Below are 105147 nucleotides of genomic sequence, written 5' to 3'. Positions count from 1 at the left end.
GTATGGATTGCTTGCAACTTTTTAAATAAAACAAATGAAAAACAAACAAACAACAACTTTTGACTGTTTGCCCACGTCTTACAGCCACCATTTTGCTGTCACAAGTCTTAGTCTAAGCTCTAATTCTTCTTCATACAAATATACAAATTATTATTCACTACCGTCCCACACTATCTTGTATTCCAGTTTGCGGTTTGAAGGTTGTGTATCAGGAGAAATAGCGCCCCCACATGGACCGTAACAGGATTGCAGCACTGTTGGCACGACATTCTGAGGTGTTGTGACAAAATAAACATTGCCTTACTTACTGGAGAAAACGGAACTGATAACAGTTTTGGGAGAAGATGGTTTTTTCTTTTTCTTTTGCTGAACTCATCTGAACCGGTTTGGTTCAGAAAAAAGAACTGTCGAATATAAAAATCGACTTATGTTGTTTTTCATGACTCCTTGAATCCATTAAAGAGCTCACTTTTTTCTTTTGCATACAAAAGTTGCTCTGAATGTTACAAAAATATAAAAGAAGCATTAATTCGTCTCATTTTCTCCAGACTAGCTTTCTGGTATCCATCCCAGCACTACAATACTACTAATAATATCTCGATATAGTAAAATGTTTATATTCATATTTACTGACAAATATATTATAATTATAATACATTGATTCTGTGTGTTTCATCCTACATTTTCATTTTTTCCAACAATCCTGACTAAAGTGCGGAACGAAAAAACACGGAGTTAAAAGTCAGACGGACTGAGGGCAAGAAATGACTCTGACCACTAGGAGGAGCCTGTGCACTACAGCAAAATATCTATTTTTCATTCAAACATTTTTACATACATTACATATTTTTATTTCGCTGGTTGTTTCAAACAGACAATAAAAAGTCAAAGTAGAAAAAAAATGATTAAGACAAACAATCATGACATGCAGTTTTTACACAATTAGTTCTTAGGAGGTAGAAGTTAGTTGCACGCTGTTCTGTTTACAGTGTAAACTCCGCCCATTTCGAGCGTCTTTATAGACGTAACGTTACGTCACATTAAAACACTTTCAACATTTTTTGTTTTGTTTTATCCTTTTATTGCGGCAGAGTCTGGACAAACGTACATAACAAACTCTGACGTCCCGCCCGAATCACGTGTGCTGCGTTTGAAACGAGGGATTTGCCAAAAAGTGCGCCGCCGCTTTGCGTGAGGGAGACACCACTTCCTGCCACATTGTGAGGCGGCGATTCCGCGGCAGCTGGTGCCGCAGATCTGCACTGCATGTCAGCCGGCCGCCGAGGCCCGCTGGCGACCACAGCTTTGAGTGAAAATCAGTGACAGGAAGGAGACGCGAAAGCACCAGGTTCAAACTATAAACAAACCGAGACAGAGAGAGAGAGAGAAAAAAAGAGAGTGTGAGAGAGAGAGAGCTTCTGTCTTCATCTCTGCTGCTGGTCTGCGCCTCCAGGTAATCATTAGTTTTATGATATGACGTCACATGACCTGGCATTTTGGATGTGCATCACCTTGTTTGAATGTAGTCTGTACCGAAATGTTTCTTTAAAGACCATCTTACTAACCTGAACACAAGTACTGAGTGTGTTTACAGTCACTTTTATTAGCAGGGAGTCAGTTTATTTGTAGAAAGCCATTTGTAAAAAATGTAAACAATTCACAGTATGCATTTTGTTTCATGAAGTCCAACTTGTTCAGGGCTCTAATCGATCAGGTTTAGATTCAAATCCAATGACATCCCAGGTCAACACAGTTATAATCACAAAATAAGAGATTGAGATCATCTGGTTGGGAATGTGAGTTGTGTTTTGTGACTTGAGAGCTACTTTAAAATGAGTATTAATGAAGAGAGAAACTGAATAAGGCTCTCCAATATGAGAGGAATCAGAAAGTGGTGATGCTGTTGTAATCACAATATCAATCTTTTCCATTGATGATGATCTCACTAACCCTCCCTTAATGCAAGCGTTTCTGTAATGAAGGTTTTGCATGAGTTCAAAAGTATTCTGTGGGAAAACTTTTATCTTATGTAGGTGGGGCAAAAATGAGGGGTTTATTTGTCCATTCTTAAATTTACTGATTGATATTTGAGAAACTGCACTTTTTAAATAATTTAAAACACTTTCCTAACGGCTTTTGGACTACTGGCTTGAGGTTTAAACATTAGAAGATAGTTATTAAATGTTCATTTGTTAAATTAAACTTCAAGAGTGTTTAGTCCGTATTAGTCAATTTAGGAATATTAGAACAATCACATCTTCAGCGCATGAAACGTGTGATTACTTGCAATTATGATATCATTATGTATATTTTAATATGTGGCTTTTCTTGTTTTTTTTTCTACATGAACACAGTTCTATGATGTCTAGATCTGTGACCTCAGCCTAATATCCAATACTAGAGTGTAATCGGGTTATTAACAACTTCAGTTTCAATCAATAAAAGTAAAAAGAATTACAAGTTAACAAATATATATCTAAGTAATCTAAATGTAAGGTTTATTTAGGGCTGTATTTACAGCAATCAGATCATTTTGAAATATATAAAACTACTGCGGTAAAATAATCCTGCTGTACTTTACCTTATATCTCGCCATGCAGCTTTAAGCGAAGGGTAGGTGTGGAGATTTCACTGACAAATTAAAGTAAACCTTTGAGACGCCCCGTCTCAGTAGGAGCTCACAGGCCGTGCTTGTTGTCCGCTGGGGATCTGCAAAACAAATCAAGATGTGGGGAGCGAAGGCCGTGTCAGTGCAATCAGAGGGAATTGCTGCACAAACCTGCAGGAACTAAAAAGATTTATTTTTAGCTGGCGGATGAAGACTGAAACAAAAGCTAGGTGCCACGGCCAAACGAGTGACAAAGACAGCGAGAAGTTTTTTTTTCCGTGCTGCGTTTTTGAATATCTCAACTTTTTAACATTTCTGCGAACTCTGGCCTTGTCTGATACTCTGGAGGCGTTAGAGGCTTCATACAATTAATCATGTTCTGGCACATTTACAGAGTCACTTTCCATGCGGAAAAGAGAAAAGCAGCTTTGTGTTGGGTTTTCGTCATGATTGCATCAGTTTTTTTGTCCTTTAAATTGATCTTTGTTATACTTGTAGCTCACTGTGAATTCTGAATTTTGTTATTCAGTTGTAATTGTCTTTGCCTCAACGTGTCCTTTGTCTTCAGACCACCTGTTTCCACTTTTCACTCCTCTCAGTATATTTATGTTTTTGTTCTTTAGTCTGATCTTAAATCATCACATTCTCTGCTCACCCTACTCGCCTTTTCTCCGTTTTCTAATTTGTTTTAGTTTGATTATTAAAAATAATAACACTCCTGAGTGTCTACATTTGGCTCCCTTCATCTTTGGTATTGCACATCCTCCTTTACCAATAAAACAACTCGATATTATACTAAAACTGAACATGAAAGAGCAGCTTTTCTTTCAAAAAAGAACGAACAGCATTTAATTCTTTTTTCTGCCCCAAACAAGTATCAGGATCTCGACTTGTTTTGGAGTTTGCGTAGTTTCTTATTTTGGTTAGATGAGCCTTGTTTCTGTTCTTACTTTATTTCAGTCCTCTCCTGGTGATTCAAGTTAGTTTCTTTCTTATGTCCAGTTATTTTTTTGTTACTCTGGTTTAATTATGTTTCTTAAGTCTTTAATGTTAGCTTAATTTTCCTAGTTCTAATGTTGTCTCGTCTCCCTCGCCCCCCGGTGCCATTTTCTCTCTCTCCCCTCACACCTGTAACCTGGTGGTCAATTACTCCATTACTCTATTGTTCCAGCAGTCAGACTCCCAGTATTTAATCTCCTCTCTCTCTTTCCTCCTCGTTGTTCCTCCTATTAAACCCGTTACTGCGTCTCCATTTTTAATCATGCAGGCTTTTTGTTCTGGATTCCTGTTTTTGTTTGACTCTGGCTCCCCATGTTCCCTGTGAATACATGTGAGTTTCTTTTTTTTTGTTCTTCAACATTGTTTTCATTAAAGCTTCATCATCCAACAAGGTCATATCCCAAACAAATTTTAGTTAAATAGTCTTCATTATGAAGACAATATTTGTATTTAATCACAACAGTAAATGTAAATGAGCGTTTCACGATCAGCAGGCTGAAAAACCACCAGTTGACAGACTCAGAAACTGAACCGAGGAGTCAAAACGGTTGGTTAGCAAGGTTAACATAATTTCAGATTCTCATACAAACCCATGCTTAAATGATATAAATCAATATCCAATGATCTGGGCTCAAAACTCTTGGTGAAAACAAACTTTGGGAGTTACCTCTCTGTCTTCACTAAAACAGATGTGATTAACGCTGTGAATGGTTGTCAAAAAGCAAAGTGAGGCTTATAGAAAAAGAAATGCAATTTGGAAAATCCTACATGTAACTCATGTAAAACCCTTTTGACAATGCAAGAATGTTTCAGTTTTTTAAAACTATCGCTACGCCCATATTGTCTGTCAGCATCAGTCAACTGACCTGATTGGTTGAAGCTAACTTATGCACAACAACGCAACGCAACAGATGATTTATCCAATCAGCTGGAATGTAAAAGAGCTCATGTTGATCACCCGTCCACTTTTTTTATTTTAGACCAGTTTCCATTATGCAAAATTCCACAGAAAAGCCTGAAAGTATTTAACTTACGCCCAGTGTCGACGATTTGAACCTGTCCAGAGGACAGAGATGACTTCATCATTACCTCACCCTGCTCTGTTAGAGGACTTATCAAAAACATGTGGCTCCTTTCTCCCTGCACAACTGCAATTTGATGAGGCCTCGGACTCTGCTTTCTTTGTTTGAGGACACGACTTCACAAAACTAGTGGAGTTGTGTAATCTTGCCTTTCTCAATATTCTCAACTCATGATGCATATTTTGTCATAAGCTGGATAGCTTGTGTTGAATTCCCCTTACAACCAGACAGACCAGACGACAAACATCGGGGCGGGAGGAGATGCTCCGTATCTGAATACGACTCAGACTTTACATTCTAGATTTGACACTTTGGTTCCTTTGGAAGTCTTACAAATATCCTACTTTTTATGGTGACAAAATCTGCATATTTAAGACTCCCAAAAAACATGTTGTTCTCCAGACGCTTACAGGTTCAAAGATTACTTGTAAAGTTTTTCTGGCAGTGACAATTTCATAACAGCAATCTCAGCCCTGCAGGGAAAGGATCAAAGTACATTTTGTGTTACTTTCTATGTTGTTTAGAACAAAGAGTGGACAGGTGTGAGATTATCACGGTATGACGAGCTTCAGTAAGAATAACACGATTTCATTTAAGACAGAAAAGTAATTATTAATCCTTCTGCTGCTAACATAATCCAATATGTTCACAAATAAAGCTTAGGGCTATACAATATGTCACACATTTATTGTCATTGCAACATCAATGTACACAACATCAATACTGCAGAATTGCTTGGACTACAAGTAATTGCATTATGTAGATACCATGGATTATATTCTCTACTATAGCATAGAATCATTTTTTAAAATAATTTTTCATCAACTGATTTTAGCAAACAATAACCCATTCAAATATAATAACTTTCAGTTGCTTTTATGCTGTATTTTATACCTTCTTGCGCTTTATATAGAGTAATATAGCCACATTATTAGTTTTGCTGTCTGCAGAGGTCGGGCAAATATAAGCAAAATTGTTTCTAGAGTTGCCGGTATTCATTATACTAGCATTAAAACAGTGCTACCTCAATCTGTGATGGATGGGCCTCCTCAGATCTCCATTACCTTCTGCGTTTTTGAGACGGAAAATATTTCTCAACAGCCAAATTAGCCTTTCTTGTAAATAAGGAAAAACCATCGGATGATCCTCCATGGGAAGAAGAGACGAGGTCTTGCTCATTGGGTGGATGAAGGAGACAGCAGGGCGACTCAGACATGCTGAGCTACAACCCATTAAAATCCAGCAAAACGCAGATAAAAGCAGAACAGTCCCTCAAGAAGAAAACCATATGTTAAGAGTGGTGGACATTTTGTGATGAAGGGGAAAAAAATGTCTTTGTCATTGCAGTATTCAACAATAATATTTCAATAATTCAATAATGTCAGCAACGTAGTTGTGAGTTGCTGCTGAGTAACTGAACTGAATTGAACCTTTAGATCATTTGATAAAGGAATCACTCGAGCCATCTCCCGTCTCGTCCGGAGAACATCGGATCTCTAGTATGTGCATAAGTTAAAATGTAAACATTTGGTTGTCTTCACATTCAGCGTGAATTCACACAAGCCTTTGTCTGTGTAGCCACAGGCTACACAGCAGTAGATCTTCCCATGCAGCTTAGACAGCTTCGCATAGATATTACAGTGCAGTAGCCACAGTAACGGGGTCAACCTCCGACTACGCTAAGTTGAGAGGCGACGGATTTTTGGCCAAAGAAGCTTTTCGGACAAACAGCGGTTCTTTTCATCTCCCAAACCTTCTCTTGTTGTCCTCTTATTAAAACGTCTCTGTGACTCAGTTTCTCATCATGAAAGCTGACTTGGGAACGTTGACTAGACCTGGCTGCAGTTTTCTTAATCTGGAGTGATTGATTGCATCTTACTCATAATTATAGTTATTATCAAGACGGCATGCTCTATCAACTAGAGCTTTTATGAGTTGAAAGTCAGAAGTTTTTTCTTATCCTAACTCCAATAGTCTTTTTTTTTCCAAAAGCTCTGGGATTATATAACCATCTAATAATTCTTTAGAAAGTTAGAGCCGTAACAAGCTTGAGTCTTTAATCAGCTGAATTAGTATGAAAAATACCCTGGATGTGCAGAGAATGACACTGACTGTGTGTGTGGTTTGGTCTGGGCTGCTTGCCAGCCGTGTTGGTTAACGTCCATCCTTGTTACTGTTCCCTGAGGGCCTGGATTAATATGCATATAAGATGAAAACTTCCAGGTCAATAAATCTATTCATTTCACATATTTACTGGCAGAGCTTAATTACTTGCATGTCAAGTCTTCGAAACGGGAGACTCATTAGTTGAGAGTGTGTTTTTGAAGGCGTGTCCATGCGAGCCAAAATGTGTTTGTATGTATTTCTGAACCTGTGAGGAGATTTTGTTGGACGTCTGTGTAGTGGGTGTTGATCCCCTCGCTGTGTGGGAATGAATGGAGGCCATGTAGTAAATGACCTGGGTTTGGGAATCAAACCCAGGCCGTTTACCGCATGTCATTCTCTGCTCTCTGCGTCAAGGCCTTGACTGCTTACGGTGCACTTGCTCTACCAATGAGCCACCTGGTGCCCCAGACAGAACGTTTGTACCATCGGTTCTGGAAACATTGTCACAACATGCTTATAAAAGAGGAAATGAGAATCTCTGTGTGCTTGTTTATGAACTCTTTTTCACCTCTCGTGTGTCCAGGAAACACTCTCCGCTGCCTCTGTGACCAAACACCTACATTTACCACATCATCTGGCGGGCACACCCATGTATCTGTTCCGGCTTGTGCGCGCACACGCAGACACCCCAAGCTATTGTTAAATCACTCACCCTGTAACAAATCCCAGCTGGCATCGCTGAGCTCAGCGAGCTGCGAAATCCTGATGTCAGGAGGGCTACCTACTTTTTAATGTCTTCTGTAGCTACGTTAGCTTGTTCCTCAAAAAGACCATCATACTCGCCACCAAGATAAGGTGCTGGGTCAGCACTGCTGAGCCTTCATGTTTTGGCATTTATCTGTTGTGCTGAGTGACTCAGTCAAAGGTCTCATCAATCCAGTGAGCTGGATTTGCATTTGGACAGGATGTGAATTTGAATGTCATCTTTCAAATCTGTGCTGGCATTTAGGCTGTGATGAACGTCGTGATTTCATCCTGAATCATCATTGCGCCGTCGACGCTCTACTGGTTTGCAGATGCCACTTTCCACTCATTTGTATTGGTGTTTGTTATGTGGCGAAATATGTCTGTAAGCGGACATACCATGCAAAGTCCTTTTGTTTTAGCCCTTGATGTGCAGCCTTTTGGAGTGCTGAAACGTTGAATTTTGTTTCTCCCTTTGCTATGTAGATATGTACCGTATGTTTTACGGTTGGGTCATATTTTTCAGTCCTTTCAGTTTCTTTATTCCCTATTATGTTTTTTGAACTCTTTTAGTATTAGCATTTAATGCTAATTCAGGTTATGGACTTTCCGGCCAACCATTGTTGCGAGTTTACCGTTTCATTGTCTAATAATAAATAAAATGGGTATATTATGGCAAAAAGTTCACTATTTTGCCATAATAGTGAAGGGTTTGAAGTGACCTAAAACACTTCAAACCCTAATCTTAGTATCTGTTTCTTCTCTTAAGCCAATCTTGTGAGAAATGAATAATCAGGCAATGCATTATTTGCCTTGACAAGATTTTGTTTGTATGTCTTTCACATTAATCTTTCCATTTTAGACTGTTTTCTCCCCAGAAACGGCTCTAAAATTCAGCCAAGGGAGATGAAGTATTAAAGCAGTACAGAAGAAGAAGAGTAGTTATGGGAGCTGGAATGCAGTGGGATTTATGCTGATGTCCTGCTCCTGAATAAAGTAGGTTAAAAAAGGATTACTTGGGTTCCGTGCCTTGGTTGTTTCACAGAAAATAACACGGCTCTGGTGTGCTCTTAAGTGTGTTTTCTCAGCAGAGTTAACATATCCTTATGAGAGGCTTTCAAAAAGCTACGTGCATTTTGCAAAATCCATCTTGTTCCAGCACAGATGAAGCTGTACTTGTTTGAAGGACAGAACTGAACATCTCTAGTGTTTTATGTTGAGATTCCTTTAATCTGCTGTCATCTCCCTCCCTTTTGTAAACTATCTGAATGAACAGTTTGCTCACTTCTGCAAAAAGCATCTTCCTTTTTCGAATCTTCTTCTACCTGATGCCCTCATTAGTAAGCACCTCATTTGTAAACGTGTATGCAGAAAGTTGCTGAGTTCACACTGCCCATCCCTAATCTCCACTCTCTCTGAGCAGAAATTTCCCCCAAGTGGCCACAGCATGATTTGCTGAATTTATCTGAAAATAAAGCCAGCCCTCTCTTCATGTCACCACTTCTAACATTTGACCTGTTGGACTAAGTCTTTGAGAATGCCAGTGGAGCTCCTGCACAGCATAGCATGAAATTAGATCATGTCATTACAGATGATGCGGTGTAAGATTGGTAGAAAGACAATCATTAACCTGAAAGCATCTTTTGTTTTTCCTTTTTTTTTTTTGGACAGCATTAAAATGCAAGGCATAGACATAATAGTGTTGAAATCTCAACAGATTATCTTCCACATAATAAGAGGCCTGTACAGAATAGTACGACCCTTTTCCACCTCTAAAGCATGGCTCAACTCGGGTCACAGTTTGAATGTTTTTCTTTTCTTTTATTACAATTAAGTTAGCCACTGTATTGGGTGGGAGTGTTGCTTTAGGACAGCACCTAAAGTAGCGCAACGTAATCTGTGCACAAGACTAACACAACACAACGCAGTGATGGAGGACATGGCTGATACCAAATAACCACTGGCTGTGGAACGCCTTTAATACTGAGAAGAGAGCCTTTATTTACAACAGCTTAACCATACTTGTTCACAGTCTGCAATGCCATCCACTTTTCTCTCGTTTCTTGCTCCAATGTCTTGTTATATTGAAAACTGTGACCAAACGCCACAGTTTGGTCACATGTAAATCTTGTGGTGATGTACCAGTTTTGTGCTGAGATCAATGTTCATGCTGCACTAACAGCATATATGTGCCATCTTCTTGTACTTCTTTTCTCTGCTGGAGGCTTTGTTTTTCATTTCGCATGTTGTATTTGGTTCAGAATCCCCCTTCCTCCTAACCCTCGCACTGCAAAACAATCTCTACATGCGTCTGCGGTGTGTGTTTTCCTCAACGTGTGCATGTGAAGTACGTTTACGTCTTCGTTTAATTGGACCGCAAACATTTGATTGGGCCCGAGTGGTTTTGCCTTGTGGTTGTTTCAAATTTTACACACTGTTTCCAATGAGCTGGTTCTGGTTCTGCAATAGGTTGTTATTTTGTCATTAGAAACCGAAGCAGCAATATTGCATATATTGTTGTCTACATTTTACACGATATGTAGTTACAGTACACCGAGCGCACATACAGCAGCACCGTCTGCCACAGTATAGAGGTGCTCTGCTCTATACGCCACCATTGTTACGTTTTCATTGCAAGTGGGAACCTGGTGAGCCTGAGCAGAAATAAACAAGCTGAAGCACCTTTCAAGCTGTCACACCCAGTGTTCCCGATGTGTTACAAGTTTCAGTTACTCAAGGAGCAACATTGCATTACATCCTGTGCATTCAGATCGCAACTCTGTAGATTTGTGAAAGACAAATCCACCCTATAACTGTTTTGGCTGAAAACAAAAGTGCAGTTTGTTGGTCAGTGTTTTGATTTCAGTTGGTTGTACTCTCACTAGCCTTAGTTTGGGGTTACAGCAACATTGAATCGCTTTTCTAAAATCGTAGACTATCGGCAAAAATTACTTGAATTTCTTTTTGGCCATTATTTTAGTAAGGCAACAATTTCAAACGTCGATCAGGAGATAAAAGTTGTTCAAGAACGTCTTAGACTTTTGCAAGGCATACATAATTGCACCAATCTTCGAGGTAGATATCAGACTTAAAGTTTGCGATTTGTTTGTGTCAGGCTTAATAGATTGTTAATAGATTGTTTGACAGAGTTTTGTGCCCATCAACTTTAAGTTGAAATCTTGTTTTTCTTATTTCATTTGAGGCAAGAAGTCACCCAACAAATACACTGCTTATATGAAAAGGTCACTGTCCTGAGGGTTCTGCACACACACACCCACGCATACACACACGCACACACACACATGCACGCACGCACGCACACACCCACACGCACTCTGTTTCCACTGAGGATGTGTCTGGTTGGAGCCATGGAGAGATACCCTATCAGATGTGCTTGATGATCTGTCACATGTCTTGGACTGTTGTCCCTGGATGGGAAGTATGTGAAGGCAGAATTTCCTTTACCTCAGCAGAGGAAATCACGAGATGCGACCCAACTTTTGTTTTCTGTCTTCTCAGGATGGTGAAAGATACATTTTGGGTTGGAAGGGGGGAAAAATAAGAAAGCACAAACATGAGTCTGTTAAACATCCTGCTTACTGTGTTTCTGCATGCTATAGTATTTCTCTAATGGTTGTTTTCAGCTTTCAGTGATGTCATCCATCTTGGGATCAGGAAGGCTTTGCTACAGTGGCCTAGAGTTGATGTTTTGAGTCCTGGCCAAATTCTGATGCTATACCCTGGAAAATCTGCTTCATGGCCTCGGGACTGAACAGAGAGTGGAAAGTAGAAGAAATAGGCTTGTTGTTGAAGCATGGGGTTAAAGCTTTTAACATATGAAAGATTTCTATAATGGACCTGTCCGTAGTTTTGCAGACCTATTGAGCCCTTTCTTCGGCAAGGCTTTCTTGTTAAAACGGCTGTTTGGGGCATCGAGGGGTTTAGCAACACATCTGACTACAGTTTAATAAGCAATACCTGGCTTATGAAAAGTGTATTTTAGTTTTAGTTACACAAATAAAGTAAGGATTAAATAATTACTAAACAATCCGTAAAAGCAGGATAACATTGAAGAATGAACACCACTTTTCTATACCTTGTTCAGCTTTTCTGTTACTTTCTGAAAGTATGCACATTGTTTTTGAGCTGCAAACAAAACGCACAAATACGTTGCGTTTTTGTCTTCTACGTTTGTAACTGTATTTCCAGGGCCTCACAGAGACGCGGTTAGCATCACTGTTGCCTTGGGTTTGAGTTTGCATGTTCTCCCTGTTCTTGTTTGGGTTTTCTCCAGGTACTCTGGCTTCCTCCCACAGTCCAGAAACAACAAACTGGACTACATGCATTGTTGTTAAATTAGTTGGTCTCTCTGAATTGTCCTCATGTGTGAGTACATGCACAGTTTATGTCCTGCGATGGACAAACGACGGTGGACGGTTTCAGGGTGCATCCGGCATCACGGCCAATGGCTTCTCGGCGCCAGCCCCCCTCATGACTCTTTGGTTGAAACTAAAATCTAAAGCTTTTGAACTCACACACTGACACCAACTGAATGTGCTTCATGAGAAAGATTTCACTTAGATGAGAAACAACATGTTTTAATATCATCCACAAGATTAAATTCATGCTATTGTCTGATGATAAAATGACTCTTGGCTCCATTAAGTCTGAAACTTGGAAACGTTGAAGGTCTCTGAGTTTTTGAACCCATTTGTTCATAATTTGGATAATTATATTGTTGGTCTAGGATGGGGAGGGTTTAGTTGCTCACAGGTCTGCTTTCGAGTATTTGTGCTTATTCTTCTTCGGATTACATTTCAATCCAAACAGATTTGTTTAATAGCAGAGACTAGGGAGTGTTTGCTTCCTGATCGTTGACTCTCAGACAGAGGATTCATTAATTATATTTGAACTATTTCAGAGTTTTCTGCGTGTGCCTCGATCACAGTGTGTGTTACGTGACTGAATTCAAGTCTCAACGGCTGATTCTAGCAATGAACTGAAGGTGAATTTGCAATTCATTTCTGAGAGTGTGCTACTAAATGTCTCCATCTATAAAAAATAATGTATTCTAACCACCTTTAAAAATAGTAAGAGAACAATGTTGTGGTATTGTTTTTGAGATTTTTTAAAATATATATATATTATGTTACTTTCATCACATAAAGAACACTGGCTTATTGTTGCCTTTATCACTTTTGTGTTGCCAATGTACATGTTGTGCCTCTTTAATAGATTCGGCTAATAGATAATGAGAGTCCTTTTTAATAAGAACAGTTTTGAGTTGAATTAGATTCTGAAACAAATGCTGCAATGAGCTGTGATGTTCTGCTGGCAGCTGTTCATCCAACGCAGGTCCTCTGGGTTGTAGATGAGTGGTAGCACAAACACTCACAGACCTGAGCTGCCGTCTTTGTCAACCTTTAATGTAACTGATTCACCTGTGATTGTTTCTCTGGGGGAATCTGTGATCGTTCAGAGTTATTTTTTTATTTTTTGATAAAATGCTGTGTGAATAAGCACAGCCTGACGTTGAGTCTTCTCTGCCAGCTGTTTGGTAGCTGGGTCAGGCAGAGGAACAGTGGTCAGCTCTGTTTTGTTGCAGCAGTTCGCAGCCTGGGTTCCCTCTATGTTGGCGTTTGCATGCATGGTTTCTTTTCTAGATTCCTGCCACTTTCCAAAACATTAGACTGTTGAGTTAATTGGTTACTAAGAGTGTGTGTGTGTGTGTGTGTGTGTGTGTGTGTGTGTGTGTGTGTGTGTGTGTGTGTGTGTGTGTGTGTGTGTGTGTGTGTGTGTGTGGGGTTGTTTGTCCTGTGTGTCTTTATTACCCTGTGATGGACAGGCGACCTTTCCAGGGTGTCCTCTCTTTCGCCCAGTGGCTGCTGCAGAGAGGCACCAGTCTCCCCGACAATAAGCAGATGACTGGATGTTCTGTATAATATAAAAGTATAACACTTATTACGTATATTTTATTTATAGCTTTTTAACGGTCACATTCTGGTTTTACAGCCTGTTATGTTTTTTTAAATCACTCAGCTCTCTTCTGTAAAATATTGGGTTTCGTTTGTGTTTCTGTTTTGTTCATTTGCTTATTTACCTTTCTTCCATATTCCGCTCAGTTTCTACATTCATTATTGCTCAACAGGTTTTTTCATGTTTAGTTTTACTAGTTTAGTCCATCACAATAAGTTCATCCTTTTGTGCTTGGTTTATTACTTGTAATTTTGTATTTCTTCCATTTGGATCCATTTGTTTTTACCCTTTTTGCTTCTGGACCAAAGTTCTTCTGTTGCCAGCCCATTGTTTCCCTGTGACTCTGCCTGTGTGTCATGGCCAGCATTTTTCTGAGCCTCCCCTTCATTTTTTTAAAATTTAGACGCTCTATTTCTCCCACAAGTGATCACTGCATCTTTTACAAAACCTCAAACCAGACTCTTATTTAAAAAAACAAAAACACACAAAAAAAAGAGCATTATCAGAGAACGACAGCATCTTAAGGAGATCAATGAGAAGTTGCGTGATAAAACATCACAAAATGTCTCATCTGTGTGATTTAATGGTACCAATTTATATTCATTTCTTGTAAGTCTGACCTGTTATTGAGCCATATAGAGTGATGACACTGAACCAATAATGAGTTAATAAAGTAGAAGTTCTCAGAACGTGTCTGGGCTTTATGTAACGGGGCTAAAGAGGGTCGTGCTGCGCTGCTGGACAGTCACGTCTGCCAGATCACCAAGGCCACGGCAGCGGTCAGCAGAAACACTCGTTATGTAACTGTGCTGGTTTCTGTCGTCTCCCTGCATCTCCCCTCCAGCACGACATGATCTGTCTGACAACTCCAGGGCTTTGCTAAAGCAGTCGTATTCAACAAATTAGAATTTTATTGAAATGCTCATATCAATAACTCAGTTCATTAACTGAAACGCTTACAGGTTAATTACACACAGAAGGTTTTCAAGCCTTCATTTCTGTTAACACCTCATGGAAACGTGACATTTATCACGTTTCCATGAGGGTTTTATATCAGAACAATAAAAATACATATTTTAAGATAGAAATGTTGCCTTGATATTAAGATTATCTTCAGTCAGATGCTCTTCAACCCCTCCAGCTCTTAAGTGGACATGTAGTGCAAAAATACCTATTTTTATTATTATTTAAATTGTTTTAAGTCAGGGAATTATTCAGTGACATGTCAAATTCACATTATTCCACGCAGAACGTGTACTATACTTTTCTAATCCAGGAGAAGAGTTATGTGACAAAAACATCTCATCATTTTAGTAGAAAAAAAGACCAATAAGACTTTGTTCACCAGTCGTCAATATAAAAGCATTGCTCTTGGAGAAAACTCCTAGGGTATTTAGTTGAAAAAACTAACAACAATAATAATTTTGTGTGTTCCAACGTAGCCTTGAAAAATATTTACACTGCAAGAGAGGATGTGTTTTACCAGTAAAAATACATTTTATTAGTCATACCTCTGTTGTGTTCCTTTTAATTTTTGCTGTCCAACTTTCAATGATCCAAATAAGCATAAATCTGAACTATAAATAACTTAAGTCTGAATGCATATAATAATAATGTGACCAACATCTACATGATCTAATGATCTCAAAAATCTTCTGCCTACCTGCATTTCTGTGACCACCAACTTGAAATGTGCTGCAAAGATAGGCCTGAAATTGTTCCAAATATTTTTGAAGTGTTATTTGGGACCGGTCCCAAAACTCCCCGTTGAGGAGTTATCATCATCATCATCATCTTCATCTTCATGGAAGTCAGGCTCAGTGACCTCAACAAAAACACAGCTCACATGTCATCAGTCAACTCTTGCTCTCCCATGGCGAGCTGTGCTGCTTGGTGTTGACACAGTTGGTGTTTTTGTGGATGACACAGATGATCACTGAGGGAAAACCGATTCCTCTGGGCTTCCTGCACTGTGACAGGATACTGTCGGTGCAGAGCGTAAACTACAGTGGAATGGAACAGAAAAATAATCGACCTTTGTTGCACCTCAGTGGAGAAATTCAGGTGCACCAGCAGCAAAGTGACAGACGAGTCCAAGCATGTAGATATTACACAAAAACATTTCCAAAATGAAAAAATAACACTGTACTTTACAGCATCAGAAAATACTTTTTATTTATCAAATATAATGCAATCTGATAAAAAAAGTATAAAATATGCATCAATATTTGTGTTAAAAAAATGGAGAAAAAAAACAAGAATGTGAAAAGAAAAACAGCAGCAGTGTTGGCGGATTGAGGAAAAACGTCAAATAAGAGCTTTGATCTAAACACTTATTGAGTTTGTGCGAAGCAGTGACGTCTATAAAGTTGAACAGCTGCGAGGAGGAAGGATCTACGTAAACGCTTTTTTGTGCACCTTAAATGCAACAGTTGATCACCGAAGGAGCTTTGCTGTTCAGTCAATCCACTTTGGTCAAAATTCTTTAAAAAATAAAACCGGTTAAGGCATCAAAGGAAACTGGAGAATTTAATGGTGCAAAATAGAATCGCTGATCTTTTTTCCAGATTTGTCACGAATACAATCATTGAACCCCGTAACTGAGGTGAAGCTCTTCTGAATCTAAACGTCTGCTGAAGCATTTACATCCATTGAACTTCAAGTCTTCTCACATTATATCACCAGAATTTAATGTATTTCATTGGTAGTTTATGTGATAAACCAAACACCAAAGTTAACTGTGTGGTGAAAATCGCTTATGAATATATTTCTAAAAGTGTGACATGCATTTGACTTCAGCTTCTGATAACTGAAATCAAGTGCGGCCAATTGCCTACAGAGGCCCCCTTTATTTGAAAGCTGAGTCCACCTGGACGTAATTGAATCTCAATATAATCCAGCTGCTTTGGGCCTCAGATGTAGTAGAGAACATTACTTAACAAACAGCATCAGGAAAGCAAAAGAACAAAAAAACACAGCAGACACACCAAGGAGAAGGTTGTGGAGAAAGTAAAACCAGGGTTTGAGATATTTGACAATATTCTTCAGTCGAGAATCTGTGGCCAGAGAATCTGTGGCCAGACTTGTGGCGATCCAGTGACACAGAGACTGATCTAAAGCTGTTTTGCAACCAATAGGTGAACATTTAGTTTATAGATTTGCAAAAAGGCCAGAGATGTTGCCCAACACACTCACATCTGTGATCCCAGTGGAAGGTATTTCTAAAAAAGCCTGGGCTCATTGGGGATGAATACAATGTTTATTTTCTAATCAGAATATTAAAAGCCTTACACTTCCCAATCCTGTACCGCTTTGTGCTTTTTTTGTTTGTTTTGTTTTTCTGTAGCACAAAATGCCGAAATGTTCATGAGGTATGAATACTTTTACACAGATATAAGTGAAGTCCAGATCCTCTCATAGAGCTCGTTAGTTGTGCCTCTGGTCTTTACTTACACTTTGTTAAATTACACTCTATGCTGAGGTTTCAAGACCACTGAAGTTGTTTTTCCTTCCATGAAAGCAAGAGATTTCCTCGTTCGTATTTTTGTTCCTCTCCATTTCAGGTCTCAGAAAACTTGCGGTGGATGAACGGCTGTTTCAGATTTCTTAACCTTTAGATACCTACTGTGGTTTTACTGGTTGAAAAAGTCCTTGAAGACTGAAACACATGTAGTAAAAAAACTTTTTTTCTTCTTTTTTGTAGCTTACAAGACGTGATTAAGTTGAGAGAGCAATCCTTGCTAAGAGGTAAGAATTTCATGGCCCTCATTTAGCTACTGAACTTCCACACCTGTGGATTAAAGCGACAGCGATGCTCTGTTTGGAGTATTTATTCACACATAGCAAGTACAGGAGGTTGGAAATAAAGTAAAAAAAGGGGACTGTTTATGCAAAGTGCTCCATGAGGCCTTTCTTTCCTCAGTTTCCCGTCTTTCCTCCTCTGTGGTTTCTGCCAAGGACACAGCAGCCACCAGGAGGGAAATTTTGGGCTCGCTTTGGAAAACCTTGAACAAACAACAATGCTTTGATTTGGGCTTAAAGGGATCCACGATAGACTTTATTTGGCAAATATTTCATTTAGATTTGAAAACGGTACAGTAACTATACTGTAGGCTGCTTAATTCTTTATACATTTTAATAAAACATTGTCTCTTTTCTCCTGAAAATAGGCTCAAACTCATCTACTGCAATCGCTCCTTCATTGTCCCGCTCTGTTCCCTGCTCCAATCCAATGATCTCTCCTGATTCGTTCCCCTTGTGATCTGCATTGTTCTACAATATTATCATGATTGCATCCCTATGTCTCCTGTGGATCAATCTCTAAGGCTGTCAAAGCCTGAAAAAACAAGATGGGGATGGAGCTTGGAAACCGAGCAGCTTCACATGAGACTAAGAAAGTAAATCTATGATGACACGTCAATGTAACACTCACTTGTGTGCGCGCACGCGTCTGCATGTGAGGGAAACAATCATTTCTTCCTTGAACTACTTTGCTTGCAAGCTTTGAAAGAAAAATAATACATAAAATCACAACAACAGAGCTGCTTTGGTGTTCTGAGTTTCACCTTCTCGTTATTTTCAGCCCAGATATTAAAACACCACTTGCATATCTGTCAGCTGATAAAATCAACTTTGTTGCTCCTTTTGATGGTTGAATTGAATCTCCTCCTTCGTCTGTAATCATCTTCTGAGTTTTCTTCAGGCTTCATCATTTAGTTTGCTTGCACTTACACATGACTGCATCCTTCATTTCCTTTCCTGTCCGAATGTCCAACATGTGCCTTTTTTTGGTTCATAGTGGTATTAATGAATATTATTTTGTGAAAATAAAACATACTACAGACATTATCTATCTAATCAAACAGCAAGGATGTACAACTTCACCAGATTTAGCAGAATGTAAATCCCATGTTTAACTTCCAAGATATGAGCCGGTCATTTCTAAACGTATATTTTAGTGTAAGTGTGACGCAGGTAAGTTGAATCTTTTATTATTAATATTTTATTTGCCATGAGGTTCCCATCAGACAGCCATCTCTCCTCAACTGGGTTTGGTTTCCTTAGCAAACTTCCATCTTGCTGCTGCCAACGAAGTGGAGGGGTTAGCTGAAGCGCTAGGCTAGTACCAGCGTCATTTCGCTCTGTTTCGACATGGCTTGCGGATTATTCGGCTGGCAGCACTTTTAAACACTGTTCCAGCTAATTACGTGTGGAAGAAAGGCGTCTCTGCTTCATAAAGTTAGCGCTTAGCTGTCATAACTTTTTAATGACTGCTCTCGCAGCTGTGCTCGGTGCTTCAAACGCAGCAAGTTTCCGTCTGAAGGAGACCTGCCACAGTTATCTGTGTTGCTAAAATAAACCCGGTGGGTTTTATTCATGTGGTATATTATTCAAGCTGGCTAATGCTACACTGAGCAAGCATAAAACTTGTCTCATCCGTTCAACCCGAGCGGTTGGGTGTTAAAACATCTTATATTAACATTTGCTACTGTTGTAGTGAATTAGCTCTTCAGTCTTTTCACCCTGACCTTGCCCCATGCTTCCCACTGAAGCTGCCATCTTTGTGATTTCGAACCATATTAAATGACAACCACAGCTAAGCTCCTAATACTCCAATTTATAAATTACTCCACAATAGAAAGGAGATTAGCAGCTGTCGATGTAATCCCTTAATGAGTTTCAATGTGATTTCTATGTTCAGTATCTCCTGGGCTGATGGCAAAAATTTAGATGCAACGAATAACTGAATCGGTTTTGTACGGAAGCGGATTAGGGCCACCGAAAAAGAAAAAAAAAGAGAAAAATTCTGACTTTAATCTCAGAATTAAAGTCTGTTTTACATTTTTTTTTCCCTAATCCTCTTCCATAGTTTTGACTTGTGACATGTTCCTGGTTGGGCTTTTTTAACGCCGTAAAGTCTTTGTTTATGCTTTCTTGTTGTTCCTGAAATAGCATAATTAAACTCTGAACTTCGCTCTTCAGCTCCAATAAACTCACCAATTAATTGCGCTTAATTCCTGTCTGTTCTTATTTAACTGGCTCTGCAGTGATTCATGAGACGAACTCCCAATTCCTTCAGAATGCCATTTTTTTCTTCTCCGCTGGGTCATTCTCGTAAACTGGTCTGGTGTGACTCGAGTTTGTGAGAACATGAAAGTGAAAGAGAGGGAAGGACGTCGCATCCTTTAAAGAAGCCAACGGATGCCACACTGTTAATATAAAGGTTGAGGAAAAAGCCGCGTACACAAAGGAAGAAAACTGAGACGGGTAGTAACTTTACTCGTAAACCGTTTATCCAAATGAGCCTCAGACTTTCCGTCTGTCTTTTTCTGTCTGCTGGTTGTTTTTTCCCCCCTTTTTTTATTTTCACTTTTCTTCTCTTCAGTCTCGTATAGGCATTCCTCCATTTTTAATTTCTTTTAATTTTTGCTGAGTTCTCCAGTCAGTGGTGTTGCAGATCACCACTGATGCTCATATCTTGTGTGTAAATACTTGTCTAGAGTCCAGATAGTGAGTAATAGCATGGAATCTAAATAATATTAATATTATTATTATTATTTGTTACAAATGAAGCAGTTTTTCTTATTAATATTGAGAACACTCATTCTGAGGTCACAATGAATTTGTGATTTGTTCCAACCTATAAATGTTGGAAGCCATCTTCCTCTAAACTAAGTGTTTACATTCTTTCTTATTTTGTCAGATGTCTCCTGTTGTCCACAGTTATGATGTACAGTAACTATCACTACAGGACAAATTAGCTATTCTTTTTCATTTTTGGTTTTTCTGGCTGTTGTTTAGTGAAGCTACAGCGTTTATCTCGTGTATCTTTCACAGAGGTTTTTATGCTTTAGACAAAATGTCTTTGTAAATATTGATATTTTTGCGTTACTATAATTGATATGTTGAACAATTAAAACCAGATTTACTTAATAAAGTTTAAATGTGTTTGAAAATGTATGGCAGTTGCATTTGTAGGCATTTAATGTGAAAATGAAGTCAAGTAATCTGCTAGAATGTACTTATGTTTTGATGCCATGACGCATACCCCAGAGTAATTCAATTGATACTCTTATTTACTCATCTGCCGTAAAGAAATATTTCAAATCTATGTAAATATTTGCTGTGAGATTTTTAAATATCATGTTTCACAAGGAATTACTTTTGTACAGTTTACTTCCAGTAACCACCAGGTCACTGGAAGAGAGACTGTATTGACTGCTGCAGCCTCCTCTGACAGAGAAAGGATGCAGACAAACTAAAATAACAAAACAAACTCTCCAAAAACAAACTATTAAGAATGAAAGAAGAAGGATCTGACAACCACTGAGAGACTGGTCACATGATGAAGACAAGTGTACTGATTGCAGATGAAGTAACAAAAGCTTCTAACATTTGAAATGTACGAAAAAAACAAGCAACAGAAAACCTCTGCAAAATAACATAAAACAGGAAAATAACTTTTTTAAAATGCTAAATCAAACAGAAGAACTTCGACACCGTCATAATCAGATCTGTCTACAATTCACCAGACAGGTGGATTTAAATCATATTTCCTGAGAAAAGCTTAATTACAGCAACATTTATTTGGCAAGGATAAACGGACTAAATTGAACTTGCTTATTCCTGGCTCTCTCCTCGACTGACTTCCACTGATCCCCATCAGCTGATTATTTATTGTCTGAGTGTCTTTTCCAAGAACTGACACACTCCTGATCCTCAGATGCAAACGGTTTTAATTACACTCCAAGTGGGAGTTTTTCTTTGTGCCTGGCTGACGAGAAACAGATTTTGTTGGTTTGTGCGCGCTTGTGTCTGTGCTAATTGTTAATGTGCTGGTTTTGGTTGGAGCTTTAAAGCCACATCTGATATGATTTGTCATATTCTGATTGCTGTTGTGTTAGGATGGGGAAAAAAAGCCCAGCGACGGCTCTGATCTTACCGATGTGACTCTGGATTTTCTGGTTTGTGAGTGTTTGCTCACTGATTCTTGTGGCTGAGGAATGTTAAGAAGCGAATATTGAATGTCAGTGCTTTCATAAAGTCATTCAAAGCAGGAACTCTAAAAAGGCTGCAGTCACCGATTGGAGCACAAACCAGAAAAAACGCAGCGCATTTCACCGTTCTTGTAGGAGTGCGGGCGCAAAGACGCCCATTTCAACTCACTCATTTGAACTCACTTTCAGCTCTCTTGGCCTTTGGAGCTCTTGCCGAGCAGAGAGGCAACAAATGACAGCTTTGTATTTTAGGAGGCTGGGAAAGTGGGGCAACACTGACACACACACGCACACGCACACACACACATGCATACACACACACACACACACACACGCATACACACAATCTGACAGTGTCAAAGCCAGTGCCCAGTTCTGTTTTGCTCAATAGGCTGATTCATTGAGGCCTCCTCACGGCTCTGGAAGAGAAAATGGAGTTGCGGTGAAGGGGAGGATGAGCAGTCAGGAGTGCTGCAGCTCAGCACTGTGAGGCTGACATGACCTGGCAGCGGTCAGTGTGTGTGAAATGGGGAGCAGTAATAACCCGACATACTGTCTATACGAAAACAAGCTCACCTTATCAGAGTCTTTGTTTGCCTGGACTAGTAATAGTAGTTTTAATTGTGTCAATGTTACTAGGAAGTAGAAACTACCCATTTGAATGTAGGGATCATTTTCATGCACAGTGGTCACTGCAGTGGACAATCATGTACAAGACATTTTCTTGTTTCTTGTGGATTTTTATCTTCTAAGTGAACACCCCAGCGCATCGTACAATACACTGCCAACTACTGGCGGTCCACTGCAAGTGCAAGAACGTTTTTTGTTAAGTCCAATATGGCAGACAGACTGACCCAGTCCCTCCTTCTACTGTAAAGGACTCTGACAAAAAAAAAGTGTGTATATATATATATATATGATTTCCCACATTTTTTATACCTCAAGAAAATCAAAAACACTTTGGAAAACAAAATCCTGACCTAAAGAATCAATTCATGCATGAAAGGGTCGGAAATTGAAATATTTCCATCAGCATTAGAGGAATTGTGTGAATCAGTGATTAGTAATTGGAGACTATTTGAGCAAACCTTGCCACACACATGGATATAAGCCATTTGTTTTGAAAGATATTCAACATTTGTGCTGAAGGTATTGATTTTTAAAATTAGTTTTTTTCCCTTCAATCCCCAAGGAAATTTTCTCTCCATCATTTAAACTTTTTCTCAATAACCTCAGATAACCAGAATAAGGAAATTTCAACAGTCCATAACAAATATTTAATATATTACGTTTTTTTAATGTTTTTTTGCGAATGTTTGTGTGTGTTTCTTTGTGGGGACAGTGGGCTCTTTCCTCTTATGAGAATTTTTATTTTGTGGTTTCTGAGTGACTTTTGCAATGGTCTTCAACAGGCTCAGTCTGCATGCTTCTCTGACTACCATTTCCAGTTTGTGTTATAGTTTCCTACTCTCCGGAAGAAAACCGGAGTGGTATGCACGCCCACAACATGCTGGCTGGTAATTTGAAACCTCAAATATGTTTTGATCTGATGCTGCGGCTTAGCTGGAGTGTCTTCATAAATAATGTAAAGTTCTTTCTTTTTTATTCCCTTTGTTGATGGCAAAAATAGTCGTCCTGGTCTCATTTACCAATTGCCTCAACATATAGGGGATGATTGGAGTATTTCATAACCGAGCCGTGCAAGCACTTGAAAACATTCCCATGCTGTTGGTCCTTGGATGCTCAGCCTCAACAGAATCCAAGCATTTATGCATTTATTTCACCACCTTTATATTATATTTAATTAACTTAAAGTCTGTAAGATTGGCACCAGAAAGTTGTTCTCGTGAGGATTGTTCTTAACAGAAACGCTCGACGCTGAAGCACTTTGGTCTGGATTTCTCTTCGACTGAATCTTTCAGTCTTGCTTTATGACTTAATGTTTCCCTCTGGATCGCACTGAGATGAAACTGAATGTCGGTCACTTTTACACCCCGTATTTAATTACCGTGAGCCTTTTTGTTTAACACGATATCGGTAACATTACGTTTATTTGGTCTTTTCCCTTTGGCTCCCATTCAAATGAAAAGAAATTGATTAAATTACAGCTAAAGTGAAAGACCTAGATAGAAGGATTTTGCTTGGAGCCTAATTTTATGTTATAGTCATAAACACCTCCCAGTCTTGTTCCAGATATGAACTCATTAGGGGACGTTGTTATTTCTTTTGCTGTCACAATGCGTCGGCGTCAACGCGAACAGATGAGGCAGACCTCCCCACATCCCACCATGCTTGGTCCGAAAAGTCCCGCCTCACCACCTGAGACTTGGATCAGGTTAAAAAAGAAATGTTCTGTATAATTATCAAAGCCAGGCGCTTGGGGCCTTTTGTCATGTTAAATTATTGCAACAGTCCACATTTGCTCATGAATATCGCATTAGGGACAGAATTGTTGACATCTTAGAGGGGAAAAACATCATGAGTTCATGAGGTGGCTCAATGAATAATGTACAATAATAAAAGAAAATATTTAAAACATTTATCTAAAACTATCACCAAGTTGTTGTTTTTAACCAGACTTATATATTTTGTAACTTGTAAAAAGAGGCACAACTAAAACATGACAGAATAACTCACCTTTTATTGTGGCTGCTCAGCCAATCCTTTGAGTCTTTAACAGTTTTCAGAGCCTGTTGTTGAATATTTTTCTGTTTCTTGGCTATTCCCTTTAAGTTCTGACAAGCCTTGTCCTCCATTGTGCTCATCCTCAGTGTTAACTTCACCAAGTGCTTCAAGTGTTATTGTTGCTGTACTGTATAAGAACTAGTTGATTTCTGTGATGGTCACAATAGGAGTTGTACTTAGTGCTGCATTCACATGGTCTGACCAGATATGACTGGAGTGTTGGATATAATGCAGTCAAACTTCAATCACAACACTACCAAAGTCATTGGTATGAATCAGTTAGTGCTTGTTTTGCAGTGATAAGCTCTGGGTATCTTATGGTCATTGAATTTATTATAACTCCCTCTGTACTGTCGAGTTAATGTGAAGCTTTTGCTGAAACATGTTGGCATCCTGAGTTAAAGAATAAGTATGAGATGCAGCTTGAAGGGTTTATATTTTAGTATTGCGCAACTTCTTAATTTGAGTTTTTTCACATTCTTTGTAGAGTATTTGTTCTCAATCTTCGATGTGTAATGTCAAATGTGGGTGTAATTTACTTTTATTTCTCAGCCAGCAGTGAGAGGTAGATTTCATTACGTCCACTGCTCTGGCTGCTTTATCTTTGTAGTCTGACCACATGTGGGATTTTTTTTAAAATTTATTAAAGCTGTTAAACAAACACAGTGATTTAACATAATAAACCAACTGCTTCAACAGACATTGCTGTTCTCTTTTTTTGCCAAGTCATGTTTTGTTTCCAGAACTGGACACCATCCAGCAGGCCAATGCAGGCGGCTGCAGGTGAATCCCAGCAAAAGCTCTGGGGTCTTTTAGGGGATTTTAGCTTATGTCAGCATTTGCAAGCTTTGCTGTCCCTTTGCGCCTGCTAGTAGTGAGTAGGATTGATTCAGTCTGTATGCAGATCGTTTCTATGTGGAGAATGTGTGTGTGTGTGTGTGTGTATCTACTAGTATGTGTACCAATGCATGTATTCATGCATGTTTTGTTCTTGTTAAATGGAAACAGATCCTGAGAAAAAATGTTCTGTACTTTGATGCTGCAGCGTGGTGTGTGTGTGTGTATTTCTCTTGGCACTACTCTTTATGTTTTTGATTAGGCAATGCTGAAGATTACTCACATGCACCAGTGGAAAGACCCGCCGAGTATGTCCAAGAAATGTTCTGGGCTTCTTTTGGTCCTATGTGGAGAACCACACCGAATTGAAACAAAATATTGTGAGCAAGTTTTTCTTAAATTGATTTATCAAATCAAATAAAGCTATCTTACATTCAAAGATTTATCAAAAGTGGAAATCAAATTGAACATCCTATTTTTTGTCCCTCACAAACATACAAACACTCTCCAACGACATTACGTCGTAGTGACTCGCCTTCTTTTACAAAAACTAAAAGTCGAGTGAAACAAAAATATTCAGGACTGCAGTGCTACAGTCAGAGGCAAATTTTAACTAAAAACTAAGCCTGAATCTAAAATTGGAGCTAAGTTAAGGTTAGAACGCAAATGTAATACTGATGCTTCATAACAGTAAAACAGCATAATATGCAGCTGACAGTCGTTGCCCAAGAGCGAAGAGGAAACTGCGATTTGCAAAAGTGACAGAGTGCTGTGCAAAAGTATGCAGAGTCTGATTGATAAATAAATACAAATATTCTCTGCCGATGAATCAGTTATTGTTTGATAGCTCTGTATGTTCTGAGATCTTGTTCAGCTTACCAACTGGTGAAAGGTTCCCCTCTTTAGTTTTGTCACTATTTAAAGATGTTGGGTTTGTGCCAGTCGGTTAAGTGTTGCACCTCCTCTGTGACTGCCATTTCATCTTTACTGCTGACAAGAACCAGCAGTTGTTTCATCAGCAAATATGATGATGCGGTTGTAGGTGTGGATCACTGCACAGTCTTTGGTCATCAGCGAGACCAGCAGTGGGCGGTCTCGCTGATGACCGCCCACTTCTGTGCCCAGTTTTAACCCAAACTGAGCACAGAAGATGTTCAGCACATCTGGGCGGGAGGCTGCGGTATCACAGACAGACAGACATAGTCTATAATTGGCAACTGGCTTCCTGACATACTTCTTGCGATGAGTCCAACCTCAGCCAGCTGATGTGGATTATGCCGACGTTTGGTGGCCTGGGGTTCGCAGCAAGCCAAGGTCACAACTTGTGGCAAGCAGCTTCTCTGGAAGAGTTGTGTTTTCCGGGTTTCTTGTATCTACTACATATCGGCAGTTGAGCACATGAGCGTCACGTCACTTTGACACGCAGACATACAACATCGATCCAGTCAAGCTAATACTGTTAACCACATTGCCATGAAAGTACATATGTGCAGATTTTGACCTTTTCGCATTGGAAAAGGTCGACGGAAACGGGGAAATTCAAAATAACTTCCTCAATTTTGCAACGAAAGTTTTCTTGTTTGTTTTTTTCGCTTGCTGGAGTTTGTTTTTAGCATTTCCAAAAAAAAGGTAATCCACTAAACGATTCAGATGTGCTGAATAAATTTGGATGTGGCAAATGATCCCATCCACTGGTGGGGCTGTGCCTAAATAGAAGTCCATAACTTGTTGAATAAAAAAATCCAAACCTCCAGCACATTGGCCAGGACTCGATTCTTGTTTATGTGACAAAATTGCAGGGTGTTGATGCAAATACCCCTACCTTACCTTTTTTTTATTTAATTTTTTCCTATTTTGTGACATTTAAAAAAATGTGCTCAAAATATTGAATTAACTCTAGTTTGCCTTTTTTTTGTGCTGTTTTTTCCATTGTAAAAATTCTCTCCAACTTCACACGACAGTTGGACGGAAACATAGCTACTAACACCAATGTGTTACTGTCATATTTCAGACAAATTAATAGAAACGTCATAAATTACAGACCTAAACACAACCGAAAAGAAAAACGGAAAGAAAATATGGAGTGTATCGTTTAAGTTTAGATTTTGAAATTTGAAAAGATCTCATTTGCCTTTTCTAATGGGACTTACGTTATGTCTTTCTCTTCTTAAAGGAGTCGCTGCGAAAAATTTACAACAGGCAATCCTAGTAATAAATAATAGAGATGTACATCCCTTTATAACCCACAGAGGCTGCCGAGCCTCTGCATAATTTCACAAAAATATGTGCTAAAGTTAGAGCAGGCATCCAGCTCCAGCTATGCTGCAGAAGGCCAGATGGTGAGGTTTATTCTGGGACAGGTATGCTCCGTCTTACGGGGCTGGTTAGACACTTTGAGAAAATACAAAGTGTGTCCATATGCCATTTAATACATTTACATGTCTTGCATTAAAAAACGGTTTTCTGGGGATATTTTTGTTTCTCTTTTTGCCAACCTAAACTATTACTTGCACACTACAAATTACTTATGATGAGGCATTCGCTCGACACACTCGCAAATAGTTTCCAGCGTGGGAGATTCACTTGCTTTCAGGGTTGATGAAAGATTGATCCTCTTCTCCCAGACGCAGCCTGACAAGCAGAAAACCACATTTACCTCATGGACAAACCGAGCCAGCAGGGAATCCCTGCCGCTAAGACGCTAACAGCCGGTTATGCAGCACATCAGTGATCCCGTGTCTTCAGTAATCCCCACTTCTTTTTCTTCCCTGATTGAGTGATTGTGAACTGATACAGGCTCAGATTGCTGACTTTCTTGGAGCTGCTCTTTGTCATGGTCAGTGGGGATATTGTTTGAGTTCTAATTGTTGCCTGTATTGGTCACCTATAAATTCATGGTTTGACTCCCTAGATGGAAACGTTTGCACAGGAATCGGCAATTGAGGATTCACCGAAAGGATTTACTTCAATTACAGCTTTTAGGTCAGACTTCAGTTGATTTCTTCACTGACCTTTTAGTAATTGCATGTCTCATCATGCGTAAACAATAAAGTCCTTGGCTTCGGTCCTTTGCATTGAGTTGAAGTCTCAGCGATGAAAGACCGCATAATTCAGAGGGAGTGCACAAGCTCAGGGGAATTTGGTGATACTTCTCCAGAAGAGCATCAAATGTAAAATCAGCTTTCAATAACAGACTTTGGGTTTCTTTTTTATCCTTTTTCACAGACAACGAAGTAGGAGTTACAGATAAGTCATCAAAAAACCAGTGGAAACGAGCAGAAAAAAAAACAAAAAAATGAAGCTTGAAAAATCCACAACATTGACCGCAACATTTTGAAAAAGTGCTGCAAAATCAGTAACATCACAGCTGCAACAATCACAAAAAAATAAAACCACATCAACACCCTGACTGAGTTGGGAATGTGAAGTTAACTCAGCAAGAGGAGGGCGATAAACTGCAGAAAAAAACATTATTTAAGATTATTCTCATCTTTTCTGCCACCATGTTGTTGGTTTTTGAACCTCTTTGCTCAAAGAGGAGCAAAGAGGTTTTACAACAACCAAAAAAGCCCCGTTTGACATCTTCATTTGGCCAGTCTAAGCAAAAAAAAGAAAAGGGAGGGTAAAAAAGCCCTGTCACCTCACACTGTGTGATGCATGTGTGAATTTAAATCACCCCTCCCCCTCATTCCCTCTCAATTGTCTCCCTCTTCTCTCCCCCAGCCTGCTGACCAGTCCATTGCAGTGCCTGCTGCAGATACTGTCGTGTTTTCCACCAAAACACACATACCAACGGAGGCTGCCGGTTTAGAGGGAGGAGAAAGAGAGAGCGCTAAAAGGAGGGTAAGAGAAGAAGAAAAAAACCCAGAGTGGGAGGGGCGCAAAAAGGGAAAGAGGGCAGCAACAGTTTTGCACTGAGTTCTGGCTGGATGGGAGAGGCGTGTTAGAGCGAGGACTCGCTGCAGTGCAGGTGGATCACAGCTGAGGAGGAACGCTCTGTTCGGCTGTCCTGCAGGTTTGTTCGGCAAAAAAATCCCCCGACTTTGAACAGCCGCCCGGATCATGGACGGCGCCCTTTTCTCTGCCCGAGTCTGAATGAATGAGTGAACGAATGAATGAATGAATGCTGCTGTTGTTCTTCATCTGTCAGGGCTGCCGCAGCTCAACTTTCCACGCTCGTCGTTTCTATCCGCTGGACCTGCAGCGCTATCGACGAGCTCATTGGTTGTGATCTCGGAAATTAAGCCTCCTCAGTCACTAGGGTAACTTTACAGAAGTTTCTGCTGTGTGTGTTTTTTTTTTCTTCTTGTTTTTGTTTTTACATTTTTGTTAGTTCAGTTTTCTTCAGTGCAGCAGAGGCCATTTCTCCCTCCTTTCAGATTGAGTTCTTTTACTGTGGAGAAGAATAGAGCTGGGAGTTTTGAATGGTTTCACTATGCATACAAGAGGTGCCGTCTTCTCAAGTGTCAGCATGCTTCTGGAAAGGTGGCGGGGGGTTGCAGAGGAGGGTGTGTGTGTGTGTGTGTGTGGGTGGCTGGTGCTTTATCCCTCTATCCCTCACCCACAAGAGATGAGTTGTTACCTGTGTTCTGTCTTGTACATGTCATAAAATCTGCGTTTTATCGTCAGAGATAACTGGAGCTGCTTGGCTGCTGTCCCAACTTTTAACTGCTGGCACAGAAAGGGAAGTGCTGCATCGAAGAAGTGCCTCATTTCCAAAGCTGTTTGTCTGCCGCTGACAGAGTAGGGATAAGGAGACTTTTATGAGGTGCCAGTTTATTTTTGACTGTTGTTTTCTGCCCTTCTCCCTCCCTCATAAAAGATCCCCTTTAATGGCTGTATAATCATCTGACTGATGAGGAGGTTTGTGGTTTTGTTATTTAATTCCACGACCCCCAAAAAATGCCTTCTCATAATGACCCTTATTTTTTTGTTGCAATGTATTGCTTGGAGTGTTTTCCATAGCAATTTAGTGCTGCTTGAAGGCCACTTTTATTTTCCTCTGCAGAACGCAAAGAAATCACTGGAACCGTTTCAGATCAAGCATTTCTGACTTCGACACTCAGCCTTAACCTTTCCCTGCGCTCTCTGATGCTGTGATCTCACTCAAAGCTGAGTGAGATCAGCTTTGGGCCCAGTCGAATCTTGTTTGAGCCGGAGTTGTTTTTTAAGGCGGGGAGTAAGTTTTCTGCTTGCGCCGACATCCCGTGGCGCACATCACAGTATCTGCAGGCGAGTCGGTTCTGATTGATACCTGGATTCAAACTTAGCAACGTTTATCTGTTACCTCAATGTCAGAATTAGAAAAGTGAATTGTTTCATACATTTTTATTGAAGTGAACATCACATGATGTCATTTTATTGCGCGTTGTTGTTGTTTCTTTAGGGTTTTGTCGTGCTGGTGTCCTTTTAGGAAGAAATTTGGTGTTGAGAAAAGACGGTGACCTGGAATGGCTGCATTTTTGTGCTTTTACCAGCTCGAAACTTTCGTGACCAAAATTAGCACAAACGAATGCTTGAAATATATCACAAACTTATTCCAAGGGCTCCCAAAAATCCTACATATTCTAACTTTTTGGTGATATACCAATTTATTGTGAGGTTCCTGGGTTTGGTCAGCTACAATCCTGTGAGTTGGATTAACTTTCAATGTTGTTTTGACTCACATCTGATGTGAATCTTCTATAAAGCTCTGATACGAAGGCAAAGTTCGTCGCGTTAATTGCTAATAAGGGAGGGAAATGCGGGTTAATCACAAAGCAGGTTTTAATGTTTGACAATATTATTGCAATATTGTGTTTTCCTCACAGATTCGGTTTATAAACTTGTCTGTTACCTTTTATCTTTCTTTTTTTTTTCCCTCCTGGTTAGCACAGCTGGAGTTCTTCAAAAGCTGCTTTCACATAAAGTCTGACATCTGCTCCGATAAGTCAGTAACTCATGTCAGTGACACAACCTCATACATCTTTTAGTCAAAATTAACTTCAAGATTCACCCCGAAGCGCACACCTCGCACTCGTCGGCATGGCGACGGCCTCGCGCTTTTACAAATTTCAGCTCGTTTAATCAAATATTTGTGCAGCTCTTTTTTTTTTTTTTTTCCAGAGAAGCAATAAAAGCAGGACCCTTGCTGCAGGCTTTGTTTGCTCTCCTCTGAGGGTTCCACATTGTTTCATGAATGACTTTGCGTGCTGAGCTCTTGAAAAAAAAGAAAAAAAAAAAGAGAAGACGTTGCTGCTTTGGGCTAAATGATTTGCAGTCGCGCTGGTCTCGATTTCACCTCCCGAGGTTCTGCGCTATCCCCACAAATCTAACTCCACATGCCTGTTCTCGGGTTTGAGATGACGATCCAGACACGTTTTCTCTACGACTTGTTTCACTCCAGCTCTTATAATTTTGAGAATGTCCTAAAAGTCAGGATGTGTTCCCTCCCGGCGGAGGGACCGAGCAAATATTTCTTGTTTTTGTGAAATACAGTCCTGTCTAAATCAACATGAGTGCCTCTCCGGTTTCTTTTTCTTGTTTCCAATTACTAGTGCTTATGGTTTAGTTTGTATACAGTTCTGTGCAAAAATTTCAAATCATCTCATTTAATGGTTTTCATTCCAAGAAGTGAGAATTACTTGGTGTCTTTTGCAAATTACTGTATGTCTGATATAAAAGGGAGAGTGATTGAGATGACTCTCAGAAGGAGTTATACTTATTAGGTCTGGTTATATGTGACAAGGCTGTGGTTATGTGTGTGTTGTGCCATCATTATGTCATCGGCATGTTTTCCAGCTGTCTACACCAGCTGGACTCGATTTTGTTTTCTATAGCGTCATCCCCAACCACCGACTCTGTGTGCTTGTGTCCCATCACAAAAATCACACCTTCATAAACCTGGGATTTATCATCCAAAATTAAAAACACAGCAGAGAGTCACCTGGTGGGTCATTTCACTTTATGGGATGGATGACTTCATTTGACGACTCGGACCTGATTAAAACGCTGATCTTGGTGAATAGAGACTGGAACAAGTTAATCCAAAGTTCAGATTTTTTTCCACTGTTAGATCATTAAAAGTAAAATCATGCCAAATGGTAAACATTGGATCTGAACGATTGTTACTTTCTTCAATCAGACTTTCTTTTTTAGTGCTTTGCATACTGAAAAAACAAATGTGATGGCTTCAACAAACCTTATCCTCCAGTAGATGTCTGCTCAGAGTGAATTTATTTAGATATAGTCATCATTGGCGCAAACGGTGATCAAGACAATATTGATAAGTAATGTAAAAAAAAAAAAAATGGGGGAGAATAATGTAAATACTAAATTATTCTAAATTAGTTTAATTAGAGAAAGAAAACAAAAACATATAAGTTGAGGTAATTTATGCAGTGTTGCTATGCAAATAACTTTTCAGGGCTTTTATTGAAATGAATAAATGAATTAATTGTCACTTTTCTGCATCACAAAAATAAAGCTTCAGAGAAAAAAAGTTATATTTGAACAAATTCCTCCCATAGCAATTGTTTAGCTAACATTATAATTCATTGACGTCAGTTTAGTTTGGTATTTATGTAATTTGTTGAGTTTCGTCATACAGCAAATACTGCATAAACTTCTACATGATAAGATGAGGTAATTGTCTGGCTTCCTGCTTCTAAAGCAATGAATTTAAGCTTCTTGATGAAAACCCAGCGATACGTGCAGCTTTTCCAGGCTCCTCGGATCAAACTTTTGGTTTCTTAAAGCAGATTCCAGCAAGTGAACCCCTCAGCTGATGGGTTCACATTTCATTTTGTAGAGGTTCGATCAACCGCAGATTTATTTTTTTTTTTTAATTAATGACTTTAAAGATGCAGACAAAATAGTCTGTGCTTTGGGAGCTTGGGAGTGAATTGAGACCGAGCTGCTAATTTTGGACATCGGACATATATTTAGATTTTGAAAAGAGCTGCAGAGAGAGGATATAATCGAAGAGCACATAGCGAAAATATTTTTACATTTTTTCTCTAACCCTGGGATATTTGCACAACCGGGTACATTTCCCCACATTCCTGTTAAGTTCTACCTTTATTCAGTGGTTTCAGCTTTACCGGTTGAGTTGAGTCACTGGGACTGTCATTAGACCAGACAGGCTCTTTAAAGGGTGCAAATTTCGAACCTTTTCAAAAAGCGAGCCAAGATTTGGTTCTGCTGTATCACTCAGCATCGAAATGATGCCATTCCTGTTCCACTCTGTCTGCGGTTGGCGCCAAAACGGGAAGGAACAGTTTGAAAGGTGTTTTATGAGCATTTTTATGTTTAGCAGCTCATTGACTTTTACTATAATTTATTTCAAATGCCTTGAATGAGTGCTAATTTCTCAATTCCCCCCAGACACTCGATAAAAAGAGGGTTTGGAGACAAACGCATCTAAACAGTAATGGTTCACCTACTGTAAGGTATTTAAGCTTGTATCCTAGGAGGAAAATATTTAAAAATGATCTTTCCATGAATACGGTGTATTCATGCAAAAACTTGCTGAACAGTCGGCAAACAAACTTTATAGTGCAATCACATAAAAAAAAGGGAAAAATGTTAGCAGCAAGATCCGGTTACAGTACCCTGCAAAAATATTGAATTTTTATCACACAGCCTTATTTAAACAATTTTATTCTTATCCAGATTTTTTATTTTGGTGATATCAGAAACATCTCCCACTTTCTATTTGGTTCCAGGCCCTCTGTTAGAAGCAAAGTGTAGAACAAGAAGCTGGTTTTTACCAGGCCATTTGTGCATTTAACACATTCTTCAGATTTTTGTTATTAAAAATCGTTCTCTCCCCAGTTCTAAAGGAAGGCTTTGTGTTGGTCTTTCATAAAATCTTCCTTGGTTCAGACATTGTGTTTGTAATGTAGACAAACATAAAAACCTTGAAGCACTATGAATACTTTTGCAAGGCGCTACCACGACAAATTACACATTACGGTTGTATTCCTGGGATCAGCCACGTCATTTTCCCCCCAAACCAGGATCTTCATCAATCAGCATAAGGGCTTTTGTCTCTTGTCAGATGTTAACTCTGATTTATAGAGTTTTCTTTATAATATCTCCTTTTCTACTTAACTAAAGCCTGGAAGTCATTTACGAAGTCGGTGCTGGGGTTTATCCTGTCCAGAAGAGATAAATAAGTAGACCTCAGTGCGTGGATACTTTGGTTTGACGTCCCTGTTCCATCAGGGGAATTACATCAGTGGTGAAGAAGAGCTCATTGCTGAACCATCTGTGGTTGACGTTTGGCTTTAGCCAAACTAGTTACTAAAGTGGAGAAAATTTCCACCACTGCGGTTTTATTTATTTATTTTTTATTTTAAGAGACATCCCAAGACATGAGAGCAAAACGACTGGTAGAAAAATAGAAGAAATATGAGCTCATGGTTCACATTTTATTTGTTTTGTCTCTTATTTAGTGCAGCTCACGTCATTCAGGAAACGTCGGTCCAGGTCGGGGGTGGGGGGTCATGTGATATTTGTTTGTACGCTACAGTGATAGAGATGTAGCATAAGATTATCGTGGAAGGACTATTAAGCTTCTATGTTCTGGTTTATGTAGTTGTCTGTCAGACACAAGTTTAAATCACGCACAGACATCTTCACTGCGGTTAACGCTATTGGGAACTAACTGCTGCCCTCGCTAGCATGCTAGCTTTTCGGCAAGTGCAACTTTATTGCCAGTTGGCTGGACGTAGTTAGTTTTCGCTCCTGGCTCACGTCTGTTACCAACCCCTGCTCGGTGGATTCTGTGTGAAAAGAGTAGAAACACAAAGCCACTACCAAGAACCACAAAACAAACCCCAGGAGTTTCGCAATTCATTCAATGATTGTAAATTCCTATGTGTTCATTTATATATATATAAATATAAATATATATTTATTTTTAACAAACATTTAAAGAGGTCATCACACCCCAAATCTCAAAGTCCACGAATCACTCCGAGCCCCTTTCTAAGAGGCCACATCCGAGATTCTTCCAGCAGAAGAGAAAATTGGGTCCAGAGAGGGAAAAGACGGAAGAAACCAAACCCGCACGAGTGTGTCAGAAAACAGAACAACGTATAAATTTCACGGGTCAAGGGTTACGACGTTCAGATGAACCAAAGAGAAGTGCAGATTTAGACGTTTTGGGGGTTTGGGAGGTGAGTGAATGTGTTGAGACGTTGCACATGGGAAAAGAAAAAAAAAAAAAAGAATATCAATTTTGCATAGACCAGGGGAAGAAACGAGCGAGAGGGAGTCAGATTTTTAGTGGGAGGAGATGTTATGAATGTCTTTTCTTTTTTCCCCCCCTTCCCTTCCATTGTCATTTCCTCTGCAGCTGGTGCCGGGTTGAGGGGGGAAAATAAAACATTACAGAGGAGATCTTAAATCTAAACACGGATCCTGCCAGTGGGCTGGGTGCTCCCAACCACCGACACGCCTGCAATAAAACACAGCGTCTGATTTTTGTTATGTGCTGATAATGATTGCAATAAGCTGCCAGGCAAAGAGTAAAATGCATAGAAGCAGCACAAGCTTCTTATAATCAGGCAGGTGTATATAGACAGGTGTATACATACATTACGGAGTGATTTATATGTTGTTGGGTAAGTTGTTTGGCTCTCTCTTTCATATATGTGTCTGTATTTAGTCTGGCAGGAGTAATTCCCCCTGATTTATGACCTCGCATGAGGTCCTGACAGAAACCTCAATCAACCTCCTGCGTCTTCCCCAGGTCAGGTCTCCCTGGTGGGGCCCGACAGCCTGCAGGTCACGACCTTATTAAAATACTCTCTCGGTTGGGATTTTATTACTAGCATCTGCTGGAGACCAGTGTTGATGGAGTGCGAGTCTTTCATATAGATTACTTGTAAACAAGTCAATCCTTTATGTCAAATTACTGGATCCTTACTGGCAGTCTTATATGTTGAAAACATGGGTGTAGTTCTTAATTCACTTTAAAAGCTTTAAATTAGTGGTGATAATATTTCGAAAGACCCAATCTGAGTTTTAGGGCTGGACTCTGATTTCATGTTTTTGCTCAACTTTGACCTGCCGATATAGAGCTGCGTCAAGTTTGACTTTTCTTTATGAATGGTAATGAAGGAAAATGTAATTAAAACAATTTTATATTTAGAGGACAATACTTTTATTTTTCTCTGTGTGAGAGAGAAGTTAAACAAAACGACCCTTTAGCGTCTTGTATTGGTGATTAACCTGGTTAGAGCAGCATTGCTAAGAATTAGTATTCCAGAAAGAATTTAAATGGCTGCCAGGATTTCCTGCATTTTCCATTACAGATGGAGATGGAACTCTGAGGGATAAAAAACAGCAACCTGGCTGTTCTAAGGTTTGACTTACTGCAGTCTACTAATAGTCCCTAAAGTAAATCACAGTCATAGATTTTTAAATATCTTCTGATCTTGCCTCTTCGTGCTTCTTCATTTTCGGCATTTTCGTGACTATGTGCAAAACTATGTGCATTAACAACTTATACTGGAGCTTGGGATGAGTTGTCAGCTCAGTCTGCCGTCACTTCATCACTTCCGGATGACGGATTCACAGATCAGAAAGAAAAAATAGATTTGTTTTTATATTCCGCTGAGCTGGAAGTGAACTCTGGACCGCCTAAAACCCCCAAGGTCTCGGTTTGGTTGAAGTGAACTCTTGTGAGGTTCAAATTTATATGTGAATGCGAGCAGACCAGTAACCGCTCCAAAAGCGGCCTATAGCGGAGAGCATTCTGGGTAAATACAACCAAATAAACTCACAAGTCTAGCGCTAGAGGGAGAAATGGCTTGTGGTCTTTTACCAACGACGAGAGAAATCCTAAAATCTGGTTCTACTTCATCTTCGTTGACGTTTTGTGCTGAAGGAAGTTGTGGCCATGTCTTTCTAAGTTTTCTTCTGTACTTCTTGGAGTAGTTCCTCCACAGGCGATTAGGGGAAACAGGCTTTTCAAATGGTTTGGATCATTTGCCACAGTGCGGTGTGAAAGTGAACCTCGGCGGCTGAAAATGTAACAAATGTTGCAACTTTGCTCCCTAATCGAACCGAGTCTACCGGACTGTCAGGTGTGAAAACAGTCTTCGAAAGCGGCTCGGCGCCTCAAGGGAGACGTCTTGGCCCGGGTTCACAAAGGTTGTCACGAGTGCCGCTGCGCCGCCTCATTGGGAGTCCGCCGTCTGGGGTTTTGGCAGGTAATGAAGCCAGAGATATGGAAGTCATTAAAATTCCTCAGGAACATGTGGACACTTGTTTGTTTTTCCTCCCACGCGTGAGCGTGGACAGCTGCCAGGAGACCGCTCTGTCCTCCACTCAGCAAGAACGTGCGAGTCCTGAGGAGGAGCAAGGAGGTGAAAGATGGATTAGTGGACGAGAGGGAGAAGAACGAAGCTGAAACGGCGACGGAAGGTGGGATTCTGGATGGGCTGTGCGCAGCCGAGGGGGGGAGGAGAGGGAGACACCCTCTACTGGACCACAAACAAAGAATCGGACAAATGAACGCTGAGGTTTTCATTCACCCGTACAGGATGGGGATTAAAAACGGATGGGTTCACACAGACTGCAGGGAGAATAACAGAGCGTGGGGACAAAGACGTATAGTAGGCCAAGGGAGACCAGATCAGTACAGGCGGAAAGAAAACAAACAACAAAAAACACAGCTGGAGAACGTCAGACTTAAACAATCAAACAGTAGATTTAAGTCCAAATGTGATCTTTTTTTTTTTTAATTCCAGTTATGCTTTTAAAAAGCAGGTTGGATCATTCAATACTTTTTTTTTCCCCCCTGGAAATCCTGGATGGGCCATTTCTGCTATAGCGTTCTGGTAAAGCCATAAGCGGTGTGGGTTGTTAATACGATTCACATGTTGTCTCATTTTCTGTGACGAGTTATTTCCTCCGAGTGCTTAATGTTGTTCGACTCTATCCACTTACTGGCCATAAATCTACAGCTCTCTCCTTATAAATGTGGAAATATCCCTCTGCGCTCATTTTTAAACAGCGGATCTGAGATGGGCCTGCTGTGAAGGAGGGAAGGGTTTGTGATTGGTTAAACAGAGAGGGAGACTTGAAAGGCTTACCGGGGCAGAGCGCGAACCTCGAGGACCCACTAGTGGATTCTTCTGTGATCTAAGTCGGGGTGGGCGATATGGACTTAAAGGTTCATCATGATATTTTGTGATACTTCTGTGAAATTGATAAAACTTATTACTGTTGTTTTTAAGGTAAATGTATGGCTGTGACTGTGTCTCACAGCAATCAGAGCCCCACAAACACAAATGGTGAGTGCACACCAAACGTCCAGCGTCTGCACTTTGAATGCAGACGCTTGATGGCGCGTTCACACCAAAAGCTTTTGGAGAGTCAAGCACAATCTGGTTCAAAGTCCATGTGGAGTCGCATCAGACACACCAAAATCGCTTTTGACGTTGTTTTCCGTTGCGAGCTTATTTGTCGGGCGCGCTTGACGTGTCAAATGCTTCTAATCGCGCCAGGCCCTTGACGCGCCGACAAATACATAAACTCTACTGTTTTCACATTGATTGATACTTTCATTGAACAAACAGTGGAGAAAATGGTGAAGCAGATTGTCCTGACAATATGGACATGTTTGGGGGGTTTTTTCACATCAGAATTCATTGTGACGAAATTCTTATCACAATAAATGATAATTGATACGATAAATGTCCATCCCTGAGCTGAAGTGGCAGGCCTGCTCGCTCCAGGAGACAGCCAGTAAATCGGCTCACCTCCCAGCCCATTCTGCTTCCCGGAGATGAAACTCTGACAGCCCAGTGGCTGATACCAACCTCCTTTGTATCTGTGCATTTCTTGGCGTCATAAACAAAGATAACCCATGAGGAGAATTGAAGGATGTGGCAGGAGGAGGTAAAGGAGTTAATGTCCTGCTGTCAGACGAAGGAACATTCCCTCAGAGAGTGGGAATGAAAGGATTTGGGGGAATGTCATGTTGCATAGCTGTGGTATCGCCGTGCTAAGCTAATGAAGTACATCTACACGATCTCTTTCACTCCCGCATACCAGCCTGCTTTCCTGTGCTTGATTTTTTTCTATGTTTGTTTGTTTCAGACTTGCTCTGCAGCATGTAGCCTGGAGGTGATTCTTGCCACTTTCAGCCTGTATGACAAATTGGTGGATAATTACCATGAAACCTGAGTCCAATTCTCTGATCGAAAGTCGTTTCCAAGACAGCAGAGGGCTGCGAAGTAAATCAGACGGTGAAATTCCAATTTAATAACACCGATTTACATCAGCACCTGGTTGTTTAAGGTCACGTCTTCGCCGTATCAACCATCTCGCCGTCCCGGTTAACATGATGGTGGGAGACACGGGTTTGGTGGCCAAAATGTCGCTCTCTCTCATGATGGCTGCTTACGTTGCACAAATGTGGCCGCCCTGTTGCTGACAGTGGTAGATCTGTTGCTGCATCAAACAAATGTTTTTTGTGTCCTGAAATGAACTAAATTGGAAGAAATATTTCAACTATTTAAAAAAAATGAACACAAACTATCTCCTCCATAGCACATTAGTGGAAAAAACGCAAGAAACTTTTATCTCGCTATTGTAAAAGGAGGACTTTTCCAGATTTGATTTAAATCTGCTGCATTCATAAGCTTACAAGATGACGTGTCGTAGTGTTGAGGCTTCATTTCAGGACAAGAAATCTAAGTTTGTTCATGCTGATTCACAGTCACACACTTTAATTCCAGGTAGCCATTAGCTGACGAGTTTTTCTTTTTAGTTTTTTTCTTCTAAATTAACATCTAAGTAATCCTCATCCTTGCAGGAAAACGATCAGACGTCTAAGTCTGAAGGCTTTAGAGATAATCCTACATTCTTTATGATCTGCCATCCATTGTGTAATCCTGTCTTTCCTGCCGCTTTGTTGCTCTTGTTCTGCCTTTTTAAGGCTCTCTCCCCACCGCCCCATTAGCTGCGGCGTTATTAGAGCCGTCTTCAGCTGTAACGGTCTGCTTTCTGACTTTAAACTGACAGTGACACATGCGGTGGCCAGGCAGGCATCCTGTGAATCCACTATGTGGAGCGTACAGATTCTCGCGTCGAGATGCCAAGACGGAAAAGCTGCCCGAATGCGGCGAGTCAGCACAAACGGGCTGGCAAACCTCCAGCTGCTGCAACAGATAAGCTTTGAACTCGGTGATACCTTGAGATGCACAGGGGCCAGGAAGTAAAACTTTAGAAAAAGAACTGATTTTAAGAATGAGCTGAACTTCATTTTCTGACACGAAACAAACACGGTGACGTCGTGTACGAGGTCGGCTGGATATTTTTGCATTCAGTAAAATTGTGTGGTTACACTTTGTTTTTTTTTTACACTCGTGCCATTCATTTATTGCCATTTGAATTTTCCTGTTGGCCTGATAAATATCTGCTAAATTTAGAAGTAGATTGTTTAATTCTGAACAGGTTGAACATGTTGAATGTGCAAAATGTTGTATAGGAAGGTCATTTTAGCTGATTAATGAGTCATGCTAGCTGCTGGGGTAACCAGCCTGCAGTCAGCTGCTTAACCCTCTTTTAGTGAGAACGATGGTGTTGCTGCTAGTGTTTGAATGCCACGACTCTGCATGTCTTCCATTCCTGGAAAACATTTAAACAACTGAACTGATGTGCATGAAGGAAAGGTGTAGGAGCCTTCTTTCAGCCAGCTGAAAGAAGTGCACAGCAACAATTCTGGAGAGGACCAATGATGTGGTTCATAGGCAGAATTGACAGTTTTTGGCATTGAAAGCTTCGTGAAACATTGGAATGAACTTAATTCATAAAAACTCCTTCATATTTACGACTGTGTCATGTCAGTCTAATGAGCACGTCTTCAGATAAAGTGTTACCATGTTTTGTTTTTTATGTTTTTTAACCAACAGGGCGTTTTCTAAGTGTCCTTCATGGAGCCAGTTCCTTTGAAAGCAACACATTTCTTTGTAAGTTGTTGGGAAATGACGGGAAGCTCCCACAGCTGTGGCTGGTGTTACAAGGTTCATCCTCGACTCAAAGTTTTCCTTCCTGGTTGCATCATTTGGTTTTGGTCTTCACTGTGAGTCATGTACCGCACGGCGTGTCAGGAACAATAAGAGTCTGAAAGAAAAACACAGCTTTTCCTTCAAGCTCTTCCTGATAAAGTCAGATTGTAGTTTGTACAGATTGTTGTATTTATGGGAATGTCACTGGGAATAGTTTGTAAGGGAAACAAATAGATCTGCATGTTTGAACTTCATTCATAGTTTTGATAAACTCTGAGATCATTCACCGTAATAAATGGTAATGATACTTGAATCTACGCGTCATTACAAAGTCTTCAATTCATACGTCTGAAATTAGAGCCTTGAAATGACTTCATTCATTTTGAAAGTGTATGTTGGTCTTAAATCTGTTAATCATGGGTCTTTAAATTTGTTTTGTCAGGACTAATCTTGTATATTTCTATTTATGTAGTTTTGTTTTCTAGCAGGACTTCTGCCAGGCAAACGTTTGAGTCGTGCACCAACGTCTTCGTAGCAATCTGTGTCTCGAGGCAATTGAGGCTTCCAGTAGCCAGACAGCTACCGGTAACTAGCTAGCTTTTGTCCTGAAAGGACTGGAGAAGAAAGCTAAGGAGAAAAATATTGCTGGAAATAAACTGGAATAAGGTGTTTCTGGTTTTTTTCCCGTTTTTTTTTCCCCAGTTTATCACAAGTAAGGTTGGAGACCCGAGTGAAGCACAAATGTTTGTGCAGCAAAATGTTTTGTTTGTGCGGCCATCATTTTAAAGATTTGAAGAAGGTGGGGAGGCCAACTTCAGTTTGGTCAGTTATACATATTTTATGTTCATGGTTTCAATTTTTTTTTCTTATTTTTTATTGTTTTGTACCTACAATATCAGAATCTGACGTCTTGTTTTCCAGCTGCTCTCTTTTCTGCACCCTAGAAACAAAATTGTCAAACTATAAAAACATCATATGAAAAGGCTTGAGGCCTCATGTGATAGTAGGGAGGTTGCAATTTTCCTTACTTTACAAGTTAATTCTTGTTTTCACCATTGGAAATTGTGAACAATGTTTCTTTTAGCAAGCTGAAGGCATGGAACTATCGGGGAGTAGAAATGAGGCTGAAGAAGTGCAATGGAGGAAGAGCTTTGGAGACCTGATGTTGGGAATTTGTTTTGACCACTGAAGCTCAAGCTACAAACACTGAATTTATTGAATGTGTGGTACGAATTGTTTCTCAGACCAGTCGGGGTGTGGACACTTTAATGCATCACGCAGCGCCAGTGGACTCGCATTACCTTGCATACAAACCCTGAAATGGTCAATTCCAGCAGATACTTGTGACTTCTGGTCATGATCCGCTGCTCCCCTGCTGGACCACACATCCCGACAGGAAGTGGTCTTTCTAGCACACATAAACACAAGACTGTGACCGTAAGAGGAAGGAGGGGAGATGCACTGCAGGCTACAAATGTGGGGAGCCAGAAAATCACAGCAACAAGGCACAGATTAAAAATAAGTAAATCTAAAATGATGGAACAGCAATAATTAGCCAAACTGCAAGCTTAAGACTCAGATCTTTCACATATGGCCTTCTCATGGTCACATACGTGAAAAGAACGAGTGAATAAACTTGAAACTTGTCCTCAGTTCTTTTATTTTTATGTTATTTCAGGCAAAAGATTAAATGACGCTGTGCCCTTAAAGATTGTTCATGTTTGAGTTCGCTCACTTTGACAATTTTGAGTTAATACATCTGCTCGTTATTCAGCCTTTAGTTTTACACAAGGGAGCAGTGTATCAGCTGGTAAGAAGATGAAGAACAGCTCTCTCTCCCCCAAGGCCAGCTCTCCAAGACTCCTGACCTTTTGAATCCCATCAGCACCCTTTTCTGACACTTCCTTTTCTGTGATGGCTGCTTTGTATGAATTTGTGTCGGAACCCCAGAGGCTCGAGTCTGACAGGCCCGGAAACACGGAGGAACTAACTGGATCAGACAAACTCTCCCCTCCAGAGGCTCTTTTCTTGTTTTTTTGTCCCCCTCAGACAGCTTGTTATGGATCACTGAGATGTGATGGGCAAAGGTCACAGCATGCCACACTGACTGATAAAAACACTGCATGTGGACTTTAATGCAGATTTGCTTAAAAATCTGATTTACAAGGAGTTAGTGAGCCAACTTTTCATAATCTGGACCGACGCAGATCACTGTTAGCACTTAGAATATCTGCACATTAGATTGATGGGTCAGAAACCAGCAAACATCCACTAAAAGGTATTTTTGTTTACAACTCTGATAATCACACACAATTATTGCCACTGTTTGTTTTTTTGTTTTTTTTTACTGGGTTTACATTAAAATACACAAATGAATCATCTTTTATGTTTTGGAAACATTAAAGAAACATGGAAATGCTCCTTTGGGATATGTTGTCCTGGCTTTATTTAATAGAAATTGGCGAATGCTACAAATTTTAACTGAAAAATAACCCTGATTTGCACATTGTCAAGCGTGACAGTGGGACCATTACGCTGTGTGGCTGTGTTTTTGTTTTTTGTTTTTTTCCCCAGCAAAGTTAAAGTTAATACACAAACAAGAAACTTATCTATTTTACAAACAACTAACATGACTAAAGACGGATTACTGGGATAGAAGTATAACCTAGAATTGGTGAGGTGGGAGTACATTTTTATTTCCTTTTTGTTTGTTTATATATTTTAAAAATGTATGCAGTTGTAAGCGCCTTCAGAGGGGGGGCCTAAGTGTGCAGAAATTGTAGCTGTAAAAGTTTTGAACCCGAAAGTGAAATCGCCCAGCTGATGACCAAGTTTAAAATTAAAGGCAGAAAATATTATCTTAGATTTTGGGGGAGAAATGTTTTGGATATCATTGTCAAGGTCTACCTTAACTTGGAGTTGAACATGTCTTTAAAGACTTTTGCTTTGGTTAGAAATGGTTGAAACAGACTAACCTTTTCTATATTTTTCATGGATAATTGATTACTGGACCAGAAGTAACCTTAAAATAAAGTCTCTACAGAGCGTCTGAAACATATTTTTTATTGCAAATCTGCCGTCTTTATTCTTTACAGGGACATTTCTTTCTCACAGCTGATGTTTCTCTGGCAACAGCAAAGGCACATTTGATGTTGACAAAATGGCCAAAGTCCAAGTGGGCAAAGACTCTTTTTCCATCCATCACCACATCTAAACATCGGTGCCTTTTATTTTTAAATCTGCGGATGTGGGCGTCTTTAACCTTGATTGAACTGAGAAGTCACTAACCCTCAATAACCGGCCTTGACTTTGATACAAAGCAGTGCCTCCATTGTTAAAGTGCTCCCTTGTCTGTTCCTGGACTACAGACTTGAACGAAGCGGTCTGTTGGGAGGGCGGTTCATGAGCGGTTCTCTGTGTGTGTGCTCCGTCTTCGACCTGCGAGGTGGAAGAACATCAGAGGGATTGTGGTGGGATGAGGGAGTTTCATAATTTCTTGCCCTTCTTGTGAAATGAAGACTTTCCACTTGGCTTAAACAAAAGCGTACGCTTTCACGGAAAGCTTTGAAGTTGCAAAATAGAAGAATGGATGTAGGATTAAAAAGGTTTGTTGCCCGAGTGTCTCACTGAAAAACTCCGTAGGATGAATTAAGCTGAGGCACATTCAGCGACACAATCCCATCTGGTTTCACTGCTACTTTCATCTGCATTCTCACTTTCTACGCCGTATTCCTGGTTCTGCTTCTGCGTCTCGATTCTCCTCTCTTTTCCGACGGGGTGGGGTCGCTGCTCAAACGCACTGTTTGTTTGGAGTTTCCCTGGAAACTCGATGTGAGCGTCCGGGTGTTTGTGCCTTCATATGTGTGCAGAAATGGGACCGTAGTTCTGTTTCATGCATAATGATCTCATCCAGACACAAACTCTGACATACCATATCCGCCTGTTTCCCCGGATTGTGTAATGGATAGTCCCAAGACACATGGCTCACACACACACACACACACACACCCCACACACACACACACACACTTACATCTCCATGGGTGACACACTTCAGTTTTGTCTCCTTTTGTCTGTGGACTTGTCTGTGTTCAGCCACAGACAAGTCGTGTAGCTTTTCCTGCCTCCATTTGGAATCAGGACTGATTTATAATTGTTTCATAATTTGATTTTTTCATCTTGGCAAAGCTGGATGGAACTGCATAATGTATTTGATGAAAAAAAAAAAGAGACAATAAGCTCCTAAGCTGTACATGAACTTTTGAACTTAACTGTTTTTTATATACTTTGGTATTAATGTTGTTAAAATAATTTTGTTGCTCCTACATTTTCATCTGGAATGTCCTGGGATCTTGTTAATATCGAATGTTGTGACTGCAGTGTCATCTGAGTACTTCTGCAGATGACGACAATCTGACTTGTCGTCGTACACGCCATGCAATTTGGCAGTCTGAAGTGTACCGAGTGAAAAGGAATGGTGAGAGTACAGTCCCCTGTGGTGCTCCTGCTGTGTCCAGATGACAGTGGGTTTGTTGACTGGATGAGTTTTCTTTGATACTGGACTACGACAGGAGCAAAGAATCGTTTTTGAAAAATTGGTGGAGTTAAGCAAACTGGAAATGTTGGGAACGCCATAAAAGTTTGTCTATTTCCTCTAATTTAGAGACGAAAGGATGAAAAATCATAGGCCATCAACGACAAACAGTTTAACTTTGCAGGAGTAGAAGACCTTCATCACAATCTCTGCTCTTCCTCTACTTCTTTTAACCCTTTGAGTCCTAAATTTCAAATCTCCACATGGGTATTTTGTGCTTATTTTAATTGTACAAAGTTCTTTAAGTGTCCTGTGAGTACATCTATTTGCCCATTTACCAATAACCACTGGATCTTTCAATATATAGCCAGTTATTTTCGTAATTTACCATCTATTAAAAGACAGCCCTCAGATTAATTTCACTCCCTGCTACAGTAGGAGAGAAATGATCATAATAACTTGATATCGGCTGGAAAGCGCAGTGCCCCACAAGGTGAATTATGGTACTACAAATTTGTCTGTGTCGTCGCCGATCCGTTCGGTCTGGAAGGGTTAATTTTGTTGGTTTATCATTTATCTGTGGTCGGTGTAAGTTTTCAACTGAATCAAAAAAACAAATGTATTGGCAGGGTTTTCGTTGCCTCTTGTAGAATTATGACATGGTGGTGATAGTTTATTTCATTGTGAAGAAACCAATTGTAAAAACTGATCAATTGTGAGAACAGCTGGTGAGCGCTGGGAGAGTGTTAAATACGCAGTCCATAAAGGTGTGTGTTTGTGTGTGTGTGTGAAACCAGTGATAATACGACATCTGTTTGCAGGAACCACCAGATAAGCACCATAAACTGTAAATAAATTGCACCTCTGCGATGTGATCCTCTACAGAACGGAGGAAAGATCAAACATTTACTTGGGTGACGTTTCAAGTGGAACAATGACTTGGAACAAACCCGTTTTTTGCTCCTTTTATCGTGTATTTGTTTCGTCAAATTGGCTCTGGTATCGGCTCTGGTATCGGCTCTGGTATCGGCTCTGGTATCGGCTCTGGCCCTGGGGCTCAACCTTTTTGCCTCTTGGTGATGTCGTGTGACGGCGACTTTGCCTGTGAACAGTTTTCTTTATCTAAAGACTCATTCAGCATCACCGCCCAGAGCAGTCAACAAACGATAGATACTAGCCGCTTATTGCAGTTTGTCTCCCTGACTATGAACTTCTGACTTATTGATTTCACATGATAGTGGTTTGTAAAACAACAATAACAAAATAAAATAGATCAGAATACTTGAATACCTTTCAGTACCACCCGTTACAGTGGACCCCAGTAGGCCTGTCACCATAACAAAGTTTCCTTGATGATAAATGGTTCTACAAGTTATTGCAATAAACGATAATATTGTTTTCAGATCATTTTGAAGTATTGTAATGGTAAAATAATAATGCACGGGCACATTCTAAAAGATCAGTCAACTTTACATTCTAATGGACATTTAACACTGGAAGACATCTTAAATATGCAAAATAAATAAACAAGTGAAAGCAATTTTAAAGTGTTTGTAAACAAAATTGTCCTTCAAAATGAGGGCTAGTTGAAGAAGCAGACCGAAAACATTTGTAATCCAGTTTTTGGTAAAAAGAGGAAATAAAATAAATGATAAATCATGTCAATGGAAATTACTGAGTTGTTTAATTTATCATGTGATTCATTGATTTATTGATTATTGTGGCATTTACAGGGGTAGATGTCTGGCTGCTGTAAATAGCTAAAATCTGCAAATACTTGAGAGCTCTTCTAAGACTGCCTATTGTAGCTGTTCAAACACCAAATGTACCTTCATATGCATAAACAGTGTTTGCCGAAGCTAACGTTAACAGTCTTCCTTATCTCCACTCTAGTGGCCAATCGGCGCCAATGAAAGTGAACGGTGTTCCTGGATTGGCTGCTGTGCAGACCCCAAATCCACCAATATGTGATATTTAAATAATATTAATAAAGAATACAGGTCCGCTGTTCTGCAGTTCCAGCTGCACGTTGATTCAGATACGCCTCAACCAGCTTTACACATCGAGAGATTTCATTTGTTTCCCCTTATTCTTTGCAAACTACCTCCAGCTCAAGTCAGATTAGATGGAGAGGTTCTGCCAACTTTTGAAGACTGGCCACAGATTCTGAGGTGGGATGTTGCTTTTTCAGGAACAGCATCCCTCCTGATCCTTTGTTGAATCCAAAATGGGTTACACGGATGGGTTTCAAATGCAAAAGCGTGGTTTTGGTTTGCAATGAATCAGTCTTGATTACATGGCTCCAATCGATGTGAAAGGTTGATTATGTCTGAATGAAATGACAAACAGAGGAATTTCAAATTGAAGCTTTACTCGCACACTCTTGTTTAGAGCAGTTTGTCATCCGGTCAAACAAACATTTTCGCTGTCGTGTTTGGGATCAAGTTTGTTTTTCTTTTTTTTTTGTTTTGATTTGGAAGTTTTTAAAAAAAAAAAACCCACAGACACTCCGACACGACTGAGTGTACTTTTAGACCACCAGGAAAGCCGTTTGAATTTGGCTGGTGAGAGACGCAGCTCTCCGTCCTGGAGCGCGACACTCGGCGGCGCTCAGTTGTGCATCAGAGGAGTTTATGCTTTTATTGCAAACAAAAACCGCAGAACAAAAGCTTGTAATTTGATGCGGCCACCACAAGAGTCTTTCTAAAGTGGAGCATTTCAAGGAATGGGCGCACAGAATTCTTCGGGAAGGCTTTGATTCGAGTCGCGGACCGGTTCCGGGTCACCGGGCCTCTGGCTCTCAGGGCACACGGCGGCAGTTAGCAGCTGAGATACCCGGGCAGGAACTGTTTTTGTTTGCGTGGTTGAAGCAAACGGGGACTTTTTCAACTGTGTCTGCCACTCTGTCATTACCAGCTGTAATTACAGGGTGATTATCCCCAGCAGCCGGCTGTGTGTTTGGGCTTGTGCGTGTTTGTGTGCAGAAGCTTTATTCCTGTTTCATCTGGACTTATTTGTTTGCGATTATTTTGAAATGGTCGCTAATTGCTGAAACGTCGGCTTCAAAATGACCTAAAAGAATAAACAAATTTTATTGCCTTGACAAAATAGTTGGATTCTGCAAAGCGTTGGTGACTAACCATGGGCCAGAACAGATTGTTCCTGCATATAAAACTCAATACATTATTATTTTTTGTTAATGTTGTGCTGTTAACACAAATAATTAAAGCAAAAATAAGTGACGTCATCTTATTTACTTCATCTCGAACCAAAAGGCAAAACTCTGTCCTGCTTTCCAGCTGACTTTTTTGTTAATAAAGGCTCTTAGTTTAAGGCAAATCTGTGTTTTTATTGCATTTTTGTTTATCTTTATATCCTTTTATGTAATTGTGTACATTTAATTATCTCCTTTTCTTGTTGCGATTAATGATTTTTGTTTTTTTTTGTGCCATCTTTGTCTCTTTGTTTTTATTAACTCCTGCTACTGCCGCGTGATTTTTGTATGAAATTTCTTTTCCCCTTTCCAAATTAGATGAGAGAAACCAAATAAATATGTGAAATTTTAACTCTCTGCTGTTTAAGGCATTGAAAATATACTGGACTTGTAAGTGCCTAAGAAAGAGGGAAAAAAATTATTTTGGCTGAAATTTATGCCTTTATCTTTTGCTTTTACTTGACAGGATTAATTTGTGAACACCATTTGGTAGGAATACAAGCCTCAGCATGTTATCGACCAGAACATTTCAGGCGAATTGGTCGACAAGAAATCAAACCGAACAGAGATGACCAACGCTGAAGGTTTGGTTGCCCGGGTTCCCAGACGGCCCCAGGTGTTCGTTGAGGTCCGGTTGTGGAGTATTTCATGCTGCTGGTACAAAGTGGTGGAAATGCGTCTCACAGCTTTGATTCAGAGGAACTGTGGGACGGAAAGCTTCAAAGCATCATTTTTGTCTCCAAGCTCACTTTCATTGTAGCGGCTTCCATTTTCTCTCCAGCCTCTTGTGATCATGCAAATAACTGCAACACGATACCCAACGTGCTTCTAATCACTGCTGCTTTTCCTGATTGAGCTCGGCTTTGATGTCTGTTTCGCCATTTGTTTGATTATTGTAGAAATCTATCAGATTATAGGAAATGATAAAATATGAAATAAACTGCGTTTGTGGCGACGAACGGCTATATTCCAAGTATTTACTCTGCGTTTCCATGACGTTTTGGAAAAGGAGTGTGAAAGCTGTCGTCTGATTGGCTGTCGCTGCCGTGTGCAGGTACAGTGAACTATTTGGATCAGGTTTTGAGCTTCCTAGTGCGATCGTAAGTGCAGATAAACATGTGAGAATGCACTGAAAGGACACCAGCTGTAAAAACAGCTTTTCTACTGCTATAGACAGAGTTTTATCAACCATCAGAAATATTTCAGATCAATTTAATAAGATATCAGGGAAAAAGCTGGAGGGAAATGAGTCAGACTTGTAACAACCCCCGTCAGATGCGTTGTAAGAAAAAAGTGTGATACTGTCATCCAAGAATGGGAAAAAAATTTGGATTTTGCAATAATTCAGATTGTGTAAAATATACAGTTGTGATATAGAGCATATGAAAGGCAAAGCAGCATCAGTAAAAAATATTTAATGCTGTGCACTGCTGGCCAGCTTGCTGAAGCAAGGCTCCTGCACTTTGCCATCACTTACAAGAATGAAGTCTGAAAGTTGGGAACTAATTCCCAACTTTCAACTTGGTACTTGAACACCACCAAGTTTTTAAAAAAAATAAAAATTGTACAGCACTTAAGCCGTTGTAGCGATGTAAAAAAAAACAAAAAACAACTTGTTGCATAAGGAGGAGAAAAGGATTTAGTAGAACATCAAATTCGGTCACATCTTTACTGTCCTTAGTGGTATTTCACCCTAAACAGTAGTTTCAAGTTCACAGTGTTCTGCTCCGTCTGCCACTGTGCTTTTATTCTTTACGACACCATCTCATTTTATTGGGCTACTTTTGAAGGGGTTCTTTTAAACAGTCAGATGGTTATTAGCCAAATTAATCAGAAAGTAGGTCATGCTGTCAGGTTTACTTTCAGTTTCAAGCTTTCAAGCATGGATGTGCTGCAACTAGTTTATCCATGTTGTAACTAAGCAAAAATCTTCATGCTGTGTGTTGACAAAGTTTTCAATATTTCAGTTTTCAACCCTATGCCCTTTCATGACTTTTGACTCAAGATTTTCTTTTCATTTGCTGGTTCAATCGGTCAGTTGAGGACAAAAGTGGCCTGTGCAGCAGAATCAGTAATGGGCGCCCGTTTGGTTGAGCTGGAAGGGACCTGAAGACATCATTAGTAGGCAAGACCACGGTCATTCAGAGCGGTTTGCCCTGATGCCCTCTGGGCAGAATAACTATTCACCCTCAAAGAAAACAAACGAGTCTACATTTGTGTTTTACTCTGTAAAATTTCCTCTTAAACCAATGGGTTTATTTATACATCTTGATCTTGTCAAACGTAATTGGGATAAATAGTTTTTTCTTCACGACTTTGTGCATTGCATTTAAATGCAGTTTACGGAAGAAAAGCAAAATAATCTGAAACATCCTCCTGAGTTTTCTTTTTCGACTTGAGATCTCATTTGACCAAGGTGGGGAACTGGGTGGTGACTTCCCACTGTCACTTCTAGCCCCTATTCAGTCTCCGTAAAAATACACCCGGAGACGCATTGCTTCCTCACTCGCCCACCGCCTCTTATTCTCTAGAAGTTTATTTTTAGCGCTTGAACCTTAAGGCACAGAGAGACCTTCGTAATCACACTGGCGGTCCTTGTATCGGTGTGCTCCTCATCCTCACTCGAACAGCGGCCGCATTGTTCCTCTGCCGGTCGGTGAACGTGAACCTGTCCCGGTGCGTTAAACATTAGCTGCTCTCTAAATACCTCTTTACCACTCAGATGTGGATTAGTGACTACTTAGGATCCCGCCCGAACAAACGGAAAGCTAGATGGGCTGCTGAGAGCCGGATTAATGGTGGAGTGTGTCAGCCTTAAAGGTTTCCGTCTCTTTACCTGGAGAAACGCTACTTTAATTTATCCCTGTAGATTAAAACTGCAACACTCAAAAAAAAAAAAAAAAGATCATTGCTGCTGTTGAATCTGTAACACAGATCCTTTGGTAAAGACATAAAGGTTAGCATCTATTGCAGGTAAATTTTCAATTTTTAAACAAAAATAATCAAACAAAGTGCAAAGATTGGAGGTCGCAGATGACAAATTACTATGCTCTTCATGAATTTGTTCAAGTTTGTCCCTCGTGATGTTGCTTTTGAGGTGAACACCAGGAACAAGCAATCCTGGGGCCCAACATGTAGCTTCATTTTGCCTCCCAGGGTCCAGCTTGGGGACAAGAGAATCCGAAGTAAAATTAGTCAAAAAAAGCTCGTTTTGTCTCACGACCCTTAACAAAGCAAATCGTAAGCTCTTATAAAAAATGCCACAACTGTCGTATTTCTCACTGTGGGGTCTGCCGAGGCAATTCTTTCTTCTTTTCTTTTTGCACGTAACCGAGAAGCCTCAAAGTGAACTGAAGTGTTTATGGATTCCTAAATCTCTGGCGTCACTGCACATGCCCCCCTCACTCCTCTCGTGTTACCGCCTGGCATTTGATGCAACACCGTCTGTCGTCGGTACTTTGGCAGTAAAAAGCCGACAGCCTTGCAGAGGCCAGCCCTTCTCTCTGCTGCGCGCTTTTCTGTTTTTGTCCGCAGCTTATCACGGAGCTCAAGGAGCGAACAACTTCCAACAGTTGGACCGTATTATTTGAAAGTGCTGTGGTGTGCAAAGGCCTCATTAATCATTTGACTTGATAATAGTTGAGCAGTAATGGTAGAGTATGCAGAAAACAAACCCGGCTGCGGCTGAGATTAGTCTGACCATGTCTGCGTTGTGTCACATGAGTCAAGCTGAAGCAAAAGCAGTTGTTTTGGTTCCTCCTGGGCTGTAATTACTTTATGTTCAGAGACAAGCTGGCTGTTTTCGAGCAGGAGGACGTGAGCGCAGGAACGACGTCTCCAAGTTGTCCCTGCTGGATTTGCAGCGGGCTGCATCAGTGCTGAACTTGTTTTGTGAAGAAAATAAAGGTTTAAGTTTTCAAAGTAAAAAAATAGGTGATCTGAGAATTTTCATTCAAGAGGAAAACAAAATAAAATCTATATATGAAGACGTCATTTAGATTTTTGTTTAATTTTCCATCATGAGCAGCTTGTTTAAATTGGGGCAGAAATAATTTTAGTCTTTGTTACATTTTTTTTCCCCATTGCTTCTCTTTACTTTGCTTATTTTGTTATATTTCCATCGTGTAAAGCCCTTTGAACTGCCTGGTTGCTAAAATATGCTACAGAAATGACTCGACTTTAAAATAATGAATCTAATAAAAAAAAAAAAAACAGCTTTATCTGCTCCACTTCCTGTCAAGCTGCTGGGTACAAATAAATTTACCTTCTTTGCGATTTTCTTCTAATTTAATTTCATAGAGCAGCTGCGTGAGCAATTCCTCTGAGCAGAATATTGTTCCTTGCCGTGAAGAGGTCACAGTTGGATGGAGAAGTGAAGCAATCATGTGGTGCTCCTTTGGTTCATAGTTCTTGTTTGTTGATACAAACCGTCTGCAGCCCCTCCAGCAGCTGCCCTCCTGATTTCTCCGCATTCATGTGACGCCGTTCAAAGAAATCTGCTTCCTTTACGTTGAAAGCGGGACCCAAATATCGGGAATTAAGACGTGTTCATGATATGTTGGTGTGAAAATGTGTCGTTTTTATTACCTCTGCAGGTCCTTCATTACAAACGCATAGCTGACGTCTTAGTTTAGCTATGGGAGCAAAGTGGAGTCGGGTCAAGTTACAGTTTGGGCTTAGCTGTACCCAGTGCATAGTGTGTGATGTCTTTATATAAATAGCTGTACAAGTTTGTTGAGTAGGTTTCTTTTTTTTTTTTTTTTTGAAGCGGAGGTCTTCTTTAAGAGAAAACCAATGCTACACTGGGAGATGTGGTGTGGAAAAGGGAAGCCATTACTCAAAAAAAGCCAGTTTATTGTCGTCTTTTCACACAGAGCAGAACTTCTCTAAGTTGCACCCCATCCATCTCGTCTCCTACACACTATAGATGAGAGTCAAACTGAGAAGCCCAGCAGGATTTGGTACTTCTGTCTAAAGGACCAAGTAAGTTGCCAGCTAAATGGCAAGGACCATACACTGTGGCTGGAAAACCAGGATGAAATCACCTGTTCTGACGAATAGAAGTCAAAGCAACTGCTCCATTGAACCTGAGCGTACAATGGGAGAAACGTTCCAGGAACATTTCACGCCATCAGGATCTGCATGAAGCAGTGAGAGAAGAACTTTCTGCTTCTTAACAACCAATGATCCCATAACATCCAGTTTTTGCCGGAATGCAAGAATATCTGTAATGATTCCAGGTTTCCCCCAGAAAACCTGCTAAGCTTGGTGATGGGTTTCTAGGGCAGTCATTCATCCAGCGGTCTGTCATGTTTGTGAGTATGCCATCCCAGCCTGGTGGGATGGCAAGTAACGTCTGGTTGCCCACCAGGCTTATAACACACTGAGGGAATCCCTGACTTTGATGTTTGCACCCAATTAACTGGCGAAAATGAGCTTGTTGCCAGTTAAGCAGAAAGAAAGGAAAAGAAAAGTTTCATGCTGATATTTTCCTTTTTCATACTTAGGACTTAAACACTGAAATCATATTCCAGATTTCCAAGCTGTGTAGAAACTCAGAAACACAGACTTCTGACATCACGATGATTATCCAAAGATACCATTAAGTAATGAACCAAAATCCGGCTTACAGCATATAAAACCAAATCAGGATGAAATTCTGTTCTTGTCACAAGTTTTCCTCCCCAAAAATGAGTAAACCTGAGTTCATTCATTTGAACTGAATCAGAGGCAAACCTCCAGAAACATTGCTCTCCTATCTTTGTTCTTTTTCTTCTTCTTGTGATTTATCTTTTGCATGAACAATGACGCGTTCTCACCACTTAGTATGAGGTATGGCAAACGGTGCACTCTGAGGCAGGTTTGAACTGATAACAGAAGTCCAGACAGAGATGTCACAAAACAATGCAGGGGTTGTGCATTGGCAGGTTTTCAGGCTCGGCGTGAATCATCCGGTGGGGCTTATTGGTGTGGCGTCTCCTGTGGTGTTGATGCAGTTTATCTTGCAGGAGCGAATCCAAAAAAAACCCCCAACCCTTTACCGTCTACGACGTTATCAGGTGATGCATTCAGAATGGACTGCGGCTATTTATTACCGAAGGCATGTAAACCTAAAAGCTTTTGGCTTGTAACCCGACACCCGCTCAAACGTTTGCATAAGTTGGATGGTTCATTCCGTCAAAGCAGTGATCGTTTCCAAGGCAGTTGGAGCTTAAATATCAGTTTAGTCAGGGAAACAGTTGCTAAATCACATATTGTGAGTCTTTTTTGAACGTGAGCCAAAGAATATGGATCATGCTTTTCTAACGGCCTCAGCAGATTTTTTTTGTTCAACTCCTACTTTCTGTGCTGCCTTGTGTTGTTTTTAATGCGTCATTGCAAATATTTCAGTCTTCTGATTTCTTTTGGCAACCGTTTTTTTTCTCATCAATTTTAATTTATATTTAGTCCAGTAAAGATCAAACACAGTTATAGACACATCCTTTCATAGGAAAAAAAGGTGAAAATCCCAGAAATTTCCAGATACTGTGGAAAAGTATTTGCCTCAATATACATTTTTTTCTCTATTCTTTTGCTTTTTTTCCATACATTTAAGGTTTTAGATCAACTTCAGACTGAATCCTGTAAATATCAAAAGTCAGCTCAAAGTTGATTGACTTTTCAAAGGTAAAAAGCTGTTCAAATCAACCTCAAATCAAGAAAAAGTTTTTGCCTCCCATTCTTCCTGCCGTCACATGTCGATATCCTACAAAAAAATACAAAATGACTCCATTTTATACTTTTCTCAAGTCATCTTTGGCTTCGTAACCTAAAGCAGGTGTGAAGACATCTGCAAGAGTTCAAGCACACTTTATTAGCACTGTAAAAGTTGTAAATTTATCTAAACATGGCGGCTGATGGCTCATAGACTTACAACTGAACTTTTCTTTGTGCCGCTTTACGTAAACGTGAACTACTGCCTGTCAGAGATAGACGTTCAAATCAGAGAGCTGTTGAGATGAATGAGTCAGTGAGTCTGTTTCAAGCAAACAGCGACGCAGTAATTCAGGCGTTTGCTGACAGATTGCTGACAGGTTTTGATTGTTTGGCTCGTCGCTCGTATTTGACTTGTGAACCGGATTACAGTCAGTTATTACAGGAGGAAATGCAGGTGCAGTGTTTGTCCCACCAGCATGCTTAACGCGGCGATCGATCAGCGCTGCACGGTTCCTCACCTGAGGAGTTCAGCCACTTCTACAGGTCAAGTTCTTCATCTAATTTTTATGAAAAAGTTTGTAGTTTGTCTATAAAACTATATCTTGTCACCTCAACCTAGGCGCAAGTTGGAATTTTTAGTCATTTTGCACATTTGGAGCTTTGTTGTATTTCACCAACATGGGAATGGTACAGAATATTTCTTGGCTGGTTTAAAGCTCATCCTTTTTTTTGCAGGTTTGACTTACTGACACCAATTTTAGAGCCTCACTTTAAATATTTATTTCTAAATGTTGGCAGTCAGTGATTGTTTATATTAACAGCAGAGGTGATGTCACACTGTGTGTCTGAGTGGGAGAACGGCCTATGTGGATCAGGATCTTACAAACTTAAGACAAAAATTATTACAGAAAGGATATTTTTGCCTGTCCCTAATATTCTACAAAAGCAGGGCTATCACAGTCGGCAAGCAAAAGTCAACCACAGATGCCAGTTGTATTTCCTACCATTAGTGGTCGTCAATGTTGACATACATTTACATCTTGGCATGCTATGGAATAATCATGCAGCAGATACACAGGGAAGCCATGTGTATCTTTCTGCTACTGAACAAGCAGAAATAATTTTTAGGGGCGCACCAAGAAATCAACCCTGGTTTTCCTGCATTTCTGAAAACTTCATCAGGATATTGTATGCTGCATGTACAATATTCTGGTTAGTATTAAATAGTTTACAGATGATTTGCAACTGCCTCTAATAACTTGTTTAAACCTCTTATTATTCCATTCTGATACCAAACACAACTGCTCAGTTTGAAGCCCGATTCAGACCAATCCAACTTAAAATAAACTTAAAAATGTCTGATTACCTTTTTTTTTTTTTTTTAGTACCCACCCAGTTCTTTTGAACATCTATGTTTATGTTTGGTTGCTCCAGCCCTCTATCTGCTTTCAGCTGATTGTGTATAACTTGAAGGGTAAGTGGCATTTTGTGACATTAACAAAAATCAACGGGCTAATCATGCGTTCGATCTCTGACCTTCAAGCCGATGTTCACAAGGTTTTTGACCTTTGACCGTGAATGTGTGTCATTTCGTTTAGAATAGCCAAGCGGTCCTGAATGTGTGTTCATCGGCGAGTCGGATAAACCTGCTTTGGAGTAGCAGACGCAGCAGTAAAAGGTATCCAGTTGCTTCTGCTGCAGCAGGTTGTGTGGCTCGTAAACACTGACCTTTAGTGCAGTTGCCCAGAGGGGGGTGGAGGGGCCAAACGGGGGTGGAGAGGGATGTGGAGACGGAGACGGACAGCAGCGATTGTGGAATGTGGGAGACGAATCGGAGAGGAATAGATCAAGAGGGAAAGAAGTGTTGAAAAAAACCAGTGTAGTAGAGAGAGAGAGGGTGAGCAGGCAGCAGAGGAGGAGGGGTGATTAGTGTGTGAGCTTGAGCTCTGATTGGTCTGTATATGTTGTGTGTGTGTGTGTGTGTGTGTGTGTGTGTGTGTGTGTGTGTGAGCTTGAGCTCTGATTGGTCTGTATATGTTGTGTGTGTGTGTGTGTGTGTGTGTGTGTGTGTGTGTGTGTGTGTGTGTGTGTGTGTGTGTGTGTGTGTGTGTGTGTGTGTGTGTGTGTGTGTGTGTACCTCCAGGCCAGTGGGCGGGGGATTAAGCCCGCATCACGTGGTCCCTTTAGCTTCTTTTCCACACACAAAACACACACACAGCTGTTTATACTCCTCTCTCCGGTGAGCAGCGGAGCCGTCAGAGAGCAGCGGCTGCAGGAGTCCGGAGGAATCGGCGGCTCCACCGGAGAGCATCTGTACGGGAAAAATCTGGACGACTAGTTTTGATTTTATTTTATTTTTTTCTTCCTTTTTTCTGGTCAGCTACACGGCTTTCACTCTCTGTCATCCCGCTCTTCCTCTTTCTTGCGTATGTCCGTCCCGGCTGCTCCGCTGGAATCTGGAGTACAGACACGGATCAGCAGCAGAGTGAACACAGAGACATGAGTTTCAGCCTCTGCTGCCCGCTTTCTCCCAATCACTGACAGAAGAGGGAAACATAAGGTTGGTCGGACTCCAGGCTACGAGTTTAAATGTCGCTCTTTTGTGTCAGTGCACTTGATTTAACCTTTGTACTTCCTTTTGTGTTGTGATCACACACTCAGCACTCCTCCATGCCCATTGCATTTTGCAGAAAGGCCATCTCTCCGTCTACCAGGCTGGGAACTTGAACCGACCTCTGGTTATAGTTTTGGGGGGAATTCCATGTTGCTCTCGGAGAGAAACACTCCTGCTCCATAAACACGCTTAGCAGTCGCAGTGCAGTGAGTGTGAGTGCCAGTGCAGATTAGCCTTGATTATTATCTCTGGAGGTTGTGTGGAAGGAAGCTGGAGCTGTTGCACTGAGTTTGGTCATCATTTAAAACAAAAAAAGCAAACAGATGGAACGCTGATTAAATGACACATCCGTATGAGAACCAGATGCAGCTCCGCAACCCCTAACCAAACGTTTCATTGCACCAGAGGAAACAAACTTTCGTCACGTTTTGTTGACGCTGCCGCATCGCGTAAGCCCGAGTGTTTGGCGCGCTCGCTTTCCTCGCGGTTTTCCCGCTTTGATCCGTTATGCAGGCGTGTTTAGGCAGGGAGATCAACCTTACTTCCCCCTTGAATTTGAATTAGCTTCGGCTCACGTCAGTCCTGCCTTCTGCATGGATTTAATCAACAAAGTAAAGATTTGTTTCCATCATTGTTGCTGTCGGCTGGTGACAGAACCCAAAAGGGTGCTTTCGTCTATTTATAGGGAGACGCAAGCAGGCCGGCTTTGAAGATACGGGGATTGTGTTTGTGTCAGTGAGGGAGAGACGGAGGGTGTTGGTTGATGCCTTTCTCAGTGACATTTGCGACTACCTGAAATGTCATCATGGATTCTCGTCGTTTGTGCACAGATGTTGATTTAAAACAGAAAAAGTAACCCAATGAGTCACACCAGACCATGAGGAGCAGCAGATATTGCCGTGCAGCAGCAACTTTCCAGATTAGGTGGTTATCTTGCGATGAATGTAAATAGCTGGTGTGCGGGTCTTAGGTCAGTGGCTTGTATCTTCTGGATCCTGTCCTGTCAGTACAGCGCAATGGTTGAGAGACACACAACAGGAGTGTGAGGTAGATAGAGATTGAGGGCAGGACTATTTCTGTCAGCTGAAATAACTACGGAAAATTGAAAGCAGCCATGCATCAACTGGGTGTGACTTCTCTGCTTTTGTTTAGGTCAAAAACTTATCAGAGAGTTGCACTGGCACTCACACTCACTGCACTGCACAACCCCAGGGAGATAAAAAAAAACCCCAAATAACATGAAAAAATAATTTAAGTCGTTTAAAAAGAGTGAAATGCTCTAAATCGACCAAAGATCGTAATGTAAGACGTCACCGTTCATCTTGCAGGTTTTATTGATGTCGCACTACAAAAACAGAAAATCTTATCAAGTTTTTTTGGTCTTGTTTCTAGTGCAAATATCTTCGTTTCATTTATTTCAAGTATACTAACTTACAAGATACTTTTCAGCAAGATATAGAGGCTTGTTTCAAGTAATTAATTCCTTAATATTGATTAAATAGTTCTTGTTGTATTGGAGGATTATTACATTTATAACAAGATATTTTTTGCAGGTTATAAATTAATCAATCTGCCTATTGAATTTTCGATTAATAGTAAGGAATTATTTCCTCAAAATAAGCCTCTGTAACGTGCAGTGAGAGTAAGACAAATGTGTATGATGACTATGAGGAAAAATACTTCAGTTTTGTGGTATTTAGAGTCCAATCTAAAACTAACATCTACTTGTGTTTTCTGAAACAAGAAAGCTGCTGCTTTATCAATAATCAAACATATTTATTACAGTACAATATCTACGTTTTGTTGAACGAAAATGTGTTTGGAATTGTTGGCTAATAGTTTCCTAAGAGTTGTTCAGTTGTATTTTTCATGCTGATGCAATGTTTAGCCAGTAGGTCAGAGTCTCACAGCAGCAAAAGCTCACACCACACACAAATGACAACTACGCTAAAAGTCACATAGAGGATAAAGGACAGCTTAGAAAGAGGCATCGAACCTGATATCACCATGGGGAGAGTTTCTAACGGTGCAAATTGAATCGGCCAGATACGGATCAGTTGCTTAATTGAATGGGCTTCTAATGTAATAACATATATAACACATGTAGTGAAGCAGAGTTGGACATCAGAAGCACCCATGTTACGGTTGTGACTGGTAATATGGGTGCCTTTGTTGTAATTACGGGGAAAAGGGAAAAAAAAAAACGTCTGACATCTTTCAGCCAGCTGACTGGTAGTGCACAGCCACATGTGGAGCAGAGGTAGCTCTCTGTGCTCCACATAGGGGAGAAAACTCTGGCAGGAGTTCAGGAAAGTAGAACGAACTTATCAGAGAGTTGAATAAACGAATGTATAGAGGTAAAATGAATTCCTCAAAATGAAACGTTAATAATATCTGGCCGTCAGTGAAGGTTCCTCTGAATGAATCGCTTTGCACTGAAGTAGTGACCGATGCACCAGACTGGGAGACTCAGTCTGCAACTGTCGTCCAGATCTGTGCAGGCTGCCTCTCTAACACAGAACACTGCCCCCTTGAGGCAAAGCCTGATAATGACAGCTGATGTGTCCCTGATCATGAGGAATAACAATCCAGGTGTTTCCCCACTCGGCCCCTGATGGAATATATTGCTATTTTAACAACATATTTTTCCTTAGTTGTGTATTTTCACATATTGTGAATCTTTTGCCATACTTCCTACAAAGTACCCCATGTTTTGTTTTGTTTTTTCAAATGAGTGTGCAGGACTTGAAGAACTAGGGCCTTTTTTTCCCTGTTTCCATTCCAGCATAAACACATTCCCAGAAGAAATGAACCATGTGTTGCGTAATTCGTTCAGTGATTGGTGCGAATGAGATTAGTATTTCTTGATCTCGTGTTGCACATCTGTGTAGAGACATGCAAACACTGGTTCCAAATATCAAACTCTAACAGTTCAGCCATATTTATCCAATAAGGAGAAGAGGAAACATGAGCCAGGTTGGAGCATCTCCACTAAGTAAAAGTTGATTTTCTTTCAAAGTAGCAGTGAATGCATAAAATAGCATCATAGACATCGACAAGAAAATAGAGATTAGCTCGAGTTATTAACCCTAATGTGCAACTTTGGAGGTTGTTTGGAAGTAACTGGTTATGACCAACAACCACATCAAGGTGTCTGCTTTGTGACGTGATCTGTATTGTTGTCTGGTTTTAATGTCAGCTCAGAGTTTACGTAACCTCTGCGAATGGAAACAACGTTTATGGATAGGAAGGCATAAAGTTACATTGGCTCTCCATTTTTTCCATACATCTGTTTGGTCCATCAATGCAGTTTAGTGGAAAAATTGTCTAAAATACCAAGTCATTACAGGATCTGGTTGACGGTGCCTGCTTAATATTTTTCTTGATAACAAGCACTGGATTTTGATGAAATGTCAGTAAACAGTCCTACTAGAATGCACCTCTGCTGCTAATAAGAACCTTATGATGCAAAAACACATCGTTTTAAGTAAAACAAAAAAGCTTTATTCACATTCACACGATAGAATGTCACGTGCCAGACTAAATCCGACATTTAGTTTGGAAATCGGGTTTTAGATAATCAATTTTTACTTAAAAGATAATTTAATGAATCACTCAATTGTGAAGGAAAAGGACTCTGAGCTGTCTGATATTAAAACTTGTTTTTTGTTTAAACTGGTAATGAAAAACCTTCCATTTTCATCCAACGACAGAAATTACAGTGATGCTGTTGTTTTATTGATTTTGTGGCTTGGAGTGAACATGGTAGTCTTGTTTTGTTTGCATCGCTGTCATGGCGTGTTCAGCAGAAAGGGTCATTGAGGGTCACGGGGTGAGAGGTGGGGGTAACCTTGCCTGGGGCTAATGTCGCTCTCCAGCGCCCTTCCGTAAACACGGCCTGCCTCATCTATCAGCCGCACATCTGCGAGGTCCAGATCAATTCCCATCCAGCAAAGTCCGCTAGTGTCAACGGGCCGTTGTGTCTAAACTTCCAGTGGGTTACTGAGTTTATTTTGATCGAGAGAGAACAGTCTTTGTGTGCTTTGTGCAAATGAACCAAACACCTGCGGTGGTGTGGGAAACACAAACAAAACCAAAAAGCAGCAAAGAACTTTCCACCTCAACTCAGAGACATTCAATATTTCCGGGATTTGGAAATACAATTATCTATTGACCGGCACATTGGGAGGTATTTTTGTAGAAACTCTGTTTTTGGGTCAGGGGTTGGATTTAGGACTAAGGTGTGGATTAAGTTTTGGTTAGGGTTAGGTATGTAATGGTTAGGGTTAGGTTTAGGCTGTAGAAAAGAATGGAAGTCAATGGAAAGTCCCCACAAAGCTAGCCATGGAAACGTGTGTGTGTGTTTTGCTGGGAGCTGAGTGTGAGTTGGGATGTTACTTTATTTTGGTGAGGCTCCAACTGTTGCATTCAGCCATGCAAGAATCCCACTCATGCAGCAAGTTTCAAGCCTGGGCTTTTCCTGACAGATGTTTTACAAAGTATTCTACTTATACCTTTTTAGAAAGATTTTTTTTGCTGCTGTTGTTGTTTTTTTTTTTTTTTTTTTTTGCTCACTTTTGGCTTTGATTTATCTTAAGATAACACCAGCAGATCAAAAACTGCACAGTAATGTATCAAAAAAAAAAAAACATCCCAGATATACTCTCTTAAATCACCCACTTCAGTTTGTATTTTTTGTTGCTTTGGTTCAGTTGTTTTGTTTTTGCTGTATTATATTCTGTTCATGTGAGTCCTCTGTCAGCAGAGCTCTGCTGGAAGGATGATGAATTCTGCATCGGGTTACATAACTCGATTCCCCCCAGCTGCCTTCAATTGCAGAGGGATTTCTTGTGAGGTCTTTTATTCATTTCTGTGGTATAAATCAGTCTTAGATGGAGAAGAAGGTTAAAAAGTACAATGTTTCCTATTTTCCTGGTTTATGTTTAGAAGTAAAAACCACTTAGGAAGTAATGGGTGTATGACAAGTTGTGGCTCAAGGCTCTTTGTGTGTGCAGTTTCTACCTCTGAGTGAGATGATGGTTGATATTTTTCTATTTGTGTGTTTTGTCAGTGTGTACCAAGTCCACCCAGAAGGTTTTAACTGGGTTTTGTTTTTGGCAAAATAAAAGTTTTGTCATCTGTTGAAGCTTCCACATTTTGACAGATTTGTGAAGTTTGTGAATATCTTTGAAGTTTGACAATTTCTCCAAAAGAAAAGTACTCTAACGTGTTGACATTCAGACTCTCTGAGTCAGCTCTTTGTTGGAAGATCTTTTATGGTCTTTTATGCTCTGTTATATTGGTAGAGATATTCCACAAAGGTTTTCCACATATATCTGAACTTTTGACCATTCTTCTTTGCAAAATAATTAAAGCTTTGTCAGACTGGATGGAGAGTGCCTGCAGACAATATTTGAAATTTCATTTGTACATTGGTCTGTCATGATAACATATTTTTCTGGACGATAAATTGTTCCATAAATTATTGCGATAGACGATAATATTGTTTTAAGATCATTTTCAAACATTGTGTTGATAATGGCATAACAACACAAGACCAGCAAACTTTCATTTAGTAAATGACGGTGAACTCGGAACTGGAATATGTTTTAATTATCCAAAATAACACAACAACCCATAATAATAAATAAAATTGAAATAAAAACAACATTCACCAAAACCGAAAATGAGACGTTTGATGAAATATCTGTAAACAATATTCCCCTCGAAAATCTATCAGAACGGAAAGTTTTGAGCACATTTTAATTCATTATTTGATTGATTGCTTATTGCAACAGGCTTATTCATATTGCTTGGTTGCAGTCGAATTCTGGACTTTAACTAGACTTGTTTTTTTAACACTTTAAGATGTTTTGATCCAAACTACTTCATTGTGTCTCGGACTGTTTCGGGTTGTCATCCGACTGGAAGGTGAACATCCATTGTCTTTTTACAGCTTCCCTGTCCCTACTGAAGACAGGCATCCCCACAGCATGATGCTGTCACCACTATGTATCATTGGGGGTTTGAGTTATTTGGATCCTCATCGGTTTTCCTCCACACACATAAAACTTCAGTTTTGTTCTTAGTTTTATTCTTGCTTGATCTCTTTAAATGGGACAAAATAGCAGCAACAAAAAAAACCTGATTGATTTAAAGTCGTCATGTTAAAGTATTTGGTCATAAATGTGTTGAATGTTATCACAGACTCTTATCGAGTCGACGTCTCTCCATGTGGGAGGGTTTATTTTGTCTGAGAATGTAGCTGAGCTACGTGTCGCTTGGCTAATCCCAGCCATCTCTGTAAGTGGCATTTGACCGGAATGAGCTGCTTAGTGGCATTTGTCAAACCAAATAACCCCTCACCCCCGTTTTTACCTTCCTCTCACCTACTGAGGTGACATCAGTGAGGCTGTAAACCACAGAAGGAGTCACTTGTGGAACTGCGAGGACGAAATTGCAACCTTGTCGTGTTGCTAAAGACAGAAATCAGTGGGATATGCTTCTTTAATTCTTTCCTGCTTTCCTTCAAACCATCTGGCAGCATTTTCTTAGCTCCACCTCTTCCTAATTCACTACCTGATTACTAACAGAAGCCATCAACTCCTGGACAATCTTTTTTTTTTTTTTTTTTTTTTTTTAGATTTTCTATTTTCTTTTTATTTTCCTTTTGGCAAAGCTACAAAGCCTTTCCTTTTTTTTTTTAACGAACTTGCAGCAACTCGTGCATCCTGCAGAGAACTTGTTGTCATGCCAGCTGACCTGAGAATGAACAGTGGGAGTAAACCAGCTCCCAAACTGGTCAAGGCCTGCACGTTCTCCCCTCTGAATGACCTGCACGTACTGGTGACGTGTGTGTGTGGGTGTGGGTGTGTGTGCGCATGAAACAAAACCTCCGCTGTTGGGACACGGCATCAACACAATGAAACGTACCTCTCTGAGGGCCGATTAAAGGGCCTGTCCCTTCCTGTTCGACGAGCGCACAGCACGATGCTGTTCGTCTCATCTGCCAATGACAGACGAGTCATTATCTTGTTTGCTGTTTAATCTGATTCTCCTATGCCTGGCGTTTTCCATTACTCTGGGTAGGGCTGGGCCCAGAGTAATGCAAAACAACAAAATCTGAAAAAGTATTTTTGGTCTGGTTTCCTGGGTGTCTGGTTTCCGGTCTGTGTATTAATGTACTAGACAGAACTAACTTATGAGTACCTTTTCAGAAAGGTGTAGGAGCTTGTTAAAAGTAGGGGCTCAACGATTGCAGTTTTCTGGCCGACCACTGATCTGTGAAAATCCTGACTTGTCAATTCCAATTTTGGCCGATACTGTTTTTTTTTTTTCTTTTGTCTGAAAAGTTACTAAAAACAGTGATAAAGTCTTTAATTTGGCAACAGCAGGGTGGTAGATGGAAGAACCTGTAAACAGCATAAGTATCAGTCATGCACTCCTCAAATTTGTATTTTATAGAGGAGCATGTAGAGAAAAACCAAAGTTGTACAGCTGCAGTCACAGGCGAAGCTCATTCTAACTAATGGTACAGGTCCCTACATTTGTTTACTGTTAGCAATTTGGAAAAAAATCAAAGAAAAGCTCCACAGTTTGTTCAGATTTTAACGTGACAAAATGTGGAAAGGTTCAAGGGCCTGAAAAATGCTTGTTGATCACTCTTATTTGCACGTAGTCTTTGCACTTGAAATAAAGAAGCAAATAAATGAACTTAGAAAAATGCAGTCTGGCACTTTTACTCCCAGAAAACAAATCTCTGAACTGTTCTGATTGCAGGATTTGCAATCCAACATTGTTGTAGTTCTGCTCTTCTCACCTCGGATCCTTTGCTCTGAGAGAACCGATAGCTTGTTATCTTTGAGGTAAAGCAAAGCATATTCTTTAATGTCTCTCCTTTTGGCTTCCAGGTAAAGGGGTCGAAGCGGCAGCCACAGGCAAAGCGGCGAAGGTGAAGCAGACATGAGTGCGGACGGCCATCAGGCGGTGGTGACCACTCCTCCGCCGCCCACCGGCGGCACCAAGGAGCGCTATTTTGACCGGGTCAACGTCAACGATCCAGAGTACATCAGAGCCAGAAACATGTCGCCTGACCTCCGGCAGGATTTTAACGTTCTGGAGCAGAAGAAACGTGTCACACAGATTCTACAGAGCCCAGTAAGTGCAAAGCAGGAAACGCGGACAAGTTCATCCAGGCTACGTCAAGATGCGGAAATGTATTATTAGGGTTGCACCAATAAATTGGACCCAAACTCCTTACTTTTGGGAGATCAGGACAACATCAGCTAAGTGGTTGTTTGCTGGGTCAGACCCCCACGGCCTTGTTTTGGCTTTACAACCAGAGCCGGTGAGGTGAAAGGCCTCGGATGTGCAGCTTCATGTCATGTAGTTCAGAAAGCTGTAATAAAAACACTTTCAATGTGATATGTGCTCATTAAAAGTTGTTAGTCATCATATAGGTCCCTCATGAATTTTATTGTGGCGGGGAAACATGTAAGCTCACACTGGAACTGTGATTAATTATTAAGGAAATGGACTGGAATGCTTCGGCTGCCACAGGTGTTTTACTTGGTGGGATTTGTGTGCCCTGCCCACGTCTGTGTGCTTCAAATTCCTCCACTGAGCCAAGTACTCGCCTCCAGGTGTAAACATTAGGGTGAAAGTATTTATTTAATTGCCCTGTTGTGGCTGACTGAAGGCTATTCAGAGCAATGTGAAATACAGGGTGTGAAATATAGTTACGCTAAACTAAATGTTTTTAAGTGTTTTCCTACTTCATTTTCCGGTTTAACCTTCAAACTGCCGGCAGATGCAACTTAAAACCGTTCGCGCCACCTGCGAATACTTGAGCAATCGCTTCTCGTTTTCTCTCTCTGTTCCGTTACTCTGCCCTGATCAAGACATGTCTCAATCAGTTCCAGCAGCGACTGCATCACTTGCGCCAGTGTGCAACCGTGTGTGTTGATGTTGAGAAACTGGCAGCAGAATCGCAGCAGTTCACTGAAGCCGCGATGAAACCACCAGCCGCCACGCCCCCGCTCAGGCTCGTTGTCGAAACTCTGACTGCTCAAATCTGGTCGTGTTTTCTCATAATTAAGTCACTTTTTGATTAGAAATATGAGCAAACACAATAAATTTTGCTCTCTTGAGCCTCTGATGTGCCATTAGCCAGCCTATTGCCTTCCTGTGCAATTCTGCTCCATTCTAATATTTCTTCAAAGCTGATGAAGTGTAGTCTGATAAAAACCAGACCCATATTCTAGGCTTTGCTTCATTCAGAGGGTCTGGACCCTTGGCTGTTGAGAAATGATTGCTTTCTGCAGGCGTCTCTTCTGTTGAAGTTTTGATTTTTACCCAACCACTAACGTTTGCCTGTGATGTTTGTAATGCGCCAGTTTGACACTTTGAAGCTTACCGGAAATTGCCTGGGCTGTAAGCAACTGTCCTCCAATGCAAAGAGAGACATGCTGAGTCGAATAAAGATGGCGGTTAATGACAATTCAGTTTTTGAAAGTGTGGCCGACACAAACTGAATGACTTTGTTCAGTCCCTCCACTGCCAGTTAAAAAAACTACAGGCAGACTACGATTCTAAAGCAGCGCAGAAAGTTGACGTCATCGTTCACTTCTTCTGTTCACCCATTGGCTTGGTAATCCAAGTAAGTGGGATAAAGTCCAGATGTAGCAGGGAGATTTGAATCAAGTGGAATTGTGCAAGAAGGCAATGGCCGGGCTAATAGAAGAGGATTTCTTCAGTAGATTTTCTACCAGCAAACACAAGTTGTGAACAATGATGTTGATTTTCTGTTTTAGAATTGTAGTCTGCCTTCAGTTTTAGCATGAAGTGAACAAACCAGTTCAGTCCATGTTCCAATTGAATTGACTTTGACAACAATCTGGTTCAGCTCGGCACATCTCTCTTCGCAGTGGACCGTGGTTGTTTACGCTGCAAGCTTCTTATCATCCAACTGGCACGTCACATGAATCAAGGCCAAATGTTAGCCATTGGATAAGATTTTAAATTTCAACAGAGTCTACGCCTCGGGGAAGGAGTCGTTTCTCAATAGCCAATAATCCGGACCTTCTGTACAAAGTGAAACGTACAACAATGTGCTGGTTTATTAACTTGTGGTTTTGCTGGTTGAGAGTTACGGCTGTCGTTGTAATTGGCAACCGTTCGAAAAACTTTTAAAATCTGTTTCCCTTTCATTTGCCTTTTTGAATTTCTTAATCCTTGCATCGCATCACTCTAACGTCCGCCCATTGGTCCTTGTGTACTGTGACATGTTCACATGGCTCACGTAAACACAGCAGGCCATTATGCTGTTCTGTGCGGCGCCCTTTGAACAGGTGCTTGGGCATTTTACAACACGCCCACCATCCTTGGATATTTGCTCTGCGGTATTGACTTAAGGCTCGTCTCCCACTGAAGAGCGTGTAACCGTTCAGAGCTGGACAGCGGTGGAAGGTGTGTGTGTTTGTATGCATAGTTCTAGTGACGTACTGTGAATAGCGCCAGGGACAGATTTACGGCTGTGAGATAAGAACGGCCGTTGAATGTGGAGTTCACGTCATAGAAAGCACAAACACAGATGCAGTGCCTTGCTAAAGTATTTGCAACCCTTGAACATTTCTGCACACTTTATACTCTGTGTTTTGATTAATTTAAATTTGAGAATTGTGGCATGCATTAATCAGTAATTAGTAGAAATATCTCTCGCTGCCGAAGCTCTTTTGTTTCACCTTTTTACGTTTTCCATTGCGACACAGCTGGGACGCATTTATCTTTATTGGAGATTGTCTTTATACATCAATTGTCAAAGCTCACCACAGATTATTAGTTGAATTTAGATTTGAACTTTGACTAGGCTGTTCTAGCGTATGAATATATTCCAGTGTGGATCTGGTTGAATGTTTAGCGTTATTGTCCATCTGGAGGAAAACCTCTGTGCAGCCCCAAGTCTTTTGGCCTGACTGGATGTTTGTGTTTACCCGTTCTTGCTCTGACTTTAACACGTAATTACTTCTCTGCACATGCTCAGTGTGGTTTCCTTGAATGCCAGTCTTAAAGCATGGGAAAGGGAAAGAGCGCCTTCACTCCCTGCTGGTGCACCAGGCACGCAGCAGAGCGAGCAGCCGGGTGCATTCGAGGGCGCCGCCCTGAGCAGACAGTTTGCTGGGAAGTTATTGATTATCTGTCTGATCGACCGTCAATAAAATGTCCAGCAAAGCAACCGCTTTTCCATCCTTTATCAGTAGCAGAATGGAGTAGAAAGGTGCTTTATCGTGCCACTGTGGGAAAATTCAGGTGTGAAAAGAGACCTAGATTCACACAAAAATAATAAAAAAAAAATATTAAAAAAAAACCTAAATTAAGAATTTTATACTGTAAAGAAAGGGATAAATTACACCATAAATTACTGTGCTGCTATTAAAAATGGCGTACTTCAATTCATAATTCGGCCTTCTTTGTTTTTTTAGGCAGAGCTACTCAGCTGGTGATTTATGTGAATCTTAAATTTCTATGTTTTCAATTTTTGTATGTTTTCAATTGTCTGGTGTTGGCAGCTCAGATCAGGGGTCTGCAACCTGTGGCTCTTAGAAACCAAAAGGGAAATGTTTTTGATTATGGATGCAACGAGAAATTTACGTGCTTTTCCAATATTCAGACACAACAACGACTTGTGTGACACCGGCTGGATTATGTCTGCTCCTCCATGTGTCCTATTTTGTAGAAAGGGCCGTACGTCATCGGCTGGGTTTCCTCTCCTTTTGTTTTCCGCCCGTCCTTTGCTCTGTTTGTTTCCGCTGTCGTTTTATGGTCCTGGCGGCGGTTGCAGATTACACGTTGCGACCGATCAGACGGCGGGTTTCATTTTGAGCTCAATGCGTTGTAGCTCAGGCGGGACTGGATAAACTCAGACGACTTCATTCACTCCTCTCCTGCTTGCACCTGTGTTTACGTTTTAGAAATCAAAACTCTGGTTTAGTTGTAGCCAAATAATTTTGTCAGGGGAAATTATTTGATGGGTGTTCAGCTGCAACACTTCAAACTGCCGGGGAGTTTAATGTGAAAGAAAATGTGTTTCTGATTGCAGAAAATGCAAAAAGCCTTAGAAAAATATTCGCTTCAAACTTCATCATATAATATAATTGTTTGATTTTATTTTTTTGGGTGACAGACCAATACAGAGTTGCGTATAATTGTTAAGTCAAATTGGTATTTATTTTCATTTAAAAAAAACAACAACTGAGCATCATTTTTCAAGTTTTGCCACAACTTTTAAATTGATTTTTGGTTTGGGCTTTGACTGGGCCATCCCAACACATTAACATGACTCAGTCTAAGACGTCCAATTGTAGCTCTGTCTGTAACGGCTGTTTAACTCACACACAGTGGAATTTTATCCACTAATTTAGTGACTTCTGAAGGAAAATAGACTACACTGCCAATATCTATTTGTAAAAAAGTAATTTGGGTGATTGTGGCTCAGAGGGTAGAAAATCTGAACTGCAATAGAAAGTTGAGAGCCTTGATTCCAGCCTCTCCCTGCCACATGTCGATGTGCCTCTGGGCAAGGCGCTCAACCCACCTTTACTTATCCGTTTGAATGTGTGCGTGCTTGACTGTGAATGAACGAGCGCGGCAGTAGCATACAGCACTTTCCATGGCAAGTATAACTGGAAAAGCTAGTCATACATGCCATACTGATTCAGTCCATTTACCATTTCACTTTCCATGATTCTCCTCTTTGTGTTGGTCTGTTTACCACATGAATATACAATCAAATACTTTGCATTTAGAAGTGACAAACATCAAGTTGCCCATGCATCTTTAAAAAGTCTTAGATTTGTCTCTAAAATAAGGCCTTAAAAATCTTACATTTGAACAGGAAGTTGACCTTAGCCCTCACTTGGTCGTAAAATATATAGGAGTCATTGGGATAAGTTTTACCTCTGCTGGATCACACTGGTGTTTTTTTTTTGTTGTTGTTTCTGGAACTGACAGTCTGACGACTGGACACTTCTCCGCTGTCCGGCCGTGACATTTGATCGTCACGCAAAGACGGCAGCAGGGTTAAATACGTTACTCACAGGCCTTAAATTAAGTCATGACAGGACTTTTTAAATGTTTTGGGTTTTTTAGGGACTTTTTCGTCAGGCAAAAGGTTGTTGTGTATTGTGACTCGAGTCGGTTGAGGCTACTGCTAATTAGCTGCTAATTTACCCTCGCTAGTTAGCTAGCTTTTTTTGTCTCTCGTGGGAAGGAGCAAATTTATCACCAGTTGGTAGCAACTTCCTCTTTATACAGTGGAAGGTCACTGGAAATAACGTCTGACATTGCTTAAGCGCTTTTAAAGATATTTGAGCAATAAAGTTTAGATGTATGAATGCCTTTTGTTTTACTTTGTGAAATGATAAACTAGTCGTTCTTCTTCTGCACCACCACATTAACAAAATTCTGATAATAATCCTTTTATATTTAATCGTACTTCCTGCTAAACATGATCATTTCTGGCATTAAGGTAGAAGTCACAGAAAATGGTCTCTCCAGACTGTATCTGTAATTGTATCTGGTTTGAATGACATCCACATGATGAAATGTGCCTGTAGGGCTTTTATGAGGCTCTCTTACATGGTGTTCTGTTACACAGAAGATTTTTATGCACATGAGTTCATAAAAACAGACTTTATTTGGTGCAGAGACTTATGATGTCACCGTTGCTAAATCAGGGTATTAATGTGTTTTTGTTATATTCCTCAGAAAGCCTCTCTCTATGTTTGTCTTTAGTGGCTTGGGTTTACCATGACTGGGACTGGGGAGAGCGAAAGCCATCACGAGCACCAGATTAAATTTAGATGAAATTGAATTGGACTTGTTCCTCCACATGCTGCTTCTATTTTAAGCACCCTCGCTCATCCTGCTTTTTTTTTCTCTCTCTCTCTCCTTCCTTTTCTTCGTCTTTACATCCGAAGCTCAAACGGTGCAGTTTGTTCTTTGTCCAATGAAAGTGATTTAGTCACAGAGACATTTGCACTTGTCTCTGTGGTACCCCACATGTTCCACGGATGATTTATGGCACTTGGATGGTCTCTGATGAGAATCACCGCCTGTGAAGGAAAAGCCTCAAGTGTTGTTCACTGTGTTTTCCTGCTTGAGTCCTGAAGATCTCATCTGATAGAACTTTAGTGGTAGAAGATCCTGCAAAGCGTCTTTAAGCATTTCCACATTTCCTCTCTGAGCCAGGCTTTGGCGGTCGGGTCTCCCTTTGGGAATTTCAGGCTGTTGAAATTCCAACAGAGAAGCAATTCCTTAAACTTCAAAAGTCTCCCCTGTCCTTCAGGAGAGCTTAAGATGCAGAAGATGATTTGTTTTTTGTTGGATTGTTTTCATTATTTGTCATTATCATTTGTTATATTCTTGTTTCCAAAGAGCATATGAGTTATGCATGCATCATTATTTTTCATGTTGTTTTGCATGTTGGGAAGCTGCAAATCTATCTCCCCTCAAGGGTATTAAATGTACCATTGACCTCTGATGCTGTTTTTGGGGGTTAACTGGAAGTTGTGAATAAAGTCACGTTTGCATTCAAAGCCAACTTTTTTGTGTTTGGTAGAGATCAGATAAAGATTAGAGACATAAGCTTTGCTTAGACGGTTTGGGAGTCGAGTTAGTGACGGTTCAGAAGGTAAAGATGTGACGCATCTGTTGGTAGCACAACAACGTTTTCTTGAAAAACCTTGCCAATGCTAGGTTGGGTTTGTTTTAGATGTTTTGCTTAAATCTACGAAAATTTTAAAAAGTAGTGAATAAATGTAATTGACAACATTATTATTATAGCTGTTATAGCCAACAGATAAAATCATTATAGCAGTGTGATAAATATGTGTTTTAAATAGAAGTGATTTGAACATTTTATACGTTTTCTAACTTCTGTGTGAAGACGATGACACTGTGGTATTTTTTAGAAAGGATTATCATACTGGAAGAAGAAGAACAATGTTTTTTAGGATCAGATTGTTGCCTTCATTTTGTCAAACTTACTTTTTTTATTATTTCAAAGGTCGATATAAATCTATCCCTCCTTTCCCCCTGTGATTTCTGCGCTCTCCTTGTAAAACAGACAGCAGAGAGCTGTTGCAGATTCAGCCTCTGAGCGTTTTCACCGACGCACACTCTGAAATGAAACGGGGACGATCAATGCCATTGGCAGGCTCGCTTGTCGGCTCCTCTCCACTTTTTAACAGTGTGATGTCGGAGGCCTGAAGAAGCAGCCTTGTGTTTATGTAACTGGGAGACCGTGTATGAAATTACAGGCCTGGTCTCCCCTCAGACTGCTTGCCGAGTCGGAGTGTGTGTCCTTGTCTGCGGCGCTTTTGTCTTTTCTGTTTCGGGGCTTTCATGTGGAGCCTGCCGTTCCTCCTTATCCGTTTTACTTTATTAGAGCATCTTAAGGATGCCAGATAATGGAAATTCAGGTTGGTGTGCTCCTGAAGGTGAACTGTGAGGCATGTTTGTTGGAGTGAGAATGAAATGAAAGTCTTCTTCAGGCGTTTTCCAGGTCTGGATAAGTCTGGAAAAACACCCACATTACAATACAGGTGGGTCTTTATTGTAACATGGATAAATGATCATAATTTAATTGAGTGATAATTATCTTTAGGATTTAGATTTTTTTGTTTTCACAGTGAAAACTCCCAAAACCATTTGGTTTGTCAGAATTGCCGTGTGTGTGTGTGTGTGTGTGCACACACACGGGTGTGTGCGCGTATGTATTTGTTCACCATTTGTTCAATGAGACTGTTAAATATTAATATATTTGAAAATATGATTAAATGCAGTTACTGTGTGCAGCTTAGTGATATAAATCACACTTCTGAATAGTGTCACAAATACAAATAGGTGTGTTTTTTAATAGCATAATTTGCGTTTGCAGTATTATATTGTGTTATAACATAATATATTATATTAGCACTAAAATAATATATACTGGATTGGCTGTATTGCAAACCCCAGCCAATAGCTTGTCATGTAGCATTGCAGCTATGCATTGCATTTTCCAGAGCTGCAGGAGTTTTTTTATATTTTAGATATGACTTAGAAAATCACTCTGTGGTTCGCCAAATCCCCAAATACACTTTATACCTCTGTTTTCAAAGCGCTACCATTTCAAAACCACAAAAATTTGATTCCTTAGAAAGTGTTGGAGCTCCAGCGTGACTGGAGTTTTCTCCAGCTGTTTGATTCTCGAATTAGCACGTTATTATGATGATAGCACTCGACATGAAGACATAAATGTGTGTGTGGCTGATGTAATGCTGAAGCTATCTAAAGTGACACAACCTTCATGGAAGAAGCAAGCAGAGACGCGTCCGACTGGCTTCAGTTCAGGAAAGTAAAAGTAACAAGTTTCTTTCCCCGAAGAACGACGTGCAACTGTTTTACTGTCAGCAGTGAAAAGAAAAAAAGAGGTTAGCAGGACAGGAGAGAGCAGAGAACGTGCAAAAAAAAATAAAAATTGTTTTGGTAAAAATAAAAAAAGTAGGGATTCCCACTCTATCGCCTTTTTGTCATTTAAGCAAAGGCAAGACCAACACAAGGTTTCCAGTCAAGTGAAGTAATGAGGACTCATAGCAGAACATCAAAACAGCACATAATATCAAATTGAGTTTTTCTCTTTCACTCGACTTTACGTTTTCAACATGACCACGTTTTAATGCCTTTGCTCATTTTAAAAGATTAGCAATAAAGCTGAATATCCATTTCCTTATTGATCTGATTTAACAAGAGTGAACAAACCTGCTTACTGTTGCGCTTCAGCCAATAATTTGACTCTGGCATAGGAACGGATATTATTTCTGTTTGCTGAAATGACGTAACTTCATCTCTCATCTGACTTTCTGGTTTTGCCTTTGAAAGGAGCAGATGTGATGAAAGGCTTCAAAAAAAACCAAAACATCACAGCTGTCATGTGATGTTGTTTTCACTGCTACAGATGTGCGTCCGTGAGTGTGAGCGACACGATGTTGAGGGGTCGTGGGGGTTGGAGGGATTCTCTGAATTATTAACTATACGTTCCACTTTATGTTCCTGGATTAATCTGTTTCGACGAGAGGAATCTAATCCCCGCTGTCATAATCCCTCCGAGAACGCGCACGCACATATCAGGAACCAGATGCTTAAACGCTTCTTGATGTGTGTTGTCATGGCGCCTCGCATGGTTTCTGATTGGTGTCACTGCAAGCTGATGCAAGTTTGAAAAGTTTGGTATCTGAGTGTAAAAAACAAACAAACAAACATGCATTTTCTCTATGAGTTTGCACATAGTAATGTTTAGTTGTTTCTTCACAAATGAGAATGTCTTCAAAAGGTCTATTAATATCTCCTGACCTCATTTCATGCAGAACTTATTTCTGTGAAGTCGTTATAGGCTTATATGTTCTCAAAATGTCAGTTCAGAGTATCAAAGCGTATTAATGAAAGGTTGAATGGAAGAAACCTTCACAGAACCAGAGGTTCAGTGGTCCAAACTGATCCTTTCCGATCCAAGTGACGAGCAGTGAGGCACAGAATCCAAATGATTACCTGAGCTGCCATGTCATCTGCTGGTGTTGGCTCATCAACACCTGACCAGAACCACAGGCTAATCTCCTCCTTTCAAAACTCTCTTGCTATTTTTAGGTAATTCTTTTCGAGCTACTAGAACCAAAATCTTTCCTTTGGCTCTTCTTGAAGACCCGATGCTGTACAAATAAAATTCGACTCAGAATCTTCTGGTGTTTTCACACCTTCTAGTTTGGTGGACTCAGTTGAATTGGGGACCAACAATGCAACATTTCTAACATTTTCAGCTGTTGTGGTTCGTTTTCACACTGCACTGTCAAACGATCCAAACCCTGTGAAAGACCTTTCTCCTCCCCGGCATGAGGGGAGGAGAAAGGTCCAAACAAACCGGACTTTATAGACAAACAAACCAGAGTTTAATTCAAGTGGACTAAACAGGGCTGGTGTGAATGCGCCCCAGACACCAAACGAGGCTTGTATTTGTGTGTCAGTTGCAAATTGTTGGCGTGTAATTATCACAACTTGCCCAACTTCCAATTCAAAAACCTGTGTACAACTTAATGGTTGGAAGTTTCCCCTTTCCAGAATCAACCAGTCAAATCTCTCATGCACACAAACAACTTTTTTTGTTGAGTCACAGACTTTCATTGCAAACTTTTCAAGTTTTTGCTGGTAAAATTGTCTCATAAACTCTCACTCAGCAACAAAACCTGCATTCGCAACCAACCGGGCAACTAAGGCAACCTCACCACCTGGGACGGAGGAATGTCTGGCTGGTGTTCAGGACCAGCAGCGATGTGTGGACCGTATGAGTCCCGTCACACTCGGGCTGCTCTGCTTTTAACAAAAACACAGAAAGAAAAAGGGGGGCGGTCTCTCCTGAGGGGGCTTTCTCATGAGGTTACTGGAGGGATGAGTGAGCAGAGGAAAGGGGAAACTAACGGGTTGGACTCGTTTCTGTAATTGCACGCAGCTCTAACTGGGAGCATGTCATCTGTTGCGTTAGAGGCGAGATGAAATGAAGGCATGGATATTTGATGTTGCCATAATGGAGGTGATTGCACGTAAAACCGTCATGACCTGTTTTCTAGTGTTTTCTTTATTCCACCTGTGCCTTTAAGACATTTGGAAAACCAAAGATGTCTTGGTTTGTAAGCTTCTGATTGGTTAATTCACACTTGTGATCATGTTATTGATCAAGCTTAAAACTGTGTTTTCTGTCAGCTGAGGATTGTTTGGTTCATCCTGCAGCATGATTGCTATAATTACAGTAGCATAATTTCCCTCACAAGTCTTTTCATCCTGCAACAGGTTTGGTATTTAATTTAAACCTCTTGGTACTTGCATGTGAACATTTATGATAGTTGGAACTACTTGTTGTTAAATAATTGGATTGCCATTCATCATTTTGTCATACTCTTAAATGTAGCAGCAAGGAACCTTTTTGTAGTTGGAGTGTTTCCAAATTGTAGCCTGGAATTTTAATGGATAGGTGGAGGCGCAGCTGGTGAAAACCTCAATAAACGTTGAGCCAAATTTAGTCAACATTAAGCAGCAGCTCAAACAAAGTGATTTCTGCCCAAGATTATGTCTACAGACCAGGAAATGGCAAAAAAAAAAAAAAAAAGAAATGTGTGAAAAACGTCCCAGAAATAAAATGGAAAGTGTGAACTGCTGTAAAAGAGATCTGTTTTTTTATTTTTGTAAGTCAGCAGCAGAGAACCTTTTCATCCTAAGCTCTGCAGTCGCCTTTTTGGTTTTCAATGATATTTATGAACAGTCAGGAGCTGATCTGGACCATGAAGCTTAGTTTGAAGAATCTCGATGGAGTTACCCAAAATGAAGTGTGTGAAACCTTAAATGTTGTAGTGGATTGCAGTAGCATAATCATAAAGCTGTTTCCACCTGGGTAATCCCTGGCATTGGTCACAGCTTTAATGACATTAGCAGGTAAACAGAGGCTGGTGCACCTTCCTGAAAGTCACAGACAACAGATACCTGCTGTGATGTTTTGTGTTGTTACCTCTACAGTCTGGTCTTGCTTTGATTTTCATATTCCCCGACAAGTCTCATAATTGCTCTATTGTTTCATACTTAGCAAAAAAATGATCAGAAAACCTGCTCTGAAACGTAAAATCTGTCAGTGCTGAATGGTCGTTCGGCCAGCTGTTTGTTTTTGCTCTTACATAAGACACTGTCCACATGAAATGCAGTAAATGGAGTCCCTGAACTCAGCAGATAAGTGTGGCCTGAACATGAGGATTAGCAACAAAGACACGCACGCACATTCACACGCATAAGCCAATGGCAACGTAGAAGAGTAAGGTAGCCTCTCGGCCAATCCTGACACGTCTTGTTGTGTGGCCAGCCAATGCTGATCCGACTGACACCCACGGAGGATCTCTAATCTACGATTAAACACATCCTGCTCAGTCGTCCTGTTGGACATGGTTTCTTTCTGAATGTTTCTACTTTTTACCGCCATCCTGCCTGCGAGGCTCCGCCCCATCACGTTTCACCGTCCTGTCCATGTATTCGTTTTGTATTTCCAGTTTATAGCTCTCTGCACCAAACAGACTTTCTTAAATTAAAGAAGAAAAAAAATGCTAATTAGGTCCCAATCAATAATCGGATCGATTATAATCAATCGATTATTGAAACAAATGAACTGATTTAGTAATTCATCAGTCTCCAGAGGTAAATGTAAATCTGCACTACATTTTTTATCAGATTAATCGGTTGTTAGAATAATTGTTAGTCGCTGCCCTACTTTTAACTTGAAAATATTCATGTTTGAACATTTACCTAAAAAAAAGAAATTACAATATTTGTTTCAACCTCCCATCCACAACTCTGTTAAAATTAAAATAGCAGTAATTTCAAGTAAACAGAGTCATTAATCATGTATGTGAACATGGGCAAAATCAACGCCTTGTGAAATATTAATGAAATAATAACTAACCAGCACTGTTTCTGTGCATGTGTTGTTTCTATGGGCATAATGTGCCCATAAGCTAGCAGAACACCCACAATGCTTAGCAGCGCTGCCACTCTGAACACTGCTGTCTGAAGAAGAGCTCGCTTTAGTCACTTGTTTCAGTCTTGCAATTAAAATGAAAAAAAAATACATCGACGTTTTCATTTTCATCCTCAATTTTCTAATTGGACAAAAATCTAATAATGCTTAATGCATTATGTGGTTTTAATATTGTTTCATTTTTAACAAAATGCACTCCTAAAAAACATCTTCAAGTTAAAATTCAGGTTGAACTGGACTTTTTAAAACAGAACAAATCATGAAAAGTACTTTTGTTTCATTTTTTTACTTCTGCATGTAAAATCAAGGTAGGATAATACGCCAAATAGAAAAGTTGTTTAAAGAGTTTGCATTTATTCAAAAGCACCGTATGTTGTATTTGTCCAGTTCAACAGCTCCAGATTGTGACATGGTGAACCTTCTTTATGCTCATATTTTTGACCAAAGTCCCATTAAAAAAAAGTGATTGTGAAATGGAAATCGATGTGTGCAAATTTTGTAATTGTAGCCAAATCTGTGAAAAAAAAGTAGCAAAGCTAGCCCGGTTTCACTGAGGTGTCGGCGTTGAAAACAGATTTGAGAGAACACAAGTTTCACTCGGCTCGTGTGTCTTTTTGTCTCCAGGCCTTCAAAGAGGAGCTGGAGTGTCTGATCCAGGAGCAGCAGCGGAAAGGGAACAACCCGACCGGACTGCTGGCCCTCCGGCAGATCGCTGACTTCTTCATGGCCAGCTCGGTGGCCGGCTTCAACACTTCCCCTCTCAGTAAGTGCTTGTTGTGCTCTGGCCCGTCACCCACAGTAACCAGACACAAAACTTCATGATAGCAACCGCTTTGGATCGGCCTCAAAGAATAAAAATGAAAAAGAAAAACGTCACGGCATCAGTATCGGGAGAACAGGGATCCTTCTCCAAACGAGGGCCTGAGGGCTTCAACGCTCTTAAACGTCCCGACTCCAGACTCCGGAAGAGCCGGGAATACTTCACCGCGTTTTGATCCTCCTCCGGTTTTCGTCCAAGAGTCCATATGCGAAGTCTGCTTCCAATCAGAGCGCAGGAATGCACAGCTAATGCCGAATTAGACGTCGAAGGCAATGTAGCAGTTCATTTCAGATCCTCCTTAACAGATACTCAGGCTGACGGCCGAGGAGGGGTCGGGGTTGAATAACATCGCAGAGTAATTTAGGGTTCCAGCGAGGAGCCCGATGGATCAGAAGATAAAAATCCAGATGTGTCTAGAAGGGTTAGTTCCTGAGTGAAGTTCGTTTTTCTTTCTAAAACCTCCTCATCCATACAAACAGCATTTATAACCTGCCTTTTTTTATTATCTTTTAAAAATTGTTTTCCTCCCTCTCTGACTTAGGTCTGGGCATGGTGACTCCCATCAATGACTTGTTCGGGGTGGAGTTCGCCTCCATGGTGAAAGGCGAGAAGCTGACGCGCTGTAAACTGGCCAGCCTCTACAGACTGGTGGACCTGTTCAGCTGGGCCCACTTCGCCAACTCCTACATCACAGTAAGTAAAACACACACACACACACACACACACACACACACACACACACACACACACACACACACACACACAACACACACACACACACACACACACACTACAGCGCCTGCCGTATGCGGTGAAGACGAGAAAAAAGCCTCAACATAGATAAATCTCTTGTAGGAGTAGCAGAATCTCTCAGTGGAAATAAACAGCTTTTATTTGAGTATGTTCAGTAAGTGGGGGAAGAAATACATGTTAAAAATGTTAGGGTTTTTTTTTTGTTAACAAAACTGACCTGCAAATTTAATTGCATTTCTTATTGCAGCTACTGTCACATTAACTCTGTAGTGCAGGGAAAATAAATAAAAATTAAAAAATGCCCCATTTATGTAGTAAGATTTGTGGAGAAGCCATTAATGATGGCCACCAACAATTATTTCTAACATGAGATCTTTTTTTTTTTTTACACATTTTTAACTTAAAGATTATGGTAATGAACTAAAATATTTAGCTATTTTCTGGCTTTTTATTCATTTTTACCAAGGTCTGATTGAGTGACTGAAATGCCCACGGAGCAAATGGACTCAGTGATTTAATGCTTACAAATATACCACCAAATATAGCTGGAAATATGAACTTATGGCTATTTCTCAAATCTTTAAATCATGAAAAAAAAAAAAAACTGTTTTTATTTCTGGTGTTTAATTGGAAGAAAAATCTGTGAACTGCATGTTCCTTGAAAATATCTGAACAAAAAAACATAAGCGCTCTTAGCTCGCAGTTATTCATTTCAGAGCAGCTTGTCCGAAGGAACACAAAAAAAGGAAACTAGATTTTAGAGAAATTCACTCTTTGCTTTATGTTGACATTTTTTCAAAAAAGACCAACATCTGACCTTCTCGTTTCCCCGTTTAGGGCCGAGTGAGTAAAGAACAGGACCACATACTCATCATCCCCAGAGGTCTGTCATTCGCTGAAGCGTCTGCATCAAACCTGGTAAGAAACGTTCAGGCTGCTGCAGCGTGATCTGCTCTCTAGTTCTTACTGCTGCTCTGCTGCCGATGACTTGAGAAATGTGAGAAATGTCAGGTACGCCTGATATGAATCTTTCATTTACAGAAAGTTTCCTCTGGGTTTATCTGTATTTGTTATGTTCGGAGTCACTGGCCCCACTCGTGTTGACGCAAGGTGTTCCCGCATCCTTCAAAAGTCTTAAATCCATGTATTTGTATTGAAGGCCTTAAAAAGTCTTAAATTAGAGAAATATGTAAGCTGGCTAATCGCAGGTCCTACATTTTGTCATGGCAGGACTATCTTGTATATTCTTATTCTTACTTTTCATGTGGGACTTTTAAATCTTGAGTCACACGCAAACATCTGCGTTGCGTTCTGACTTGAGGCGGTTTAGGCTAATGCCAAGTAGCTGCTAATAAACCCTTGCTAGCTAGCGTTTTGGCATCCGGCATTGGTAAGTGTAAATTGTCTCCAGTCGGCTGGACAGCGTTGGACTTTGCCACTAGCTCACTTCTGTTGCCAACGACGCCAACATTCATTCTGTGCTAAAAGTGAGGACGAGTGCACTAAGTATGCAGTTTTGATTTTGTACATTTATGTCTTGGATTTAAATTCAATTCATGAGGGCCTTCAGAAAATTCTTAAAACATCTTAAATTTGAGTTGGTGAAATCTGCAGAAACGTGTGACACTGGAAAATGTAGCTTGTTTTTTTTTTGTCCGTCATCAGATACAGCAAACAGGAAGAAGATAATTTACCTCTGGTTTGGGTTCACAGATTGTTTGGTGTCAGTGTTTTATCTCAAACATCAGCGTAAACAGTCAGGTGTTTATTTGTTGGCTTCTGCTGCTGTTACTCTGGATTTCTTGGACTTTTAAGCTTCATTTATTGATTCAGTCTTGCATTTGAGATTCTTCAAATCACCCAGCCTTGGGAAAAGAAGTGCTGCTCTCGTCTTGGTAACAAAGGTCTGTTATTGCCCTCACCCTTGAACTTTGCTTCCTCCGTCTGACCTGCGGAACGGTCAGACGCCAACACAGATCACTGATTGTGATCTGTGTTGGCGTTTCTTCTGGACAGTCAATCTTTGTAGTGACTGGAAAAAGTTGAGCTCCAGCGTGTCTCGTTCCTTCTTTTCTCGATGAGATGCAAAGTTTTTACTCAGCAAATTGTGTTGAATTTGATATACAGAGAAACATTTGCATGTCTAGTCGGTCTTTTCTGTTCCGCTGCCTTCATGTTGTCCTTTCTTTCTTATAATTCCTATGTTAATTTCTTCCATATTTCCTTCTTCCCTTCCTTTAATTTTTCTTATTACTCTTCCTATTACTTCCTTTATTTCAGTGCTTCCTTCCATGACGCGTCCTCACTTCCTTCATACTGTCCCTCCTTCACTCTTGGCTTCCTTTCTTGATTCTTGCTTGCTTTCACAAGGCCTGTCCACTGTAGCTACACATGACAAGAACATAAAGCATAAATAATTCTAGAAAGTTGAACCTTTAGCTGCCCAGTCTATTGAATTGCAACATCAGTGTGCAGAGTACTGCAGCCGCAAAATGCGACCGGGTCGCAGTAATGCTGCGTTCATGGGAGAGTATATTCAGGGATTTATGGCTCTGCATATTGAGGATACAGTTGAGTCAATGTTAAACTAGCTGAGTGCTAATGTTGGCAGAGAATGGTGAGAACATTGTGCCATCACCATAAAAAACAGAAGAAGAAGAGAGCTGATCGTAATCTCAATTGTTTTAGGAATGTTATCGCATTTAAATATTTTCCTGATATCCTGCAGCTCTAGTAGCAACGATGACTAGGAAATGTTGAAAGTCATTCTTAGGATTGTGCATAAAAGTCAGGGAAAGATATTAAAGTGTAGCTCTGGTCACATGCGTCATTCTCTGCATGTTTTGTTTCCGTTTTTATTTGCTTCTCTAATCTCTTCCCTCCTTCCTTTCCGTCTCCTCTTTCAACCTGTGTTGATGCTTTGAGGTCTCTAGTTACACGGTTGACTTGGAGAAGCTTGGAGATTAAGAGGAAGTCATCCGGAAAAAGGACTCCGGAGGTTTCATCGGGGTCAGATGAGTGTAGAGAGAATAACAGAGAAAAAAAGAGACGAGAAGGCTGCAGGGTGGCGAACTTTATTGGAATTTAGTCAATTACTCTGACTTGGCTCATGTAGTTCACTTTGATTTAGCAGCAGAATTTTCTGTCATGTATCCGAAGTAGATAATAGGGACTGATTTCCCGAGCCAGAACTCGATGTTGGGATTTCAAAACTGCTGAAATTTCCAACGTGACCAAAGTTTCCTCCACCTGTACAGGACGTGTAGCAAACTCTTGGTCAGCTGCCTGATAAAATGACACTTTTACCTTGCTTAAGAAAGAGGCAATTTGGCTCGTTGGAAATGTTTCTATTGTTTATTGTTCTCTTTCCCAGGCTGACAGATTTTTAAAAAAGACTCCTTTTGGGTAATTTTGGTGCATTTGCAGCGGTGCTAATAATGTGCAAAGTCCATGTCAAATAAATCTTTAATATTCAATGTTTTACAGCTGCAGTGGACAAACTATTTTCGGTTTATCACTTCTTTTTTTTTAATTAGTCAAATTTGGAAATTTTTCCCCAAATTGCCGCTGGATGTCATTTGGCTGTTTTACTGTAAACTTTCACAGTTTTGGTATTCTGAACAAAGGTCTTATTATTTGAAAATGGAAAAACCTGAGGGCTGAAAATGTTAAATATTAAGCAATAAAATTGGAAATAAACCGTAAAAAGACTGCAGTTCAGTCTTTAGTGCAACTCCAAGAAAAAATAAACAAAATGACAATTAATACATGTTATAATATTAGATAATTATTTTGTATTTTCAGCACTAATTATAGGTTGTTTTTTTTAATAATAGCAATTAAATGAAGTATATTTACATAGTTTTAATCATCAAGACAATTCAAAGTTCTTTACGCCTTGAAACATAATGTAGTAATCAATTATGAAACAGCAATAAACATTATATTTTGTCAAATAAGCATCAAATTTAATGATCAATGTTTCACCTACTAGGAATCAAAGTGGGTTTTTAGCCTTGATTTAAAAGAAAGTCAGTGCTTCAGCAGTTTTGCAGTTTTCTGGAAGTTTGTTCCAGATTTGTGGTGCACAGAAGCCGAACCAGAACCGAACCTTCATGTTTGGTTCTGGTTCTGTAGAGCAGCACCAGAACCAGAAGACCTGAGAGATCTGGAAGTTTGATGCAACAGATCTTTAATTCAGTCATGTTAAACATTTTCCTGTCATGTTAAATAGTGACAGCGCAATAACCGCAGCATTATTTAATTTTATTACGATTATCACATTCCTGCTGATCCATTCTCTCACTCAAAGCTCTACCATTTATCTTTGTCTACATGTTTTAAAGAATTTTACGTTCAAGTTTAACCAGACCACTGAAGTTTTTTTCCACCTCTTTGTACTGAGCTGCATCACCTTTATTTTTGATTTGAAGTTTAGAAGTGCAGCTTGTTTTTGGCTGACAGGACGCGATTTAAAAGGCGTGACAGACGGAGCAAAGCGATATTTTGGACATGTGATGTAACCAAATCGATGCTCAGCAGCCTGCCAGCTGTCTGTGTCTGTGCAGAATTGAATATGATGTTATTTATGCTCGACCGGTGCCATTCGCCTCCATCTGGGTGGGTGATGGATCAATAAAACGTCGTCTGGCCAAACACCCACGTAGATGCGGAAAGGTCGAGCTTCGACTAGGGCGTGTATGTCTGGTCGACCCAACAATCCCCTCTGGACAGCAAAATCTATTAACTGCGTGGATTTTTACTGCTGCTTAGGCTCAAGTTACATTTGAATTTTTACCCAATTAGTGGCAAGGAGAAGATAAAAAAGAAGAATGAAGGTTTTAAGGTCCAAACTCTTCTCACACCAAAACCCAACCATGAAGAATGTAATGAGTAAACGGCGTATTTTAAGCCCGGGATTTGCTGTGCCTCTGCTCTTTGTGATGCAAGTCGAGATATTGTCAGTCGCTGGTCTGATAAACCTGCTGTTTGAAATTTGTTCTCCTGTTTTTCTGAATCCATCCGATTCAGTCTTGACTGAAAAAAAAGGATAGTCTCAAAACCATGGAAGCAGCAACGTCTGATTCAAGGTCTGCGACGTTTAACACGTTAATTACGACATAAAAGCCTTAAGCACAAATAAACCACTTTAAAAAACATACTTAAGTTATTGAGTAGTAGTGTAACATCGTCACTTTAAGGATGTGATGGTAGAAATTCACATGTATCTCAACAAACATATGTGAGTAATGCAGTTTGATGCTCATTAAAAGTTATTTTTAGCTCAGTTTGCTGTTTTTATCAGGCTTGTAACTAAATGTAGGGGTAAAAAGTCACATTTCTGAGGTTGATGACTAGTTTATCTTCTGAAGGATATTTATTGCACAAAATTTGGAAGGAAAAAAAAACCCATATTTTTCTTCATTTCACAATAATGTTCCACTTTGTGTTTCTCTGTCATGTAAAAGTGCAAACAAGGGGTTTGGTTATGCTGTAACCAAAAATTCATCTGGTAGCCAGTTGAACAACGTAACTTTTTCTTTCCCTCCTCTCGATAAACTAAACCCTGTGTGTAAATATTCTCATGTCATCAGCTCTGCTGTGGTTTTTCCTCATTTCGTCACAGCTCTCAGACTGGTCTTGGTTTTGCGCTCCAGCTGTGATTCAGTCAGCACTCTTTCACTCGGATTGATTTGACATGAAAATCACCGACAGTTTAGAAAATATCAAATTAATACTGGATTCTGACTCATTTCCCTCCCAGCTCCCTTTCCCTTCAAGGCTCCTCTGTCTTATGATGCAGTAACAACTAATTGACCGGTAATGAAGTTGTCCATGCAAAGGACATCATGTCCATTCCCTGAGTATATTACTGTTCCCACTGGTGTTCCCGTTTCTTTCCTCTAGAGGAGCAGATAATGTCATTTTGTGTTATAATATTGACTTGTGTCAGGGAGTTGGTCTAATGCCTTTGTTGAAGGGAGAGTGTCTGGTTTTGCATCCAACGCTGCGTGGGCATATTTCTTTTCACTTTACTTCGTCTGCTGTTATTCCTTTAGCCTCTCTGCTTTCCTCTCAGGGGAGTTGACAAGACGTTTGGGCGCTCCACTTTTCCTTAAACCAGCTCAGAGAAAAAAGTGCAGTGAAAATATCTGGAAATAGACTAGATTACCAGGATTACTACCAGAAATGTCCTGACCTGTGTGTCCATAACGCTGGTCTGGGACGAGGATCTGTACTGAGAGATAAGATAATTTATTAGTCTCCGGTAGGAGAAACCTTTCTAGGAAGCAGGGGCAAGACTGCAGTACAATGAAAAACAATTCTTCAAAAAAGACAATAACTATAGATATGTAGACGTAACAAACAAACTCAACAACACAACGCCAGCGTCAGCGACTCAACACAAACTGCTGGGTTTCATTGGCCTGAAACTTTTCTTTTTTTATATAGTTTGAACAATAAAGTGACCTTGACTGCATTGTTTGATGTCTCAGATCAGTTGATATGTATGCATGTCTGAATGGACTAAATTGGCATTTTTGTAAAGTCTGGTTTATTTTTATAGCACATTTCCGCACCAAGGAAGGCAGTTTAAGGCGATTTACATTTTAAAAACATAATAGAATAATAATAAAGACAGACATTACATTACTGTGGCAGAACAAAGAGAAGTAATGACAAAGTGTATTTAGATGATTGCTGCTACGTAAATAAACTGAATTGAATTAAAAACATGGCTGGACCTGATCTAGACATGCAGCCAAAACAAATGAGCTCACGGTCCGTCTGTCTGTCCGTCCTCTTCCTCTCAGGTGAAGGTGAACATCCTCGGCGACGTGATCGAGCAGGGCTCCACCACCCTGCGGATCGACTCAGCCGGGTTCAGCCCGCACGCCGCCATCTACTCCATGCGTCCGGACATCCGCTGCATCGTACACGTCCACACTCCCGCCACGGCGGCTGTAAGCGCCAGGCTGCGTCTCGTCCTCCTCCTTGTTGCAAGCGCTCGTTTTGGCGTGAGGAATTATCTGTCTTTTCCTCTCTCTTATTCCCATTAGGTGTCATCGATGAAGTGCGGCCTCCTGCCAATCTCCCAGGAAGCATTGATCTTGGGAGACGTCGCCTACTACAACTACCAGGGCAGCCTGGACGACCAGGAGGAGCGCAGGGAGCTGCAGAAAGCCCTGGGCCCGACAGCGAAGGTCGGCTTCCCCTCTGCCTTTTTACATAATCTTAAACCGAGCATTATCTGCAGGAGTTTTAAAAATACATCGGGAGGAAGTCCTATATCTGGAAGTTCAAGTTAAGAAAATAAAGACGCAATTATCAGGGCGGGGCGCGTTTTGAAATAGGAAGCGGCGGCGCATCCTGTGGGAGTTCCCTACGTGTTTGGGTTCATTTATCATTTTTGTGCTTCTGAGTTGAAGCACGCTAGACCAACAAACCTCCCATTTTGACCTACAGTTGTTTTGTGTGTGTGTGGTTTTTGTGCAGGTGTTGGTGTTGAGAAATCACGGCGTGGTCGCTCTCGGGGAAACCGTCGAAGAGGCCTTTCACTACATCTACAACGCCCAGTACGCCTGCGAGATCCAGGTACTGCCGCACATCCCCGGCTTCCCATCGTCGTTCAGCCGACCGGCAGATTTCCCAGCGCATCTAATCTCACCACCAGCTGCCTGCATGTCGCTCCACTCAGGCCGTTTAAAAAACAATCTGCACACTTTTAATCTCTCGTCATGTGGACAGTGTTGGCAAAACACTGTGTTATAATTGGAATATTAGGAGTTCTGGGAAGGGTTAGCAGTCTAATTAGTTTTTTCCCCACGTTTTGTCATGTTGAAAAGTTTTACTGAGCCATTTCTGCACGTGGTCCAGATAAATCAATGTCATTTTGAGCCACAGAAGTCGCACGTCCTATTGAATAAAACCAACTTGGTTTTTGATAACTGTCCACTTGTTTTTATGAAACCCCTGTTAACTACTTTTGAGTTTTTAAATAAATTAAAATATTTATCTCTTGCCAAAAGAATATGGACATATTTTATTGACTTTTTTTTTTTTGCAAGTGCTAAGAATCTAAAATTGCTCCTGGAACTTTTAATGTCATTGTGAAAATTCAGTGCAATTATTTCCTGAAACAACAAAAAAACCTAAAAAAAAAAAAAAACCTAAAAGCTGAATTAGCATTTTTGTTTGTGTTTAAAAACACTAGCTTTTACCATTTTAGTTGAAGTTATTTGTTGTATGTGATGGACCAAGACAAGGTAATGCACAATTGTAAAAGAAAAGAAAAGCAATGCAAGGTTGACAGTAAAATGCATTCAGGTTCGTCGTAATGTCACAAAATGTGAAAATTTTAAAAATTTCTCAATGTTATGTAATTAAAAGCCACTGTAACGGTTTTATTTATCCTAATGAAGGATGGAAAATCCCACCTGGACGATAACTGGGCACGAATTACTAACGCAAATAAAATTTCATCCTCAAATTACGTAAGTCCAGATGGTCTTTGCTCATGTGTTTCGTGAGCGCTTGTAAACACAGGGGATTTGAGCCGACAGCTCGCCCCTCCTCCTCCCCGTCTCCTGTAACACAGCGCACCAAATCTCCCAAATGACTGTCACTCTGTCAACCAAAAGAAAAACATTAATCCATCTTGCAAAGCCCGGCTTAAATTGTGCAAATAAATCCCCCGGGGCGTGTTTGCTGTGCGTCCAGCGCCGCATGTTCTGAGCTGATTTACTCTTAGACTCCCTGGTTTTGTTAAATCACGTCCGTCCATTTTGTGCAGAAACGAGATGAGTCCCAGTTGAAGTGTTTGATCTGAAATCTCAAATGGCAACAGAAGCTCAAAGCGCTTTATTTATTTGTTTTTTTCAGGTGAATGCTATCTCGTGTGCCGGAGGAGTGGACAACCTCATAGTGCTGGACCCAGAGAAGTACAAATCCCGCGTGTTCGCCGTGGCGGCAGCGGCGGACGTCAACATGGGCGGCCAGTACAAGTGGAAGATCGGCGAGCTGGAGTTTGAGTCTCTGATGAGGATGCTGGACAATCTGGTGAGTTTATCGACTTGCTTGGCGTCGGGCAGATTCCCATTGAGCGGCGGCGTCTCTGCTGACTCGGTCAAGAATAGCGGGAAGAATTGTACATCGATCGCAGTCTTCTGGACGATGACTGATCTCTTAAAAAGCCTGACGATTCCAATTTCAGTCTGTACTGTTTTGTTTCTGTCTCAAAAGTTGCTAAATACAGCAAGAAAGTTGCTAGTTGACCATCAGAGCAAACGGGGACAGTGGCTGATTCCCAGACCTTTAACAAAGTCAATCAGATCTATTTCTCATGAATGTGTCGGCCGATCGATCGCCGGCAGCCCAAATTTAAGGAAACTTAAGTGGTCTGATTTACCACTGCGCCCCCAAACAGAAATACATAAACAACAAAAATAAAAAGATTTACACAGCATTCACCATTGTACAAATCAAAAACACGAATAAACCATCAGGCCTAAAACACCCACTTCTTTATTAGTACAGTTAAAAGCAGCAGCTGCTGAAGATGATTAGAAAATGTTTTTTTTTTTTGTTTTTTTCATCTGACATGTTTATTCAGGCAACTTTCATTTCATAAAATCCAGTGCAATCAGAAGTCGCCTATTTCAGGTTGGCCACATATAGTTGACATTCAGGCCTTAAAATGTCTTGTATTCATTTAAAAACATTGGCTTTAAAAATGTTTAGCAGAAGTCTTAAATTTTGGAATATCATGGCCACAGTATGAACCTCATGCTCTCATATATATAATGTTTCTTTGTTGTGTTTTGTTTTCTTGTGGGTCTTTTCTGTCAGGCAAAGGTTTGAGTCGATATCTTTCTGTGACTTCAGTACCAGCAGCTGCCTGCTAACATACGCTAGCTAGCTAGCCTTGTTGCAAATTTGTCCCCAGTTGGCTTGACGACGTTTGTTTTCTCCACTGGCCCAGTTCTGTTACCAACCCATGCTATGCTAAGTGAATTTTGAGCAAAAAAATAAATAAAAATAAAACCTAGTAAGGTTGGGAGAGTTTTTCCAGCACACCACTGTCTCTCAACACATCCTTTGCTCTCCTTTAACCCTCTGACTCCTACATTTTGTGCAAGTTATTGGTCTTGGTTCAGGAGGCCGAGACGGCCTCTCCCTCTTGATCCCTTCAAGCTTCCAGCTTTGAGCGCGGAAAGCAGGATGTTGCCGGAAAAAAGCTCCCTGCCAGCTCAGCCGGGGCGACGAAGGCGAGTTGAAAGGTCAGCTTTGACAGCGGGGTGCAGATGAGAAGTTGTATAGTTGACGGAACAGCAGTGACACGACAGAGTGAAAGGAAATGGGAATGTGCGAAGGATAAATGGAGGAATGAAGAGGAGGAGGAGGGGTGAAGATGCAGATGGGCGTGAGAGGAAATGGCTCAGAGTTTGTCCTCTGTGGTGTTTGAAACCCTGCAGCTACTTTGCTGTTTGGTTTTTGTGTGAGGTCACGTTCATGCAGCAGGAAAAGGCAACCCGTGTCCGACTGGTTTCCCCGGTGGGGGTGGGTTTGTCCAGGGTGCAGTTAGTTGTTCCCACCACAATGCCTCATTGCAAGCTGGTCAGAAGGTTTCAGTCCATCTCCCTTTTCATCCTGTCATGAATGAAAGTTCGGGACAGACTGGCATGTAGTCGTCTTTAGTTTATTGTTGCATTCCTCTTCATTTGTAGTTGAGTTCTGATGTGGCTGAAGTGGTTTGTGCGGTAAAGTATTTTGTTATCTCCTTATTGAAGCAGTTGATTTGAATTTTGTGTTTTTATTTTATTTTGTTTGCGTCTTAAGGAATACCATTATGTCTTATTTTGTGATGTTTGAAAAGGATTTTTACGGTAATGTTTGGTGTGGACCCCAGGAGGAAGAGTCTCTACTACGGTAGAACCGAGAAATTGAGTTCCTTAAACAAATAAATATCAAACTGCAAATATTTTTCTAATGTCATGGCGTCCGAAGGTGACCGGTTCCGCTGTATTTTGTTTTGGGGTATCGGAGGAAAGGGAGCTTGAAGCTCTGTTCTCTTTTCAGGGCTACAGAACGGGCCACGCCTACCGACACCCCATCGTTCGGGAGAAGCCGAGGCACAAGAGCGAAGTGGAGATCCCCGCCACCGTCACGGCCTTCACGTTCGAGGAGGACGGCGAGGCCATGCGGCTGCCCTTCAAGTTCCTCCAGCAGCGGCAGCAGAGGGAGAAGACGCGCTGGCTCAACTCCCCCAACAGCTACACCAAGGTCAGCGTGGAGGCCGGAGAGGAGCGCTGCAACAGCCGGACGACCACGGTGAGATCCAAAAAACGGTCCTCTGCTTGTCCGCCTCAAACAGTGCGATGCTGGAGCGCCATCTGGTGGCGGAGCAGTAGACAAACAGCCTGATTGACCTGCGATCTCATCTACCTTTTTGCAGTGGATGAGGGCGGATGAAACAGGAACTCCGATCCGGATTGAAGACCCAAATCAATTTGTCCCTCTAAACACAGACCCCATTGAGGTGCAGCAGAAGAGGAACAAAGTGAGTCCAGTTGTTTATGTTGGCTTCCTTTTAAAGGCTAAGTAAGCACTTAAAATGACAAACCCTTCATACTCCTGCTGACCTCTTGGCGGTGTGTTTCCGTCTGTCCCGTTCCAGATCAGAGAGCAGAACCGGTTAGACGTGATGACGTCAGGTCCACGCTCTCAGCACCTCGCCGGCATTCCTGTCGATCAGCCGCGACAGGTGAGAAATATCTTCCAGTCCGTCACGGCTCCACGAACAAACTTGTGCAGCTCTGGGCCGAAGCACTTTGTGTCTTTTGACATTAGCAGAAAAATGCATGTTGTCACAAGAATATGTGACTTTGTTAGAGATTCAGCAATTCACTGCTGTGCTCTTTCCTTACAGTATTAATTGATGAATGTTTTTATTATTATTATTATTTTAAATAAGTAAACTACTGATAAGAATTTTAAAAATGAATGAGTTATGTGTATATTGACAAAACCAAATCTGACGTTCCAATGTTGGAACGATGATATTTCCTTTCAGAGCTGTCAGAGTGCATTTTACCTTGTTTATGTTTTTGAGATTTTTTTTAAGCTCTTGTTATTTGGACTCATTACACACAGTAATAAATCCAAACCATTTACTGATAGTGATTTTGATTGATGATTTAATAATGACAGATTGCAGCTGATTGAAAACGCCAAAATCAGTTGGAATATTTAAAAGAAAAAATACAGAAATGTGGGCCTACTTAAAAGTATTTCCAAATACTGTGGTTTATGTGAGTCGATATTTTTCTCAGGGCACTTTATTCCATGAACTTCTGCATCAATGCAGCGTGACATGCGGTTCTTCGGATCTCATAAATTCCCTCCCCTCCCCCCGAGCTTTTGAATGGGCTTTGCTTTACAATCGGAAACTTTCAAACCACACTTTTTCCTTCTACTAAACTTTCCATTCATGTGCGTGGGCACATTACTCTGAAAGTCATCTTTGGCATCAATTAGCTTTTGTGGGTTTCTCTCCAGGTGATTGGAGATGATGACTGTTCAACTCTTCTCCATGATTTCAATGTTTTCAAAATGGCCGCCACAAAACATTCCTGCATTGAAAATCCCTGATATTACATTCTAATCTACTGAGATTCACAGGAATTGACACTCAAAGCTTCACAAGTCTCCTTGCGAGTCTCTTGCCTGTTATCTATTATTCAATTTGTCCACTAGGGGGAGACAAGCATGTATGGAAAGCAGGAACCTCTCCAAAGCTTCACTCAAACTACAGGAATAACACAGAACACACTTCAGATAGCATTAAAAAGTCTCATCCCGACACGTCTGTGCTGATTCTTTGTGTTTTCTTCGTCGCTGTTTTGTGTCGAAGGATCCGGGGCAGATAAACGAGCCGGTAAATATTCTCAAGCATTGCTCTTGTCCATTCCCGTTTGCCGTGGGTTTTATTTCACCCTCCACACATTTCATTTGATTTGGTTTTGTCTTGAAACGCCGCATGACGCCGTGCCTGGAGACCAAGCCACTCTTAATCAGTTTGCACCAGTTTTCCATTTATTTGGGACACGTTTCACGTATTGTCACGGAGTGTTGATTTATTCGGAGCATGATGAGTGTTTCCACTGGTTTCTGCATCTGAATCTCAGCTGGAGTGTGTTCTGTAACTTGTCATGTGTGTATGGGACTGACTGCAGGATATGTGCTGGAATATTAGACGTAATCTGATTTATTTTTGTAATAAGCAGTGTTTGTGTCGGCGCTCCTGTGCTCACCCTTTGCTCTCCCTGTCCTCTTCCTCCTCTTCCTCTGCCTCCTCCTCAGCCATACGTGCCCACAGTGGAGGAGCAGATGGCTCCTCTTCCTCCCAACCCGTTCAGCGAGCTGTTGGAAAAGGAGCAGCACCACAAAAGAAGGCAACTTGGCCTCAGCGGTACGACACACACTCTGTTTGATCAGTGTTTAAACTCTCTTTCTCTGTCTCTCTCTCACACACACACGCACACACACACACACAAACTCCTTGTGGTCAGTGGAAATCTGTGATGGTTCATTGTACAGCAAAAATATTGGCAGCCTTAAAAAATAAAAGCATGAGCTCAACAATCCATATTCAACCTTCAAATTAAGAGCTTTAAAAGAGAGATGAGATTGAAGAAGAGAAGTTGTTGGCTTCATGGTGTAAATGTCCCTTTAATGAAACAAAGTGAGAAAGTCCTGTTATATTCCTGGTTTGAATTTCTTTAACAGTATTTCTAGATTTTGAAACGAAATGTTCTTGTTTTTCATAAATACAAGTCTATTAGAAAAAAAAAAAAAGAATACCATCTGCTAGATGTCGCCGTCTTTCAGATTGAATGTTTAAAGTTTCAAGTGCATTTCTTTCAGCTTGTTTAAAATCCAATTACGTCAAGCGCTTGTTGACCAGCAGATCAGAGCAAACATCTGGAGCAGATTTCCAGCTGATGTTGCACCAAATCTAGATTAAAGTCTCCACTTGCAGATTGATTCCTCTCATCTCGAGTCGGATTCGTTCCCACCGATCCCTCACAGCCGGTGGTTAAAAGCTCTATTCGTCTCCGGGCAGAAGGGCCGCATCTCATTAGTGGCACCGTCAAACTAGTGGACAGCGTCGAAACTCAGGAGTTCACGCAGAAAGGCTTGGCTGCTTCCGATAGCACCGCTCTGCCTGCGCACACTCAGAGTCAGTGCTAATCACATTATCTCTCTCTCTCGTCGACTATTGACAATCAGAAAGTCGATAGTCAGCAGACAGAGGCGAAGGTGTTCGCTCGTGGTTCTGCAGAGCTCTGGGCTCGCTGGGCCATGTAGCTGTTTTAATGTGTGTACGGGCGAAGGGCATGTGTTCACGCATGTGTGCGGTGCACGTCCAAATGTTCTGCACCGTCGTGTGCATATGAAAGCGCCTGCGTGACAGGCCAGCGTGACTAACACAGCAGACTGAACCAACAGCAGGTCTTCACACCCTCCACACGAGCACAGCCCATTGCTATGACACTGTTGCCCCCACAGCCCCACGAATCCCCGGTGACCCATCTGGATGCAAGCTGAAGTCCATCTGGAGAGGCCCGAGACATGCTGCACACACACACACACACACACACACTAATGTGAAATTGGTTGCAGGTTGAGTTCTGATCGTCTCCTGTACGTTGTGGATGCTCATCGTTTGGAATCCAACAAAACTTGGTATAAAATATAAGTGCAAACCCATGCAGCTATGAAAAGTACTTTTTATTGATTAATATTTATGGATGAGTTTCTCTAGATCTTGCTGAGATGTTAGTCTTTTAATACTGATAAATGTTCTTCAGTTGACAGAAGGCCGACTTTGTAACTCTTCAAACTTGACTCACGTTTGAGACGAACGAAGCTGCTAATGCAAGGCTTGGCTTTGAGCTAAGAAACTTGTCAACGCTGCACCGCTAACGCTGGTCAGTGGGAAAACCTCGGTGAAGATGTGTTAGCTTTTTTATTTATTTTTTTTTATAAACTGCCATTTTTGAGAAAATGTAACATTTGTTTTACGTCATGATGAAGTCGGTGCCCTCGCAGACCCATTGACTAACATTTTGAAGGAGACAGTCGAGGAGTTAAGTACGTTCATTCTGTGGTAGAAAAAAAAAGTCCCTATAATAAAAATTCTCTTTAAAAAAAAGGAAAATAAATGACTAATTCTTCTTTTAATTTCTACAGTAACTTGATCAGATTCTTTGTGTCTTTTTCGGAAGTTATGCTCTGTGACGTATTTCATGTCACAAGCTCCTTTTTGAGTAGCTCGTTGTCAAAATGGGTATAAAATAAGTCGTAGGAAAATGGTACAAAAACACTTTAACTTGCTTGCATTTATGGATGAAAACTCACATTTATCTATCCGCTATAGTCAGCAGGACGGTGAGGGAGGCAGGAAAACCATCTCTAACCCAGAAAGTCTGCATAACAACCATTCCACTTACTCTAGTGTCTACATCAGTTATTTATAATGCTAACAGAATAAAAGCCTTTCCTGTCCTACCAACACAAATGTAACTTTGAGCTGTGCTGCAGCTCCAACTGGAATCCCACACATTGACACTGTGATTGGACTTTTGGACAAATTCAGACGCGTCTAGCTTGAAATTGAGAAAAAAAGAAAATGAGCCTAATCCTCTGTTATTCTGCATGGTGGAGAGAATATCAAGCTCTGGGCTGAACTGGGATTCTTGTTAGATTGCTTGTCATCGTGAACCACCATGTTGGACTCGCCACATCTGCATAGCGACAGTTCATTCCCAGGCCTTTTTAACGCCTTTACGTATGGGTCAAAGTTGACACTTAGGTTTTGTAGTGTCGTAAAGGCGTCACTGTGGCGAGTGGGGGGCTAGCTGCTCCTTGTGGTCAACGAGCCGCCGCTCAGAGCATCTGCCTCCTTACTGGGATATCGAGTCCCAGCCTGTTGCAATGCGAGCTCAGCCACCCACAGAAACAGAGCGATGGCGGAGAGCGAGCCCGGCCATCAGCAGACAAGGATTTTCTTTTCCAAACCAGCTGTGCATGGCCTGATTCTAACATGTGTCTGTGTGTGTTGTCGCTAATCTCTCCCCTCCCCTCCCTCTCAAATCCCTCCAACCTCTCATCCCACTCACTCCCTCTGTCGTCCCTCTACTTTAACACACCCACCCACTCCAACGCCGTGCCGCAACCTTCTCACCCGTTCCTCGCCGACCGACCTCCCTGCAGATGGCGAGCACGAGCTAACCTCCGACGACGGCTCCACGCTCTCGCAGTCTCTGTCTGTCACCCAGTCTCCGCAAAGCACTCCGGCTAAAGAAGGTATCGCTCACACAGAGGGAGGCAGATTGCACTGCTGTCCGTCTCTTAAATCTGATGTCCGTCACCATTTGAGCATGCCAGTGAGACGCTAACGAAAACTAACGGATTTGAATTTGCAAGGCTTTTTCTACTCATTTGTTTGAACTTGATTGTGAATTAATCATTTTGGAACAAGCCAAAGCTTTTAAGATGAAGTTGTTTGATGTTTTGTCCTAATCAACGTCTATTATTTCTTTACTTCCAGCTATAAATACATATACATAAACAAGAATATGTATTCTAAAGTATGTTCTTTCATCAAGTTATGATGAAAGTTATAATTCACTTGGGTACAACGTGAAACATTATGAAACTGGGGCTTTTAATTAGAAAATCCATCATGCTAGCAAATGTGAGTTGCTCGTTTTCAAAAGCTTTCACTGCTGATATCTGCCATTTAGAAAGTGAGTTATCAAATTATAACTTGTGTACATGGTAGGTAATGCATTATTTTATAAAAGGCCCAGAAAGCTTTTTGCTCCCCCTGACCGAAGCAAGCGTCCGCACAAGGTTGCCATGAACACAAGAAGCAAGAATGGCGAACAACAAACTCTCAACCTGATGCCAGCAGCTGTTTGGTTTACGGCCGGGTCCGTTTAGCTTGCCTTTATTTTCTTCGAGAGTAAAATCATTACTAGGATGCTGCGTTGTGTATTTGGTGATGTTAGAAAAAATGTCTGATATTAACATTTGACATCAGACTCGCTTCGTCCGAAATATTTCAGTGTAACAAAGTGAAAGCAGGCGAAATCCGTTAGCAGCACACTAAGCTGTCTGCATCCATTCAATAATTCACTGTTTAAAAAAAAGCAGCTCTATGAAAACAGGCAAATAATTAAAGTTAATATTCCATAGTGTGTTTATTTCAGCTGAAAACGAGCATAAAGTGTCCTCAATAAGGTGGACTCTTTATGGAGGGACAAACTCAAGTGTTTTTTTTTTATATTCCTTTAAAGCTTCCACAAAATAAAATACACAAAGTCTAAAGACTAACTTAGGGAAATCATCTTTTTTTCCTCTTTCTGTCTTCCACTGGATGACGGGCGACTTAATTTGCCGCCCGCCGCCGTGTCGACCTGCAGTATTTTCTCCTTTAACACGTTGCTTCTCACATCTGACACCTGAAACTGGTTAATGCTCCTCAAAGAGACACAGAGATCACACTCGACCCATTAGCGGTCGTAAATAACGCCACCCAGGAATCGAGGTCCTGTCCACTTCCTCCCAGCGCAAACACGAGAAACCCCACCCAACATCGCCCAGGCTCACATGTTCTGACGCCATGGCTGCGGGGTCAGACGGTTCTCGCGCTGAAACCAGGTCACCGTTAAGTCAGAACATTTACACCTTGTTCTCAGGTGTAAATACAGGTAGGTCAGTATGAGCAACGTTTACGTGAACTGCTGTTGTGAGAGTGGAGTTCGTGACACTGTTTTGTGAAATTGGAAAGGAGGGCGGACTCTCTGGGCCATGAGGTCGCTGGATTTTATTAATTATTTTCACATGATGTAAATTACAAAATATGTGGAGCATCATGAGAGGGAAAGGGAAGTTGAGCGCGGTTTGAAGGGGAGTTTGGTAAATCCTGTTCTCCGGGAGGAAAACATCCGCACAGTAACATGCTTTGTATGATAAGCTGATACTCTGTGCAGCCATGAGCAAATGTTTTAAGACGAGTGATATTTTATATTGAGAAAAGCATCAAGTTTATGGAAAGTTTTAATATTTACAGGAATATTAATGACTGAGATTCAACCTTTCTTGCTTTTTTGTTTCACTCCCTTTTGAATGCTGACCAAAGGCTCCTAATGGGACGTTGGTCCAGTTCATTGTTTTTGTCATTAAATCACTGAACAAAATTACCTTTGCAGATTGTTTGGTTTGTTTGCGGCAGTATTGAAAGTCGCGGCATTTCCATTACATATGTGCGCAAATCGTTGTTTATGTTCTGCCAGTGTCAACAAAAAACAAAACTTGATTTTGCAATTACGGTATTTCTGTCTAAATAAGAAATTTAATTAAAATCACAAATGGATGGACTGATGTTGTTGTATCGCGCATTCCTAGTATAAATACATGCGTAGAAAATATGGTCTTTTTAAAAGGCTCAAAGAGAAATAAGGTGATAGAAAACAGCTCAAGAGGAGCGTGGAAAGCGTCTGCGGTTGTCCCGTGAGACCGTCAGTTCCCAAAACCACACACAAAAAAAAAGCTTGTAAAAGCGCACTCGGGTTCAGTGTGATCCCGACGGACCACGCAAAGAGTAACAAGCTGGCTGGATCTAATCGTAAGACTGCAGCAGGGTTCGCAAACATAATAAGTGATAAATCTATGGTATGTTTTTTAATTAGGTGCTATCTTCACGCTGCCTTCCTCTCCTCCCTCCAGAGAACCACACGGGCCTGATGAACGGCAAGGACAACCACGACGACGAGCTCTCCAAGCGCGTCAGTCAGCTGACCACCAGCGTGGAGAGCGTGGAGATCACCGTGCGACCCGGCGAGAAGATCGAGGAGCCGCTGTCTCCCGAGAGCTCCCCCTCCAAGTCGCCCAACACCAAGAAGAAGAAGAAGTTCCGCACGCCGTCGTTCCTGAAGAAAAACAAAAAGAAAGAGAAGACGGAGGCCTGAGAGGAGCGAGCGGGCGAAGCCGGGAAGAGCGCGCCCGCGGAATGAGGGTGTCAAATTCCCCCTTCTTTTTTTTTTTTTTTTTTTTTTTTTTTATATTGGATTTTTTTAACCAGAGGTTTTATGTACAAAAGGCAGATGGAAGATTTAACAAGAAAAAAGAAAAAAAAAACAACAGTTTGGAATTTTTATGAAAAAGTCATTTTGCAAAGAAAGAATGTTTGTGAGATTTTGGGCCCACCGATTAAAGCTGCAGCAGATGGAAGAGATATAAAAAAAAAAAGGGCAGGCATGGGAGTGTCTGCACACCTGATTATCTCATGCGGTTCTCTCAACTCGCTCCTTGGAAGTGTCACTTGTAGATCCTGAATAACTGGCTCCTCTTCCCCTTTTTTCTAACCTCGGCTCGATACTAAACTGGAAGCCTCTTTGTCCTTCATATATTCTTTAATATTCCACCTCGCTCGTATTTTGTCTCGCTTTGTCTGCACAGAAAACGAGAAAATGTAACATCACACTGGAAAAATAGTTTTGGGAAAGAATAGTCGGAGAATTTGAGCTGATGTATTTGCTGCGGCTCCCAAGTTACTCTTTGTGACTAATTTCTCCGAAAGGAGGATTGTGGTTTATAGATGCAGGTAAAGGTCGTCTGCGTCGACGGCGAGGATGAATTCTGGCTGCTTCTAACTACATTATCTCGTATTTATGTAGCATTTTTATATGGCGACCTCTTCATCTCTCTCCGCTGTTGTTTTTGTTTGCCAAAATGACTGGGGGAAAATCTTGTCTTAGTAAAGAAACCGCAGTTTGTTTTATGAAATGTGATTTTTTTTTTAAATGTTTTCAATGCAGCTTTAAGTCCGTCAGCCCCGTCTTGCACTTGGCTTGGGCCAGTTACCAGTTTCAGTCTCATATAGGTGCATCTCAATAAATTATCATAAGATCATGTATTGCAGTAACTGACACTACAGCTGTCACAATAACACATTTTTCTGGGTGATAAATTGTCCCAGAAATTACTGCGATAAATGATAATTTTGTCGTTTTGAGATCATTTACAATATATGCAAATGTGCTGTTTTGTTCAGTACACTCCATGCTGGACCTGGAAGATATTTTAAGTGTCCGAAATAAAACACAACAACCTAAACACCACACAATCGATCCCATAAATAAAATGTTATTTTTTTTGTAACTGAAAACATTTAAGATTGAATTTTTACCTAAGCCTAATATAAAAAAAACAACAACAAAAAAAACACTTTAAAACAGAAATGTGGGCTTTATTAAAAGTTTTATGCCTGTTTAGAGGTTATTATTAAAAAGGTACTTTTAATCTGACAAACGAGGAAATATATTCTGATTTCCTGATCGTGACTGAAATCTTTTTGACAAGTTTATATTTGTCAGTCATTAAATATCCAGCTGATGCATCCAACTTTAAAAATAATTCCTTCAATTATTGGTCCAAACACACACATTCAGTGCTAAAACTGAAGGAGCGCCACCTACCACTCGTTTAAGGGACTGCAGGGATTTACAAACTACTACAAAACCCAGCAGGTTTCATTTGGTCGACGTCTCAAAATAACAGACGGGTACAGCGAACATAATAATGTCATATGATGTGTCAAATAATTGTTGCTCTTTTAAAAAATTCGAAATGGTATCAATTATGTTACGTATTTTTGAGTAAATACCATGAGAAAATTTCACTCTGTCCCACACACTTCTGGACTGGAGTCCCGGCGTAGCGCCTGCGTTAGCGAGAACCGGATCTCATGGCGAGCGTCGTAATCCCGAGGAACTCCCAGTCGCTACTTAGCACAGGAATGTTGAAATCCTGGCTGTCAACTTGCAAATCTGAGCTTCTATTATCGTAGAATATCGTGTTTTTTTTTTTTTTTTTTTGTGTTTTGTTTTTGGGTTTTTTTCTTTCACCGGCGAAGGAGATTATGAAGTATTCGGTAGAATTTGCGCAAGTGGCAAGTGAGGAATGGTGTTCGAGGAAAGTCAGGGCCAAGAAAGTGAGCGGAAAGAAAAGAGAGGGAAAATCTCGGGTGAAATAAAAAAAAAGGTTTTGATCGGATCCTGTTAATGTCTTTGTTGTTGTTCGGAACGCGTCAACCTATCGGCCCTTGAATGTTTTGTTAAACAGATACTTTCTTGATCCGTTTCTGATTATACCCTTGTCTGCACAATCTTATTCAGAGTCCAGTCAAATGTAATACAATGACAGCAGGGGGTGACATTATCAATAACAAATGCATCAAAATGGAAAAGAAAGCATCTCCGGCTTATTTTGGATGCTTACATTATTTTACTCTCCATTTAAAAACAAATTATTTCAGAAAGATCTCCAATGTCGTCATTTGTAAGTCCCTGGCACATCATTGATGGTTTTCTAGCTGTAGGAGTCACGTCAGTGCTTTGTGGTGTCCATAGTCCTCCCACCACCGTGTGGCGCTGTACAGGCCGGTGTTCTTTGTGTCACAGACCTCTCCCAAGAGTGATGCCTCCCTGGCCAACAAGCTGTGGCTTTGTCCAGTCTGACCAGAGGACACACTTCTTTTAGACTACTTATTTTCTGTCCTGCTTTCGTTACGTTTGCGCGAGCCGTACCTCGTTCGGCTCCGCGGCTCTCTTTGAATCCATTAATGATGCTTCTCGATTCTTGACACTTCAAAATGCTGCTTCGTCAGCGTCGACGACTCTTCTTCTCAAATCTAAGCTGATTTTTTTTCTCTTTTTGTTGGCGTTAAGCCTTTGTCAAATGGCAGCTTTAACGCTTTCAAGAGTCGCTTTACTCTGTGTAAACTGGGATAAAGTCCTTAGTTTTAAGTAGCGATACACCAATATGAAAATGTCGGCCAATGTTGATATCCAATGCCAATGTAGCCAAAAATTTATATTTACAGACCATTTGACAAACACCACATGACCAACTATGTCCAAAACACTCACATAAACCACAACAAGATGGAAATAAACATCAGTTCGTAACGTCTGCTCAGTTTTACTTATTGGACCAGTACCGGTGTTGAAGCCGATGTGCCGTTCATCCCTTGTTTTAACTGGATTTCCTGGCTAAATAAGAAAGCGAGTTCTTTAGGTGGCGATTAAAACGTGTAATAAGCTGGTAAGTTTTGTTTGGCTTTCTCAAATACTTGCATCGAGTGGAAGCACAAAGCGACGTGTACTTTGAAAAGTAAGTTGTGACAAAAGCTAATCTGAATCTGCTCTACTCTCTTGGAAAAAGCACTCAGGAAATATTTGACAAAATGTAAACATTTCCCAACTCAATAGTCCCGGTTTGCACTCAATCTTTTTATCTGTTTTCGTTTTTTCCTCTTAATCTCCACTTTTAAAAGCGTTTCCAAAAGATATCTCAGGTGTTGTTGCCTGCAAGCGGCGTGGAAAATCTCCGTTTTCCTAAAAACATCTCGGCTGTGTGTGAACGAGGCCTGAGAACTGGGAGCCTGGTGTGTTTTTTCTTAACGCCAGACTGTATTTTCTTTTCCAGCTTCATTAAGACAAAGGTTGCGATTCTCATCTGCCTGCTCAGGCTTCACGGTTCTTCTCTGTGAAACATTTACAAAAATCCCCGGCGACTGCACTGACTCTCCTCTGGCCTCCGAAAGCTCCCGACTCATAGCCACATACTTGATTTGTCCTAATTTCCTTTAAGAACTGGAACGGGACACGATGGATGCTTTGGTTTTCATTTGATCCCACTCTGAGCCCAGTTATGCGTTTCTCAAAACAATCTCGCCGCAGTCGGATGACCCTCGGCTGAACTCTGCTCAGCCCAAACCGGTGGTGATGTCTTGTGGCGTATCCCCATCCTCCCATCGCCAATTAAATAAATGTACCAATATCCCAGCTAGCAATGTGAAATATTGGATTTGGAGGGCGGGAGCATCTTTAGCTGCGTTAAACGGCGGCTTCCCGGGGTCTGGGAGAGGGTGGGTGGGTGTGGGGCGGAGTCGCGCAACTGGAAGACGAAAGGAAGCGAGACGCGACTTTGGAACTGGAGTTTGTGTGTTGTAGCTAGAAGCAGGAATGGACGAGCTGAAACTAACACACCATGTTTCCTTTTATCACTCGGATTGTCTTTTTCTTTCCTCCTTCCGGAACATCTCTCCTTTTGAAAATGTCTTCTTTTTTTTCCCCTCCATCCTCCATTGGTACCACAGTACGCTATCTTTCCTTTTAGTTTGCAGAGAGCTCCAGGCCTCCTAAGTATTTCATGAGCTCATCCTGCTCTCAGATGAACTGAATGTGCATTTCATTCTTTCTTTCTTTTTTTTATTTTCTCCTCTTGTGTTTTTAACAGTTTGCACCTTGCTTTACTAATGCCTCTATCCATTTTTTGTTTTCCTGTCAGAAAGAGAAAATGCATTTTTCTTTTTTTTTTGCTTTGGCATGTCAGAATGAGCCAAGCTACTTTGTGACCTGTGAAAATCCTATATAAATGGTTATCTAATGGAGTTGCTTTTAGATGTGTTGCTAATCTGTGTAAATTCACAAATAAAAGCTGTATTTTAAGAAAAGGAAGCTCATTTATTTATTGATTTTTATTCTTTCCATGTTTTGTGCATCTCCGACCCATTTTCACTCAAGTTGAGTTGGGCATTGCTCATGCTTCTGTCTGGTTTGCCATCTTGATTATTTTTAGGCTACAGATCCAGAACAAGAACAGACGATGTTGAATGAACATTTAAACTTTTGCCTTTTCAGCCTTTTCGTACGGCGTTGGCTTTAAATTGTGTAAGACGTGTGCGATTAGACTCACTTTTAAAATTGTATCTGCCTTTACTGTTCGGAAGACAAAGCGCAAAAAGAATTAAGAAATTAGAGAGAAGATATTTCAACATTTCTACTAAGCAGCAGCAAATTTCTACCTTATTTCTGATTTGTTTGTATTTTAAATATCCTGCGTTCAGTTGCTGTTCTTTTGTTAATATTTTGACTCATTGAGGGCTTCTTACTGAGGTTTCACCACGGGTCACTGAGGTTTGGCTACAAGCCTTGAAGTATTGGAGCATTTTTTTTTTCCCATAAAGAAAAATATGCTGCAGACGTTTAGAGAAGGGGGAAAAGAATCAATCTGGATTGATGCTACAGATTTTTACATTGTAGCACCGTTGGCTTTTACTGGAAGTTAGAAAAGTTCAACTGTGAAACTTTCATGGGATCTTTTTATAATCCTTTTTTTTCAGTGTAGCAGCAGATCTTTATCTTGCGTTACTATTTGAACCACTGAAATTTTTAGATTTACAGATGGCAAATGATTTTTCAACACAAGGTGGATCTTTATTCTTAAATAAAAAGGGTTATGCATTTTTCAAAAACGTTTACTTCTAAAAATGAGAAGACTATCGCGTCCACATGTACTCGTTTTACCTGTACTCCGTTTTCCCGTCAATGAATGGTCGACGGGAAAATGGACGGAGCTGAAAACGGGACAATCCTGGAAGAAACCCTGCAGTTCAAAGCCCGTGGACTAGTTAAAGTCCAGACCCAAGACTGATTGTACAACTGTAGCAAGACTTGACATTTTCATTTCACAGATGCTCCCCATTAAATCTGACTGAGCCTTAATCATTTTTCAAAGGACAAACAAGCCAGTCCCTATAAGTTTTTAGTTGCTGGAAACAAATAATGAAAGGTTCACTCCTAGCAGATGAATCCAAACGTACGCCACGGTTTATATATATTTTCATTTGTAATGATCTTAAAATTATGCATCTCTTTGTTGCCACCTACTACTCCCTGTTTTGTGTTAATCTATCAAAAAACAATAAAACACAACAAATCTTGTAGCTTTAAT

General features: G+C 40.7%; 1 protein-coding gene across 6 annotated transcripts; it reads left to right on the top strand.

The window, feature by feature from the left end:
* Positions 1-28767: 28767 nt before the first annotated feature.
* Positions 28768-103867, top strand: add3a (adducin 3 (gamma) a). Of its 6 annotated transcripts, none has more exons than XM_055041077.1 (16): positions 28768-28877; positions 66013-66259; positions 79329-79467; positions 80066-80217; positions 81115-81195; positions 87093-87242; positions 87339-87482; positions 87775-87873; positions 89161-89337; positions 91357-91608; positions 91733-91837; positions 91955-92041; positions 93191-93214; positions 93640-93748; positions 96556-96648; positions 99076-103867. In XM_055041077.1, the coding sequence occupies exons 2-16, from the start codon at positions 66065-66067 to the stop codon at positions 99315-99317; spliced, it is 2049 nt and encodes a 682-aa protein (XP_054897052.1). In that variant the 5' UTR covers positions 28768-28877; positions 66013-66064; the 3' UTR covers positions 99318-103867. The 6 variants fall into 6 exon arrangements, with proteins under 6 accessions (XP_054897052.1, XP_054897051.1, XP_054897050.1 ...); XM_055041076.1 differs by lacking the exon at positions 28768-28877 and adding an exon at positions 28907-29049; XM_055041075.1 differs by lacking the exon at positions 28768-28877 and adding an exon at positions 57509-58048.
* Positions 103868-105147: the final 1280 nt, after the last annotated feature.

Source organism: Poeciliopsis prolifica, unplaced genomic scaffold (assembly GCF_027474105.1).
Source record: "Poeciliopsis prolifica strain line A6 unplaced genomic scaffold, Auburn_PproV2 SCAFFOLD016, whole genome shotgun sequence".
Lineage (NCBI taxonomy): Eukaryota > Metazoa > Chordata > Actinopteri > Cyprinodontiformes > Poeciliidae > Poeciliopsis > Poeciliopsis prolifica.
The sequence above is the reverse complement of the archived record's forward strand: the minus strand, read 5'-3'. Positions and strand labels throughout refer to the sequence as shown.

Bases quoted from the DNA above. Each gene is read 5' to 3' on its own strand.
- add3a (XM_055041077.1), top strand. From the start codon at position 66,065: ATGAGTGCGGACGGCCATCAGGCGGTGGTGACCACTCCTCCGCCGCCC. The intron at 87,243-87,338 runs GTAAGCGCCAGG...TATTCCCATTAG, and splicing joins ACACTCCCGCCACGGCGGCT to GTGTCATCGATGAAGTGCGG. The intron at 96,649-99,075 runs GTATCGCTCACA...TCCTCCCTCCAG, and splicing joins AAGCACTCCGGCTAAAGAAG to AGAACCACACGGGCCTGATG.